Source organism: Melospiza georgiana, chromosome 5 (genome assembly GCF_028018845.1).
Source record: "Melospiza georgiana isolate bMelGeo1 chromosome 5, bMelGeo1.pri, whole genome shotgun sequence".
Taxonomy (NCBI): domain Eukaryota; kingdom Metazoa; phylum Chordata; class Aves; order Passeriformes; family Passerellidae; genus Melospiza; species Melospiza georgiana.
Window position 1 is genome coordinate 51,298,949 of NC_080434.1, and position 144,179 is coordinate 51,443,127.

General features: G+C 38.3%; 2 protein-coding genes across 4 annotated transcripts; one reads left to right on the top strand and one right to left on the bottom strand.

Annotated features, from left to right (window-relative positions):
* Nucleotides 1-18,506: 18,506 nt before the first annotated feature.
* PDS5A (PDS5 cohesin associated factor A) lies at nt 18,507-92,981 on the top strand. 3 transcript variants are annotated; one of them, XM_058024436.1, is made up of 33 exons: nt 18,507-18,643; nt 19,435-19,605; nt 48,295-48,498; nt 48,920-49,006; nt 49,796-49,893; nt 50,381-50,507; nt 53,834-53,914; nt 55,365-55,505; nt 56,560-56,675; nt 57,472-57,566; nt 58,454-58,599; nt 63,685-63,836; nt 66,994-67,107; nt 67,704-67,785; nt 68,523-68,571; nt 68,700-68,839; nt 69,856-69,971; nt 70,673-70,778; nt 71,601-71,761; nt 72,706-72,829; nt 73,979-74,137; nt 74,392-74,460; nt 75,119-75,255; nt 75,922-76,045; nt 76,324-76,528; nt 77,032-77,146; nt 80,141-80,273; nt 80,859-80,978; nt 82,063-82,125; nt 85,983-86,122; nt 87,143-87,248; nt 89,672-90,024; nt 91,052-91,541. In XM_058024436.1, the coding sequence occupies exons 1-33, from the start codon at nt 18,617-18,619 to the stop codon at nt 91,206-91,208; spliced, it is 4,218 nt and encodes a 1,405-aa protein (XP_057880419.1). In that variant the 5' UTR covers nt 18,507-18,616; the 3' UTR covers nt 91,209-91,541. The 3 variants fall into 3 exon arrangements, with proteins under 3 accessions (XP_057880419.1, XP_057880418.1, XP_057880417.1); XM_058024435.1 differs by lacking the exon at nt 91,052-91,541 and adding an exon at nt 91,774-92,981 and having other exon boundaries at nt 18,508-18,643; nt 89,672-89,948; XM_058024434.1 differs by lacking the exon at nt 91,052-91,541 and adding an exon at nt 91,774-92,981 and having other exon boundaries at nt 18,509-18,643.
* Nucleotides 92,982-99,703: 6,722 nt separating this feature from the next.
* On the bottom strand, nt 99,704-143,508 carry UBE2K (ubiquitin conjugating enzyme E2 K). The gene is made up of 7 exons (XM_058024284.1): nt 143,338-143,508; nt 126,450-126,543; nt 121,206-121,264; nt 118,677-118,759; nt 109,769-109,868; nt 106,325-106,453; nt 99,704-105,962 (listed from the first exon to the last, which is right to left on the bottom strand). The coding sequence occupies exons 1-7, from the start codon at nt 143,398-143,400 to the stop codon at nt 105,888-105,890; spliced, it is 603 nt and encodes a 200-aa protein (XP_057880267.1). The 5' UTR covers nt 143,401-143,508; the 3' UTR covers nt 99,704-105,887.
* Between the last annotated feature and the right edge of the window lie 671 nt (nt 143,509-144,179).

The following is a 144,179-nucleotide window of genomic DNA, read 5'->3' on the forward strand; positions in this document are numbered from 1 at the left end:
GATTGCTGTGGAAGCTGCGAGCTGCAACAGAAAAGAGAACTGACTAGGAGAGGGCTTCATTGTCTACAGCAAGCAATGGACGCTTGATGGAGATGGACAGTGGAAGATTATGGAAGGATGAAAGAAAAGAGATGTGCTCTTGATGAACTGAAATGATTTTAAGTAGCCCTAAATTATAGAACTGTTGTGAAGTCACCATGAAAGGAGATAAGTGAACAAGAGTTTTGAATTTATCAACACGTGTTCATTCACAAAGTGCAAAAGGGTTTTAGGGGCAGAGCTCCTAAAATAAAATTATTTTTAAAACAAAACAAAACAAACAAAAAAAAAAACCAAAATAAAACAACACCAAACAACACTCAAGGTGAGAAGATTTTACTGGGAGAACTTTTCTGTAGTTTTTATAGAAGTTCATTGATTTGAGAAATTTCACTGTCACCAAATGGGCTTTAAAATATAGTTGGAAAATTACATATGAAGTTTGCCCATTACTGATGTCTGAGAATAGGACTTCATTACATTGCCATAGGCATCCTCGTCGGTTCTGTCTCCCTGCCTATGCCAGCAATAGGTAATAGGCAGGGTCTCCACTACTTGGTGCTTGTATTTCCAGTTCTCCGGGGATGGATTCCTGTGCCCATTGTCTTGAGGTACCTCCCTGCCATCTGCATGCAGCCGCCTCCCATCAGGGCACAATGCCTCAGGAGGACATTTGCTGGAGGTGTCCCACTGTGATCTTCCTAGGGAACAGAAACAGGACACTCCTGTGAAAGGAGAGAAGCATCTTCCCTCCCAATGGAGTGTCACAATCCACTTGGTAGGGTGCTTAATGCTCTTTAGAACTTCTCATCACGCTGCACAAATACAACAATCCAGGTGTCAGGGAACTTTTATGTCATATTGTATCATCATCCTAACTCCAGCAAGCCAGCTATTTAGTCTCAAAAGTGTTGATTAACAAGCTCTTAACTTTTACATCTTAAGTTCAACAAGCTCCCAACTCACACAACAAAATTCAAGTCTTGGAAGTGTTGGCTAACAAGCTCACAATTTAATATGCTCCCAATACTAGCAACATTTCAGGTTCCCTAGTGGTCTGGATCAGGGGTAAGAGAGGAGGAAGAGACAGACCAATCCACTTTCTTTTACCGTTTATCTGGTGCACATGTGTTACATAAAACAGGTTTTTGCACTCTTTTGTCCATGCATGCAATACTAAGCCCTTTAGAGCCCTCTAGGAAATGAGGTCTGTGGGGGTCCTGGAGCCCCTTGCAGTGAGGTGCCTTGCTGTGGGGGACTCAACTCCTGCCTTGGTGCAGGCACAGTGAGCATGAGTCTCAAGGCAGCAAAGAAAGCTGGCTTCATCCAGCACTGCCCCAGCTCCACAGGACCCTCTTACAGTCACAACTTTCCTGTCCCAACAGTCAGAACATGCTTACGTGCTTATGCCTGGTTCTCCATGAGGGGAGTAAGGTCGTCTCCCAAGCTGCAGATCGATCCTTCATGGTGTGATTCATCCCATTCAAAGGAAGTGGCATCCCTGAGCCTCATTTGTCCTCTATTTCCCTTCAAACAGGGAAACATGGAAGATGTGGCCTTCAGAAGACTACTAAAGATCTGCTTATTTAGCACCTAATCTGAGATGCTTCACAAGAAAGACCAAGAAGTCACAGCCATCTTTGTGTCTCATCACAGGTACTCCCACTTCTGGTTCCTTAATGGCCTGCTGGATAGCCACCTTCTGCCACCAGCACCCACCTGTTTCCACTATAGATGTAACTTTTAATTTTAATGCAAATAATGAATAAGTAAGTGCAAAAGATAAAATTTGGTTTTAGGGTGAACTATGCACACATGGGTAGCTCAACAAAACTGCAGAAGGCTGCTTGGAATAATTTGTCTGAAGCTTGTAGGGATCACAATCTCAAAGTACTGGCTATTTAGTAGCACAACAACAGAGAGGCAAATAAGGTTTTTTATGTAGTATTTCTCAATATATGTATTTCTCAATAAAAGTAATGTAAAAAATTTGAAATTCATATTCAAAATATTTAATATTTTGGGAAATAAATTGATTTAGGCATTGCTAATTTGCCTGTGACTTTGCCATTTCAGTACTTATCTTGTAGATACATAGTGTGCAATATTTAAATAAACAAGGACAAACATTTACACTTCTAATACAATACATAAAGCCTATGTCATCCAGAGGATGTGCTCATAAATCTCAAAAAGGCTGTCTCTTGCCATGACTCACAAAAGCAAAATAAATAATTATTCAATACGCTGCCATTGTACGTGTCAAAAAATCTGGAGGAAAATTTGCCTTGATTGGAACTTGTGTGTGTGTGTTGTCAAGTGACAGTTTCATGCATGTCCTGGGAACTGTTTCCTTACTTCATGTGTTCAGTGTCTGGACAAGTATCAGAAACAAAATCGTTTTTCTTCAAGGGCGTGATGCTGGTAATGTGTTAATCATATGTTTGGAAAAATAGGTCATGTAAATTCCAGTGTAATGACTGCGTCTTTATATTTTTAAGGTTGCCAAAAAAAGAGGGAGAGAGGTTTTCAGTATGCTCTAGTCTGATAGCCTCCATTAAACTGCAGTGCTAGAGGGGTGTTGCTGCTGGCACTTGATGCATGAAACCATGTTGTTCTTTGCCAGTTGTACATATTACAGTATTTGACACCATGAAAATACCAGACTAATTTGGGCACTGGCAGATTTCTCACTGTCACAGTTAACACTGTAAATAGGAGGGATTTGATTTAAGTAGGAAAGATTTTTTATTAGAAAATTATAATCACGTAATAGAGGCTCTTTCAAGTTTTGTGTCCTTCAAATTTTCACACAACTTTTTCAAACAACACCATAATCACCTATTATATATGCTGTTGGTTTGGGTTGGGGGTTTTTTTTTCCATTCCTTTGCCTCTCCTTATGTCTGCACTTGGCTTGTTTTTACTTGGAGCGGCTTGAACATACAGCATGTAATCTGTGCTGCTTGGCTAAAGTGTTTAGTCTGGTCTTCACTGAATACTTTAGCAACAGATTTCCATTTTAGTTTCTTTAGTGCCGTCTTCTTAAAGTAAAAACACTTCAGTATGCTTTTGCTTTTGTTATAAATCATATTAAAGTAGTAATATTACCAGAGTGGAGCCATAGAACAAGGAAATGTCAGTCCCTTATAATGTTTCTGATTATATAACAGTTTACATCTACTCAGCAAATTGTGATTTCCTTTCTTCTACATTCAAAATGTCTTTATACTAAAAAAAAATTAGATTTTGATTTGCAAGAAAAATTTGCAGCTAAACTTTTGGCTTGAAGAGCATACTGGTGTGGCAAGAAAGACATGTTTAACTTTGCAAGTTTTAAAGACTTGTTATTACTTACAGTAACATGTTAAAAATACTGTAGGAAAAGGCCTGAGGAATAAGTGTGCATTAAAAATTAATACCAGCTGTGGTGAATCTGAAATAAGTTATCTTTTCAGGAGCTTAAGGTACAGTTTTTATCATTATTCAGAACTTTGCTTTGGACCATTAATATATCAAAGCCCTGAACTATCATAGGTTTTTCCTTCCTTCAGAAAGGAGAGATGAAAAGAGACTTCATCTAGTTCCTGCAGAAACCATTTTCATAACAGTTGATCCAGTCCCACAATGCTGTAATCCTCTTCCTAAGGAACCTTCCACATTCCATTGCCAGCTTTAGGTTTCATTTACCATTGCAGAAACTAAAGAGTGTTAAAATTAAAGCTATCCTTCCCTGTTTTTTTAAAAATCAATTTACCTTAATGCTGATTTAAGATGTTTCACTTGGCTTCTTGGAATGTCTCTGTCTCCTGTTAATATTACTTTGTCCATGATCTTAGACTTCGTGTTCCTACAAAAGATAACTCTTCCCCTTTGCCAGAGAGTGATTTCCAAGGTAGAAATTTAATTCCTTAATGACAAAAAAAAAAGAGGGAGAAGTTTTATAAAAAGAAATGTGTGCAGAGTACCTCACATACCTGTCTCTTCTCTACCCATCTCTAGATTTAAATCAAATGCACAGTGAATGTTGGTGTTTTATCTCCATTAAGAAACTCCCTATCTGGCTTCTATACTTGCAGGATATTGATCTTCTGTTCCATATAGCAATCAATTGCAGAGTTAACTGAAGAAACAGGGAGGTATCAGTGCAGTAATCTTAGTTATTTCACACATTAATTTTTTAATTCCAAATAGTGCAGATTTATTATGTCTACATTAAAAGAATGCCTCAATTCCCTCTATACAGGATTCTATTTCAGCATTATTTTAAACAGGAAAAAACAGTATTTAGAAGCAGCAGAAATCTAGATCATTAAGGCAGTTTTTGCCCCACTGAAGACAATAGCAAAAATTCTGCTGATATCAATAGAATTGCATTTTTAAGTAAACAGGTCACACCTATTCCAGTATTACCACTAATGAATACTAAAGAAGTCACTTAACAAATCAGTGCTTTGGTTCACCTATCCATCAGTAAATTATCAAAGGAATTTATAACATTACCAGTGAAGGTTAATAATTGCAAATTTTCAAATTCTTGTTTAAACGCATGCTAAAGCAGCATATTACTAGTCTTCATTTAAAGTACCTGCACTTTAATGAGGTATTTCAGATATATTGCAGAACAGAAATAAAATTTGCTCATTATGCCTGTTATGCTAAACATTTCCAGAATATATGAACTATAAAGATGCTTGGATTTTGGGAAAGGAGGTGCAGAGAGATAATGACAATAAAAGCTATTATCCAAGAATTGAAGGATTATACTGAATTGTATCTTCTCTGCAGGCATAGAGAATGAGGTCATGCTTATATGGCTGACAAAATCCTCACTGCTACAAGGACCTTCTGAATCTGGAATAAGCTCACACTACAGATTTGATTTGTGGTGAATCTGATTCCTGTATTGGATGTTCTCTACTCTGCTGTTTTTATCAATCTGATATGTCAAATTCAATAGATACCAAAAATCCACCTTAATCTTCTGCAGTTTAAACTGCAGAAATGGAGAACAAACAATCCTTATTATGCCACCTTGGCATATGATAAAAAGTAATGTTGACTTTGATTGTAACTGTCATATTTTTATTTGTTGAATACCACTTTATTTTTAAAAACTGCATTGATCCTATCCTATGGTAAATTTAATATCAGATATCTTAGAGATCTGCAAATTTAAATGGCTTAAGAACAAGATTAGCAGTAAAATTGCATTTCTGTGTTATTTTTTAAAACTGATTTCATGTCTATCACTGCAGGAGTTAGACTTAACAGGAACAAAATGAATAATCATTGATGCTTGTGCAACCTCTACCATTCCCAAAATGTTTTGTTAAAAAACCAAAACAACAAAACCATGAGGGATTCACTTAATACATGTTCATCAAACAAAATGCAACAGCTGCTTAACTATGCCATGCAATAACACAGAGTAGTTAATAGGCAGTTACTATCCATCTGAAATGGTAGGAGCTTTGTCAGCAGGGTGCTGTTATCTAAAGTGGAATTTGACCAGGATTTGAAAGTTTACTTATTGTTTTTTACAAAACAGTTGTTTTCTGCTGATTAAGATAGAGGACACTTCCACGGAACAGTATCATTAATGGCCTCCATTCATTCCTAAAGACAGAGTTGTGAGAACAAAACTGCCCCAGGACAGGAAATCTCCAGGTTTCCAATCCACAAGGTATCTGCCTTCAGGCAATTATTAAGAGGACAGGCACAGCTGCAGAAGAAATGTCACCGATTTTGAACTGGGCTAAAATATTCTATATTAAGATGGAACTAAGATAATTCAAGAATTTGCAGTGACGCTTCAGCATTTTATGTTCTTGGGCAGCTGAACTTCTCCTGGGATATCTAAATAAGAGCCAAATCCCTAGCATAAGTGATAGCAACTGAATCCAAGCAATTCCATGTTGGACTTTGTCTTCACTAAGGAAAACTTAGGGTAGAGGCAGAAAGGAAAAGAAGCTTATTTCATTTAATTAGAACAATATCTCATTATATGTATTAGATGGTTAAAATAATCTTATGCTCCTACCCGTTTACCTTCATCAAGATAGCATGTAATAACTACAAACTACCTTGTTCATATAAGGATTTTATCACTTTTAAGGTACTCTGTATCTCCTAAATTAAATATTTTCCTTAGAGCAAACAAGATGCATTTCCTCAAATATATTAATTCCCAAGTTTACTTAATGTACACATCATCCTGAGATGCAGAAATAAACATTTGGAAACAAACAATTTAAAATGTCAATTTGAAAGAAAAGGAAAAAAAAACCCTGTTATTATTTTCTTTCAACTATGTAATACTATAAGTAAAATTTAGTTGATGTATTTTTGTATTTTATGGGTTTTGTGATATCAAGTTATTAGTCCATTTCACATTACTAAATTTTGGGGAAAAAGTAATTAAAACTCTTCTAAATAAAAACTAGTACTTTCATTCTACTGGAAATTTTGAGGTGTCTTGTTAGCTCTGATTCAGAAATTTTAAATGTTAACATATTGGACCTTGTTGCAGGATAGAATTTCTAAGTAGATCTAATATTCAGTACAAGCCTGAATCCTAGGCAAGTTCCAATCATTTATTAATGTTACTCTAATGAAAAAATGCTTTTACTTGTCAAGACAGACTGTATTCCATTGCCCATGCAATTCATTTACCATAAGTTAATTGCTTGCCAATCACATGTGATTTAAGGACCTGTTTTCTTCACAGTGACTGACCTTCAATTAATGTAAAATTAAAACAATATAAAAATGTATTTTATTTCTTTCCCAAAATAGCTTCATAGAGGCCTTATGCTCAAGTACAGATATGTACAATACATGTCCTATTGAGACATGAATATTTTACAAAATTTTCTGATACCACAACCCAATGGCTTCAAAATTCTACAATATATAAATATCTTGCAGGTATCCTGCTTAGTGTCAGTTTAGCTCACCATTTGTTACACAAAAGCTGCTAGTTAGAGCAATCCTTGTGCTTGACATCTGTTACAAACATCTGTGGATTACTCCAACTGCTTGTAAAAATGAATTAGGGAACTTGTTATGGTCTAACACCACTAGCACTTATTTATTAATTAGATTTCAGTAACTAGTTTCTGAACTTGAATAACTTGTATGCCAGATGTCTTATGCTGAAACAAGAAGCCAAGGAGATGGGGGAAGGGAGCAGCAAGTCAGTGATGTGCATTTAAAAACAGCTGTGTAGACTACCATTTTTAAAGAAAATTCTTTGTTTATTATGTGCCTCTTTGTAACTGTCACATGATAGAATCTAATTATTTTGCTAGGAAATGAACAGATAGCTGTTTGGGTGCTGCTGAATGGGGAAGGCCGCCTTTTGCTTTCTGTAAATTCTGACCCCATTGGGGTTTTTTTTTAGTCCCTTTAAAATCCACCTATCACTTCTATTTTTTAACATTTCATACCCTCTCTCACTGGAAACGGGGCCACATTCTTTCCCAGTGAATAACACCAGCAACAAAAGAAACTCAAATTTAGAAAGCCACAGGCCATCTTACAGTTTCAGCAACATAAAAGGACAGTTGCTCCTTCTAACAGGACGATCTACAGTTTCCAGTTTATTTAAGGACTAGGCAAAAATTAGCTTGTACCTGTCAAAATCATGACAATTCCAAGTTGAAAGAATGAGGGAATCCATATCCTAAGACAAGCTCCACACCACTCTGCTCTAGCTTATGACATTCAGATTGGTATCTGCAACCTGATACACACATTTCAGGATGGAGCAGAAGTGGTGTCATTTGGATCTGGGCCCATCTGTAATAGACAACTTATTAAAAACCCAGGCAAACAAACAAACCAATCCCAAACAAAAACAGTTGATACAACCAGCATGAAAACATGTTTAAGCTTTTTTCAAGTAGACACTGAACTCAATCAAACACTGAACTCTTTCGACTGCTTTATTCCTCTGATTGCATTCCCCAAGACCTGGAAGAATGAACAAGCTAACTTAAAAGAATGTTGAAAGAGGAGTAGTTCATATTTTCTGTGTAGTTCTTCAATTTCTGAGTTGGGCATTTGTTCTTCTGTGAAGTGGTGATGGTTAGGAGACAAAAATGTGTACCTTAAAACTTCAATGAGAGTTTTGTCTTTGTCTCAGTTTTTATTATGAACTTGCATATTTTCTATGTACAAAAAAATTAAATATACTACACGGTAGAAGAGTAGAAAAGGAAAAGGTGTACTCTATATTACACATTCAGCAGAACAAATTGCAATTTCCCCCTCATCAATTGTGCTGGGTTTGGGTGGGGTAGAGTTAATTTTCTCTACAGTGGCTGGTATGGGGCTGTGTTTTGGATTTGTGCTGAAAGCAGGGTTGATAATACAACAGGTTGATAATACAACTGATTTTGTTACTGCTGAGCAGCCCTTACACAGTGTCAAGATACCTTCTGTGAGGAGGCTGGAGGTGCACAAGGTGTTGGGAAAGGACACAGGGGGAGCAGCTGACCCCAACTGGCCAAAGGGATTTTCCAGACCGTACAGTGACATCATCAGTATTTAAAGCAGGGGGAAGAACAAGAAAGGGGGGGCACATTTTGAGTGATGGTGTTTGTACTTCCCAAATACACGTGGTGAAGCCTTGATTTCCTAGGGATGGCTGAACACCTGCATGCCCATGGGAAGCAGTAAATGGATTCCTTTTCATTGCTCATGTGTGAGGCTTTTGCTTTACCTAGTAAACTGTCTTTATCCCAGCCCGTGAGTTTTCTCACTTTTACCCATCCAAGTCTCTTTTCCATTAGCTGTGAGAGAATGATTGAGCAGCTGCCTGGGACTTGTTGCTGGCTGGGGTTAAACCACAACATCCATATACATGTTGGTAATTATTTTCCGCAGCAGCATTATGCAGTTTGTGACTCTGACAACTCTTAAAGACACATGTTTTTGGACTTTCCTAGTTATTTCTGATTATACATGTACTTTTCAAATTCAGCAGTTATAAAAGGCACATACAAGTAAATGTATCTAAATTATCTTTAAACCCATCAATGAGATGAAATAGGAAACAAATATTTCCATAATTTAAGTTTGTTTAATCTATTTTTCAAAACTTTACACTGTCAGGTTCATTGTTTTAGTGACTGCAGCCAATATCACACATATGTTCTTCCCAGGTCTCAGCAAGAAGACAAACCATGCACCATCAGAACAGCAAGCAGTACATTTGCATACAGAAATAAAAGCTCCCAATATATTTTGATGTAGCTCTCTAGTTGACTTGAAACTCCCCTTCATATGTAGACAGGGGGCAAAAGAAATCCACAACAATCTTCATTTTAACTTTGAAATTTAATAGTATCCTCTGATTTTTAAAATCTTCTTGCAAGTTTGTTCAGCTAGTTTCCAAAGAGATTATTATAGTGGCTGTTACATATGGAGAGCAAAAATCAAAACTGAAAGGAGCCTTTATATTAAATAAATAGAACTGTGCGTGTGACTTGTTTTAAGATATACAACAGAACATTTAATTATATTGTTCTTAGAATTTGGCTTCTCCAGTTCATCTTGAATTTGGCAAAATTGTACTTACAGAGAAATAATGATATTTAAAAGATACTTACAATTCACTCAGCACTACTTATTTCAGCTTCTATCTCTGCATTTTTTGTTTGCTCACATGAAACTGCTACTGCCCAGCCAGCTGCACATTTTCTACTACATGTTTTCATCTTTGCTCATTCCATTTCTCCTGTTCATTCACACCTTTTCCTGAGTTCCCATTTCCTGCACCCAGCAGCAGGTCAATGGACAAATCTCTTAGAAAGGAACAGAGAGACAAACACCAAAATAAGGCATTGGTAAGACAGAAAAAATATTACTGCAAGTTTGCTTAAATTCGGGAAAATATAGAGGCTTTGGGGGTTTTTTTGCTCATAGATTTTGTCAGCATTTGTGCACTTCTTTTAGCGTTATTTTGTACCTGCTGTATGAAGGAGCTTCCTTTAGGGGATTTAAGGATCTATTTCTTTCCTCCCTTAGAAGTAACATTATTCTGTTCTTGCTATATTCAGAATCTGATAGTCTTGTCAGCATGTTTTTTCATTTAAATCAAAAAATTCATGCTTAACAGCACATTCAGGCACTGAATGATACTGAAAATGGATGAAAAATATGGTTCACTCCAGTTTTCTTCTGGATTAGAGGTGGTTGCTGAGCAGATCTTGAAGGTTTAAAAATTGATTAAACATAGATCAATGGCATTTCATAAACAAAACCTAACTACATCTCAAATAGTGACTTAAATGTTCACATGGTGGCTAAAAGTCTTTTTCTGGCTTATTAAAGGATTTCGATAAGGAAGTTTCAAATTTTAGCAAGTGCTTCCCTGAAAATAGAAATGATTAGGTATAAGTATGCAGAGTCTGGAAGATAAAAAGCACAGTACAGAGATATACTTAAGAAAGCAAGTGTTTATGTGCTTGATACAGTGTAGTTATAGTATATTACACAGAGTACACATGAGCTGCCTTGCCAAATTCAGATAGCCTATAAATAGTGGTATTAGATGCTGGTGAAATCCTAGGTGGATACATACCAGTCTACTTTACAAACAGTAATCTCTCTGCTGGCATTAGTATCACCTTCATTGATCACTCCATCATCATGGACTTTTTTATATTGCATCATCAAGAATTTTTGGCTAAAAATCTCTATGTCATTAACACAGTTTTTATATTACTAAGCATTTCTGTTAAGACTATACTTTTCTCATTTTTCTATTTACTCATCCTTTGTCTAGGTTACTTCTGGCTTTGTCTACTCAATACTTGAAATTCTGTGCTCTCTTCAGACACCAATTCAATGTCTGCTTTGTCAAGCACCCACACAAGTACTGGCTCAAACAACCTTATTTAGCATCTCTGCTGCCACATATCCTGAATTTAGGAAAATTTTCTTCCACTCATAGTCAGTATTCCCTGCTGCTGGATCACTATGTTGTCAGTGTGCTGCTACTGTCACGCTGGCTGATGATCTGGATGCAAACATCCAGTGCATTAACTGAAGTAGAATTGTAAGGATGAAGTGACTGAAGCAGCACAAACCAAAGAAGTAATTCTATTTCATAAATTCAAATGCCAATTGTTCTTTATGAGGGTTTGAAATTCCAGGTTTCATATTTAGGTTCCAAAATGGCATAGTGGTGTAATGTTTTAATGATTATCCCCTTGAGCCATTCACGGAACACATTGACTGGATCATCATTAGTTGCTCCCCTAGTGCATAAACCTATATGATCAATATATTTCCTGACTTTGTTCAAAGGCAAACTATAATGATTCTATTGCTCACACAGTCATACACACACACTTTGATGCTTCCCTGTGTTTGACAAATGCAACCCTTTTTTAAGCCTCTGAATACACCACATAACCTATCCATCAACGTGAAATGACCCCGTCATTAGAGCACAGCTCTGAGGCTGCACATCCATTCATCAAACGTCTTTCTTTGACCATAATGGTAAATTCCAAGTTCATATTCATTTGTAAAATTTCATATCATTCTTTTCTTTACTGCGAGCAGCAGACATTATCTGTTGGAAGAATTAGCAACAGCAGCATCATGAAAACAATCAATACTTTTCACAAAAGAGCCTCTTAATCAGAACTTGTTAGTACCACACATGTTCTCATTTTTTAATAGGTCATAGGACAGTTCTTATTTAATGGGGCAGGGGGAGAAACTCATTGTTTTACCTCCAGAAAACAGCTGCCATGGGCTAAATATACTGCCAAACTTTCCCAATTTTCCCAGTAGTATTTCTTCTAAGCAGTCCCATTCACTCAGAATTTCCCCAAATCTGCCTTGTTATTTGAAAAATTATGAAGTGAATATAAAGAACCATGTGCTACTATTAAAATGAAGGTAACTGCAAATTTCCTTGTAGCCTGGCTGGGACAAAAAAATTACCTTAGAAAGACTTCACAGAATGGAAAAGTTGAGTTTGAAATGGACTTCTTTTAAATGACCTTCAGCTGATGACATAGCACTGTCACAACCACATCTGTTGTCCACCTATAAAAGACAATAAAGGGCTAATGAAAAACACAGGGTATTCTGGAGTATGCCATAAATAAAACAACCTTACTTAATAAAAATAGTGTATTAGCTAGCTTCATTATTAGTGGTCTAGCTATGAAGACTGTTCATAAATTCAGTCTACCTGGGATCAAATTTACCCAATCAGAACCTGTCCAATAGAAACTAGAAAATTTTGAAGAATAGTTGATCCATTCTTGGCTTTGCTTATAAAAGCCTGGAAAAAAAATCACCATGGAAGTAGAAACATTTGACTGGTGAAATGCCTAATTTTTTGCCGTAGCAACTTATCAATGTGAGTTTTGAGAAATTATTGACTGTGACAAAGAAAATTGAAGCTTTTGTGATATGGTGCAAGCAAAGACATCTTCTGGACAGAAAGGATGATAAATGCACATATTAAATATATTATTGGAGAAAAGTAGATTTGGTTGTCAGAAATGAATAGGTGTAAATGTATGTGCTTTGGACACATCAGGAGCAGAGATGGAAATAACCTTGAGAATGTAATTATGGAGTGAATGGTGACAAGTCATCATAATTGAGAGCAGCTAGAAAGGAGGTGGATAGATGACATGCAGTAGGCTGCTGTAACTTCAGTTTCTGAATGTTCAAAACTAGCAGTAGATCATGGAGGCTTCTAAAAATTCTCCTGTGAAATCACCAATCTGCAGCTGCCAATAAATTGCTTTTACTTTACTTGCAAGCAAATGAAAGAAGCGCAATCATTCTGTCAATAGAGTGGTTTGTAAATTAAAAATGTATTCATAAATATATACTTTTTCACAATGGCTTAAATGTTATGTACAGTGACAATCCTCGCCATTTCTCAATGAATATATCGTCTTGAGATATATATATATAAATATATAGTATGATATATATATATCATATATATATATGTGTGTGTGTGTGTGTGTGTGTGTGTGTGTGTGTGTGTTTTTATATGCTGGGGAACAAACAAATCCAGAGCAGCCCTGTGCAAAAACCATTTGGTAATGCTGGTGGGTGAGAGGCTGGACATGACCCAGCCATGGGCACTCACAGCCCAGAGAGCCAAAGGTGTCCTGGGCTGCATCCAGAGCCCCGTGGGCAGCAGGGCAGGGAGGGGATTCTGCCCCTCTGCTCTGCTCTGCTCTGGTGAGACCCCACCTGCAGGGCTGCAGCCAGCTCTGGGTTCCAGCACAGGAAGAACATGGATCTCTTGGAACCGGTCCAGAGAAAGGCCATGATGATGATCAGACGGCTGGAGCACCTTTCCTGTGAGGAAAGGCTGAGATCTGGGATTATTCAGCCTGAAAGAAGACTCCAGGGTAACCTTGTAACAGCCTTCCAGTACCTAAAGGGGACTTAAAAGAATGATGGTGATAGACTTTTTAGCAGAACCTGTTGTGATAAGACAAGGGGTGATGGTTTTAAACCAAAAGAGTGTAGATTTAGTCTAGATATAGGGAAAATATTTTTTACGAGGAGGGTGCTGAAACACTGGAACAGTTAGGTTCCAGAAAGGTTATGAATATCTCATCCGTGGTAACATTCAAGGTCACTCTGGACAGGGCTTGGAGCAACCTGATGTAGTTGGAGATGTCCCTGCTTACTGCAGGAGAGCTGGACTGACTAGATGACCTTTAAAGTGCCTTTCTACCCTAACTATTCTATAATTCTATGAAAACTGCCCTATTTCCAAGCATGATTCATAATAAAGACATTTTTAGGCAGCACATGGAGAAGCCTTCCTTACCAAAACCAGAGCAAAAATAACATTTAGAGAAATCATGGCTAGGGATCAGTTGTAAAAGAGTTTATCATCCATACAGTATTTGGTCCTTCCCTTTATTCAGAACTGGTACTACTCAATGAAGACTCAGTGAGCTGTGGGACTCCTCCACAGGAGCACTTTGTGTCTCCATTTGATTTGTCTTTACAATATAATACACATAAGTCCTCCTGCCCCCTTTTATAGATTTTTATCTTGTCAATGTAGAAAATGGGAGACACACAAGTTCCTGGTTTTCTAACAAAGCTCACTTCCTGGGCTATTCTAAGAGTAATTTCACTGTAAATACCCCCTGAAATGGAACACCTTTTGGAGCTTTTTCATTACAGCAATGCACATTGTCAAGAAACTCACCCCTGACCCACCTCAATTTACAGCAGATGTAAAATATATCAATAATAAAAATAGGTAGTTATAACAATTAGGTGGTGTTTTCAAAGATATGTTATACTGCAATGACAGATATTATTTATTGCAGTTCACAACACAGTGTCATGTCTTAATGTCACTGTTTACTTCTTAGTCATTGTTACTATCCGTGTTTACTGCATTAATAAAGACCTGAGGAGAACCACTAAGCAGTTCCTGGAAACATCTGAGCATAGCTTAATTTAATCAACATGAATTAAAGGATTTTCTGTGCTTGAAGTAATCACCCTGTACTCTCTTCTGTTTCACCCAAAAAGTGTTTTGTTCTGAAAACCCTGTGCTGCATTATTTTCCCTACCAGTAAAAACACATTTTTCCTTTCTTGATCCTTTCCTTGAACCTGTCCTGTCACAATACAAAGAAAGAAGCAATTCACAAGGTTGCCCCACAGGTGTTTGGCACCCTTTTTTCAGTTTGTTTATGAATAACACTTGCAAACATAGTCTAAAATAGAATCAAAACAAACGAGAGCAAATACATTCCAATAAAAGTAAAGTGAGTGAAGGTAATAAAATTCTGATGCAAACAGTAAAATCTGGGTAAAGACTAAAGGACTCAGTCATATTATTAGACAGAGCCATTCAGTAAAACCCAAGGGATCATGTGAACCTGGCTACAGCTGTACAAGCACAGTCCAAGTCAGATCTCAGCTGCTTGCTGAAATTAGAAGGGTGAAGGTCAAACAAGCAAAAGCAACAAACCAGACACTAGCAGCTGTAATTGTATCTGATAAGAGCAGGTTTCAGGACTATTCAGATTAAGGAATACCACAGGTCAGATTATCTGAAGCTTTTACGCTTTTACATTCTGAAAACGCCATGCATATATTCAAGCTAATTGGCAGTTAAGTGTTCGTTCATATGTCCCTTAATTGGGTGTGATACCAGAACTACATGCTCTGTTTCAGCACTTCAGAATTTCTAACGGTGCAGAAGTACAAATCCCACTGCTTCTCTTCTGAGATAAGATAGAACCATTGCCTAATCAGCCCATGATTACAGAATTTGCACCTACTCCTCTCAGCCACTTTGCTGATATGATTTGTCCAAGACTCACTCAAAACACTACATATCTGGCTAACATACTGCTGACTAATCATTACCTGTAAAAGCAGGAATATTGTGTGAACTCCTTGATAGTCACCCTTACACTGATGCCTTTCAAGACTTTCTGTGTTATTCTAACCTCACTATTTATCTGAAATCTGCAAGAAGACAGAGAGGTCTTGGTCCACAACCAAGAGTACTTCAGTGTGGGGATTCACAAAGAACTTGCATAAATTGAAACAGAATTTTAATTGAATGAACAAACCTTGCTTGACACGCTCAAGTCAAATCTTTGAATTGCCTTGCCTACATGCTACCTTCTGTGGAGGGATAGGATGTAAGAAAATAAAGATAGTGCAGAAGGTAATCTCACACCTGAGGAGTTGCAGCTGTACCAATCACCAAAGATTAGGAACAGGCCTGCCCTTAACAGGCCACAGCTGTGTCCAATAAGACGACGAGTGCTGCAAAAGAGTGGGGTAGCTGGGTGAGGAGAGAGTTGGAGTTTGTTGGCTGTGTTGAGAAGAAGGGGTCAGTGCTGTGAGGAGCTGCCTGTGAGACATCACTGAGAAGGTATGGGAGCTTTGTGATAAGATGACATCAACCTTCAATGTAATATTCCTTATGATGCAAGACTTTATCTTATTCTTTGATGAAAAATAAAAGTGATTAGAAGCGCATCCTAGAGGCTTTGCACTGTGTTTGTCTTTAACTTAGACTAAAAGCAAGTTGTGGGAGAGTAGCCCTTGGCAATTATGTTCTTAGTCCTACTTCACAACCCACTGTATAAACAATTCTAAGTAACGATGGTGTCAGTTTGTGAAAAAAAAAATCTTGTGACTACAAGATTACAACAAGTTCTGATATTGTAGATCACACTAATGGTATACATAAAACAGTGCTTTTCAATATCAACTAAAGACTATTTGAAAACAAATATTAAAATCCATGAAGTTCAGAGACCTAGGTGAAATTTCTGGAATGCAAAACCTGTAGTACTTCAATTCTGCCCAAGGAGAAGTCTGCCTAACATCTTTCTAGCTCTATGTTGGGTTCATAAAAAAACCTTAGCAATGGACTCTTTAAATTTATTTCTTCCATTACTTTTACTGACTTAGATTCTGTCTTCTTCTATATAAACTGAAACAAGCTCATATAGGTTTTTGATATATACTTTATTTAGTTACAGAACATTCTTCTAGGATTTCTTTTTAATTCTGCCAAAAGAAGTGTATTAAAAATAAGGAACCTACACCAAATGGTTTATATTAGTAATTTGATTGGAGAAGGAAATACGTTATGTAATAAATTTAAGGATAGAAGACCCAAATATGTTCAATGTATGTAAGTTCTGGCAGTACCTCTTATTTGAATGACAACAAATTAAAGTTGATAGCTAGTCTGAGTCCTTACATGTTAAGGCAAATCTAAATGGCCCCTTTAGTTTAGATGCAGAAAAAAAATGACATGCTTTGGCTTTATTTATTTACTAAAATCAGTACACCCTTAGGATCACCTGTCTTGTGAATGCCCAAATCCATCGATCCTTTAGCTTGGAGAGAATAATTTCATCTAAGGCTGGGTTCACAGCCAGATTTAAATGCCTGGTCTGATGCATCCTTCTAAATTTCAAAATCAGTGTCTGAGATTCTCCAAGTGTTCATTGCAACTCTCAGTCACTTTCACTATAATCCTTCTAAGCTGGTTTCATAGAGGCTGTGGACATTCAATGCTTTAACTCCCCTAGGACAACACAGCAGGGAGACAAGGAATGCAAATATAGGAGAGCAATTTCCTACCCACATGCTATTACACCCAATGTTCCAAAAAGCTTCTCAGTCTTTGTACATTTTCCACCAGCACGTTGTAAAGCTGGAATTTGGCATACTTCACCATACTCTTACTTACCCCTTTCCCATCCTGTCCCATCATCTCACCCGCCTGCATCTGTCCTTTGCCGCTGCTGTGCCATGCTAGCTCACCCTGCTGTGCCTGGCGAGGCTCCTGTTGTACCTGTGCGACCCCCATGGAGAGAAACACCCCTCCGTGGAGATGGTCCTGACCTCCTACCTTCAATTTGCTCTTAAGTAAATTCATTAGAGATGTCCAAAATAAAGAAAAATAATACTTTTAGCTGGTTTGAATAAAAAAAATAACCAGCTGAAGATCTGAAATTAGTCTTGATCAGCTAGAAGTCATCTTTCAGCTGTCACATACCTTCTCTGAACAGTATCTAGAAAACATTCCATAGCCACCTACGCTTCAGACAGGGTACATACTGCAGATTCAAAACAGACAGATATATCCCATTTTGCTATTGACTTTCCAGACATACCCCATCCCTTGGCAATATCAATATTAAATTATAAAGACATTTTGCACGGAAGGAGTTCCTGAGTTGGCTGGCGAGGGCTCCTTTGGTCTGCATATTCAAGTTTCTCCTTAAGATTTTTAACCAAAGTGTGGATACTCTCTTTCCCCTCATCTGCCTGAAGAAGGACTGCTCACTCTGGCCTGCCCCCGCACTCTCCGCGCCACCCCACACGCCGTTTCCGCACACTGTCTTCTCCATCGCGCTGACCAGGCCCCACACGCCTGAGGGAGCGGCCCGGGCTCCGTAAGGAAGCAGCAAAGTAACTCTCGCCTTCCCGCCCTGCAGCCAGGAGCCCGCAGCCTCGCTCGCTGACACCGCCGGCAGCCGGGCATCGCCGCTCGGCGCCAGCCGTGCCCTCGCCGCCCCGGCGGAGCCTGCCCGGCCCGGCCGCTCCGGGGCTTTAGGCGCCAAGCTGAGGCAGAGACGCGCTGCCCGCGCCCGGCACTGCCCGGCACCCTACGCGGGGCTCCTGGCGGTGCCAGACTCACTGGGCGGCCTCGCCCTCTGCCCGGGGCGGGGGCTGGGGGCTCCTGGCGGGGCGTCGCCGCCGGCCGCGGGCGGGCAGGGGAAAGGGAAGGGGCGGGGGCGGCGCTGAGGCTCCTCCCGGGCTGCGCTTCCCTGGGCGGGCGGAGAGCGGCGCTGGGTCCCCGCGGCGCACGCTCCGCCCGAGCCTCCCCCTCTCCCGGCCGCCGCCGCCGCCGCTGCTGCCGCCACCGAGCCGCTCCCCCTCCCCCAGCCAGCGCTCCCGAGCAGGAGCTGCCGCGCCGCGGAGCAGGAGGCGGCGGGAGCGCCCAGGGCAGCGGCCGGCGGGGTGGCGGCGGAGCGGCGAGCACCACCCGGCACGGAGGCTGCTCAATGCTGCACCTTCCGGAGCTGCATGAGGTAAAGGCGGCTCCGGGTCCCGCTTCCCCCCGTGCTCGCTCCCCGCTCCCCACGGCCGCGGGGGTGTGTGCGCGGAGCCGGGGCTGCGGGGGGCTCTTTGTGGGCCCGGCCGAATGCGGGGCGGCGGGGCGGGTGGAGGGGGGGTGCGGGGCGAGGGCTGAGGGGACATGAAGTTGCGGGAACAAATGGAAAGTGGCGAGTGGCCGGGCCCCCTCCCCGGGGGGGCTCCTGGAGGCGCGGGAGGGCGGGTGGGGGGCTCTGAGGGAACGGGGGGGTCGCGGGGGGGTTTTGTTTGCGCTCGCCGCCGCCTCCCTCTCTTCCTCCCTCCCTCCCCCTCTCCTGTTGGCTTCTCTGCCTCCCGATAGTTTTGAGGCCTAACTGTTTAGGCCTCGTCTCCCGGCTCCGGGGCCGGTGTGCCGGCTCCGAACCACCCCCTGGGGCCGGAACGGCGTCCCCGGCCCACCCCCCGGGCCGTAAGGGGCCCTCGGCCGCGGGGTGTCCCTCGATTGGGCCCCAAATTTCATTGTAAAACCGTCGGCTGAGAACTAACAGTGTTGGGCTGGAGCAGCCCCGCAATGAAAGGAGGCGCCGGAGGGGAGCGGGCAGGCCCGAGCCGCGGGGAGCGGCAGCGGGTCGGGCCGCGCTCCCGCCGGGATGCGGCGGGGGCAGCGCTGGGGGGCGCGGCCGGCGGGGCGATAGCCGGGGCCTTCGGCGAATTGAGGGTGAGGAATGGAAAAAGAGGGTTAGAAAGTCGTTTCTATTCTGCTGAACTTTTGTTTTCTGACCGATAGAGGCCGGTAGAGGACTGTGGAGAAGGAAAGTTTATAACCAGCAGCGCCAGGATGGACTTCCCTGCTACCCAACCAAAACCTGCTGCCGACGGTAAAATCATCTACTATCCTCCTGGAGTGAAGGAGATTACAGACAAAATTACCAACGATGAGGTGGTTAAACGGTTAAAGGTGAGCAATTCTGACCACCACCCCTCTCCCTGAAACTTTTACTTGTTAAGGTAAACATTTTATCACTAGGATGGAGAATTGCCAGAGTTTTGTTGTCCTTCCTGCCTGCAGACCTTTAAGGGAATATGACTTCATTGTTTTTCTTTAAAAGTGGAGGACCCATTTTCCCCATTTTTCGTAATTCATTACTGTTGTCTTGTAAGTTCTCTCAATGCTGGAATTGGTACATTAACTGCTAATCTGTACATGAAACATATCCACAGTTTAGAGGAGAGGTCTGAAGTGGAATCACAAGTAATAATTACAGGATATGCCAGCAAAATTTTTTGGCAATCTAGGTGGTGTTTTGGGTTCCGGCATCTGAAGAAAGTATAGTTGAGTGGAGGAAGCAAGTAGGCCTACGTAAGGGTAATTTTGATTGAAAAGATCACACTGTTTGCCAAAAACAAAGCTTAATTTCTGGAGTTTATGGATGGAATTTTGAAATAGTTTCAAATGTAAAACCTGCCTCAGATTTTTTAACTTGGTGTAATGCGTACTGTTTTTTTTCCATTTAGTATAATTGACAAAATTGCTAAATTTTCTTGATCAAAAGGGATTGTTAAAAAAGCATCTTCTCTGTTTGACAGCATCCTGGGGGAGTGCAAGTCTTGCCTCTTTTTTACTTTATTAATCTCTTCTTCCACTGGAAAAAAATGCTACTGTGCTATAGTAGGATTATTTCTTAAGTCCATGCTGAAAATAGAGAATTAATTTGAGCATTGATCAAATATTGACACAGCTCGTTTGTTAACACCATGGTCTTTGGACCAAAGGTTTTTGTAACCCAGGATTTGGTCCTATGCCCAGGGTGGAGTAATAATTTTTAGAGACTGGAAATCCTCTATCATCTGATGATCTGTTTCCTATGACAGCAGTGACTCCACAAAGACTGAAAAATAGAAATCATGGTCTGGGCTGATCAGTTAGTACATTGAAAAGTTTTCTTAGCTATAAATGTGAGGAGAACATAGGCTTTGTGCTTTGTTTTTTAAGCAGCAAGGCACCTATCAGTGTTCTTTTTTCGAAAATGAGTCTTGTTGTCCATTTACAGTTTTGAAAATTATGGAATGGACAAGCTTGGCCTAGTATTTTCAGAACTGCAGTGGAATATTGCCAGGTACAGGAGAGGATACTAGAGTTGTGACTGTTTAGGCAGATACCTCAGATTAAAGTCTGTGGAATGTAGAGGAATGCAGTTTTGAGCTGATCCCTGAAACAGGTATTTTATTTTGTCCCAGTTGGTTGACTTGGAATGGTGAACTATGTCATTCCTATATAATGGGAATAATGGAACTTCAAAATCATGTATACATGTTTTACTGAATTCACATGTGTGTGTGTGTATTAGACATAATTTCCAGGCTAAGGGCAGACTTTTTCTGTTGTTTTTTAATGAATTATTGTTACAGAATTCCTTAAAAAACAACAGAATTCAGACAGCCAAAAAACTTGAGAGTAACTTCAAATGGAAACAAATACTTTGCTACTGCACCTACTGACATTTTTTTCTGTCTGAAATGACAGAGAAAGATTTTTCTTACTGTATTGGTACTCTGTAATCTGAGTTAGAGGAATTTTTTTGTTAGGTATGGGCTTTACTGAAGGATCAAGAAAATGGGAAGTACTGTACATTCTTGGAATAAACCAACAAGTATATTTTTCTTTATGCTTTTGTATAATGTGTCTGTTCTTTATGAAGTCTGAGCTTCTTTGTATCAACTTGATTTATAAAAGCAAATTAATTTTGGTACGTGGAATATTATGATGATGCTGTGCTTGGGATAGAAGTGCTTGAAAAAGTTTTGTTAAATCTTTTCAAGTTTTCTTCAAAACATAACTTTCCAGAGCTTTAAATGTGACTTAAAGCTTTTTTTATCATTAACAGAATGTACCAACTCAGGCATGAATCAGTTCTTGAAACTGTAGGATGTTTGTTGTCTTGGCCATGCGTCAGCCAAAGATGCTCTTACAGAAAATGTGCAACTCAGAGTTTTGGCCACCAGGATGTGGATCAGTTCCTGCACATTTTTGTTCTTTTAGCTTGTTGAAGTCATGGTCAACTTAACTGGTTACAAATCTGTGTCCTTATTAGCAAGTTTTCTGGTATTGTATCTGTATTTTTGTGTCCAGACCTCTTCTTCTAATGAAAGCTTTTCTTATTATTGGAACTTGAGACATTCTGGGCACCTGTCCCAGAGTGCCTGAGCAGCAGCTTTTGTGCCAAGGACTTTTAAAAAGAATGTTTTTATATCCATTCCCTCCTTCTGCTTGGGGTTGTGGGTAATAAAATGTAGGCCAGATACTTTCAAAGTGTTTTGATATGTCTGTATGATAACATTATTATTGTCCTGAAAATGAAAATATTGCGAATTTAAAATGAACATGAATCTTTTGAGGGATGTAGAAAGGAAATGCCTCAGGATTGCATATGTATGGCAAATGAAACACAAGTTCAGGTGCTTAATGGAGTCAAAGGTAGTTTCTGGAGTGTTAGATTGCATTGATGGTTTGGTGCCCTCTTAGAGTGGGACAGTATGTGATGTGTGGTTTCAGCTGTTGAGCAAGTGATTTTAACTGGTGTGCTGTGGCTGGGCTCAGGTGTCCATTCAATAGATCCAAGTAAGTTTAACCAAACTAGGCAGCTAGCATGCAGCAGAGTGTTGAGGTTTACTGTACTTTTGACACAAAATCTTTTTTTTTTAGGTCAGTCTTTCTCTTTACAGGGCAGATGTTCAAGTTATATAGGGATTGATTTTAGAGCTGCAAGTCAGATGCTTGATAATTTGGGTTAGGGCTTAGAAAGGGGGATGGTAACTTTGACATAGCCAAGTAATAGAAGGGGAACACAAACAACTGTAAGGCACCCAAGAAGCCCTCCTTCAGTTCCAAGATCAAACCAGGACCTAAATAAAACTTGAGAGCAATTGTGTTAGCCATATTGTATTTCTTTCCATGAGATAGTTGGGGATTGAAAGAAGTTTTAGAATCTTGGCATCTGCTTTGCTGCAAGTTTTCTTTATGAATATTGAATTTTTTTCAGAATTGACTGTGTCTTACTGCCATGTTAAACTGCAGAATTGTATATTGTTGTCAGTAAACTATTAAATCTCAGATATAACTTTGATCACAAGAGAATGATAAAATGTCATTGATATAAAGCATTTTTAGTCATTATGAATAAGATTAATAGTAGTGTACTTAATTGTCAGATACATTTCACATAGCCCCATCAATCCAAAATGCATACAGACTGATTTTCTCAGTGACTGACATAAGCAGCCCTTGTAGGCAAAGCCAGAACTGCCACCAAAATATGTGGCACTCTCACATGCTTGTCCCAGCCTCTGTACCTTCTGTACCTTCTTTACAAGCATTTTGTTTTGCTGCACACCAAAATGGAAGGGTTGACTGGGTTAAAACTTAGCAGGGCAAAAAACTCAAACCAACTCACCACAGAACACCTGCTCCTCTCCAACTAAGTTAATTTTAACCTGAACCCTTTCCTCATGCAATTTAGCAGGAAAACTCACAAATACTTGGGCTGGCACAGGGCAAAACCAACTTCTTTTTGTGGCAGTCCTGCCTTAGAGTGTTGAAGGAGCCTCAGAGTCAATTTGAATGTTAAAGTTAGCAAGTGTTCCCTTTTGAGATAGGGATGGGGGCATTTGTGTTGTTTCTGGAAAACCATCATGCCTGCTGGAGTTTTTAATGTAAAAGAAAGCATGCATGATGGTGAGTTCAGATAAAGCTTTGTACTAGGAACTGTACAGTTTGGTAAAGTGTAAGACAAGTATGTAGACAGAAAGAAAATACTTACAGTGCAACATTTGCTTTTACCTTGAGATATCAGTGTAAACACAAATTCATGAAATTTGTAAAATGCACTTTTAATCAGACACTAAATATACACAAGTAAAAAAAAAGTTTCTGAAACTTTTCAAAGGAAAAGAAGCGATAAATTTATTTCAGCATGGAAATTTTAAACACAGGTTTAAGGCAGTGTTTAAATATATTTGTGTGAAATTAAGTTTTATAGGTTAGAATTTAGTGAGAGAGATACAGTTCTTTATCATGGCTGGGTTAGGATTCTGGTTTTTGTTTTATGGAGGTTTGGATTTTTTGGGGGAATGATTGTCCTTTTGTTTTTCCATCAGTCTAGCAGTCTTGTTCTTTTTTCCATGGTGACAGTTAGGCAAGGCATTTGCTGTGGAAGTTGCATTTGATTTCAATGCCCCCCACACCCTTTCATGCTCTTTCTCCCCCTGCCATGCCCACCCCAAGGCCTGGCTTGTGATCATCTGGGGAAGTTAGCACTCCAGGTGTGCCTTGAAGTCTTGCCTATCTTGTCCCTTGGCATTTCTCAGTGATTATATGTATTTGTGTGAGAATGGAACAAACACCCTCCTTCTCCTTTCCATTGTCTTTCTGTGTGTTCCTCTGGTTATCAGGTATTGGCCCCTTTGTAGTTTGGCCTCTTGTGCTTCCATACCACTAGAAATGGGTAATGCTAACAGTTTGTCATATCGTGCACAGATAGTTTTAGGCATCTGTTACATCATGTTAAAATTGAGAAAGGTTGCTTGATGCTACTTAAATGTTTTGGAATAGGCTGGAGTTACAGGTGAGGAAAAAAAAGTTTCTTTGAACTAAACCTGCTATTTCTATATAAGCTCATGGCTGCTCTCTGAGGTTGTGTAGTTAGATGGACCTTTGATCTGACCTGGATAGTTATATTAAACAATACTAAAAAATACAAATTAAAATGTCATTTGGTAGAAGAAAATCTGTTGTGTCACCCACGAGAATTTGTTATATTTGAGAGGAAAAAGTATATACATAGTAAGTGGTTTGGATAGTATATTAACTAATATATGGCAAGTCTTGGATGCCATGGGTGACTTGCATGTATTTACATGTTTATATTTAAGAATTATAGGTAATTTTGTGGAGGTCATACAGCCAGGTTACAGAAATGATCCACAGTTAATTATTCTAATAGTTTTAAACTTCATTAATTGTATTTAACTGCAGACTGCAGTTGCAACGTTCTTGAGCTATTGCTAGCCACATAAGCCTAAAGCCAAATTTTTAATTTGATTTTGCTCATAGTTTAATCTTTTTAATTAGTTTGAGTCTTGTAACAATCTTTCATTAACTAGGACAGGCCACTAGTCAGAGAAGAAGAAATTGTGTTCTGATTTTTTTTTCCAAATGGAATATTAACCAATTGCTTTGTAAATGTCCCAGTTTTGTCAGTCCTTAGAGGAACAGACCATGTGGGCTTAGCAAGTTCACCCAGATGTTACTGAATTTCAAACTGATTGATGATGACACCCTTTGTTTTTGTATCTGACAATTTTCTTTTGTTACAAGTGCATCAGTAATTAATGGCAATTTCACATGTACAATATTATTCTAATGGTTTCCCAGCAACACTAAGATAAATGTATTGTGAAAAGGAAAAAAGCCTCCCATTGAAAGGGGGGGAAACCCAAAAGGTTGCTGAATTAGAAATGATAACTTCTGATGTCTGACCACTGAAATGGACAGACTAGTTCAGAAGTCTTTATGTCCTTATTTATTCTGTTACAAACTTAAAAGATTTTTAAAATCTTATTAATATGCTAATGCTTGAGGTTTGTAAGGTGTGATGTTAATCACAGTTAAAAGATGGGGAAATGAAGAATTACTGAAAAGGAAAAAACCAAGCCCTAATATCAGAAAGACAAAGTGGCTTCATTTGTCTGATTTGGTATTTCTAAATTGTGACTTTTGAAGTGAAGTGCATTCTGTGGCACTTTATATGTTCAGACTGAAAGTTTCTTTGATTTCAGCTACATTTCTGAGTGCCCAGGGCTTCTGTAAATCAGGCCTTATCTCTCCTAAAAAACCCAGAAAATGACTAATGTTTTCTGTGCAAACTGTTACATGCTGTTTTACAGGCATTATATAGAAACTTTGTAATAGATGGGAGGCTGCCATGCAAATCTTCAGACTTTACATTTTAAAATACAGTATAGAATATTCATTTTCTTAAAGTATTTTCCTTCAGCTACAGTATTCCATCTATGATAAATCAGAAAGGTGGTCTTGGACCGGTACTCCTCTACTAAATAACCTTGAGTAACTCCAGAACAAGTTTTTTAATGTGAGTGGAACCAAGTAATGGCTTCAGGATTTTGATTGTGGTATTTCCTTTTGTGTGTGTGTGTAATCACTTAGCAAGTACTATATTAACATTAGAATTACAAAGACTAGAAGTTTGAGAAGTACAGGATTATTTACCTTGGAAAAGAGGTGATTAAGGGTTGTTGTGATAATAATAAATTACAGACTTCTGAGTTTGTCCCCCTCTTCTAAAATTGAAAAATTATTGAATGTTAAATATTACTTAGGGGCATACTGGAAGCCTGTGCAGACCAGAGCTATACTGATGTTGTGTTCAGTGGAAGTGACATGATTTAGTCATAGAAATCAGTTCAGGAGGATATGCAAGTCAGGATGTGTTTTTATGGTGCAATGTGGGAGACCTGAGGACTTTGAGCACTTTGCCTAAGTTTGCAGAGCAGCAGGAGCTTTAGCAGTGGTCAGAGACTCATGAGGGAAGTGTTATTCTCTTACCAGTGATACGAAGTGAATGAAAAACTACCCTGGGCTTGCAGACAGCAATATGGAGATGATTGATAGAAAGGGAAATCAGGCATATATATGTGGTTACTTTTTACCTTGTCTACTTGAATCAGTTCATACTGTTTTGTCTGCTTAATGTTAATGTGCATCTTCTGCTATGATAAAGAAAAACAACAGACAAAATAATTAGCAGATCTTTGGTTCACAGTTAATACTACAGCCATTTAGCCATTTTGGTAGTTCAAAAAAGCAAACTTTTCTGTAGTCCCCAGTCTGTGTTAATCATTGTTTGTATCTGAGGGCTTTTTCCCAGACTGCAATATCTTGTTAACCACCATTGTTACCTAGAAATGTAAAACACATGCTTATTATTGGTGTTACTCAGAGCAATGTGTGTTTTGCTGGCTTTGCAGCTGCACTAAACTAATGAACCGTGTTCCTGGTGCTGTGCTGACATCAGAATTTGGCTGTTGTAAAGATCTCTTAAGCATGATGAAATACTGCTAAGGAGAAACAAAGATAAAATTGGCACAATGGACTTGCAGCTCAGGAATGAAGATGGAAAACTTTCTAGTACCTGGATAGCATGGGGATATTCTAAACATACATTTCACTTAAAAGGATTTTGGAGAAGTCTTATATTTCTGGAGTTTTCTCACATGCTATTCTTTGGTGTCTACAACACCTGAAAAATGCACATGCTTAAAAATGAAATAGCTAGATTAGTAGTTAGTAGTATTAGAATTTGCTTGCAGTCATTGAAGAATTCTCGTTCCTCTGCAATTGTTGTCTCTCTCTTTCTTATGGCTCTCTGTGGAAATAGACTGATTGACCATGAAGAAACAGCTTAACATCTGCAGTTTTACAATATTTTTAAAGTATTACATAACTTACTGATCTTAAAACTGGTTTTGTCTGTGCATCTAGTGTGAAAGCCCATCAAAAGACCAGCTCTAAACTTGGGCTTACTATGGAAATCTTATTACTGTTGTTTAAAGTACCCAAAAATCAGTCTCTCAAAAACTGAGGAAAACGTTTGTGTGTCTCCGTTTACTTTGTATATGTGATAGAACTTTGCCTGGGAAAATGTTTTTACCTCACTTTTCTAATGAAATTAGTCTGATTTCTTTGTTACTGATCTTCCTTGAAGTTACATTAGTTCAAAACTTGCTGGCAGTTGGACAAAGGTTTCAGAGATGGAACACTTGTCTAATTGCTGCTGAACGGAATAGAGATATCCAGCTTCTGTTTACACAAAGGAACATGGACCAGCACTGTTAAACATTTCAAAAGGCAGCATCTCATGTGCTAGCTGGAATAAATTCAACTAATTATTTCATGGGTGTTTCAAATGTTTTAGGGGATCTGCTGCCCCCTCTCCAGCTTTCTGGACAGGGCACCCAAAGGAAAGTGGGCAGGTGATGCAGGAGGGTGGGGGCAAGGCAAGGGGTGCAGCAGCTCTCTGAGAGGAGAGTGGTGGGGAAGAGATCTGCTGGAAACCAGCCAGTGGCAATTTTGCTGCCTGTCATAAAATCAGTTTCAAATAGCAGCAGTACAGGAGATAAACAAGGAAAATAAAGCACAAAAACTTTTTAATACTCTCTTAATCCACAAACTGGTAGTGGGTGGTTCATGGTATTCAAAAGTATTACTGCTTTTTAAACTTTAAAGTGGTTGTTTTTAACAACTGAATCTGAGACTTGTATTCCATGACCAGCTTGATGAAAATTGCTTATATGATATGGTATTATTGAAAGGGTAAAGTAATAATAAAAAAGCTAATCTAAAAACCCAACAAAAGCCATATCACTCAGAGGTAGTTTAAAATCTCAAAAGACAAACAGTAAGTTCTTTAATTGATGTTTTGTATAGTGGTTTTTTATGTAATTACCTTTTCCTGGTTTTTCTGGCTACTTAGAATCAGGGTTGTGGTACAAGTGCTGAAGAAGAGTGTGTGCAATGAAAATGTAGTTACACTTAGGAAGTGCTTAATATAAAGAGTGTTACAAATTATGCCAATAGTGATGTGGATATGAAAAGAAATTGGTTATAATAAGTTGTTCCTTGAAAAAAAATATGCTGATTGACTTCTGTTACAAGTTCAGTGTAAGGAAGGATGGGGTTGCATATTTCACCTTGAAATTTTTACTCTGTCCTTTGGTCCATAGGGTAGTCAAAGTTTTATAAATCCTGTTATTTTAATATAATTTTGTGTTTTAACTGTACTTTTGTTCTGGTACCATTGGAAAATATATGCATGTACTTAATTATCCAAATACAGTAATGATTCTCTGTAATAAACTCATTACTGAAATTTAATTAAACTATTCATAATTTAGTAGGGAATTGTTTGAAAGTAAATTCTGCAGAATATAAACATTGTTCTTTTCTTGTGATTTAAGAGAGTAAAACCTGATACTCAACTCTGACTGCAGTGCTTTTCTCTGGGCCTTATTCCTGTCAGTCATAAATGAAAAAAAATTCTTTTAGAAACTTTGTTTACATAAAGTAGCGAAGAAAAATAATTCAGAAGTTTTGCTCCTTTGTTTGCACAGTAGCAGAATGTATTGTGGAGCACGTGAAAGGAAGTTTCATTCTTAAGCTGTTGCACCAATAAAAATAAAGCAGGTAAACTCAGCACTTTGTTATGGTGGTTGAGAGCAACTGGGTGATCAGTGAGAGGTGGAAAAGTGGCCCTTTATGTGTGGGTTCTAACAGGTGTTTCTTTCTCATCAGTGAGGTGCTGCAGAGTTAACATTCATTCACCTACAAGGCAAATGAAGAATGCAAGGCAGCTTTAAAGCATTTTTTTTTTCTTGAAAATGCATGTTTATTTAAATGCCTAATTCAATCATCCTTTAAAAATGTAGTTGGCATGTGTCATTATTCCTGAAAAATTCTAATCCATCTCAAAAGCTCTTTCCTCTGCTATTGCCAGTAGAATATCAGTGGCAAGAAGTACTGGTTTTGCTCATGTGAAGTCACTAAATGAAGGTCTAGTAGTTGGATTTGTGACCTGTTAGTAACATTTTTTTCTTAGAAAATGTACATAGAATATGAAAGTAGGCATAACTGTAGCTGAAGGGAAATTGGGAAATCTGGAAATAAGATTTCAGCTTTGTTCCTTTTGAAACTGGTAGTCTAGACTGCTGTAAAACCATGAGAATTTTGCTTTAGCAAATGGAGGGTTCACCAAGTACAAAAACTATATCTTTGTAGAATATATACACATTAATAGAACTGGAAGTAGGTCAGTAGAAAACTTAATAAGCTGTTAAAAAATCACTTTGAAATGGGACTAAAAAACAAGTTAGTGTCTGTGTTTCTAAATCTCAACTGGGAAAGTGGGGGTGGTGTGTAATGTTTTCCAAAGTTATGGTCTTTCAGTCCTAGCCTGTGTTTCCCTTTAAAGGTTAAATCACTTTCAGTCAGATTACAGATTAAAAAGCTGCTATTTAATTTTGTTTCACTTTGACATGTTTAGATACTGTTCTTAGTTTAGGTTCTTGTGCAAATTGGAGCATTCTGGTCCGAGTTAGATGTGCTGTGTAGATAAAAGAATACTCATCCTGGAATTGGAGCTCTGTGTGTCACTCCATGTTTGATGCTAAAATTGGTTTCTGATACCTGTGTATGTGTGTGAGGATGGAGTTCACCATTAGATTTTTATCTAGCAGTGGAGCTGGTTTGAGAAATGCCTTGAGGGACTCTCTCTCACAGGCTCTGCCTCCTGAGAATTCACACTGTGGAGCTGTGCCCTAATTCACACTGTCTTGAGACTCCTCAGAGTTACTGACTCCAGTCTGTATGTGTGAGGGCTGTCACACATTTGTTTCTGTACAGAATCTGAACTGATGTCTCTCAGCACTTTGTTAAAAGCCTGGCATCATGCAGCATCCCCAGAAAATCAATTTTAAAACTAACCTCAAAATTTTAGAAATAAGGACAATATTAATTGTTGGTGTTTTTAGAAGATTATTTGAGAGTTTCCCACAATTTTTCATCATCTTTATCAATATTCTGCTCAAAAACAAAGTTGTGGGGGAAAAATTTTGTCAGGAATGTAACAATGTGGAGGAGTAAGTAATGACACGTTGGTTTTGTAGAGTGTTGCAAGTCAGTTTAGTGATCTGAGCTGACCTGCATAGTGGGTATACTAACATAGTCTAAATCAATTTAGTTTATCTTAAAAATAAGTAAATAATTTTAAAAGGCTGGTTCTCTTTATGGTCTGCCAGAATTGTGTTCTAGAAGCTTTCATCCTGGCACTGTAGTATATAAATACTTTTGAGTACTTTTAGTGTGATCTGCTAGTGAAGAAACATTTGCTCATTTTCACTGCTGCTGCCACTGCTGTTCAGGAAGAATAATGGTTCAAAGTAATTTTCCTTTATTTGAGTCACCAGCACTCCTAAAGTCATAGAAACGAATCAAGTTTGTGAAGAGTGAGAGGAGAAATAGTAAAAAATAGAGGCACATAGGGACTGTGGGGAAAGAGGGGAAAACTGATGTTGGAAACGGTGGAGTTGCTACGCCAGTAGGTGGAGGATTGCCCTGAATCAAGCCCTGGTGTATGGGAGCACAAACACCAAAGGCAGCACTTTGAGCCAGTTAAATACTCTTGCTGCTTGTGGGCCATGCTTTTCCCCATGCCTACCCAGGTGTGTCTGTGGCTTGCAGGGTGCTGGATTGTAGAATTGATCCAATTCCAAAGCAGTTTTCCCAGGTAAGTTTTCATTTGGGTCAGCGTGATTTCTGCAGTCACCTACTACCCCCTCTTCTTTTGCAGAAGCTCTGTGATAATACTGGGGTGAACTAGCAGTGACAGCTGAATTTGGGACACTGTGTTCATTGAGTTTAACCTTACTAAATCAACTTCTCAGTCATTAAACTGCACCCTGAGATTGGGCTGAAGTAGTCTCACCCTCTCCTGTCATTTTTACAGCCATGTAATGAGCTGGTTCAGGAAGCAGATATATCTGAAAAGTAACCTGGGCAGAAAATGGGATTTTTCAGTAGTGTCACTTATCAGCCACTTTCGTGCTGGCATAATGGAGATACAGATCTGGCAGACTTGGGCTGACTCACACAGCCATGAAACTGCAGCCTAAGAGGTTCTACAAACACCCCTCCACCCCCTCTATTTGTGACGCAGCATCTGTAAACAAAATGAAGTGTGTCCCTTGTTTCAGGGAGCTGCAAATCTCAGTGCAGTGAGTGATGTACTGGCCTTCCATGTCTGAAAAACGAAGCTAAGAAACAGAGGGGAACGTTCTCTGGTTACAAACAATTGAGATCAGTGCTGTGTTTACACACAGATGAGTGGATTTTGCTGGCACCTGTAGTTTTAAACAAGCATGAATGTTGGGAAACCCTCGACAAATTTTCTAATGTTTAGCTGAGTAACTGCAGTAATAGATACCATTCATCCTAATGCATAATACATTGCTTTCAAAATTAATTGATTTTATATTTGAATTCAGAATTGATGTAGTAATAGTAGAGAGAAATATTTAGATAACACCTTTCTCTAGGATTGTTTGTTTTTCTCTTCTGTTGTCTGTCCTATTTGTACAAAAGAAGGAATTAGAGGTTTCAGTGTTTTTTCAGGCTTCCCTCAGGATGATGGCTCTCAGTTCTGTCCCAGTATTATGGTTATGAGATGCAGTCTGTGAGGTTTAGACTGTTTTTCTCCTGTCCTGTAGTCCAAACTACTGAGTCTTGTGCTGTGAGTTGAACTAGAGTAGGTACAGGCCAGTGCTTGCAAACAGATGTGTCTTCATGCTGGCTCTGATTCTTAATGTTTTTTCCCTTCCTTATGCCTGCTGTAGTTGTTCTTTAAACAAAGACATGTGCTAACTTCCAGGATGTGTCTGTCTGTAGGGGAGTAACTGCATGCATACCTACACGTAGACAGAGATGAATCTTTTATTTCCACATAATCACACATAATGCAAAAAAAAATTGTACTATCCAGCAGATAGGCACCATAAATAGTATTCTCCCCCAAGCATGAACTGATAAAATGCAAGTAGTAGAATCTTCTTTTTGTGTGTGTGTCATATCAAAGCCAGTTATTTACACTCCACTGGGCTTATAGCAGGAATAGACTCCAAGTTTACTCTTGCACGTGAAGCACTTCCCAAATTATTCATAGAAAGTAAGAACTCTTTAACTCACTTAAATAATATTTTTTACACGTCAGGACCTGAGAGTTGTGCAGAACATATTAAGGACTCCTCGATAGGAGTCCCAAAAATCTAGCTGCTATTGAAATATGTTTCAACTTAATTTTGTTTATTCTTCTTAGAGTCAGTGTTTGCAAGGAGTTTGCAATTATTTAGTGGTTATATACATCAAAAATCGGAAGTTGCCAAACTTGAACTAGTGTTGGAGCTGAATTTTGCCTGCTTTTCTAGTAGCAATTGGTTTGTATATGGAAACTTCTGTGAAAATAGTGTGGGAATGCTGCCAGAAACTTTTGGATGAAGTTATGTAGATAATTTTGATTATACAAATCCTTACTTTGAAATAATTTGATTTGATTTTATATAGTTTGGTTTGTGGCTTGTTGGATTTAGTTGTTTCATTTTATATTATTATTGAAGTAAGCCCTTACTGGTACTCTTCAATTCAGAAAACTTCAAAATAATGTTTAAGAAATGAATTGCTGTACGTATATTCACATCTGAGTAGTACATTGGGATTCCTGGAGTTCAGTATTTTTGTTTGTATATAAATTCTGGGGACCTTAAGTGACTCTTGATTCAAAAATCTGTAATTACCTGGCAAGTCTTTGGTAGTATATGAAAAAAATCTGTGAGTAACTGATACCTTTCATGACCAGTAGATTAAATGTTCAAAGGTTTGACCAGCACAAATAAATTTGGTACATTTATGAAAAGGCAGATGGAGGCTAGTACCTATTTTACTCTAAACTTATTTTGTGCTGTCTTAATCCTGGCTAGAGTGCTTGTAAAAGCATCATACTGAAAATGAGGGGGAAAGATGTTCTGAGGTTCCTGGGCTTCTCTAAGATTGCTGACTAGGAGATATGCTTGGTCACCCAAAAGAAGTGATAGATAGGTACAAAATGCTTAAGTTTGTAGAGTGATGGAAAACCACTTTTCCTGCTGCTTGGGTTCCCAGTACCTGACTCACACAAGAATCAGCTCCTAGGCAAATTCAAAACAAATACTGTCAACAGTATGCAGGTGGCCACTGCCTTTGATTTGAGTGTTACCCCATGATTTTAGCATTTTTTAACCCTGTATCAGTTAGAGCTCTGGCAAAAGAAAATGCCTAAAGTTAAAGTAAAGCAAGGCAATGGTTTCAAGCAGGCAGCAGGAAGCATTTCCCTCTGTCCTTCAATTTTCTTTGGTGCATTGTTTCCCTTTGATAGTTCTTTTTGGTTCCTTAGTACAGGCAGTGCTTACCTTCAATGGGGAAACTGCCAATAGTGGAATCTGACAGCAACATCTTTTGGCCTCTCTCCTTGGTTAGGAATTTGAGCCCCATCTGGATTACTGTTAACTCGCTCTTCTCTCAACATCTGGAGCAGAGTTCTGTAATTAATCTCACAATGAATGTATATCAGTATTTTGGGACTATGGAATAAAAATACTGAAGCATTTTCCTTGAGATCATTATTTGTTCAGCATCTGCTTGTTTCCACCTCCACCATTCTCCCATAAAATTCATATAAAATATTAAGTCTCAGCCATTTTCTTGAAGGTGCTTGGCGGCTTCAGTTTAATGTTTGAGTTTTAGGCGGTAAAGATTGTAGTTGACAGATTTTGTTTCCTGACCATAAATCTTAGCCAACAGCATTTTTAGCATGTCCAGTGAATTCTTGCAGCTGTGGAAGACTATTGCAGACCTCTACAATTTGTAGGCCAAAGTGCATTCTGAAGTTTACTCTCCTCACTATGAAGACGAATTGCGAAATGTGGGCTGCTGTTCTGACATCACTGCAGCTGAGCAAGTGAAGTGAAATCTCTGTAATTTTTGAGTCAGAGAAACAAAGATAATTCTTAAATTAGGTGTTATTTTGGTTTCAGGCCACTTCAGTCCAGTACTATTAATGAAGTGGCTGCTTTCTATGTGTTCTGGGCAATCATAATTTTTTGTGCTGAAGCTTGGTGCATTCTTTGTAAGCTTCTCAAATTTCTCTTTGACATTGTGTCACAGATGCAGATATTTGTGAAGTGACTGAATCCTGTGCCACTGGGTGCCAAATTTATGTTCATGGTTGGGGTACAGGTTGAGTTGGGGTACATTGTTTCAGCTGTCTGATCTTAGAAAGGGAATCAGATGAATTTTCCAGCTCTTTCAAATGAACGCAAAAGTTACTCACTGTTGCAGAGCATGCGCTGTCTTGAGACACTGCGTCTGTTGTGCTGGAATTTACTGAAGGAGTTTCAAAAACTCAGAAATGGTAAAATTTAGTGGGTAACAAACATTCCTGATGAAGTATTGAACTAGATGTTAAGGTAGTTTAAGGACTATAAACTCGAGAACCCCTCTGAAGTCTTGCCTCCTCTGTGGTTTCGTACTTTAGGCAAGGAAATTTCTCAAATTTTGTCATAGTGAGGATAGGTGATTTTTCTGGATGACCATGCCAAATTGTTTTGCAAACACAGAGCTCCTGTGCCTTAAGTTTTTTTAAGTATGCTGGGCCTTCAGAAATTTTGTGTGATTCCCATTTTATGCATTGTTTATGAGGCTATTGCTGGCGGCTATTTAAATTGTATTTGATACATCAAAAATATTTTCTATTTTTGATTCCAGCAATTTAGTTTAGTGAAATATTATTTTCAGCTAAATTCAGCATCATCAATTGTGAGACTGAATTTGAATGATGTATTTAAATACATAAATTAAGCATTAAATACATAAAGTGTATATTCTTTAATAAAAAATGTCTTTATCTGAGGTCTCTTTCTAGCAGAGCAAGGAAATAGCAGTGCTCTCTGATTTTCAGGACTCAGTGAGCTTTCCATTTTTCAAAAATGAAGTTTTAGTACAAGACACTTCTTACTGGAACTTCTTAAAAAACGTCCGTCACTTTTTGAAAATGTTCTTTAAAAAAAAAGTCTTGTATTAACACTTTGTATCTGATACACTGCCTGCTTCCTACAGTATAGGCAGCAAGAAACAAATTTCACAAAATCGGTAGCCATAAAAACTGTGCTTACACAGGAGGAATGTTGAGGGACAGGTACAGCAGTTAAGGTCACGTTCTAGCCATCTACAAGGAAGGAATTTGATGGAACTGATAGGCAAAATAGTTACAGAACTCTTGTGATGGAAACGAGGAGTTACTGAAGTTCTCAAAATACTAGAGAAAAATTCCAAGTCTTTATTAGCCTGACCTGGAAATAACTGCAGAAAATCAGAACAAAGCCCCCGCTGCTCTATGTGGCATAATATCCTCTAAAACAATATTGCTAGTCCAGAAAGGTATATTAGAGCTCTCTGAAAGCAGGAATTCGATTTTTTTTTTTTCTTCAATTAAGTCTGAAAAAGTCATGGTTGTATAAACAGAGTACATATTCTGGATTTGGGATAATTTTCAATCAGCTCAAGTTTACTATATTGCTTGAAAATACTATTAAAATGTTTAACAAAGTTAGAAACAAGTGAAAAAAAATAAAACTAGGTATGATACAGAGGCACAAATGGAAAACCTTTTTTTGTAGTTAGTTAGTTAGTTTGTTTTTTGGGGCTTTTTTTTATTGCTCTCCTGTCCTTGCCTTTTCATTTTTTACTTTTTCATTGGACGTACAAATGGACATTACTCCTGTGCTCAAAATGGAAAAGTTTGCATATAGTATCATAAAATGATAGTAAATGTTTTTAGTAATGTTTTTAATAATGTTTTCAGTAAAAACATTAAAACTAAAATTTTAAATACTGTCCTGTAAAGTCTCGGAAAATGCTTTCTATAAATAATATGATTTCATTTGATTTGAAATATTTCCACACTTTTAATATTGGCAATTATGATGGTGATATGAATTCCTTAAAGACTTTTCATAATATTCTTTGCTATCTATGTTAGAATCACATACATAGATATATCATATAGGTTTTGCAGGCTTATTTCTCAGAAATTGAATATCCTACACATAATCATTATGTCTTTAGCATCATCCTTTTGCTGAGCATTATGGATTTGACTTTTCTGTCCTTGTATCAGCAATATCAGTGCCTTTTATTTTTCCTTTGGTCTCCATCTCCATTGTAATGACAACTTTTAAATGGAAAATTTCTTTAAAATACTATTCATTTCACATATATCAGAAGTCAGTCTGTTACTTAAAGGTACTTGATATCAGGCACAGAAAAATTATTTAGGTTTGCTAAATGAATTCTACAAACACAGTACTTTCCATGCATTTATTTGAAATCATTTTCTTCCTCCTTATTGAAAAATTAAGGCTTACAGCCAGGAAAGCCATTCTAAATGAGTTTTCGGTCCAATTTGTTTGCATCAGTTTTTCCCTGTGCTTTAAAAATTTTCAGAAACTTTGTTTTTGATGGGGCTAGTTAAAAATAAAATGAAACCATCAGACACACAAAAAGTAAGAAAATTCTTGCATGTTGCATTCATTCCATTTTGTAATGCCTTAATTTTGAGCTTGATACCTGCCTAAAGACAAAGCTGTGGGGAGCTTTTGTGTTTCTGATACAGGTAATAATGCTCAACAGGTAACAAAACTATCTGGTAAAACAGTGCTTCATTGCAGAAAGATAATTTGTCTGATCAGAAATTCTTTGCAGCAGTGCATCTTGCTTGGTAGGCGTGGTAGCTGGCACATCAGCAGCAGCTGGCAGAGATTCTCCGTGGCAGCCAGTGCCTTCTGAGGAGCTGGTTTGATGTGCTGGTTTGTAAGGGGTTTGGTTTTGTTGCTGCTGTTGTGTAGTATAAGTTTTGATTGTGAAAGATTAAAGATTTTTACAGTTTTACCATTCTGATTTTTGCCCAGCCTTTTGCATTGGGAATGGAAACTCTCAGTTTCTGCATTCTGTATAATTGTCATTAATGTGACAGTGTTGTACTATGTATGACTCCAGTAGACAAGGCAAAATTCTTCAGTGAAGTTTTGTCACTAGATATGGGTCATGCTAGGTTCTCTCATGACTTGCCCCCTCATTTTCAATTCTAAGACACAATGGAATCTGGCTCCTAAACAAACCAGAAAATTCATGTCATAACTAAAGAGTATTTTCTTGTTGACCCATGGTACCATTGTTCTGATACTGTGTATGATGGCATTATGTGCAATTGCTGACCATTCAACCAGTTGCATGAAAGAAATTCTAATTTAGTTCTTCTCTTACTGTCACAGATAAAAGATTTTTTTTCTTTTAAAAGAAATAAACTGTGCAATCAGTTAAAGTTCAACATACAAATAGTTCACATAATTTTCTGCTTTGGGAGATACTCAGCTCACCTCAGTTTACAACATTGCCGAAAGAAAAACACTTTTCTTGGAAGAAACTTTTTTTTTTGTCTCATGTATTGATTATGTTGAAGCATGTATTGGGTTTGTGTGGCCAACCTTTCATAGTGGGGATGGGCTGTAGGGGGTGGCTTTGTGAGAAGCTGCCAGAAGCTTCCTCCATGTCTGGCAGAGCCAGTCCCTGGTGGCTCCAAAGGTGGATGTGCTGCTGGCCAAGGCTGGGCCAAACAAAAATGATGGTAATGCCTCTGTGGTAACACATTTAGGAAAAAGTTATTTGTATTGATGGAAGCCAGAGAAAGAGAGGGGTGAGAATATATGAGAGGAACAGCTCTGCAGACACCCAGGTTAGTGAGGAAGGTGGCAGAGGAGGTGCTCCAGGCATTGGAGCTGGGATTCCCCTGCAGCTTATGGTGCAGCCCATGGTGAAGCAGCTGTGACCTGCAGCCCATGGAGGACCACAGAGGTGCAGGGATTCTCCTGCAGCCTGTGTTAAAGACCATGTGAAGCAGCTGTGCCCCTGCAGCCTGCAGAGGACCATGGAGATGCTGAGCTCCATCTGCAGCCTGTGGAGGGGACCCACACTGCAGCAGGGGGTGCCTGAGAGGAGGCTGTGAGCTGTGGGAGGCCTGTCTGAGCAGGGTCCTGGCAGGGACCTGCAGACCCATGGAGAGAGGAGCCCATGCCGGATCAGGTTTGCTGGTAGGGCTTGTGAGCCCTTGGGGACCCACACTGGAACAACCTGTCTTTGAAGGACTGCAACCCGTGGAAGAGTGATGTTTTGGAGCAGTTTGTGGAGAACTGTTGCCTAGAGATGGACTCCTGTTGGGAGAGTTCTTGCAGAACTGTCTCCTGTGGGAGAGACCCCAGGTTGGAGCAGGGGAACTCCTCTTCCCCTGCGTAGCAACATGTGACAAACTTGACCATAATCCCCATTCCCTGTTTTTCTGCTGCTGGGGGAGGAGGTAGAGGTGGGAAGGAGAGAGGGATAGGAAGGAACATGGTTTTAATGTTTTACTTCTCATTATCTTGTTCTGATTTTGTTAGTAATAAATGCAGTATTTCTAATTTGAGCCTGTTTTGCCTGTGACAGTATTTGGTGAGTGATCTCTCTCTGTCCATATCTCAACTCATGAACCCTCTGTTATATTTTCTTTCCAGCTGTGGAGGGGAGTGATAGAGAGGCTTTGGTGGGTGTCTGGCACCCAGCCAGGAACAACCTGCTACAAAACACAAGCAGGAAAAAGCTCTTTATATATGCCCTGCTTCTAGTTGGCAGTCAGGAGAGTGCAGGATGTACCATGGGATGCACCTGCACCATAGTGTAGAAACAGATATAGATAGAGTCTTTACAACATCAGTATTGTTGGCAGCATAGCTCTCTATGTGTGTTTAATGTGAAACCCTAACACGTGACTGGGTTGTAAGAACTGATCTTAAATCACTTCAAAGTGAATCCTTAGAGTAAATTCACAGTAGAAATGCAAATGCTGCTGTTTTGTCTAGCACCACCTTCTCTTTGGAAGAGGAAATGAATTAGCACACAGCATTGAGCTGGTTATGAAGAATCCTCTCTCTCACATCTGGAGGCTATTATCAAAGTATTTGTGAAACTTCATATGGAAATGAAACTCCTTGGCCATGGGGAATAAGGTTTGAAGAATTTTTTTGGTTTTGCCCCAGCCGTGTATACTTGCCATTATAGCTAGGGGAGGTGGACTTCTTAAGGAAATGCTTCTAACTGATAATGACTTATCATTAGGACATTTAAAAATAGGCTCTTTTTAGTCCCTCTGCAAAACCCTTTTGTTATGTACCAATGTATGTGGAAGCAAAGTTTTGAGAATTTAGGTGACTTTGGGAATCTTCTTAGGGTATTTAAATAATTATTAGTCTTTGGCAGGAAAATTGCAAAGAATACCATTACAAATCTTTCCAGTAATAAAGACTAGGTACTGCTGAGGACTGAATCACTTTAAAAAAATAAAATTAAAACTGGTGCTGTGATACCACACTAAAGTCATAGATGTGTAAGAGATGGGGAGTAGTGTGAGTATGAAAACATAATGTGCTGATAAATATGAGCACTCTTTTCACTATTTGAGAAGAATATACATGCATGATTAAAATATGCTATTTGATTGTGACTGTAGTTTGTGTCATAGAAAAATTGTGTGTATCAGTTTAAAACTGGGATAACAAAATACCTTAGGGATTGCAATATGATGCAGACAAACTAATATTTCTTAATGTTTCTTGCATTGAAATAACTTTAAAAGGTCTTGGATTGAGTAGCCGAGCATTGTCATGCATCCAAAGCTGCTTGTAAATAAAAAATACCGAGAAATAATTTTTGTTGGTGACAAACCATACCATGACCTAATGTCAGGTAGTACTTTGCACACTTCAAAACCTTTTAGCTGTTTGGGAAATGTGAAGAGGTAAGTTGGTTCTGTTCATCACAGCCAAGGAGAGTGTGTATTAAGTTAGATAATTTGAGTGGAATTGATGCAGTGGGAGCTTTTAGGTTTAATGTTGATGAAAGCATGGTAAGGAATAATGAGAGAAAATAAAACTATGATTTCATGAAGTTGTAAAGGACTAAATAAGGGAATTCTGATGCATCAGTTGAGGCTGCTCAATGAAATCTTTGACTGAACAGCTTCTGTTGAAAAACCTTATGGATTTTAGTGCTGGGTAAGGAGCTAGACAGTGAATTCTTATGCTTCCCTTCTGTGAATCAGATGCCTATGCTCGTTTGCATACTGTGGGATTGTACTCTGTGCAGTACTGGAGCTGTAGTGAACCTTTGCCTCCAAAGGTGTGAGATGAGGATATGAGGAGAATAATAAGAACCTGGAAGGCAAAGAAAGTGATGGCCTGAAAAAGTAAATTGGAAACCTTGGCTGTCTGAGGTCATGATATAACCCTAGGAAACAGATTATTAAATTAAAATTAAAAGGTTCATTGATACATTGGATCCAAGTTCTGAAAATTACTGTAGCAACACATTTCTGTGACCTTCAATTGCAAATGATCGGTGATCACATCTTATGTCAGTTTTTACTAGATAGAAGTAAAGGTAAATTTTCAGGGGATCTAGTAGAATTTGGCTATCTATAGCTGCCCATTTCCAGCTTCCTGAGCTTGCCAGTAGTAAGGCTAAGAATTTGTGCCTCTATTGGGTTGTCTGTTAAGAGTTTATGAGCTGGAAAGGCTTAAGTTCTTCCCTTCCTGGTCTTGGCCATTGAAGTCCAACTACCTTCTTTCTACTGGTTCTGGAATGTGAAGATGTGTCTAGAATCTAACTCTGCCTGTCAGAAAACTGTCTGGGCCTTTGCCCAAGAGGCTTTTTGGACACATCAGTAAATTAAATTCAGTCATGGAGTTGTTCAGCAAGTGTGCTGGCGCTGCATGGCCAGAAGCAGGGCAGGGTGAGTAATAGGAAAGGGAGAAGGGGATGGTGGCTGCAAGTGGTTAAACGGGATCTCTGTGTCACATGGAGCCAAAACCAGACAGAAATTCAGACCTGTTTGCCAAGACTTAGCAGTACAAAGTTCAAACCTGTCTCCAGATAGCTATGGTTTTGGTTGCATGTGATCACTCAAATAGTCATAATTTCAAAAGAAATGACATATTGTTGCAGTAGTGTGAATGCAAATGAGCTTGCAGGTTGTTTTACACAAAGCATAGTGGTACCTGGTTAAACACACAAAAAAAAAAAACTTGACTTGGATTTAAAGTGCGTTTACTTGGAGGAAAAAAGCACATTGCTGTTGCATGTAGTTACCTATAACAGTGGTGAAGGAACTGAGGGTCTACAAAAAATGGTTTTGAATCTTCCAAATCCTACTTTAGTAAAAATTTAAAATCAGTGATATTTTCAAAAATACTCAGTTCTGAGCAAAATGTATTTTGCCAAGGTTGTGGAGATAAGAAAAGGCATATAGTATTTTGCACATCATAAATCTGTTTTTTCCAGATTTTTCCCATGGGCTTGTTCATGGCCAAAGAGTAGAGGATTTATTACGTGCAATGGTAACAGCATTAGGATTATCTTCTGGGAAGGAAGGACAGAGTTTTATTTGCTTTTGCACCACTGCATTCTTGGGAAGCCTACTTTCTTGGAACTTTGCCTTGCAGCAGTCCATATGAATTGCTGTAACCAAGATGTCAGTCTGATTGATTATCAATACATGACTGATTTTTGCAGAGTGAAATATTGAAGCACAATTTAAAAAGCATCTTCTAATTTGTGCCATGAAAAGTGTTTTGAATTAAGGCATCTGATTTTTCTCATTTTATTTGACTTGTTTTCCCCCTTCTGTTCCACTCATGTTAGTACGAGGAATTTTACAGCTTTACAACAGAACTAGAATTCTGCTGTGTGTTGATTACAGAGATATGTGGGTAATTGTACAGTCCCTCTCCCAGTTCGGTTACAGTTCTTGTCCTGTTTATGTGATACTGGAATTCATTTTGTAGTTACTTAAAAATGTGTATCAAGGAAGTTACTTCAAGTAATCCATGAACTGTCTGCTCTGTACACAGTTTTTATTACAGGCAGTAATCAATCTTTCTGCTTTTTCACATGTCAGATCAATTTAATAGCTAGGATTTTGGAAAATAGTCTGACTGGCTTGATGTAAGTAAAATAATACAGAAGATGCTGTTTCACCAATGAGAAAATTGTGGTAAATTAGCAATTTGTGACTTCATTGCTTGTGATTGGTCAGTTGACCAGAACTCCAAAGAAAAGCCTGGTGCAGGTCAGTCCCCAGGGGAAGAAGAGCCAGTTAAACTGTTTGCCCAGTCAGGGGGTGTCACTGTGACTGCCAGCTATTCCTGTATCAACTTTGCATCTCATAGGATACATTTGTCATCACATCTGGACACTCTGTTCATTGGCTTCAGGTTGTGAGCAGGATATATAAAGAAGAAAGCAAATAGTCTTTGCCCCTCAGAGTGTATATGCTTTATATCATCTTTTGTCCAACTTTTCATTTTCTGTTTTCCCTTCCACACGTTATCCAAAGCCAGTTAAATGTCTTGTCAGAGGGTATAGATTAAAAAATTTGTAGTGAAAATGGGACGTTGCCCTTCTCTGGACTTGCTCCAGCACTTTGAAGAGGGGCCCACAATTGGAAACAGGATTCAGGGTGTGGCTTCCCCAGTACCAAATATAGCAGGACAATCACTGCCCTGGTCCTGCTGGCCACACTGTTGCTGACACAGGCCAGGATGCCATTGGCCACACACTGGCTCATGGTCAGCTACCTGTGGACCAGCACTCCCAGCTCCTTTTCCTCTGGGCAGCTTTCCAGCCACTCTGCCCCAGCCTGGAGCACTGCCTGGGCTTGCTGTGACCCCAGTGCAGGACCTGGCAGGGGCCTTGTTGAACTTCATCGTGCTGGCCTTGGCCCACCAGTTTGTCCTGTCCAGGTCCTTCTGCAGAGCCTCTGTGTCCTCCAGAAGATCAACACTCCCAACCCACTCAGTGTCATCTGTGAATTTCCTGAGAGTGCACTCAATCCCTTAGTCCAGATCATTGATAAAGATATTAAACAGTACTGGCTCCAAAGAAAGGTTTTCAGCTGTTGTTTTTAATTAGCACAGTCTGGTAAATGTCTCCTTACAAGAAAAGGCATTTGAGACTCCTTTGGCAAATACATTCTGTACCTGTGTCATTTTTAATTTTTTTTTAATTAGTGAGGATAATCAGGATTAAGTAATGTGCTTCCAATCAGCATTTAGTATTTTTAGCATTTCATGAGTTGTATTGCTAGTTATTTTCCTTTCCTTCTTTTGTCATCCTGCAATTGCATTTGCATTGTTTTTGTGTACATGGCCTGCAGTTGGCTCATAAATTCTTATAACTACTTACTTAATATCCATCTTTCTTTTCTATGTTTACAGCAGATAAGGCAGCTGAATATGATCTTGAATTTAAGCACTAAGCATATGACAATTTACCAATGGTGATTTTTTGGTATTTCTCCTCTTCTCATATGGTATCCTGTCCTATTGCCGTTCTGTAACTGTGCCATCACCATCAATTCCTACTTGTCATACCACAGTTATAGTATGGTAATAGGGTCAGTTATAATACCATTCTCCACCAATCAGTGCATTTGGTTCCAAAAGATTCTTTCAGTTTATCTCTTCAGGAAGGGGCTAAGGAGACAATGGTAGCAAAATGTTCTTCTCTTTTAAGCTTCTCAATTTCTGTGTGGCTCAATGTGATGCTGTTCTTGACACACAGACTAAGTCTTGTGTAAGGTGTTGATTATCTTTATTAAAGGCATGACCTGTTTGGAGATGAGGGTTATCAAAGTAATGTCTTTTTATGTGTTATCCTGTTTTTCTCAACTTCTGGGTTTATTTACCTGTTCCAGGTTTGGTTTATATTATAAAATTCTGTTGATGTCAGCCTGTTGGATGTATTGGCAAGAAGTCCTTTCTAGATGTCTGCATCAATATTTGTTGCTTTCTGCTTAGTTGGTATCTCCCTTATTCCAGTGTAAGCTTAGGTGATGGTGGGGTGTGTGTATATAGTTTGTTGTTTGGGATTATTTTGCTTGTTTGTTGTTTAAAGAAAAGCCAACAAAACATGTGGTACTACATTTGTGATTTCGTTTGTCAGGAATTTAAAGATTTTGAAATAACAATCATCTGGTCCTCCTGATTTGAGTGTTTTTCTTTTATTTTTCTTTACACTTTAGTGTCTCTTTTTTCTTATTTGTTTGATGCTTCTGGCTGACAGATAGAGCTGCATCTGGGGCTGAGGAAGGCTTCTCATCCTAAATCTGCACTGCATAGAAGTTTTTTTTTTTTTCAGAGACACATGTCTGTGAAACATTTTGCTATGTTTTACTGTGAGATCTGAGATAAAAATATAATTTACTGTTCATGGTTAATGGCAAGAATCACCTATAGTACTGGTTAAATTGTGTGAGGAAAGATGTAAAAACACTCTGATGACAGTTGCATTATTTGAGTCTGCTGTGATTTCAGCCTTTTCTTGGCATCTCTCCTTGAATTGTTCTAGCTCTTGAAGTGTCATCTGGATTCACATCCACTTGGATAAGTTTTACTTTCAAATATCTTTTGTATTTAATCCTAGTACTAAAGTTAATTTACAGTACCATCCCAGTTACAACAAACGGTATCAAATTCTCTAAATGGTTGAATTTCTTCCTTCAGTGATTGCAAAGGGATTTTTTAAATACTGAGTATTTTTCCTTGGTCTTTTTACAAGCCAAGGGTTGTTAAATGTTAGTGCTTTGGAGCCCTGTGAATAAGCTGGTGTAAGAACAGTAAAACAAATGCAACATGTACATGCCTTCCCCTGCTGTGACTGGCTTGGAGGTTTATGCTTGTCCTGCCAACTGCAGCAAGGCTTTTCTGGATCTGCCTGCTTCTCTGCAGCTGCTGGTTTGAGTCTTTTCAGTATTTCTACTGATTTGATTACCCTGTCCTCTCTTGGTGTTTATATACCTCTCTCCCCTGTACTGCTGGAATCATCAGTATCTTTCAGCAGTAGAAGGGCTTCCTGATCCAACAAATCATTTTCCTGAATCCTACAGATGGAACAGCAAAAGTTAATATTCCTGTCTGAGGCATAGCTCTTGCACAAGAGCCACAGCTGAGTCACATCAGGGCAAGCTACCATGCTGCTTTGGTCTTTGGAAGCTGCATGTGAGATGTGGGCAGTGTGTGAACAGCCCTTGGGCAGCCCTGTGTGTGTTTCAGTGCAGTTGAAAGGCTGCCAGTCCCACGAGAAGCTGCAGGTATTGTTCATCTGGCCTCGTTTCAGGCCTCGAGTCACACAGAGCTGCTTTCATGGCTGCTGCAGGATTCCAGGGCAAAGCTGAGCCAGCATCTGTAGATGTCATCAGACATCTGTGCTTGAACTCACGGTCTGTGTATTTCTCTCCAGTGGGTGAAAGGATAACCTAGACTGGCTTGCACACTGCATGGTTGATAGAATCAGATGAACACCTTCCTGAAAGCTTTAACTTTCCAGTATGTTCCTAACATGCTGAGAGTGACTTTGGCAGTCTTCATTTAGCTGTTCTTGCAAGTTTGAATGAAGACATTTGCATTGTTTCAGTGTTACAATCCTGTCATTTCACTTACTGGTTTGCAGAGCCTGGAGAGTAATATTTTGCTCTAATGATTAGAATTTCAGGGTACTGTGGTCAAAGTGGCAATAATGTCAATTTCCAGAATAGTTCTAATACTTTATTTTTTCAAGCTAACTAAAGTACTAGTATGTGACAAATTAATGGAGATGCATTCAATCAAAAGTGATGCCAAATTAATTTAATCATAAATGTGCATAGCTGTATTCTGTTTACATTTGCTAGAATTAGTGTTTAAATTGACTGCTTAATTGTTTGGAAAGGAATAGATGATGCTACATTATTATTATTAAAGAATATTTTTCTGTCTCTTGCTTTTTGCACAGAGTACAGTAACAGATTTTTTGTTGTGAAAGCTGCTAAGTCTGTACGCTTTTTATATAAATGAGTATTAGTGTTCAAAATAGTTTCAACTGTATAGCCAGACATCAGACAGTACTACTGTAGTCTGAAAAAGTAATGAATTCCTGTTACAATTTCATCACATTTTTTGTCTTAGCGTGTTAATGAGTGGTTTCCAATTTGGACATTCAAAACATTAAATTATTTGGACTTTAGCCTTTTGTATCTATAGAGTTTATTTTAGGTTTTCAGTTTCATTAGCAGATTATTTTAGCAGATCAATTTCTGGCTGTATCCAGGACTCTAGTGGAGGCTACCCCAGTGCAGAGCAGGACAGTCCCCTCCCTTGACCAGCTGGTGATGCTGTGCGTGATGCACCCCAGGACACAGCAACAGAAGGCCCTGTTCCAGGCAGACCTGAGTTGTCAGTACAAGAATGGTTTTGTGCTTTCAGCTAGGGCTTTAAAACATAGCTTAAGAATATTTGTAAGGAAACAGACCAATAAGGTAGAATTTGTGCTTTTCTGGGCTGTAGATTTAAGGTTCTCTTTTTTTTCTGTTTATTGTTGTGTAGGGTTTTTCTCTTCTCCTATCTCCTCTTTTTAGTCTTTGTGGCAACTTGTGGCAAATTATACTTGAGCATTTCTGGAAAGGGAGGAGGATTTTTAAGTAATGTACTGTAGGAGAGATTGCTGTCAAACATTTATTTTAATTTATAAGATCTGAATTTAAAACTGTATTTCAGAACTCAGGAAGGAAAGAAAGCTGGAACACAGCACTTTCATGTTGGAAGCATGGATGTGCTTAATAATGGAGAAGCAACCCTAGAATCATTTGAATGACACCCTAACAAAAAAATTCTGGTTAGAGTAAGGGATGTATTAGCTGTGTGAGCTCAGTCTTCTTTTGTGTTTTACTATTATTATTTTAGAGGTGAATTTGACCCATCAAGATTTCTCATTCTTTGTTCTCTCTGGTATCTCTTCATTTTGTGCACTGTGTATACTGTGTCTGTAGTGGGCATACCAAATCCTGTTGGTATACAGTGTGGCTGTCCTTCAGTTTTAACTCTTAATGGTGCTCAAGTGACTTGGAGGAATGGAACACTAAGACTGATTTCACTGAGGTCGTTCTTAGAGTCTCCAGCATGTCTGCCTGTTCTGTGCTGACATCCTTGAAGTCATCTTCATGTTTTAACAAACAGTATTCTAAAATTAAAATCCGCAACTTTTTATTACTTCAGACTAAATGCTTACTTTCAGTTTTGCCAAATCATTACGTTGAGAAGTTTCAATTAACTAGAGGTGTATAATAATTAAAAATAAACTAATTTGGTGGCATTTCATAGGAATTAGTAGTTCTTAGCTGTGCTAGAAGAAACAAGGAAACCATGTGGTTAATTTATTACATTATGTTAATAAGGCTAAAGATGCAGCTCTAAAAATGCAGAAAGAGAGATCTGCAGTGTTAAGACTTATTTTACATGAGGGATTAAATTATCCAGTATCTAGTTTGTTTAAACTAGATAGAAAGATTGTTCATATGTAAAGTATTTTGTGAGGTCTGTGCCTCACTAGAGGCAGAGTGTTAAGAGTGGCCTCTTAGGCTGCTCTGGTCCTGGCACAGCTCTAAGGCAGCTGCAGTGTACTGTAGCCATGTGTTAGGCCAGATGGTTTACAGCCCCTCACACCATTCATACTGAGGTGAGTCCTCCCTTGGAATTGCAATGGAACTGCTTGGGGAGGGGATGCTGCCATCTCCAACCTCATCTGTGCACAGCAGTTTCTGTGCTGTACCTCAGGCCAAGATTGACAAAATAAGCAGAACTGCAACATGGTTAATCTAAACATGTTTTAATCTAAATTATTGAGTTCAATAAACCTCTAAGTATCAGGTTAACACTTCCCATTTTTCTGATATTTGTCCTAACAAAAAAATTCAAGTACTAATTGTGATTATTCAGCAGAAGATGTATTGATAGCACTGCATCCTTTTAAAAAGTTTTGTTTAGTATAAGAAATAAAAGCGGAAAGAACTCAGGTTTTTTTTCTGGTGTTTTTCAGATGGTGGTGAAAACCTTCATGGATATGGACCAGGACTCAGAAGATGAGAAGCAGCAGTATCTCCCATTAGCCTTGCACCTTGCCTCTGAATTCTTCCTCAGGAATCCCAATAAAGATGTGCGCCTCCTTGTAGCATGTTGCTTGGCTGATATCTTTCGTATCTATGCTCCTGAAGCTCCATATACTTCCCATGACAAACTTAAGGTAAAAGTACCTCACAAGATCAAGGCTTTTCTCCTACCTTATTCTTACTGAAGAAAATATCAACTGCCCCCTTAAAATAAGCCAAACCAAACCCAAACAAACCAAACAGTCTCCCCCTGTCAACAAAAACCCCAAAAATTACCAGAAAAAATGTTTTTATTCCCATGTATACTGATTTTTAGTTTTATTAAAGAGAAGTTGCTTTAATCCTGTAAGTCAGTGTAATACTTAAGGGCCAGAGATGTGTAAAGGAATGCTAGATGGCCATTATCTGTGTTGGTGATGGCTTTCTGTCAATGCCTAAAAAAGACAATTTGATGTTCTCACATTATGAATTTGAAAATGTGGATAGATGTCACTACTAAAGGATTGTATTTTCATCTTCTGCTGAATCAAGCTTGTAAACTTTGTTTTTTGACAGGACATATTCTTGTTTATTACAAGACAATTAAAAGGCTTGGAGGACACGAAGAGCCCTCAATTTAACAGATACTTTTACTTGTTAGAGGTAACACAATACTTATAACTTTCAGTAGATGCTATTAGATCTGTAAACCTAAGAAGTGTAATCAGTTGTTCTCCTCATGTGCTAGTATGCCTGGCAAATTTCTTCTATTCTGTAAATCACACCAGTCTCATTAAAGTTCAGTGAATTGCATATTTTAGTACTTACAGTGCTGTTTGTGTTTAATAAGTTTGTTAATCTGTAGTGGAGGACCAATTGTCTAAACAATTGGTATGTATTGAAATTTAGCCTTTATCTTACAATTCCATGCATTGGGGGTTTTTTATCAAGAGAGAAAAATCTCCAATGCTGATTAAAATGCCAATGTCCCTATATTGGTGATGGGAGGAGGAATGTAAGATTTTTGCTTTAAAAACATTGCAAACCCATACTTTTGACAAGAACAGAGGGGTGGGGTTCAATGTGCTTTTAGAAATAGTATCTCATTTGTAAACATGATACTTGATGTTTAAAACATGATGTTTAAAATTGTATTGTTTCATAGCATGAAGAAAAAATAAGGTCTTATTATATTAACAAGTTCTGTCAATTGGCTTTCATACTTAAAAAATCAGATCATTCTGTATTTAGAGTTTTCTGGATATATCTTGCTCCCCCTGTGTTAGGAGCTCTTTATATGCAAAGCAAATATCCAGTCTCTTTCCCCAAAGTCCTTACATCTATTGTATATTACTTTTCCTTAAATAGAAAAAAACCCATAGCTAACATGATTATGTTTCTGTTACTTAATGTGAAGTTGTACTAGCCTAAATATCCTCATTTTTGTTTCAGAATTTAGCTTGGGTCAAATCTTACAACATCTGCTTTGAGTTGGAAGATTGCAATGACATTTTTATTCAGCTTTTTAGGACTCTTTTTTCAGTTATCAAGTAAGTTGAATAATTTCCATTATATTAATTGTCAAAATATCATCAAGTTTGGGAGTAGACTGAATCATGGCATAGTCTACAGATAAATATGTCTGAACAGAAGTCTTTATTTCCCTAAATGAGGAGCTACTGGGAAGGCAAATGAGTGTGAACTGCTGACATTATGGAGGGGTGTGTGTCTGAAAGTAGATGCTTTAAAATTTGCTGTCCATGTTACAGCAGTATATTTCTTTCCTATTAATTTACCTACATTTTTGTATTGGTTGTTATTGTCCTTTTTTATTTTGATTGTCTTAAAGCAGAGCTAGATTGTTCTAGATTTTTTGAACCTTTCTATAAGAGAAGAAAGGCACATAAAACAGTTTTGAGATGTGGAGAGTGTAAGGGAGAGCAAGCTGAACAACATTTGATGCTGTTTCTTGATCATACTGTTAGTATTTGTCCGAGTCTGCAAATTTAATATAGAAAATATTCTTTATGATCTTAGTAATAGCCACAACCAGAAGGTACAAATGCATATGCTGGATTTGATGAGTTCTATCATCATGGAAGGCGATGGAGTAACTCAGGAGCTGCTGGACTCAATTTTGATTAACCTCATTCCTGCACACAAGGTCTGCCAAGTAAAATGTTATCATAGAATTATTGTTACTATAACAGTATACTTACTGCCTTCTGCATGTTGTTTATCTCTTTATACACTTCAGCTATTGTGACTGTTTTATTTTCTCACATTCATTTGGGGATTACCTGCTGCTGTTGATTAGCTGTGTCTAGATTATTTGTTACAGAGAGATTGTACCACCTCACTGAAACATAAATAAAGTGTTTTCAAGCAAATATAATAGGAAAACATTGTATCTTGAGGATTGTAGGTAGTTGGTTGTTTCACTTTTTTGGTATGCTGAGTTTTTTTTTAATAGAGAAGATATTAAATGTTTTTGAATTTAAAAGAAGGAGGGCGGGGAAAAGATATTCCCAAGATTTCTGTGGTGTCTGTCTGTTCTCCCCAGCTTGCCAGTCAGGCTTCACTGCACCTTCCTAGTTGTGCTTCCCACCCCTTCCATTGTCTTTCTTCATTTAATTCACTTATAAGGAGCAAAGTGATACAGAACACTCCCCTTCCTAGAGGAATTGTATGTTCCTTGAAAAGGAGATCACTGGGACTGCACTTGAGCTTTTAAAGTACCTTCACTGTAATGCCTTAATAAAGTCAAAAAGTGAATAAACACAACTCCTTTAGCTGTAAAATACAGGAAAATGAGATGCAGGCTGATGGTGGTGGTGCCTTACACTGACCAAGAAAATTCCCTTGCTAAAACACTTATCAAAAATAGTATGGAGTATTATTTTTGATAAGTATGGAGTAATATTCCAGTTATTAATAAGAGGAGATGAAGTGCACTCAGATTACCAAGTATATGTTTCTGTTTGCTCATTTGTTGATTTAAAATAATTAGCAAAATTAAGGCATGTCCATCCATGACTAGACAATTAAATCAGTATTAGTATGGCCATTGTCATTTACCTGTGAAATCTCATCAAGCTTATAAAAGTATCTATTGCCTGAGATGAGTTTGCATTCCTTCTGTCATAATCATGAGACAGGAATGCTATTCTATCAAATCATTTTTATTGACAGCAATGAGATAATGTGTTGCTGAAACTGCTAAAACAGAGAGCCTCTTCTAACAAGAGTCCTTGTGAAAATACACTGTTCTTTGTAAGTTGCTTCTAATAAATTAGTGGCAAGTAGATATAAGGAGTGGAAGTACAGGGTGGTGATCTGAGATAATGCTGTTAACAATGATGGCATTGCTCTGAGGGTAAAGGCCCAGTAAAACCTTGCACAGCTTAACATTGTGTTGTGACTACTTGATTTAGTAGTCACAATAAAGTAAATAAAAGTGAATATGATCCTTTAACATTAATGTTGTTATAGTTTTGCCTAATGAAGAAAATTGTCAAGTGAAGCTCTGATAGAGAGGGAGACAAACTTGGTGTAAATATTGGGTTGTAATGCATATTTAATGTCACTTAGAGGATTGGTGCCATTCTTACTGGCTCTTGGTCATGACTGAGCAAAAAATGTCCTGTAGACAGTGCTCAGAATTGTAATTTGGTCAGTATGTCAGTCTGTGTTACTTTATTTGTTCCTATAACAACAGCACTTAAATGACTGCTTTACCATGGTAGTTCAAAAAAAGAAAAAATAAAAACAACCAGAAAGTTCTTTTGTCTGAGCTGCCTATGGGAGTTTGACTATTGTAACTATGTTCTCCTTTCATGAACAGATCTGCAAGAAAATTCTGTGATTATATTGCTTGCCTTTAGAGATGTAAATCTGAAGCACTGTAGCCTTAAGAGCACAGTTGATTTTCTTGTAGAATGCATGCAATAGCAATACTTCTAGATCTGTGCAGAGCAGTCAAATTACCAGTCATTCTCTGCTATGACATAAGAAAAATATCAGTCTGGCAAGACTAGATAGAAGTATGTCCTTGTAAAGAAGCTGAAATAATGTGGTTTGGATAATGCAGTCTGAAGTGGTGTATTTTTAATCAGACATGATATACAGTCTGCCTCTGAATCTAGATTGTATTAATTTGTACATCTGTTCTTAGTAAAGTGATGGTGTGGTGTACATTGTTCTCTGTGTGTGCTAATGTGACTCATCTAGTAAATTCAGGTTTTCAGTAGCAGTAGCATGTCACATTTTGACCCATGGCCTCAAACTGTAGTTCCTTATATTAATGTTAAAAGTAGTGCTGTTCAGTGAATATTTTTCTTCCCAGTCTTACATAAGTTATTCCTTAAAAACATTTTCATGTGTTAAAAATCTGTATTTTCTTCTGTACGTCCTACAGCTTGAGTTATCCAGACAGGGTTTCTTTTCTCCTAATAGTTGAAGTAGTTGATTTGTTTTATTAAGTTTCATATTACTTTTCTAGTCTGTTTTGATGTTTGGTTCTTCATTATTGTGGTGTTCTGTGTTGTGTGTGTATTTGGGTTGTTGGTTTGGTTGTGTGGAAGAATCCGGATTGAAGTTCCATAGAAAATGTATTTTAAAGTTTGAGATTCACAGTCCTTCAGTTTTATACCTGCATACCAGTCAACAAGGTTTTAATCATGGCTGGGTTTGGGAAGAAAGTCTTGGGATAGTCTTTGAGAAGAATTCATACAAATATGTCTGTCTTCTATGACGAGACATCAGTTTAGTGCTTTGGTGACTGAAGAAATATTTGTTTGAGCCTTTGGCCACCTTGTTTCTCTTTACTATCTGTTGATGAACTGTCTTTGTCATCTCATTAATTAAAGGAACATGAGGGAGTTGTTCTTGGTGTAGATTTGCCAAATACCATATTTCCAAGAATCAGTCATCCCTAGGTTTTACCTGCATTTTGTCTGCAGTGATTTGTAGTTTTCAGGGCAATCAGTTTTCAGGGCAATCAGCTCATCCATATCATTGTTCCCATCCAAGCTGCATTAATCCTTAGATGATATGGGATTTGTACAGACTAGGACAGCAAAATTTTTCAGATATTCTTTTTCTTGCTCAAGAGCAATATATCAGTGTTCAGATTTGTCATGTTACAATCAAATGCTTACTTGGAAAGTTAACAGCTAACTCTTCCCAAGTGTAGGTGCTTTGTGTAGTCTCATTGTGGGCTATCTCAGAGCATATGATGCAATTTGTGGAGAAGTCAGTGCCCAGTTTTACTCTCCAGACAAGGCTGAACTTGCTACAGAGTGTATCTTTAATGAGTATGTGAGGGGCAGACAAAACCACATTTAAATATTAATTTAAATTCATTCATTCTTCAGTGCCAGATTTGGTGCACGTTAATTTTCCGAGTATTCAGGAATGATAATGTTTCTTCAAAATCTGCTATTGTGTGTGAAAACTCTGTAAAATTTTATTCTATTTTCTTTATTTCAGAACCTTAACAAACAAGCGTTTGATCTTGCAAAAGTCCTGTTGAAAAGGACGGTCCAGACCATTGAACCATGTATTGCCAATGTATGTAAATTAATCCATGTTACCTGCAAGTAATAAGTGTTCTTGTTACTGTCTTCATTTATTGGAGATTTTATGAGCATTTTTATTCTTTTAAATATTGTTTATAGAAGCTACTGTGGTTTTCCAAATAGGATATTGTTGGCTTGGTTGTGAAGTGTGTGGAGTATTTCAAATAAGTGAAGAGGAAATTAATTTTTATCCATCTCATTCTAATGTTAAGCCTAAATCTAGGCTGTGAAAATGGCTGACCACTAAAAATTCTGTTACAACAAAAGGAATTATGAATAGTTCATATGTCCAGCAACCAGGCAGCCTTATTTCATACCAAGCTTCAGGATGAAGCGTTTCAGCCTACTGGCTCTTTGCTAGATTTTCTTTCCCCTCCTAAACTTGCTATGACTTGTAGTCATGAAGAGTAAAAGAACTATGCTTTTTACAAGGCTTCCTTCAAATTACAATTCCTTCTTGTTGAATGTAAGTGTTGTATGTTCTGCACATTAATACAGCTACTGCAGTCTTTGATCAATGTATTTTCATCCATTCTGTTGCCTTCCCTTGGTGCTAAAGCCAATAGAATTAATAAAATTCAGAGTAATTTAAATGGGAATTAGACAGATTCATAAAAGATTATTCAATAAGTATTTAAAAGCTCAAGGTGTCTGACTAACAGTTACCACATTCCCCTGTTTTTTTTAAGCTTTGTAATTAGTCGTATATGAAAACAGGATAGTACATGAAGTAACCTTGAGTTGAGTTAATACCCTTCTCCTTACTTTCTTTTTCAAGTGTGTAATAGCTTTTTTTGCTATTACATTTGCACTGCTGAGATAATATTAACACACAATATCTAAAAGGAAGTATTAAATTTTAATATACTTTATATAAATCCAAAAATAAATAATTCATAATTTAGGCTACTTTGGTTTGTTTCTGTTAGATCACTAATGACCTTGATACATTAGCCATCAAATATTGCAAGACATAATATAAAGACATCTGACATTCTTTAAAACGGATTTGAAGCAGAGGACCTTTATTTTCAGTATTTGATGATCTTCAGTTGGATTGGGCTTCAGTTATAAGAAAATTTTTTAAAAGCATTGGGGTTTTTTTGTTCAGTGTTCTACTGGATGAATATGCATTTTAAGTTAACAAGTCTTTTATTACTTGTTAATTTTGCTTTTGAGATAGTTACTGAGATTTGAAATTATCAGATTGTCATGTATTAAACTCCCTTGATAGATTTAATAAAACTGAACTGGGAAGGATGCTTTTAATTTCCTTGAGCCAAAATTGTAAGGGTGAAATGCTTTGATGTAGTGAAGCAATTGTGTTTTGAATGCCTTCCATAAGTATAAAACCATTAATGATACTACATTAAAAGAATTTTTAGAAATAATGTTTGCATTAATGAAGGAAAATATACTACATAATATTGTTTGTATTTTAGTTTTTTAACCAGGTTCTGGTACTGGGAAAGTCTTCAGTAAGTGACTTATCAGAACATGTCTTTGACTTGATACAAGAGCTTTTTGCCATAGATCCTCACTTGCTGCTGTCTGTCATGCCACAGCTGGAATTCAAGCTGAAGGTGGGTTACAGTGTAGCTTTGGACAGTCAGTAAAATTTTTGTTAAATGTTTTGTTAAAAATTTTTGGTTTATTAAGAGTGCAGAACTGTAGATTTAATAAGTGTTCTACTAGGGAAATAAAAATCCTATATTTATTGCTTTATTTTGAAGGTAAATATAATATTAAAGAAAGGATATTGGAAATTAGTATGCAATTATGTGCTTATTGTGCTTCCAAACATGTATTATGCACACACAACATATATAATCATTATAATGATAAATTAATGCAGTCTAATACAAAAGCTTTATGTACTTAATCTTTGGATTGCACCCAAAATTTATAAAGTAATTAGGCTGTGGTTGGCTTATCTTATGAAATGCAAATGTGTTAGCTTCAGTACTGATTTACAGAATTTTCTTTTATAAAATAATGCTTTAATAATAGGGGAAGTATTTCCTAATATTTCATCAGATTTGTTATTGTCAGCTAATAAGTTAGCTGACTGATTTCCTTGAAAACAGTTAATTTATCCTAATTTGGAAGTCTGTGGGGGTTTTAATTAAAAAGCTGTTTGACTTTCTTGAGATTGTAAGTGGACAAGAGAAATAATTTTGCGTGTGTGGATGTACATGTAGGATATGGTTGCAACAAACAAAAGTAACCAAGAAATAGGTATTTGGTGAAATTACATGTGACTTTCATTAGTGCATATGTGTTTATAACATCTTAATTGGTGTCTTTTCCGCACACATAAAATGTTTTAAAACAAATCATTAATTGTTTATTTTGTCAGATGTATATTAGAGTACTGTATATGGGTTTTTATTGCTGAAAAGAAGATTCTTTAAAAGCACAGGCATCTATTCAGTGTCTGTAATGCATTAGCTTAATATGTATATTTGTATATTTTGTTTCGTATGAATCCTATAAGGTAATCAGAGAGAGCGAGGATTATCAGAAATACTTTCAAACTCAGTTTTTAATCTAACTGTTTAAAAAACAGAAATAAAATTATTACTAAGATATTACAGATAATGATTTACTGTTCCTTTTTCATATTTTGATTTTTAGAGCAATGATGGAGAAGAACGTTTGGCTGTTGTTCGACTTCTGGCAAAACTCTTTGGCTCCAAAGATTCTGATCTGGCCACACAAAATCGACCTCTTTGGCAGTGCTTTCTTGGGCGGTAAGAGGAATGGGATAGAGTTCTGAATTTCTGTTCTTTTTTTGATGTTCTTTTTTTCTGTTTTCTTACAGTATTGCCTTTTTCATTTTCCTTCTAGAGGATATAACTATTTATATTTGAACAAATTCCTTATTAAATCATCAAAGCAGGAAACTGCATACAGTTATATTTTAGAAGGAAGAAGCCTTGAAAGACCGCTGCTATATTGCTATAAGCTAAGGCCATATAAGTTAGACAGACAGCACATTGTATGCATAGCAGAATTTACACAATAGCTATGCCAGCATTGTCTGAAATCTCATACTGTTCTGCTGTATCTGCAGCTCTGTTTTGCTTGGCATTTACCTTTCTGAGTGAAGAGATACTTTCTTTTACATAAATGAGAATTTCATAATCTTTTAAAAAGAGAATATTTTCAAATGGTTCCTGGTGATGCCCGTTTACATTTCTGTAATTTTGTGTGTGCATGTGTGTACATGCACACATACACTCAACATTGTATGGAGACCTGTGTTCAGAAGTCAGTGGGCAGAATCCATTGGGTTAACATTTTATCTACATACACCATATTAATTCCTTAATTTTAGTCCTGACTGAATTTCACAAGAAATAACAAATATTTGTATGAGGTACATTATTGAGATAAATTCAAAACATTTATATTCTCTAATTTTGCCATATGAAAGTATTCTAATAGTTAACAGAACATACTATCAACACATGTTACTACATAGAGAATAATACTGATTTGCAAAGCTAATTAAAAATTAACATTCATTATCTTCTGTCCCTCTAGGTTCAATGATATCCATGTCCCTGTGAGATTAGAGAGTGTGAAATTCGCCAGTCATTGTTTAATGAACCATCCAGACTTAGCAAAAGACCTCACTGGTGAGATGCTCATACAGGGGTTTAGAATAATCTACAGAATGAACAAGGGACTGTGTAACTATTTTTGTACATAGCAGTCTAGTTCTGAAATGCACCAAGTCCAATGCTTGATAAGGGGGGATGGAAGAGGTATTTGCTGAGTAATTGATTTCTGTTGAAGAAGAGTGCTAGTAATTAGAAAGAGGAGGAGTGTGTGGCTTTGTGTGGACTTTGTAAGAGTGAGCAGTGAAGAAGCCACGCATTGTAGAATGAATTTTAAAGTAATTTCAAGTTCTAAAGAAACTTTGGGTAAGCCAAAGCAAATAGTGGTTCGACACCCTGGCTTATTTTCAAAACTAGTCACTGAGTTCCCCACTACTCTGTTCCACTGACCTCAAAAAAAGCCTTTTTGCTGATCTAAACTATGAAGTTTCTTCTTTCTCTACAGTATCACATTAACTATGAGAAGATTTTCAGGCTTAACAGAAAATACTGTTGTTTTTTGATGCGAGCTATTCTACAAAAATTGTCAGTATTTCTGATTTATTATTCACATTTTTCACTCTTAGGGAATGAGAATTCTTTTTGTTTCTTCTTATTCCCTCAGTTCCCCTTTACTTACAGTATATTCTAGTCAACTTTATTTCACTTTATTGCTTCTTGCAAATGATGTTATCATAAAAGCTATCACTCCTATATTCTTCTGATATTTACAGTTACCTAGTTGTTTTATAAAACTTTAACATAGAAGACATTGGAACAGATGTTTCCTGTTGGTGGCTCTATATTTAATAGATTACATGGTTGTGATATATGAGACATTTAATTGATTAAACATTAGTAATAAATCAGAATACATCACACCTACGTAAAAAAGCCAAGCTTCTCATTGTTTCTGCTCATGACAGAATATTTGAAGGTTAGATCACACGACCCAGAAGAAGCCATTCGACATGATGTTATTGTTACAATTATCACTGCGGGCAAGAGAGATCTCTCTCTGGTCAATGACCAGCTGCTTGGCTTTGTGAGGGAAAGAACGCTGGACAAACGGGTAAGTGTGTTAATAGTGTGTTTTCAGCAGTGACCTGCTTCTAAGATACTTCACTAAAAGTAAAATAAAAAAACCTGAAGCCATGGAATCAGAGAATCTTCAGAGTTGACTATTAACAGGAATACTCACGGGAAAAAAATTATTTTCTTAAAAGAACATCTTAATAAAAATTCCATATTATGGTGGCATCCATCAAGTGTTGTCAAGCAAATAGGGTAATTGTCTTGTGATAACCACAGTTACATTGTAAGAACATAAGAATTGTCACACATGTTTAGGCCAAAGTTCACTATAGCCCATTATAATTCTCAGAGTCATCAGCTTTGGATTTGTGATTTAAGGCTTAAATCCTTAAATCACAAATCCAACAATTTGTGATTTAAGGATTTCTGAAGTCTGCTGGCCCTTGCTCATAATAACTTTCAACAGAACTGCTAAAAGTTATTTTTTCTTAGATAAAACTTGCCATTATATAAAGTTTATAGACAAATTTCTGTAACTTATTTTTCAGTAGTGTCAGCTCCTTCTTGTCATTACTGTTCTATTTCAACCTGTTTGCCCATTCCAAATCAGATGTTCTTTTGAGAGGCACATTGTTCCTCTTCACACCTTTTGGTTTCTTTCACATTTGCTGTCTTCAATCTGCTTATGGACAGATTGCAAAAATAGAATAGTTAGTATCTGGTATATAATATCTAAATTCTTGTAAAAGTCATAGATCGGTAACCTTTTGTAATTAAGATTACAGAATCTTAATTATTTTCTTCCTGCTTGCTTTATTAATTTTTTTTTAAATGTCTCTTAATGATACTTTAAGAAACCTCTTCAGAGGTCTCCTGGAATAAATCTGTTTGTCTCTCAGCCATACAGAAAGGGTCTGGAAGGCTTCCTGCTTCTGCAGTCTTTGGTGAAGATGTTTACTTAGTATGCTTTTAATAACTTAATTTTGAAACTGTTGCCCGTGCTTCATCAAGGATTTACTTTCAATTTGCCAGAGTTTATACTGTTTCCTGTTTACATTTTTTCAGATGTGGCTCCATGCTCTTTGGAGAGTGATGCCTAATAGCAGACTTCTCTTTACAATGTAGCTATGTCAATTTTTTTCCCTTATTATTGTTGTTTTTTGATAGGCTATAGAAAGGATACCCCCTATGTCTTTCTAGGTGTTTTTTTTAATTTTACTTTTTTTTGTTCTCCTTTTAAGTAGGAATGTTACTATGATTGATTTTGAAAATAATGTCGTCTTTATACAGAGAAATAATGATTTTGAGTATGTTCACTACTATAAAGCAGTCTTCAATTAGCTGTACTTGCAGCTTGACATTGCATGTTTCTCAGAAGTGATCAAGATCACCTTCCTTCTTTTTCAGCCCCTAAACATGTCCAAAAGTTCATTTATGAGATCTAAAAACTTTTAGTATAGTCACCACTTTGCACTGGGACTTACGACCTAGTGAGAAGGGGATGATTGTTACTGTGTCTTCACGAGTGTTTCTGTTTTCCTTTAGCTGTCAGTAAGAGGCAGTCAGCTATTACTGCACAGCTGTAATACTGATTTCTACAAAGCTAGGTCTTTTTTTGTGTGGCTTTAAATCAGTGTGGTGGCATGTAATGTTCCTCATACGTTAGACTAAGTCATTTCACACCAGTTGTAGGTTTGATATATTGCATTTCAAGGTTAGGTGCTTTTTCAGGTGATCAGTGAAGAATAACTTTGTACATGATGTTTCTCTTATAAAAATCTCTGGAGAGAGCTTTATTAAAAGTATATCCTGAGGGGAAAATAAAATTGAGTGCTGACTAGAAATTACTACAACAAATACTTCACATTTGAAGTAGACCACATTTGAAGTAGCAATATAGGATGTGTTAGTAAATATAGTTACTGCTGTAGAATGAAGATCAAGGACTTGTAAACTTTCATCTGTTTTTTAAAAATTATTTTTAGGATTTCTCTTCCGTTTGGGAGAGGAGCGTTGCTAATATCCATGTAACTATCTTTATATTTTCTGGGTAGGATTTTCTCAATTCCAGGCTGAGTGCACTATACCTTTTTTAATCACTCCTTTTCTTTAAAAGACCTCTGTATTTTGCTGACTGCATTTACCCCTTGTAGCTGGGTTTCTGTTGGATACATCTACTGCAAACTCCTAAATGATGGTTCATCAATTTGACTTCATCTTTTTAGGTCTGCAGTCATTTGTCAAATGAGTATTGCTATTACTATGGAAAGAATGCTTGTCCAACAGGCTGAAGTAAAGTGCCAACCTGTCATTTCAGTTCTGCCTCTTACCTGTATAAAGCAGGGAAAAAATTTAAGTCATGCTAACTGGTACACCATTTAAGTGATCTGGTTTTTTTCACTTGACCATATTCTAATTGACACAGTATTGGTAAGGATAGTCTAAACACTTCCTAAAGTGAAAGTTTCTGGCTAAAAGACACTACTTAATTTTTTAAAGGAATGTCCTTAGCTGTTGTGATCTGTATAGACATTTGCATGATGATTGTAACTATTTATAAAACAACAACAATTTTAAAAACAAACGAACAAACCCCCCTTCCACCAGTAGTTTTCAAATCCATTTTTATTGCTCCCCATGGAAAAGTAACTCTGGTAACGTGCTCCCCAAAAACTGAAAGCTAGTCTTTGGTAATAATTGTTCTTAGGAAAGCTCCTTTGGAACACTCTTTCAAAGGTCTTTCCAGCATCTTCACTTTTCAGAATAATTAGGAGACATTTTAAAAACAAATAACAAAAATACTCTTGTCCATAATACTGGAATAATCTTAAGAACCTGAGAAGTTAAGAGAGTTTTGACAGCTGACTTTGTTGGCATTTCTCCCAACAGTCCTTATGGAGTAGAGACTCAGGCCCTTCATAAGAGCTGACTTGCACATCATCAGCTTGAAGTCAAAAGCTATAGAGTGAGGAGCCATAGAATCATACACCCATTTTTGGTTCCTCTTTATGCATTTTTCTGCATGTGCATTAGTTTTAACTGTACTGAAAACCATTGTGGCTTTTTTCCAGATAAAGGAGAACTGTTGTAAGGTGTTTATTATTGTTTTGAATTTTCAATAGCAGGTTTTTTTTCAAAACTCAGCCCCACTGTCATCGGTGGAGGAATTTAATTATGTTGGTCAACCAAGGAAGCTAAGGTTATCAAAATTCTTCTTTTAATTGAATCAGGGTAGTAATTCTGTTAGCTGTGTTTATGTATGCTGTCTTTGAAACTGATTATTATATTCCTCTTTATGTTTATTTGCTGTTTCAGCTTTAATTCTCAAAAGTGTTTTACTCTTTTTTCTCCCTACATGTATCTCCTATTTAATGACTTGCTTCCGAGGTGTTCCAAACATTCTCTCAGGGGTTTGGTCCAGTGTCTCCTACTGTCACTGCAGCTGGCTTTCTACATGCTCTGAGATCTACTCTACAGCTATTTCACTAATCAGAATTCTATTTGCAATCCAGATCTCCTTTCTTTTGTAACTCCTTTTTACTCCCACGTTTTAGGCTTAAATTTTCTGGAATCATTTATAGAAATGATTTTTTGTTTTCTTCTGACAAGTTTTGCCATCCATCATTTCTGTCTCATATAGGAGATCTGATGAAGCTACCACCTGCATAGGAAGGGTATATCTGAATGCAGAAAAATATAAATACTTTTCTGAAAATGTTTCCCTTTCAGGCCTTTATTTTCTTTAAAATGTGCTTTAGACTGTAACAGGAGTGAACAAATTCCTGCTGAAAAGTTAAATAAAAGCATCTGTTTATAGCTAAAGTTTTTCTCTTTCGTGAAAACTGATTACTGTATTATGTTCTAGCAAAGTCATTACTATCTTGACTCATCTGTCACTTAAGAAATACAACAAGTAACAAAACACAAGTTTATTCTTTCCATCTTATTGTATTAACCTACTCCAACAGCTAGTGGTGTCTTGTGGTGACATTGAGCCATATTATCTTGAAGATTTGTTTTGTCTTTGCCCTTCAAGAAAAGGAAATAATTCAGTAAAACTATTAAGAAATTAAATGTGCAATACCTCAGTGGTATTGAGTCAAGCCTTCAGTTTAACAAGATTGAGGAAGTTACAGTATGAATAATAGTATCTACATTTGTGCTTCATAGACTGAGCATTGTTAGTCCTTGGGAGTTCAAGGCCAAAAGTGATACCTAGTGTGTTCTGAAAGAAATTATCTCTTTCAGTTCAAATTTAATGCGTTTCTTCTAAATGATGTGGGAAAACAAGTGTCTTCTGAGGTTTACTGTGTAAATCATTCAGCATGAGACACTATGCTGCCTAAATTAATCCTGAAGTCAGTTTTGGTATGATTCCTCACAGAATCAGCACAGGATGTCTTATGGGTCTTGTCTGTTAAATTGTTTAATAATGAGATGTTTGTTATTTATTTGAGTGGATAAAGTATGACCGCCAAAAGCAAGGTGGAGAACCCATGAACTCCTGTAGCTGTTGTACTCTGGGGTTTTTTTCCTCAATCCCTCCAGTCTTAGAGCAATTGCTTCAAGGCTTCAGCAAAATGGGCCTCTGCCACTGTCCTAGAAGGTGCCCTAGGAGCTCAAGCCAGGCAGGTTTGGGTTGGCTTAGGCTCCAGATCTCCTGTGTCTAGGCAAGGGTGCTATGAGATGGTGCAAGGCAGTGGGGAGAAAGAAGTCTGCCACTTACCTGGTGCCTTCTCTGAATAGATAAGCCTTCCAAATCCTGACTCAGTAAGACACTTATTCAGGCATACATGTTAAGCTGTACTTAACTTCAATTCTGCTGGCTAGCTCCCAGATTTTTTACACTCAGCACAGAGATGTACTGAAGTCCTGGCTGCTGACGGTATTTAATCTGCACAGTACTGGCAAAAAAACTCTTACATAGGCTTTGCAAATTTTCATCTAGAGGCTTCAAACAGCATTTTTCAGCTTTTGAAGTGTCTAAATACAGGAGATCAGAAAGTGGCTATTTTATCTTTCTTGCTTCTACATCTTTACTGTATTTTGTATCATTTATTTATTTATTTAATAATTTACCAAAACCAATTCCCCAACTTGTTTTAATTTCTTCCCTCTCAAGTGGCGAGTAAGAAAAGAAGCTATGATGGGTCTTGCCCAGCTATACAAGAAGTACTGTCTTCATGCTGAGGCTGGAAAGGATGCTGCAGAGAAAGTGAGCTGGATAAAGGATAAACTTTTGCACATATATTATCAAAATAGCATTGATGACAAGTGAGTCAATCTAAGTCTTCCTAATTTTAATTGTATAGTGATAAGAGATACTCTGAAAATATGTTCTTATCCTGCGAAAGCTGTTATATTCTGCATTTATGGGTTGATGTATGGTGTATTTAATTAATCATTAAGATATGTATGCACATATTCAAAATTGTTTCATTATCTGTTCATGGATTCATTTTTATATACTGATGGAACTAGAGCTATGATTTGCATTAACTAACTACTGTGTAAGAAAAGCATTGTTAAATCTGGCATTTACTATGCCAGCTGTTGTTTGCCTTACTCCTTTCCAGAGGCCAGGCTGTTAAAATCCATCCTCTGTGAGTGTTATGTGTGTCCACACCACAGTGCATGCACAGATCTCTCCTTTTGGCATATGGACCTTTAGGTAGACCAAAAGCTGAAGAAACATCAGGGGTGCTTTCACATTTGATTTGTCTGTGTTTTGTCATTCAGTCCCTTTGATTTTTTGAAATACTATTTTGGTGTTGAAAAAAGTATTTTGGCCAAGGTTTTGGAAGATTATCAATAGTTTTTCAGGAAGAGAGAAGCTGTGATTAGCACACAAAGGCAGAATTTCAGCCTAGATTTTTAGTATGGTGGACTCAGAAAATTCTTTACTGTTTCTTAGCACCTTGCTTATGCAGCCTGGTACTTCAGAATGTTTTGTTACCTTGGTGACTAGTCTGAATGGGCCAATAGCCTCCTTCAGTTGCCAGTTACGATACTAAATTTTTAAGCACTGCAGTGGTGAAGGCTCTGGCTTTGTTCATCTGGCTGGTTGTAAGTGGGCCATATTTGATTAGTTGGCACCTTTTTTGAAAATCAGGAAGTCTTCACATGGTTTATACAAAGCTAATTCAGCATATATGTGAATATATACTTTAGTTTGCATTGGTTTTTCTACCATGCTTGCATCTCATTTTCAGTACACAGGTTTGATAGTGGACAGAGAATGAATCAGTTGTATAGTGAATGGGGCAGATGTTTTCTGTATTTCTGCTCAATCAAAAGCAGAACACTGATGGAAGTGAGGCAGGGAATTTTAAGGGAAGAGTGTGTCATCAAAACTGAGTTTCTTTCTCTGACGTGATTTCAGAAAGCCTGATTACGCTATTGAAACTAGCTTTTTCATGAGGAGGCCTGGATTGTATCCCGTTTGTTTTCTCTGTCCATACAGAACGTTTGCTGGCTTGATTTTTAATGTTCTTCTAGGTCAGTTTGATCCCCTAAATTTTAATTCAAATGGTACTAGTCTTCAAGGCTGACAATTAAGTTCTTGCTCAGTGACACCATTGGATTTGTTTCCTGATCTCAGCGGAGGGATAAATGTGTTTGTAAACTTGTCAGGATTTTAGAGATTTAGCACCTGAAGAGATGTAGAAATGCTATGATCTTTTAAGACATAAAAGATCTGTTCAATCCTTTAAACGCATAAGCAAGCATGGGCCAAAATTAGCCAGCTCTGGCCTATTTTCCTTCAGTAATGCAGCAGAGAGGATAAAAAGTAGCAGTGGACAGCTCTGAGCCTTGGAGTATTTCTTAGGGTGCATGGGATAACACTGTTTCTTTCAGGAGATAATAGTGAAGTATCACACAGAGTTCAGGCATGAGGTGGAATAGAACAGATTTTTTTCCACACATTGATAACTTGCTCACTTTTATAATGTTTTTGTTGTTGCTTGGCTGTTGATTTGCATGTCTGCTCAAGACTTAAAACTTCTGACCATAAGAGCTGCATCTCATTCTCTGAACTTCTTTGTTTTACAATAAATATACAGGGAATGGAGTGAAACAACCACATTTGAAACAGTGCCCTATTACCAGCTATAGTTATGCTAGCCAGTCACTTTATTCACAGGAGAGAGGTGTTGTTCCCATTTTGTAAATCTTGACCCTCACCAGCAGGGACCAGGGAAGGGATGATGCAGTCGTTCCATTTGTATTGAATGCTTTTCTAGAACATGTATCTGTAGGGACATGGACTAGAGCAATGTTCATAAATTGGTAAGAACTCTGATGCCTCCAGTCTCCTAGTGTGTTAAACAGATGGAGTCCCTTGAGCTCTGAAGATCCTGTTCCCCAAACAATATAGTTCTTGGAGTCATCAGTAGGAAGGTGTACATTTAAAGAGACAAAGCCAAATTTTCTTTAATACTAATGGGATGTTTTGATATAGTTGTATCCATACTCAAGGTCATCCTTTTATTCCTCTGTCCTTTTCTTCATCAAGTATCTTGGAATTTTCTTCCAACAAAAATAAGCTGTGTGAGCAGAAATAAGGTGTGTTGGATCTGTGCTGCTGTGGTCTCTGTACAAGGCACTCACAGAGTTCTTGCTAGTACCAGTGGACTGGTACATAGTGAAAAGGTTTTAAAACTCAAAAACACACAGTATTTGTCAATAAGTATCAAATTGTATTGCTGAACATTGTGCACAGCTTTCATTAGTATGAATTGAATTAACATTTGAATGTTCTTTCATTGGGGGGCTATAATTAGATGAACTACTCACTTGTATTTTGTAGTTCAAAGTTGATATTTAATATAAAACTTCAAATGTGTATTTAAAAAAGATAATTGGAGATTGATTTTGCTGGTTTGGTTTGTTCTCAGTTTGCCTTTTGCCCCTTTAGTTGTATATGTTTTGGTCTTCCTTCATCTCCACCTTTTTAGTGTTGATTTTTAGTTTCTATATTCAAATGAGTAGATTCTCAAGTACTGCAGTTCAATTTTAACCATTCTTTCAAGGATACTTCGGATTTTTACTTTTCCTCCCCTTTGAGTTATGTCCTTTATTTGAGCTTTTCACTGTCAGTGTTCTTCAATATATTAAAATAAACAAAGGGAGATTCTCAGATCTTAAAGACAAGGAGAATTCGGATGGTGACAGATTGCTCCCTCTTAGAGGTGAAAGTGAAAGAATGTGGAAAAGCTCTCAAGGAACAGTTCTTGCTAATCTGTCTGTCAGTAGTGGAAGGAGTCTTTACAGCTGAGAAAAATGCCACTATTTTTTTGTTCTCTTTCTGTGTTGAAAAATCTGGTTTTAATGACTTCTGCTATTTCTTGTTTTTTCAGCTTGTCTGGAAGGTATTATTTGACATGTACAGTAGTGATTTCTCCTCTTTTTTTTCCTTCTTTTCCTGCAGATTACTGGTAGAGAAAATCTTTGCTCAGTATCTTGTTCCACACAATTTGGAAACGGAAGAGCGAATGAAGTGCTTGTACTATTTGTATGCTAGCTTGGATCCAAATGCTGTCAAGTAAGTATAGTTTCTATTCAACAAATACTTGCTTTCTTAGGCTTTTCTAGCATCTCTGTTATCTTATATTATATAATAAAAATACAGCTAATGGATGCTTGGCCATTGTTTGCAAGTAGCATAGTATTTGAAAACATTTCCCTTTTATATACAAACCCGACACAGCCATTAGACAAAAGGATCCCATCATATTTGAGAAGAGCGAGTTTATCCATTCACTTTCATGCAGATTTAAAAGTGTGCAAGTGATGACTTTTAGGTTTGCTCTGTATTAGGAACCATGGTGAAGGTGTCTGTAACTGAATTCTGGTTGATGGTGGACTGTTTTTTATTTGAGTGGTTGTAAGAAATACTACAGGTGTCCTTTACATGTTAAGTTGCTCCTAGAAGAATAAGAGATGATGTTCTGTAAAAAGAGAAAATCAGTTCCACCATGTTTTCAACACTTATTTTTAATATTTGGTAGGTTTTCATTGTACCTAATAGGTGTTATGTTGCACTTCTAAGATAAATAAATTAACAATATTGTTTATTAAAACATCCAGCATGTTTTTGTCATAAAGAAGCCTTTCTTTTCTTGTTTCCCATTTTTGCAGAGCACTGAATGAGATGTGGAAGTGCCAGAACATGCTAAGGAGTCATGTACGAGAATTGCTGGATTTGCATAAGCAGCCCACTGTACGGTTTTGAAAATATTTATACTTTATCTAGTGGACCTATGGGACTGATTTACTGGAGGGTTTTAATACTGTATTACTGAGTCAATGTAACTTCAGTTGATTTCTGTATGTAGACAACATTCCATTCTCACGAAGTAAAGTTGCTTTTTGTAATGCTTGAAGGTATATGACCTCCTTCTGTTGATCATTTTTTCATAGTACTGCTCAAGCTTTGAAACAAGTTTTAAAAGTTTCAAAGGTTTTTGTTCACTTTTCACAGACCTTATTTCTTTCTCACTTTCTAAGATATTTTGAATATGGAATATGTTGTAACATAAAGCAGTGATTTCTTCATTAGTTAGAAAAAAACAAGTTTTTAAGTATTTGTTCTGGAATTTTACTAGTAGAAATTTGAAATGGAAGGGCATTGCTTTGAGGTTTTGGTGAGAGAGTGGGCTTGTGGGAATTTTCTGTTCTGGGGGGTACTGGGGACATTTTCATTATTTTGACCTGTTACATGAATTAATGAATTTTTGCAGTTCTTTGATGTTACAAGAAGATTTTTTTCGCCGTTCTGTGTAGTAGCTGCTAATGATAGTTACACTATTCTAGTATCTGTTCTTAAAACAGAAATATAAAACATAGGATTCAGAAGTAGAAAGTAGTGCTGCAGAAGAACTAACAGATCAGGTTAAAGGTGTATTTTATAAAGGAGATATTGCTGATTTGTTTGTCTGTTTTTGCTGTTGTCCTCAGTCAGAAGCAAACAGTGCTGCCATGTTTGGAAAGCTGATGACCATAGCAAGTAAGTTTAATAGTTTTCTACAAACATTCTGTAAGCTACTACAGCATTCCTAGAAACTGTATTTCTGTGAATCTTGGCCTGCTGAAGTTGCAGATTTATCTCACATTAAACTGTTTTTAACCATACAGAAAACCTTCCAGATCCTGGGAAAGCACAAGATTTTGTGAAGAAATTCAATCAGGTTTTGGGTGATGATGAGAAACTTCGGTCCCAGCTTGAACTGTTAATTAGCCCTACATGTTCTTGTAAACAGGCAGATGTCTGTGTGGTAAGGAAGTGGAAAAGCAAACTTTTATACCATAAATATTTATGCTTAAAAGTGCTGCCTGTAATTAATGGTCATCTTAGTTACCTAAACGTGGTTTTTACGTGTTTCCAATTTTCAAAAAAGGCCTTTTTGATTAACATGTAGAGATTAGGGAAAAGATAATTATGGTCATTATTTTAAGAAAACATTGGCTTTATTCCTTCCTGGGATTACAAGCAGCAAGCATAATGTCTAAAAAACCAGTTTATTTCTTCAAAATATTTTGTTTCAAGTGCTTCTTTTGTGGTGAGGTTCCCAAACTGTCTTCTCACACTGATTCAGCTTTCAAGTACCATCAAGTCATCTGTTATCATCTGCATATTATTGATTTATTTTTCATCCTAGAATAGTATTTTGAGATCACTCTTTTATTTTTCTCATTTTATTTAACCTCTTTAAAAACACACACCTTGATATTAAAATGTACTTTTCCAGATTCTGCCACCCACCACAGATTTTTTTTGTAATGGTCTAAGGCAAAATAAGCAATTTCATTGACAGGAATTGCAAAAATCACGAAGAGCATCTATGAACAGACATAGCCTTCTTGGGTTTAGTCTAATGGCTCAGAAATTTTACAGGGAAGGGAGCAGGACAATTTTTTCATTGTTATGAAATCTCAAGTACTGCAGGGCTACCCACAGTTTTCTGGATTACACTTGACAACAGACATATACATTCTGTGTACTGCACTTCACTCTTCTTTAGATGTGTTTTGAATCTGGGCTGCAATTCTTAAGAATCCCTGAAGAACTCTTAACTAGAAACCTATTTAAATAGTTTTGTTAAGTATGTCTGCTTTGAATATAGCATGTTCAAGAGAGGTGGAGATACCAACAGCCCCTCTCTTAAAAAGATTCACTGATTATATGGACAATCTCTGTGGTAAAAAAAAGTAACTATATTTAGCTTACTCAACATGTTAAAGAAGTAAGTAAAATGAGTGTAATTCTTGTTTGTATCTAACATTCTTGTAGAGGGAGATAGCCCGGAAACTTGCAAATCCTAAGCAGCCAACAAATCCTTTTCTGGAAATGGTCAAATTTCTTTTGGAAAGAATTGCCCCTGTACATATTGACTCAGAAGCCATTAGGTAAGTTTGAAAGATCATGAACAATTAACTCATGAATTATTAAAATATGCTAGAAATAGCTAAAGAAAAAATTATTTTCTTGGTGGTTAAATTGGTCTGTCCTAGCACTAAGTGTGTGGGTGAGTTTTAAATCAAAATTATGTAGATGTATGCATTCCTAGCAACCTAGAGGATGCAACTTCTTTTGATGCTGCTTTGCTGTGCTGTCCATAAAATGATTTTTAAAATGTAGCAGTTCATGGTGAAAATTCTATTTGTGGGGCTTCAGGTGAAAACTGTGAACATAATTTTCACATAGTTAACTGCAGCACAGTCTTCCATAGAGCATCTGAATTAATTAGCTTTTGTGGGATTGTGTAAGAGAATGTTTTGATTTCTTTTGAGACTTGTCTGGCAACCTAATTACGTTCTGAAACTTGTGCAAGTATGTGTTGATCTAATGCCACCAGCACGGAGGGGGTTTTTTTGGGTGGATTTTTTTCCCCCCTGAAGAATTGGTTTTGCAGAAAGTGAAATTAGAAGGAAAAAGAAAAATGTAATAAATCAAAAATAGCAAAAACCAAACAGCAATGCCAACACCACCCCCAAGGACTGTTACTTTCCCTTTATGTGTTGTGAAAACTAAGTAATCTTGCTTGTATCTCTAGCCTTTAACATTGTTATACTTTCTTGTTTGTTCCTTTTTTGATCTCTCATTTCAGTGCACTAGTAAAACTAATGAATAAATCCATAGAGGGGACAGCTGATGATGAAGAGGAGGGTGTAAGTCCTGATACTGCTATTCGTGCAGGGCTTGAACTTCTCAAGGTAATCTGCATCAATGCAGCTGTAATGGAAGGGGCAAAAGGGGAATGAGCAACAATTTCATGTTAGCATGGGTTTAGTAGTTATTACTTAGATAATTACTTTTTTAATGTATGAAACTGCTTATTAATGCTCACTTGAAAGAAGAATAATGGAAGAGATGGTTTGTTGGAAAAAGTATGTTTTGAAAAGGGTGCTAAGCATTGAAATGTACATGTTAAAGCAGAAACTGGTTGCTGCTTAGGGAAGCAGAATTGCTTAGGGAAGTAGTAGAGAAAAAGGTGTAAAGTGAGAGGAAGAGAAACGGGGAAACTGGAAGAGACACCTTCTCTGGGGTGCCTGTGACACTGGAGGGAGAGCAAGCAATTAGCTCAAGAGCCATGTTATTGAATGAGAAAAAGGGAACTTGTGTTCAGTGGTGCTGAGAAGTGGAAAGGGGAGAAAGGATTTGAAATATCCTTTCAGTAGCACATGTTTTGTTTGTAGATGTCTTAACCTTCTTGGTTTCTTTTCTGCTCATGGACTATAGATTCTGGAAAAATTATAATTAAAGTTCAGATAAATCAGGTTGAAAATAAGTGTTCTTTAATAGATTGCAATATAAACAAATACTCTTGAATAAGCATTTGTTTGAAGAAATGTGTTTTTATTTGAAAATTTCTATATCATCATCTCCGCAATGCATTTAATGAATGTAATAGTTTTGTTTGGGCATGTAACAGCTATTTATGATGATGGTAATGCCCATTAACAGCCATAATTTTGTTTTTCTGATTATTCATTTACTATGAATAAATACACCTTTGTTTTAATGTGTGTCTGCAGGTTCTGTCCTTTACACATCCTACCTCGTTCCACTCTGCAGAGACCTATGAGTCTCTACTGCAGTGCCTCAGGATGGAAGATGATAAGGTAGCTGAGGCAGCCATACAGATTTTCAGAAACACGGGTCACAAAATAGAAACAGACTTGCCACAAATAAGATCGTGAGTATTGTTACATTCTGCTTTTCTTACTGGAATTTTACCTCTTGATAGTTTATTCAATGTGTTGTCCCTATCTAGTCTTGGTAATATGAACAACTTCTCTTCTGTGATTTTGATTTCCTTTAGCACCTTTCTGTCCCTATCCCTTCATTTTTTAATTCTGTGCTCTCACACTTTTATGTGTTTATTGAATGTGTTAGATACTTCTTCAAAATCTTCTTACAATAGAGACATTAAAACCAGTGCATAGCAAATCTTTTAGGTTATAAAATAAGCAACAACAAAAATACAGCAAAGATATGATTATTTGGCATAATTTCTACTCATTTCTGTCCTTCACACCATTTTTTCTATCTTTGTAAGGAACACAGACATAATCTCTGATGCAGTTAACAGCTCTGTTTGTTATTAAACAAAATAGGAAGCAAAATCTAAAAGCAGATATACTGCAGGAGATTCAAAATCTCACAGCAAAGCAGTAGTTTGCTTGGGTATACATTGTGATTAAAAGTTCTGGTTATAAAAGCCTGTAAGCACACTGATGTTCAGTGGTTATTCTTAGCTTTCACAGATTTTCTTCAGCCCTGTTATTTCCAGGCTTGGATGATAAGTCCAGGAATTCATCCTAGCTGAAACTGTCATGTTGCCTCCACCTTACATTTGTCTTCCTAAATAGCTTTATTTTGATCATTATTTTCTATTACGTTTGATTTTTTTTTTCCTGTGGGTTGTTTCCTTCTTGTATGCGTACAGTCAGATATTCAAGTATTGCTAAATACAGTTCCATCCTGCTTTTTACTTTATGATTGTGATCTTTCCTGAACAGACTTCAAAGGAATACTTGATTTATAAGACAGTGATGATAGACTTGTGTGTGTGAAGATACTTATTTTTTTGTAGATTGCAAATTGCATTTTGAAGTATTCTATTTAATGTTCACACAGAACACTAATTCCGATTTTGCATCAGAAAGCAAAAAGAGGCACTCCTCATCAGGCAAAACAAGCTGTTCACTGTATACATGCCATATTTTCAAATAAAGAAGTACAACTTGCGCAGATCTTTGAGGTATGTGTTGCCCTTAAGATTTGTTTCTGTTATTAATTGATACTACTAATTAAAATTAATTCCTACTGTTTATTAACAGGTAACAGTTTATGAGATCAGGAAGCCTACAGATGTATGGTAGTTAAGTAATCAATTTTACAATAGCAAGTTATTATTATTTGTTTCTTAAAGTCACAGTTTACTAATATTCTCATGTCTGATAGGTAAAGGGTTTTCTTTTTATCTGCATGGGAGAAGTTTGGGGGAAGTAAGCTGAATATGCTGGCTCTATCCACACAAATCCCATGGGGACACATTTAGCAGATACTAAATGGGAGATAACATTCCCTGCTTTCAAGCTGTATTCAATTACCCAGCTTTAAGGTCTTTACAGATACAGCCTTGCCTCACTGAGGCAGTGAGTGCAGAAAACTATGTTTGGCTGTAAGCTCAAGCATCAGCTTACTGCTCACTTACTGCTTCCTTAGACAAGTTATTAAGCAAAAAGATATTCTATACAGAGCAGTTTATTACTTCTCACTGTAGTCTTTTAAATAATAACATTATTAATCTGCACTTGTAAAATATTTTAGGTTCTTAATCTTGGCTGTCTTTGAGCCTGTGCATAATTTATAAGTGTGAAAAGCTTTGAATTAAGCTTGCAGAGTTCGATTTCTGCTTAGAGTTCTGTGAGAGTGCTTATTCCCTCCCTAATACCAGAATCTGATGCAATGGTGTGGGGTGATACAGGACTTGTCATAGTGACTGTTACCTGGAAGGTAAATACTGATGGCTAGTAGAAATGTCCCTGGTGGTTTCCAAGGTTTTGGCTGCTGTTTTCTCCCATTCACAATTGGGATTCAGGTTTTCACAACTTCTGAACAAAGTTAAGTCAAAGTTTTTTCCCATGTCGCTCAGGTTTGAACGTGTTTCTCTTTAAAATAAGAAGAGAATATAGAATTTGTTCTGCCCTTACCTTATATGGGATTTTTATTTACTCTGTTGGATAGGAAATTGTATTCTTGATACTTCTGATTGCTAATTGTATTAATTCTTTTGGAAAAGCAGTGAAATGCATCAGCAATACAGCAGTAAAATAAACTATTTTAAGACATGTTAATTTATTAACTGAAGCTGAAATTTGAATTTTTTTTATTTTTTCTTCTCCAGCCTCTTAGTAGAAGTTTGAATGCTGATGTACCAGAACAGCTTATAACTCCCTTGGTCTCTTTGGGTCATATTTCTATGTTGGCTCCAGACCAGTTTGCTTCTCCAATGAAATCTGTTGTTGCAAATTTCATTGTGAAAGATCTCCTAATGAATGACAGGGTAAGATTGTCTTTTATTTTTTTTGTAAGTGCTTATTATGCTGTTAGCCTATTATGAGCTCTGTGGGGAATAGAGCTTTTTTTTTGTCAAACGGGTCTGTAAAGTAATGTTCTGTAAGTGGTTAGTACAGTGATAATTGCATTATAAAACGTACTTTTGGAAAAGAAAGCCTAATCCATTACTTTCTTCTATTTTTACTTCTTCATTTTCTGTATGGATTGATGCAATTTGTATACTTACATGAATTTCTATAGTCAACAGGTGAGAAAAATGGAAAATTATGGTCTCCAGATGAAGAAGTCTCCCCAGAAGTACTAGCAAAGGTGTGTTATCTGCTGACAGCAATAATGTGTATATCTGCAATTAAAAATTTACTTTTCTTCAAGCTGTGGGGAATATTAGAAGAAATCCATTCAAGTGTTTTTGTATTAGTCCTATTAGAATATTATTGTATTTGTGGATTATACACAAAACTGATTAAACTGATAGAAACTATGCGTTCTGTTGTCTTCACTTACTGATATTGATTATTCAGAGCATTGAGAAGAACAAGAAATTCAAAAGTTGTAGTTTTCCTTATAAGAAAAGTGACTTTGACTTTACTGACTTGTAAACAGATTTGACTTTACTGACTGTAAACAGATTTGAAATAAATTGAGGCCCCAATGAATGGGAATCTAATTATGGCCATTTCTAGGAATTTTTATCTAGTTGCTTTTACTTTTAATCATATATCAAGTATTCCTGCATCCTTTGCAGATGCAAATTTGCAAAGACAGTGCGTCATAGTTGTAGTCTCCTGAGGTCAGAAATACTGCTTCTTCTTTTTCACTCTAAATGTTTACTGCTTCATTCTGTTCCTTTAAAAATGTATCCGCTCTAGTACACAGGAATCTGTGGGAATTTCAATTTGACAACAGTAGGTGTTAGTAACTTACCAGCTCTGGCAAGTAAGTTGATTGTTGATTTGTTTGTTGATAGGTGCAGGCAATTAAACTTTTGGTGCGCTGGTTGTTGGGTATGAAGAACAACCAGTCAAAATCCGCCAATTCCACACTCCGGTTGTTGTCAGCTATGCTCGTCAGCGAAGGAGACTTGACAGAACAGAAGCGAATCAGGTCAGAGTTCGTTCCTTGCTGGCTTCCATACATTTTGGTTTAGAATTTCAAAGAATGTTGGTTCTTTTAGAGTGTTTGTGGAATGTTAAAGTCAGCATCATGTTAGCTACAGATTTGATCAGAGTATTAATATTAGGAATGGAGTGGCAGCATGAAATTCTGTTAGATACTCCCTTTCTTGCAATTTGCTACTACCTACAGAGTTCCAAATTAGATGATTTTCCTAGTGAAAGACATTGTGGAGAGTAGAACACCTGTAGAGCTATCTTTGAAAGCAATTGAGTGATAACCACCTCCCAAGCATGTTAGATTTTATCTTGGGTGGAACTTCTTCATTCCAACTGTGAGGTAGCTGCACCTCAACTTCATCTTGAGGGTGAAGGAAGGAAAGAGAAAAACTGACAAAAGCGTTGCTTTAATTTAGACAGTGATAGGAAAACAAGAAACTTGACCCATCTTATTTCATTGTTTTACTCAAAGTAGAGGGTTTTTTGTGGGGAAAGTAAAGCACTTTATTTTTTACAAATTTGGTAGGGTTAATTTAGCTTGATCTAGAGCTGTGTTGCTGGGATGTCATTGATCTTGTAAAAAGAAGAAATTAGAGACATGCAGACAGTTGTGGTGAGCTGTGATTAATTATTTGGGGTTTTTCTCTGCCATGTTTAGTAAATCAGATATGTCTCGACTGAGATTAGCTGCTGGTAGTGCAATAATGAAGCTTGCACAGGAACCCTGTTACCATGAAATAATTACCCCAGAACAGTTCCAGCTCTGTGCACTCGTCATTAATGTAAGTAACTGCATTAGAATTGAAGTGACCCTTAATTGAGTTCTGAGTCCTTACATCTGAGCTTTTGTTGCTGCTACAGAGTATATTCTGTTCCTCACTGCAGCTTTCACAAGTTATTGAAGTTTTAATTTCACATGTTAATAGTTCTGCTTCTGTTCATATTTTTAGAAAGCCTCCTCAAAATTCCACCTTGAATGCCTTTTTTTTTTTTTTTTTTTTTTTTTTTTTTAAAGACTAGGATTTTGATGGTTGCACTTTTATGGTTTGTGTTGCTATAGGATGAGTGCTACCAAGTGAGGCAGATATTTGCCCAGAAGCTGCATAAGGCACTTGTGAAGTTACTGCTCCCTTTGGAATATATGGCAATCTTTGCTTTGTGTGCCAAAGACCCTGTGAAGGAGAGAAGAGCACATGCCAGACAGTGCTTGCTCAAAAACATCAGTATACGAAGAGAATATATTAAGCAGAATCCTATGGCTAATGGTTAGTATTTCACTAAAATTGTTAAGAATACAGTAATAGTAAACTGGAAGGAATAATTATTAAACCTTAAGCAACTGGTTTTTCTAAAGAAGCACTAGGTAAGTTTAATCTCTTTCCTCATCTTTATATTAGACACATTCAAATCTAAATTTATCTAGTTCAGTATTAGCATAAATCATAAAATACTACTCTGTACATTGCTGAGAATTATGGATGTAAAATACAGTGCTCTTGTGGTTGTAGTTGTTTTGCTCAAAAATCAAAATTTCGTGTCCTGATACTTTTAGGCTTTATGACCACCTTTCTGAAGCAAGACCAAGTAGTTTTGTAGTAGTAAATGTTGATTTATTTTTAATGATTCAATAAAAGTAAAGTCAGTAGGAAGAAAATTCAAGTCAAAATTTTACATTTCATGTTTGAAAAAGTTGTACTTTGAAAGTTTTTCTTATGATGCATGTGTATGTGTGTAATATAAAAGCATTTTTTTATTGTTGTAACTGTAGAAAAATTGCTGTCCTTGCTGCCTGAATATGTGGTACCATATATGATTCACTTACTGGCACATGATCCAGATTTCACAAAACCTCAGGATGTTGATCAGCTTCGTGATGTCAAAGAGTAAGTGTCAAGTGATTCTAGAATTCTTATGCTGAGAATTGTTCTGCACTTGGAAAGAAACTGATTAGGAAGAGGAAAATACTAATTAGGGAGAAGAAATACTTGTTTTATCAACAGTATCTTTTAAACCAGTAAATGAAAAATGGAAATATGGAACACTTTAACCATGGGAAGAAGGCATCAACAACTGCTTAGTGTATTCTGAAAGCCCAAATGGTAACCCGTAGGTAACATTGTAGTATACCAAATTAGTGAGTTGTGTATGCTTCTTTTAAAGTAAGCAATGATTTTAAAGTCTTGTCTTTGTGCCTAGGAATATTTATAGGATGTCAGGTAATGTTAGTTCAAATATTTTGGAACTTTTAAAATAGAGCGCTTCTCCAAGACTTGAAAACAGTGAGGCTGGGTAGGTCCTGCCTCGTTGAAACCTTATTTTCCCCTTCCTATGCAAGCCTACTAAAATTCATTCTAAGTAATTGCTGCTGACTTACATTTGCACTATAAATCAGCAGTGCAGGCTTAGTACTTCTTCATGTATTCAGCACGGATTACTGTATACAATACCATCATACTTGGCAGGAGCTTGTTCTGTACTCTTTCCACATTCAGACCTTCTTGTGTGACTCAGATAATATTTCACATCTTAATTATAGCTTCTTTTGCTCCTTATGCCTTGCAGTGAATTTTAAAATTTTAGAAAATCATGAACACTTAAAAATTGTTTAGGTGTGTTGTCTCTCTCACCACACAGCTCTGGTTTTAATGTTTTAGTCTTTTGTTGTATTGATTTTTGATGAAACTGAGCTTTGTTGGTTTTGTATTAGGCATGTATGACCACATACTACAATATACATCATCCAAAAAGCAGTTCTGTTTTGGCACCAATAGACTAGTTCAGATCTTAATGCTTTTTGCACCTTCACTTCTCAGAGTCCAAGTCTGATTTTTTCTCTAAGTGAAAAACTTGGTGTGTTCTGATTTCTGAGTTTCTTGATTCACACCTGGTCAGACCTGAAGTCAGTGAAGATTTTTTTTACCTCACCAACAAGTCTACATTTTGTCCCAGCACTCCCTGTTCCTGGCACCATCTGAAAGCATCCTCCAGTATGTACTTTATCCAGAATGCATGGGAACAAGTTCTGATTGGCAGCCACTGAGTTAATACTTCCTTTGAGAAGCACTTTCTAGTGCACAGAGCTTTTTTGGACAGTCCTTGTATAGCTTTCCTTTGTTGTCCAATTTCCTCCCTCATGTTTGTCACAGACTGGCTGAACTAGCCAGAAGGGACTGCTTCAAACAAAGAAATACTCTGTAGGGGAATTTTGGCAGGAATATTTCTCAGAAGAGTCTCCTGAGATATGAGAAAAATGTTTTCCATTCAATGTGATACAGTGTTTCTTTTAACAGCTCTGAATGTCTTAGTGTTCGCTTCAGAGTGTTAACACAGATGCTTGCAAAGTTGGAAAACAGGCTTTGCAGTGTGTTTTCTAGGTGTCTCCCTAGTTTGTCTTGGTTAAGATGGCCTAGATACAGTGATGTTCGGTAAATGCCTGCTTAGCAGTTCCTGAACCATTATCTGTGATACTTACTCTTACTGATGTTGTTTTTAAGCTTATCCTGTAGGGTTGTGTTTGGGGTTGGTTGTTTTTTATCTTCATATTGTCTCAAGCGTCTTTCTCTTCCTAATTCATAATATGAAATTACTGAAATGGATACAAAGAATGACTTCATGTGACTGTGTTCCTCTTGGTGGATATTTTTTTACATAAAATCCCACTGTGTTTTGCAAAGGTCTTGTTCAAAGTTGATAATTATTTATGTAATTTGCTGACTTAGTAGGAAAGTCGAGCTATTGAATTTGACATGAGTTAACTGGGATTACCAGAGTATAATGTGCTCTCAGTAGTAATCTTGGGGTAACACTGGATTTTGCAGAACCTGGATCAGGATGGTATGTTACTGCTCCTGTATTCATCCTATTCAAGTTCTTGAAAACAGTAATGGATGTAAAGCTGTCTTTACATCCATGGTAAAGACATTTACAGTGGATGTAAAGACAGATTGGTTGATTGATTGATTTACTATAGCTTTTGTTGCTCTTGGATGCAAGTTTCTTCAACATCAGATAGCTCTGTAAATATTTTGATGGAGCGTTAGCCTCTGAGCTTTTGAGAGAGATGTTCCTTCATCTCTTTCTTTACAGTTTGTATCAGGTAAGAAGATGGGGGCTTTTGTGAGCAGGGAATTTGTATGTCTTTCCCAACCAAGCACTATTTTACCTTACAGTGACTGTTGACCCTCTAACCATATGCAGTGGTGGAGCTTGATAGCATGTGACAGCATGGATGGACCAGTTGGGCTTTATTTCATAATTGAAAAAGATTTCAAACAAACTTTCAGTCAAAATTTAATGTAGTCTCACTATAAGTAAGCAAGATTTAAAGAAAGAAACCTAGGAAGGCTAATTCCATTAAGTTTTACCTGCAACATTAGGAAGAATCTGATCTGATTTTGGGTCTCCTCTCCTCTCTGAACTGCAGTATTTAATCCACCTCATGTGAATAACTGTCTAGCAGCAGCATGATTTGTTCAAGACTGCCTTGAGTGTGCTCATGGTCCACTGTTGATAGGGATGTGGTGCTCAAGGTAGTCATTACAGAATTTCATTAGGGTAAGGATAGCTCCAGAATTCCTATTTCTGTTCATATGTGGAAGAGGAAAAAGTTGATTGGCTGGGCAGTATTTACAGAGGTAATAATAGGCACACTAATTTGGCAGGTTTACTCAAAGGAGTACAATTAACACTGTGTGTGGTAAAGGTCTAGATTCTGTTTACTCCATTATGTGAAGTTATCTGTTTATGTCTTCAAATTGATTTTGGTTTCTTAAGAAAAAGCTAATACAGCTAACAAAAATTTTGTGAAGCTTTGCTGTATGTAGGAGCTATAGTATAAAAGCTGGAGTGTAATTGCTTGTGATTTTATGACTTTTTAGGTGCCTGTGGTTCATGCTTGAAGTTTTAATGACAAAGAATGAAAACAATAGCCATGCCTTCATGAAAAAGATGTCAGAAAACATCAAGCTTACCCGAGATGCTCAGTCTCCTGATGAGCCAAAGGCCAATGAAGTAAGAAATGCAGTTGAGATTAGTTCTGGGTGATGAGCTGAGGATTTCAAAAGCAGGATTTGCAGGAAGTCTGAAAGAACTAGCTCTTACATTTTTATGGTTTTTTAAAGACACTACTAATTGCAAGCACTGTCTGTATGTTTCCAATCTCATTCTTGTAAAACCTTGCTGACTTCAGCCAGTACATAATACCTGCATTTTTTGAAAGTATTCCTGGTACTGCCTGCCTTATTTTAACAGCTGCCTAGTTTCTTCACATAAGTGTCTTCTGCTGTTGGGGAAGGAAATATTGCATTATACAGTTATTGTTAAACACATTCATTTCTAGCAGAGATGAGAAACAATCTAAGGTGATTTGATTGAGCCAGAGTTTCAGTTGTACAGCATAGTCATGTAAAGTATTACCAGGTTTATAAATAGTATCATCTGACTCAGCAGTATGGTTAATGATATAATTATTAAAAATGTCCTTAGTGGTGGTTATTTAAACACATATTTTAAACTTTTTGAACTACCGCATTCTTTCTACACTGTAAAAACAGTGAGGTAATTCCTAAAGCATGCTTTTCTTCTTTTTTTCTCCAGAAACTTTACACAGTGTGTGATGTAGCACTATGTGTAATCAACAGCAAAAGTGCTTTGTGCAATGCAGATTCACCGAAGGACCCTGTATTGCCAACCAAATTTTTTACACAACCTGAAAAGGTAAATTTGTTAATTTTATTTCCAAAGTAATAAGGGGAAATAGGTTTTTTTGAAGATTGCTAGATGGTTATCTCTGTAAGATAATGAGTGGGAAAATGCATATTTTATTATCAGCAATTAATTTTTAAAGTCAGCTCTATGCTGTGCTGTCTGTATTATGAACACATGACAGAAATGTTTGTAACCAAGTGACAGCTAAGTGGAATTAATGCTGATATGTTGGCATGAATTGCTGAATCATTTCATTAGTGTTTTTTACAAGTGAATATATGAGACTATATGTATTTTTCTGACTGTATGTCTGAATTAGAATGCAAATCAGAAAAAAAGGGAACATTGTTATCTGTGATACGTTACTGTCTCTCAGTAGCTGTTGGGCTATTCTGCTTGCTGTACAAGTTGGTCCTCTTATTACTAGCTTTGGCAAGTACTGATCTGCTGTCAGCAGTGCCACTACTGCTCTCCAAGAGACCTACTTCTGAAAAGTGTTAGGGGACCAGACCTGATGTTTTAGTTGTCCTGGAGAATGTACTGGCTGACATTTTTCAGTGCCCTAGGCTGTTAATTAACTGCCTTTCCAGAGGCTGTTTAAGCAAAATTTATTTCCTATTAACTGTGAAATGGCAGGTGCCATGTAACAGTGGGCTGGTGCCTTTATTCAGTTACAGGATTTTGGTCTGTGTAAACTCTGATACTCAGCGTGACAAAGGTAACAACTTTCAACTTGTTTAGAGAAAATGGCACCTCTTTTCCTCTGTTAGAACTTCCCATTAAAAACGTGCAAGTGAACAAATAGGGAGAGCAGTTTTGTATAATTTCAAAAAATTAATGTCATTTTAGAAGGAAAAATGGTTATCCCAATTTCAAGTATGGCATACTGTCATTCAGTAATGCTCACTGTAAATCTCCACCAAAATACGAGCTTGACCTGTCTTTATTAGATTGATTCATTAGCCAGCAGGTTGTGAGGTGTGAAATATGTGTAACTCTTGATAATTGCATCTGAGAAGTTAGTTGAGTGTTTATAAAAAAAGAGGTGAGATTGAGACATCAAATACGAACTAATTTTTATTTTTTTATGCAGGATTTCTGCAATGACAGGAATTACATTTCAGAAGAGACAAGGGTTCTTCTTTTGACAGGAAAGGTACTGTATTTTGGCAAGTTGCAAGCCTTAGAATATTACTTGTGGTTTTTAAAATGCTTTGGACTGCTGTTTAAATTATATTAAGATTCCATGGACAGTAATTTTGTAACTCTATTTGATGACATATAATTAATTCCTTGAACATACTACCCGATGAGTACACAGCACCAAGATTGTTACCTGTGCACTGGGGTACAGGTTCTTGATTAGTTTCTTCTATTACTGAAATAAGCTTGGTGTAAAGTTATGATGCATATAGAGAATTGTGATACCACTAGCATTGGTGATCTTAAATTTTCAGTTGTAATATTTTTAATATAGCTTTTATTGCTGTTAAATTCAGGTGCAAATGTCTATGCACTTTTGAACATCTATTTCAGGGAGTCCCAGCTGTAGATATTCTGTGATTCTAACATCCTCTATTTGCAAAGCAAAGCACCTCTGGGAGAGGCTTTCCAAAATGCAGAGTTAGGTTCAGTACAGCAGTAGGAGATATCACAGAATTGTTAAGGTTGGAAAAGTCCTCTAAAATCACTGATTCCAGCCACTGACCAAACACCACCATATCAACTAACCACAGCACTAAATGTCATATTGAGTATTTCTTGAATACTCCCAGTGATGGTGACTCCACCACATCCTTGGCCAGTCTATTCCAATGCCTGACAGTCTTTCCAGTGAAGAAATTTTTCCTGATGTTCAGCCTCCCCTGGCACAGCTTTTTGCCTCTTACCTGTCTTTAGCTGCCTGGGAGAAGAGGTCACTCCCCACCTGGCTACAACCTCCTTTCAGCCAGTTGTAAAGAATTTTAAACACCCCCAGCTCCCTCAGCTGCTCTTCATAAGACTTTCATTCCAGACCCTTCACCAGCTGCATTGCACTTCTCTGGACTCACTCCAGCATCTCAGTGTCCTTGCAGTGAGAGACCTTGAATTGGGAACAGGATTCAAGATGTGGCATTGCCAGTGCTGACTAGAGAGGGACAGTCACTGCCCTGGTCCTGCTGGCCACACTGTTGCTGACACAGGCCAGGGTGCCATTGGCTCCTTGGCCACCTGGGCACACACTAGCTCATGTTCAGCAGCTCTCAGCCAGCACTTCCAGCTCCTTTTCCACTGGGCCACATTCCAGCCACTCTGCCCCAGCCTGGAGCACTGCCTGGGCTTGTTGTGACCCCAGTGCAGGGCCTGGCAGGGGCCTTGTTGAACTTCATAGTGTTGGCCTTGGCCCATGGATCCAGCCTGTGCAGGTCCTTCTGCAGAGCCTTTGGCCTTCCAGCAGACAGTAGTGCCACTCATTGGTGTCATCTGTGAGCTGACTGAGGGGACACTCAATCCCTTAGTGCAGATGATCAGTAGAGCTACTGGACAGGACTGGCCCTGGCACTGCTCCCTCAGGAACGCCAGCAGTGACCGGGCACTGCTGCATGGAGCACCTTCACCAGCCCTCGGGCCTGACCACCCAGCCAGTTCTTAACCCAGTGAGGAGTGCCAGCTCCAAGAGTGTGTTGTGGGACACAGCATTAAAGGCTGCAGTGAAGTCCAGGTAGATTACATCCACAGCCTTTCCTCATCCACTAGGTAGGTCATTTGATCATAAAAGGAGATCAAGTTGCTCAAGCAGGACCTATCTTTCCTAAATCTGTGCTGGCTAGGCCTGATGCCCTGTACACACCCTGTGATTGCATTCAAGATAACCAGCAGATCATCCATAACTTTACTGACCACCAAGATCAGGCTGGCAGCCCTGTAGATCTCCCACATCCTCCCTCTGGCCTTCTTGTAGACTGGCATCACAGTGGCCAACCTCCAGTCATCTGGGTCCTCTTCAGTTAACCAGGACTGATCAACAGTGATGGAGGTGCTTGGTGAACTCTTCCAACAGCTCCCTCAGCACCCTCAGGGGATCCCATCCAGCCTCATAGACTTGTGAGTGTCAGAATGGCTCAGCAGGCCACTAATTCCTTCTGGATTGCAGGGGATCTATTCATCTATTCTGCTCCCTGTCCCTGACTACCAGTTCAGGGGCTGGGTAGCCTGAGAATAACTCACCTTTCTGTTAAAGAGACAAAGAAGGCATTAAATCCCTCAGCCTTTTCCTTATCCTTGGTTACAATGTTTCCCTCCATATCCAGTAAAGCATTGAGGTTTTCCTTGGCCCTGCTGTTGTTAATGTATTTGTCAAATTTTTGTTATCTTCCATTGCAGTGGCCAGCATGAGTTTTAACTGAAGTATTATATTTATACATTTGTGTTATATTGTTATATTACTTTTCTGCATATAATGATATAAATATGATTTAGAAGTAAACACTGTCTCTTTGGGGTTCTGTGATACAGTTACAGTGTTTTAGATCTTGCTGTGGCTGATGACTTGACCCATGTGCTCAGGCTGAGTAGGCAACAGGAAGTTTTATATTTTGTCCCTGGAGACCAGTTAAGGAGGTTTTCATAACTGGCATGTCACATTCTTCATGTGATTTTACATTTCCTTAGAGGCCAAGTTAATAAATTAAGGTATTCCTGAGAAGAAAATATAATTCCCATGGGTGGAAGTTATGATGGAGCAGGTGGGAGAAGGATATTACAGATGATGGAGAACACTGACTAGCAAAAAAGCAACAATCTCTGTAGAAAAGGCTTGTTACTGGACACATGTTCAGTGGCTGCATCATCCTAGTGCTAATTCTGCACAGAATTTACTTAAAGATATTATTTTTTAATATAATAATTTATTTACTCCACTTGCTGAGTGGCTGAGTTTACTGCATGTCCAAAGAAGGAAAACAAAATGAGTGAAGTGTGTGGAGCACAAGTCTTAGGAGGAGCAGCTGAGGGAGCTGGGGTTGTTTATCATCCCCTCCAGACACAGTGTTGTAACACAGGACTCTGGGGTCCCAGGCCCCATCATTGGTGTTGAAGACAGGCAAAGATGGGGTTAAATGTTTCTGCTTTGTCACCTCCTGTTTGTGAGGTGACCAGCCTCATCAAGTAATGGCCCAGTGTTATCTCTGATCCTCCTTTTGCTTTTGACATATCTTAAAAAGCCCTTTTGTGACCTTTATGGTGCTGGCCAGCTTGAACCCTAATCAAGCTTTGGCCACAGGAATTGTCTCCCTGCAGTGGTGAGCAGCATTTCATGGTAATCCTGCCATGTTGTCTGTCATTGCTTCCAAATATTGTGTACTTCCAGAAGGAGATCCCTTCTCAGCTAGCTCAGCCAGGCTAAATTTCTGCCTCACTTGCTTGACATCTTACACTTTGTAGTTGCCTGCTCCTATGCTTTAAAAGATGTTCCTAAAAAGGGACAAGCATTCATAGATGGCAGTACCTTCAACAGCAGATTTCCAGAGCACCCAAAAGTCTTACAGCACCCAAAGTCTGCTGTCCCCCATATCCAGGGCCAAGGTTGTCCATAAGGCCAAGGGCAGTTGATCCAGAAGGATCCTGTAATTAATTCCTTGTAGGCTGATCACTGCTGGTAGTGTCCTGGCTGGGTGGTCAGTAGCAGACTCCCACAACAATATCAGCTTTGTTTGCTTTCCCATTCATCCTTACCCAGAGGCTCTCAACTCTAGTATTGCCCAACATTTTGGCTTTTGTTGAGACTTCTCCAGCTGCTGTGTCTTCAAAGCATGGGAGAGAGAAGAGCAGTTGATGAAATGCTTTTAAATCACAAGAAGTAAAAGGATAAACAATGTTTTTAAAGTAAAGATAAGGTTAGTAGCTCTAAACTGATGGCATTGTGATCAAGACTGTTATCCCAGGAAAAGTATTTTTAAATACTCAAGCAAATATTTGTAAAATTAAATATGTATCTGAAGTTTGGATTTTTTAATATTTAAACATTTTTTCTAGCCAAAACCAACCGGTGTATTAGGCACAGTAAACAAACCATTATCTGCAACTGGAAGGAGACCATATATTAGGACTACAGGATCAGAGACTGGAAGCAGTGTAAACTCTGAGCTGAGCTCTTCTGCAGGAAACAGATCAAGGTATGGAAGTCCAGCATTTCTTTCATCACCTCTTTACTTAATGGTCTCCACTGTGCTTACAAGTTTTAGGACAGGAGATGATCTGGTGTTTGTGCTTACATGTTGGAAGAGTGTCCTTGTTTTGTCCAGTTTTAGAAAATGTAGTTCTCAGTAGATAAAATCTCCATTCTTGCTTTGTGGTTCAGTTTGTGTTATGATGTTTTGATGTATAAATTACGAGTAATCCTGATTGGAAACAAGAAACCTTTTTCATATAGATAGAATATTCTGATCTGTGTGAGATTAAGGATGATTAAAAGAGCTTGTTGAAGCAGGCCAGGGTCTCGGTGGAAAGATGCAACAAATGATGGCAATACTCAGTGTTTCTTCTAGCAAGCATTATTTTTATATGGATGTGAAGTTTGAAAATTTGTTGTAAATCTGGAGAAACAGTTTGAACTTTGAGATTTTAATACTGTTTAATCTGGTTTGGAATTGATTACCTGACTAAAATAAAGCATTAAAGAAAGCAGAGAAAGTTAAGTAAGTCTTGTTGCTACATTTCATAAGGCGAAAGGGAAGTATAATTGCATTCAGAATTCATTCTGTAAAGTGTGCATGATATAAGTTGCAATAATCTTACTTTTTTCTTTTTTATTCTTTTGTTTTCTGTGAAACTGGGGCATTATTGGTGTTTATTATTCTTCACTATATTTTCCTCTATTGGCTCTTTCTATCTGGGAAAATAACACAGCCTGTTTCAGAGCTCTGGTCTTAAGTTTGCAGAAGTCATTATACAGTGGTGTGTCTGTGGTAAGGGATTTGGCTCAATGACCAGCCAATTCCTTTCAGACCTTTCCCAGTTCTGGGAAAGAAAATACGTGTGTGGACTTGGGTAAATTCAATTGTTTTTAAACTAATTTAGCCTATTGTGTTGATTCCCCTTCCCCCCACCCCCTTTTCTTTACCCCTAATAATTCCAAACATTTTTCTTCTTTTCTGTATATTTTTGGTTTATTATGTCTTCCATGATGTTCCCAGGGAACAAAGTTCAGATATATCAGAAACCGGAGTCAGTGAAAATGATGAAAATCCTGTGAGGATTATTTCAGTCACACCAGCAAAGACAGAACCTGTGAAAAACAAGGTATGTCCAGGAATTTTATGGACTGATGTCTATAATAAGTGTGACATTGGGGGTTTTTTCAGTGCACCAGTTCTCTGAGGAGTGGTAACATCCAGTTTCATTTCATGTAGTTGTGTCAGTTTCCCAGCCTGACAGAGGACCCCATATCTTCAGAACGGCTATTTATTTTATCCAGAGTAATTTATAGCACTCATTTGAATGGACTTCATTCTTCTTTTCTAAAATTCCAAAATATTCCCACATTTATTCTGCATTTTCCAATATAAGTAACAGCGAGCCTGGGATTCAGAGTGAAAATTCACACCTGTTGTAGCTTTAACTGAAATTACTGCCAAGAAAATGTCAAGTGGTCCTACAGCATGAAATTGACATCTACCTTCAAAATTTTGTCACAGCTAAAATCTTAATCTATTAAAAATATATTGTATGGTTCACCCCTCTTTCATTAAAGAGAGAACACCATGTGTAAATCATAAAGATTTTTTAACTTATACAATAGCATGAATTTTAACACAGTTGAGTCCTGCACCTGGGACAGATGAAACTCAAGCAGCTGTACAGCATGCTGGGATCTGCCTGGCTGGAGTGCAGGTTGGCTGGGAAGGACCTGGGGACCATCCTCAGTGGATAACCAACAGAGCATGAGCTGGCTGTGTGCCTTGGCTGCAGTGAGAACAGCAAGCTGTGTCCTGAGTAGTCAGCAATAGAGGGATGTGGTTATTCCACCCCATTTGGCATTCATGAGGCCATACCTGGAATACTGGGCTGCCCCCCCAGTTTGGTGCAGATACTCAAAAACTGGAGGGAGCCTTGCAGGGGACACCATGATGTTTAAGGCATGGAAAAGTTGTTGTGTGAAGAAAAGTTTGAAGTGTTGAGTTTGTTCAGCTTAGAGAAGAGAAGCCTTGGAGAGGATCAGTCAGTCTTACAACATCTACAAGGTATTTATGGAAAAGATGGATGGAAGGAAGTATTCTCAAGGCTGCTTGCTGGAAGGATAAAAGGCTGCTGGAAGAAGTTGCTTCAGGGGAAATTCTGTCTGGATGCAAGCAGGAAAAGAAAATACAAAAAACGCCCAAAACACTGTGGAGAAATTGAAACACTGGAACAGACTGTCCAGAAAAGTGGTGGATTATCAGTGTTCATGGCTTGACTTGTCAAAGCCCTGGATAGCCAGTGAGGCCCCACTGTCAGCAGGTTTGACAAGATGATTTTCAAAGATCACTTCCAACCTAGATGATTCTGTGATTTAAAGTAGATTTTTGTAATAATGTAGGGATACATAGATGATTTAGGCTTTTTAAGAAGTTATATATCTGCTTTATCTCTTTCTATTAGATGAAATCAGAGTAATAAGCAGGTGTTTTGGATTTGTATCATCACATAGAAGAGTTAGGCAAAGCACATATCAAGTAAATTTCAAAAATTTCAAAAATGCTTTCTAGGTTCTTGAAGTTGGAATTTCAGAGAATCTTTAAAGTTCATATGAATAGCAACTGTAAGTGGCTACTATGAAGCTGCTGGAACAGTAGTGAAGGTTACAGAGATTGCCTGACTCATTGAACACATAAGAAACAATAGCAGAATATTTAACAAAAACAGTCCTTGGTTCAGATCCAGCACTTAGAATAGTGGCGTTGGTTTGTTGGAAATTGCTGAATCATCCCAGCCATACTTCTTCAGTTTCCTTTTCTCCACCCCTTCTCCCAGCTGCTTTGGAAGTCAGTGTTCAAATGAAGGCTTAGCATCCAGTTGCTTCCTCTTTGTTTCCATATGAATACTGCTCTCTGTAGAGAAGCACATTGCTCACCCTTTCTGTTCCATGTATACAGACACCTCTGCATGGTATTCAATCACTTCATTACCCTGTTCACTGTGTTGAGAAGAACATGCATGTAGGCCATACCCATTCAGACATGATGAAGAATTAACAAACACAGCAAGTTGAATTTTTGGTGTGATCTTACTTCTTTATTCCTTGGGTTTTTCTTTACTGGCACTTAGGTCTTCAGTAAACTGCACTTTTACTGAATGTTGGTCTCAAAATTTGCATGTATGGAAGTAAACAGTAATTACTGCTGTATTGAAATAATTCTTTGCTCCTCAGTTTTCTCTTGTCATTTGACAAAGAGACAGTAAAAGGAACTTGTCCAGAAAAATGATCATGGAAGGAGCTCATAAAGATAATTATTCTTACTGTAATCTCTCTCACACCACTAAAAGATAGATTAGCTGCAGTTAGTAACATTACACAGTATGTAGAAAATGGTTTTGCAAGGATAAGGTCCAAAATCTAAGACCATGTGATGTGTTTTCATAACAATATGGTTTTAAAAGCTCATGTTTCTGATGGAAGGAGGTAACAGTTTGGGTTTGCCTTTGGGAATCTTTTTTTCTTCACATTCATGATTTTTATTTTCTAGGAGATGAATTCTGATCAGACAACACAAGGAAATAGCACTGAACGTGGGAAAAAGCGAACAGCAACAGCATCTGGAACTGAGAATATTCATCAAAAAACAGAAGAAAAAAGTGTAGAAGAAACAGGCCCATCGCTTGCAGCAAAAACCAGAAGAGGGCGACCAACCAAACCAGAACCTCAGGGCACCACTGCAAAAAACGAGGAAACAAACAAAGCACCTGTCAGGGGAAGGAAGAGGGCAGCAGCCAACCAGGAGGGCCCAGGGAGTTTAGAGGCAGGTAATGCCAAAGCACCAAAACAGCAAGACACAGCAAAAAAGCCAGCAGCAGCACAGAGACAAATTGATCTACAGAGGTAAAAATACATAATTAAATACATGGGGTGGGGGGTGGTCCTTTCCTGTCTCAAGTCAGACCCTGAGTTTACAATTACAACAGACCTAGCATAGTTTAGGGCACAACTAAACCACAGCAGATGTTGCAACCATATGTTGCATTGAGTTCTATTTTTCAAAGTACCTGGGCAGCTGGAATTGGAGAAATTAATTTGTTTGGTCAGAACAGGATAAACTTAACCTGTTTTCACCAAATGCTATTTTGATGCATCCTGGTTCCCCTTGCTAGAATTGCTGTCTAAAGGAACCAAGAGTTGATGGTGTTTAGTGCATTCATTAATGCCAGGCACTCTGGTATTTGACTACTCTGCTGTGCCTCCCTTCAGTGATAGCAAAGCCTTGGAAGCTGACTGTCTTTAATGCACAGGGAAATTTGTAATGCCAGCTGTAGCTATTTTCTGGTAGTTTGGGTCTGTGCTTGTTTTAATGTTAGCAGTACTGTAATGTCTATTTTAAGTAACTGAAAATTACATTTGGAACTTTGTAAACCACAAAACAGCTTTTGGATGAAAATTGGGCTACTTTAGTGTTGAAGCATGACTTGGTTTGCAATACAAGCAATTCATAATAAGCATTAACATGAGAAGTTTGTTTTTCTGGACCTGGTACGTAATTAATGCAAGTGTCCAAAGGTCTGCCAACCAGTGTGCTCTAAGAAATCACAAAAGTGATCTAAAGGAAGAAAGAAACATTGGAATAGTTTCTTTCTAGACATTTGTAAGTTGAAGATCTTGCAGAGAACTTTGAACAAAACACCTTTTCTTCTAAGAGTAAGCTTTATACAGCAGTAAAATGGTCTGTCAAGAGTGTAATATTTGTGTACTGCCTTGCAATGTTTGTTTAATATGTCAAATTCCTTCAAGTCTTCAGAACAAATTGCACTATCCATAGCCTTTAATAAGCTACTGTATCAGATAACATCTTTAAAATGTGTGATATCTCAGTGTTTCTTGGACAAAATACCAAAACATTGTTAACGTTTTTCAGAAGCCAGGTGCTTGGAAGTGATGGAGATTCACTGTTGGAGATAGACTCAAGTTCAGAATACTCTCAAAATGCAATGGATCTTTTTAAGGCCTGTGGGAGCAGCCAGGAAGATACTGAGGATACAGAGATAGCAGAGGGAGGCTTCCTTAAGGTGTAGCAGGCATCTTATATAGGACAATTCTCTGTTTTTATTTCTTTATTGTAGTTTATACAGTGAGAATTCAAAGAAATTTGTGTGTAAAAAATGCTCTGTCTAATAGGTTTTTTGCTTTTAAGTAGACTTGTACAAGTTACTGTAAATACTGGGAAAACATTTGAAGTAGTGCCTATTCTGAAGTAAAATGGGCTATTTTTATAAACCTTGGTAATTGTAGTTAATTAGATCAAGTTGCTGTTCTTAATCTCTTATTCCAATGAAAGCAGTGGATAACTGTTTATATTTATGCTGAAAAAAACATTACTTGGTATGGAATTATAAAATGCACAATTCAAGTTTTGTAGTTTCAAGTTTATCAGGAAGTTGTGCTGTACAATGAGGAAGTTCAGTTGTATTCAATTAATTATGTAATTGTTAAGAAGATACAAGATGGAGTTGGAAGAATCACAGTATGAGAAGTGTAAAAGCTAAAATCTAAACAATATTTGGTAGGATTTTGAGACAGAATCACTTGTGATTTCCATGTCCTCACAATTAACTCATTTTCTTTTCTCCCCTCATAAAGGTAAAAAGAAAACTTGCTCGAAAAGGGAGGAAATGAAGGCCAAATAAAGGCATGCTCCAAGCTTCTGCAAAAACTAGGATTCAGAAATTTCCTGTACAGGAACTGAAATTACTTCAAAACACACAGCTTTCAGCTCTGAAACCAGAAGGAAAACTATGCTTCCCTTTCACATGAAATTAATCCTTCTCAATGGAAATGTAAAGCAGAAACTCTTGAGAAAGAGGCTAAAAGCATCTGTACTTATTTCCCCAGAGACTTTTTTTATGAAAAGTCAATAATTAAGCAAATTGCTTAACAGTTGGTTCCAGTTCCTGCATTCTGGAGTTTAAAAGTGTATTTACACCATTAACTTTCATGCTGCATTTTTTTTTAAAGGAAGTCAGAGAAGGTCCTTACACTGACATTGAAAATTCATGATCCTAGAGCCAGGTATTCCCATGTTTCACAGAAAAGGTAGAAGTCTACTGAGTGGATTTTAAACAAGACTAGAGGAAAAACAAAAAATCACAAAAAGTTTTTTTGCTTTACTTTTGGAGACTGTTTTATGTATAATTCTTTCTGCCTGCCTACTTTTCTGCAAAAATAAGATGTACAGATTTCAGTTCCCTGCTATGAAAAGTCATGTGGTGGCAATTTTATAAATGTTGCTTTCTGATTTCTATCAGAGTGGGAAAGTAATCACTTAAAATTGTTATTAATTCGCAAGTAGACATTTCATTTTTTAATTTCCCCTCCATTTTAGTTTAATATAATTTGCAATAAATGTACATATTGATGTTTGTTTTATAAAAACATATATCACTTTTAAGTGTTTTTACTCCTGCGGTTCTGTTGGAATATTCTAAATTTTAAAGGAGTAAAGACAGTCCAGCATTTGATTTTATAATGTTTGTCACCAGATTTTTATTATTGATGTAAAGAAAAAAATAATCAGTTTTTAAAAATAGTTGGACTTTGGCAGCTTTGTAAGGAAAGTTGGAAATGTTTAGGATTGCTCTCAATTTTAAGCATTGTGCTGATTGGAAGTAAGTCTGTTTTGCATTTTGTCTTCCTGTCCAGGCTCATTTTTTAATGTTTATTTTAGAAGATTGTTGCATCAATATTATGTTTCCTGGCATTGTTCAGCATAGATACAGTGTACACTTTTATGTACACATGATCATATTTAAGTTTGTTGCATAAAATAAACGCTTCTAGGTGTCACATGGCAGTCTTTTTCTAATTTTTTTTTCTTTCACAGAAAACTTAATTGCTGTGTCTGTAAATGGGCTTGGACATTGCCAGAAGTGCAGTGCAGAGCGAAGGAGCTGTAATGCAGACAGTGGTGTAGTTAAACAGTTGCATTTTTGAGGTGAAGTTACAGTGCTTTGTCTTGTGAAGGGGTTGGGTTGGTGGACAGAGTGACAGAGAGGAATCTGCTTTGCTTCCCACTGCCTCAGTTCCCCATTTCTCTTCTGCAAATTGTTTGGAAATCCCGTGATTTACATAGAAGAGCTGGGTACTGGTGGCATGAGTGTGGGATTGCTTGTGCCCCTGGAATGGGCAGGGTGCAGCTGTGTGCTCTTCAGCATGACTGAGGTCTCTCTGAGCAAGTGTGCACAGCTCGAGTTACTTTTCTTCTGTAACAAAAATGAGGCTTTGTGCATAAAGCAGCTCCTCTTCTAAAGCAACCTGCAGTGCTTTGACCTGAAGGATTTGGAATGCTTTTGACAGAGAGAAGATTATAGAATCGCTTAATTATACATCTATCAGGAGTTTGATTTCTAAAACTGCAATAATTTCACAAGGTAGATTTACTGATTGTAATGCAGTTTCTTTTTAGTGCTCTGGTCAAATGCTTCAGTTTCATGAAAGTTCAAGTATTTTAGTTTAAACTAATTTTAAAATGTTTCAGTTCAAAGTTTTCTGGTGCTACCAGAAAAAAACAACTTGCTTTTTCTTAGAAATGAGTTCTGGTACTTAATGGTGTGCTTTTAACAATCTGAAATCTGGACTTGACAAATCTTGCAAATGGTTCAGATTTATTTCCAAAAGCTTTGTTTTTTATGAAGTGGATAATTATTGGATTTTTTCCTTTTTATCTTCTTTGGGCAGTTTTTAATTGGTTACAATTGTCACATTACTCAATGAGTCATCATAGAATGATATAGGTTAGAAGAGGTTTCTGGAGTTTCACTCCATAGTCAGAGCATGGTTTTCGGTTGTCTTTCTCCAGATGGAATTCTATTGATTTTTTTTTCTGTTTGTTTTTTGTTTTAGTGTGGACATTTGAGTTATTTTCATGTGCTGATTATTAGTAGTCAGTTGGTACATTCACATAGCTAATTATGCTAGGTATAATAGGCTGAGCCAGAGTGCAGCTTACAAGAACTACCAGAGGGGTCTGTGGCCCCAGTGGCTCTTTGCACAGCTTGCCCCAGCCAGGGCTGTGCCCAGAGTGCCCCTGCCTGCCCCATTCCCTCTGCAAAGCCCTCGGGGCTGCCCCAGCCTTGGGGGGCACTGACAGCACACAGGGGCAGCCTGGAGAGCCAGGGCAGGGAGCACAGCACCACTCTCACACAGATGTAATTGATGCATTGCCAGTGCTGCTGAGCCCTTAAAATGAAGAGCTGTTAACTCTGGAATTGAAGGCAAAGTATTTCAAAGGAAAGGGGGGTGGTGTGGGGTGTATGTGTGTGGCTTGGCCATCCATCAGTTTTCAAATACTACATAAATACTACATACATACAGTACATAAGAGTGGGGATTTTCCCATTATAATAAGGAAACTGATGCTCAGACTTCTTCACTTGTTAATGTGCAATTAATAGGAAGCCTGATAAAACCCATTCTTTATGGCTTTTTACCACTGCAGGGTTTAAAGGTGCTGAGGTTTCACATTCAGTTACATAGTTAGAGGTAAGTTCTTGTCATCTTTTAAGTTCCCATCTTCATAAAAGTTTGTCTGTGTTTCTTAGCAGATACATATTTATTTCTGTTTTTTTCTGTCTTCTGATGGATAGCTTCAGTCACAGTAAGACAGGAAAGCTGTTCTGAGGACATGCTTTGTAATGTACTAAATTAAACCCCTACCACTCAACAAAACTGAATATTTGTTGTGGATTAAAAAAATAATGTTGTCTAGAGCAATCTTAAACAGGAGAAACAGCATGCACTACAAACCTTTTCTGCACATGCTGATGAATCCTGTAAGTTTTATAACTGATAAATAACAACAATTGTCTAAAATGTGCTTCCAGCTGGTAGATACTTAGCTCACAATGTTGGACCAAGTTCAGCATCAGACTGGCTCTTGAATGTCAAGTTAGCTGATGGGGCTGTAACAGCTGAACTGTTTCCTCTAAAGATAAAGATTTGGGATCACCAAACATTTGCAATACACAGGAAAATTGCTTCTTAAGAAATCATCCATGTGGATCCTAGTTCTCTTGCCTGTGTGTTTGGTTATTGTCTTTAGCAGCAGTTCTGTTTGTGCCTGAAAATCAAATCTCAAATTGGTGCTCAGGGAAATAGCCCAAACTAAGGAGGCTGGGCTGTGCAGGCTGCTTGCCAGCCTGGCTGCAGGTGCACTGAGCTGATAACCAAGCATTAGTCACAGAGTGGCTGGGCTCAGCCCAGGGCACTGTATCTTGGCACAGAACAGATTTGCACAGGGAGCAGCAAGGTGTTCAAAAGCAGGGAGAGCAGAGTCCTGTACAGCAGCAGTTTGTGTCACTTGAAGGCTTCCCCTGCTTGAATTTCTGACAGGAGGGAATCATCATGCTGATGATGAGTACCCTGGGTATTCAGATGGCCAGAAGGAAGCTCAAACAATACTATAAAGTACTCTTAAACTTCAAAGACCAACAGTAGCTTCTATTCCTGAAGAGTTCTTAATCCACACATTCTGTGGATTGATTTGCCTCAGTTCCTCAAAGATGGAAAGCAAGACAGAACATCCTCAGAAGCAGAACTTAGAAGTGGTTGCTGACAGCCTGTCCCTTCCTAGCTGCACAGCCTGAGTCAGGATGTCCTTTAATTTCTAAATGGGAGACCAAAGCAGGTGAATGACCTAGTACTCCATCAGAGATTCCTTAGCACCAAGTCAGTGTGTGACCCACAGGATGACTACTTCCACAAATCACACTCCCTAGTGTACTTTAGATTCAGAATGGGAACATCTCTGACTTGGGGGAGCTTCCCAGCCCTATTTTTTGCAGTCTGAAAGGAGATGAGCAAGTTTTTGGCACGTGCACCTGCTTGTAAAGAGATGAGTGGAGCACAGCCAAGGGCTTGTTGCAGTTCAGAGCTCCTGCTCCCTCACTGAGAAAGCCACAGACCCACGGACCCTGCTGGGAGCAGCTCTGCAGCCCAGCTCTCAGCACCACACATGCTGGAGGGTGTGTGAGTGTGCTCCTCAGAGCCCAGGCAAAGGGCAGTCCTACCCTTGGAGCAAATCCTCCCATTCATCTCTTGGAAGGACCTTTCTGACTTGCAGCAGAGCATCTTCTCTCTGCCTGGGAAAGGTCCTGACACTTTACCCAGGACTCTGCCTGCAGGGGCTGGGCCAGCAGGAGGAAGTCAGCCTCATGGTGACCCCTGCAGCTTTGGCAAGAACTTAGGAGCCATTCAGCTTTGAACCTGGGGACTCATCACCAACTGTGCAGCTCTACCCATGGTCAGCAAAACCAAGACCTCCATGGGCAGCACAAGTGGATGGTGCAGTTGAGTCTTCTGTTGGTTGGTGAGGAGGGACAGCCATGAGGAGACATCTGCTTTTCAGTGGGAGCACAGAGGTTATCCAAGCCAATTTGTAACTCACTTAGATCATGTTGGCAGCTGTGTAGTCTCAGCAATGTGCCAGCTCAGGCAAAAAACCTGACCAAATAACTCTGGAAGACTGAGCATCTCCTGTAGCCCTGCCAGCCTCAAGAGTTCAGATGTGTATTCGTAATGCTGCAAGCTGGGCATGCTCCAGAACAAGAAATACATGTTCTGCTTCTTTGTTCAGGAATTTAATTCTCTCATTGCCCTGGAAGCAGGAATTGATGTGTTGACTGAGGCACCAAAGCTCTTGAAGGATGAGATGGAAGGTGATCATGGCTGTTTCTTTGGTGTTGGGTCTAGTGGCTTTCAAGGAAGTGGGGAGTCACAGCGTGTCCTAGTTTCTGTCCCCAAACCAGAAACAACCTGGGTTTATGCTGATGGCAGAGGTCTGAACCATCAGTCTCCTGTTGTACTACAAGACATGACAGGTGACCCATACAGAATTTTTTTTATATTTCTGAGTGTATTTTTAATAGTAGTTTCCACACCTGTAGGAAAGCCCAAACCCTCACAGACTGCACATAGAAGATCACAGTGGCATTCACAGCAGTCCTGGTGTGTTTGAGGTAGATGTGGTGGTATCTCTGCTACAGATACCTTCCTGGTGAGATCATCCTTCAGAGTGTATCAATGTGTCTAAATGCCAAATAGGAAACAGAGCCAGAGGTAAATCTCTGGAGAAATGAATGGAAATTGAAAAATTTTCCTATTTCCAGGCCAAACTTTTTCCCAACCAATTAATACCAACCTGAGATCACATTCCTTGTAGGTGACTGGTCACAGCAAGACACCCATCACTGCATCCACTCCTTGACTCATCACCCCCCAGGTTGGCTCTAGGCTCCTGCTCTCTGGAGCTTTTTCTGTGCCTGTGGAGAGGGAGATGGGCCCTGCCAGTGCTGTGGCACCACTTCTTCCTCACTGCCTCGCTCCATCTCCTCACACACTTCCTCCAACATGCTGTGTCTGACCAGCACACCATTTTCCCATGGAACCATGGTATGTGGGGCTGTTTGGCCATTTTTGAGGGCACCTCTATCCCCAGAGCTACAATCAGAGGCATAGGAGCCTTCTGTTAAATTTACTACCACAGATTTGCCAACTTCCTCAGAGCTCAAGTCTATTTTTCATTTGGTCACTCTTCAGCCTTGAAAATGCTAATGAGTTTCTCCTCCAGAAGACCACTTACCCTGCTGTGTCCAGGCCCCTTCCTGCTGCCACACGGGAGCTGCAGCACCTGCCAGGGTGCTCATTGCCAGGGGAGCAGAGCAGGGTTCCTGCTCTAAGCATTTCCCTTGCACACATTCCTTCATGAGGGTGGGTTTGGAAGCTGCCCCGAGCAGTTGGCCAAGATGAAAGCAGAGTGTCATTTGATTCTGCATCACTGAGCTGCTTTCTTTCCAAAAACACACCTTTAAACCAAAACAGGTTGTTTCTTCTTCTGGGTTGATGGTGGGACTTTTAACCTTTTTGCTATTAATAGGGCTTTGTCATTTCACACTTGCAGGATGTGGCCCCTTTTGTGTCTCTTTGCTTATTTTTCAGCCCCATCTAACAGACCCAGACCCTCTGTACCCCTGAGTACAGAGTCTCTTGTGTGGACAGCTGGCTCCCTCCAGCCCATCCCCGCAGAGCAGGGCCTGGCATTGCTGCTGGCTGGGGCTGTGCAGAGAGGCAGGATCATGTCCCTCAGCCTGCTGCTGACACTGCCTCCTGCAGCCCAGGATCCTGCCCAGTTTGCTGCCCTTGCCACCAGCCCAGGTTGGTGGCTCATGTTCAGCTTGGTCCAGATCCCAAACCCCCAGGTCTTTTCTTGCCAAGCTGCTCTACAATTGTCCCAGCTTGTACTGGTGCTGGGGTTTTTCCTCCCCAGGTTCAGGACTCTGCACCTCCCCTTCCTGAATTCCTCATAGATGAGAACCATTCACAGGTGAAAAGAATGGCACACAGACATCACAAAGAATTACTTTCCCTCATTGTTTTTTAAGAAATGTTTGGGGTTGGTTTGCGCTTTGTTTTTTCCCCTCTACCTCAGCACTGTCTGACCCAGTGAACTTTTGGTAACTGCTTTGTTCATACATGTTTTCTTCCAAATAGTTCTCTCTCCTGATAAGCATGGCCTGGAGACATTTTATCCCAGTATTTTTTATGTGGTTCAGACCATTAAAGGACTGGAACGTGGAATAAGCTAGAGCTGGCAACGCACATGCCAAGCAAAGAGTGAGCAAGCCCCCATTCCACGAGGATGTTCATACACAGGATTCGTTTCTTGCCTCTTTACCAGCAAAAAAAGAAAATCAGATGTTTCATTCTATTTGCACTGCCAGCTTTGGATCGTTTAAGCCACTTTCTACACAGATAAACCACTTCACACCCAACAGTTTCTTGCAGCAAGGTGAAGATGTGATGGCCACCACTTCCTGGAACCCACTTTGTGTCTGGTATTTGTTCTCCTGCCCTGTGTTGATGGAAATTTAAAGCTGTGGCAATGACAGGATTTCTGTGCCCACTCTTTGTTATGACTGACTGCAGTGTGAAATGGCACCAGTCAGTTCTGCTTTTGAACCAAAATCTGTCTTGGTGCATAACTGGCTCCTATTTTAGGAGGCTATAACCAGCAAAATGTTCCTCCAAGAAAGGCACCCTCCTCCCCACCTCTGCACCTGGGCAGGAGGCAGAAGTACAAAAATGGGGACAGGCAGCTTTGCCCTGATACAGTAATGTGGCTCAGCTGCAGGGAACTTCCCAAACCTCTCAGGGTCAGCAGGAGCTTTAACTATTCGCCATTATGATGTTTTTAAATTGCCAGTTGTGAGAAGAGCTTTTGGGGAAGACAAAGGGAAGACACCATGGCACTGTCCCTCTCCCCACCCACTGCAGGTCCAAGGGCCACAAGCCTGTGCCCCACACCATTTCAAGCAAGGGCAGCTGTACATGGAGGACTTGGGGTGCTAAAGGGCTCTGGTGGCTCAGGTATCATCATCACAAAACAGATTCTCTCCCATCTTTTCCTCATATTTTCCTGCCCCCCATATTTTCCTCACCAGCCCAGCTTATTGCCCTTTATCTTATACCAGGCTGTCATAACCCACCTAATGTATTTCAACACAAAGCAGCCACTAAGTGAAGCAATGTAATTTATTTGACATTGTATCAGACACGGGTGCTCCAGATCCAGACTTGACCTTAAAAACAATTTAAAATCCTGGATTTGCTGTATTGGAGGTATCAGTTACCCGTCTGAGAGCCAAATGTGTCAGTATTACAGCCACTGAAACAGAAAACTAAGTACAGGACAAGTCAAGCTAGCAAGCACCATCAGTCCATTTCAGCTGTGAACTCGCTTCCAGTTTTGGGGTGCTGGAAGAAATGACAAGGCTGTTGGACAACTTCACAAATATTTCAGTATAAAGCAGCTCTCAGTTACTCATGTCAGTGTCTAACTACACAAACTGGGGAAATTGTACTTTTTTTTTAACTCTGAATTGATGTCAGGCTAAGACCTGCAGGAGAGGGACTGGGAAGTGCTCCCTCTCCCTCATCCCTCTTAAAGAATGAGGTACCACAATACGACACAGCTCCTGATGACAGTGAAATTAAACAGAAAACCCAAACAACATCTTACACCATAAACCAGTGCAGCACCATCCCAGCTGGCAGAGCCTGCCCAGGAACCTGCAAACCTTGCCCGGGGACAGACACACACCTGAAGCTGGGGTGCAGATCTGAAGCACAGTATTACAGCCAGCTCCACAGCAACCTCTCTGCTTGTTGCTTCAGCAGTGCAGCCACTGCTTTAAATTGCTTTACTCAATTTAACAAACGTTGACAAATGCCAAAAAAGTGAAGTTGTACTGGTAGTAAATCCATAGTCATCATCCCTCCTAGATTCTTCTAGAGCTGAGCAGCAGGGCAGTGCCATTGGCCACCAGGCTGTCACCTCCCTGTGCATGAACCAACTGCAGTTTGAGGTACACAGTTTAAAATGTACAAAGATGACATGAATGTTAGCGGTGCAGGGAAATCCAGAGAGAACTTTTCCTCTGTTACTGGCTTTGTTTCTTCAGATGCAGCCTTTGAAAGGAGACAAGAGGTGGTGCAGGATGATCAGGCCATCACGAGGCAGTCCTGGTTGAAATAACACACGCTTCCATTACACAGCTTCTATTTACACAATTTTCTTCTTCAAAAATTTTTAATGTGCACCATGAAAATGATCATTCTTTTCTCTCTTGTTACTGACATGGAGGAGTAGACCCTGTAATCTTAGAACAATCTGAATTGCCAGAAATAAAATGAAAACTGTTTTCAGGGAGACATGCATTTATTGTTAAGCATTCCCAGTGAAAAATCAACATCTTTTAAAATGTGTGTTTATTTAAAAAATCATTTGTTTACAAAAGTGTTTGTGTAGCTTTTATTTTCAAGACAAAAAAACACTGATGCTGCATTCCAGCCTCCCCACCCCTGTTCCACCTCCACAGGAAGGCTGGTGCTCAGGAACCAACCTCCTGCAGTACTTATAGGTAAATATTTATTTACTAGAAAAGTCAGAATAGAGGATGGAAAAGGTAATGAAAAGCAGGGCTCTTCAGCAGTTGACATCAGCATTCCTATGATGGCAGCCTTCTTCAGACACTGCACCAGAGCAGCAGCAGTCTCACACCCCACACAAGCACAGCATTGTCACAGGACCTTTCCTCTGAACTTCCATGATCCTTGAAGGGCTCAGCACCACGAGCGATCCCAGAGCCAGTTTGATGCCTACAAAGCAGGAAATAGCACAGCTCCAACATCACAGCACAGTACAGGGCAAATGATTCACAAGGGTTTGTCCAGTGAGAACAAATCCAAAGTCAGGTTGCTGCCAACAGAGCACTGCAGCTGGAATAACCAAGGCAGAAGCCAAACGCGTTGAGGACAGTTGGTCTTGTGAGTCTGATGATGAATCAGCTGATGACACAAACACCACAAGCAGGAAGAGCTGCCTACATCATTCACAGATTGGTTTGGAACAGATAAGAAAACTAGCAAGAAAGAAGTGATTGCCCCTTTGCCTAGCCCTAGGAGAAAGCTGTGCCTGGAAAACAAGGATGGTAACACTGAAAATACCTATTTTGTCTTCCCAGAAGAGGCTTGACTTTCAAGCATCTTGACTTTCATTCTTCAGTTCCATGATGCAACAGATGCTGAGGAAATGCACTTTTGCTATCTCTTGTTGAGCCAGCTGCTCATCAAAACCATACAAAACTAAGCACCTGGTCACAAATCAGTGTCCCCACTCATCAGCTCCATCAGCAAAACAGAGCAGGGGAGGACACCTCATCTTCTCATTGCCTCTTCTCATCAGCATTTAAGTAAAACCAATTTATTTGCTAAATAACTTTACGTTTCCCACTGCAGGCAAGCCTCCAAGTCTAAGCCAGCTTTTGGTGTTTCAGAAGGGAACAAGGGACATGCACAGTGGACTTCCCCTGCACTAAAAATAGAACTTCCCAACACAGTGCATGACCAATGCAGTAAACAAGAACTCACTTGAATCTGTGTTTTGATTTCCCCCCACTCCCCTTCTCCCTTCCCAAATGACATAAGCTCTGAAGTGCCTAGTCTGAGTCACAGCTGTTAGGCTTAAATTTGCATAGTTTAAACGTTTCTGTTACCCACACCATCAAATGCAGATTTGGTGTTACAAGGTAAGATTCTTTCTGGCTATTTAATTCCTCCTTTCAGACAACAACAAAAAAAGTTTTTATATTCCTTATGTCAGTGTTCCAATACTAATTTACATGGAAAACAGTTGAATACAGTGATAATTAGAAAAAAACTAAGACATATTCATACACCAGTAGTACCTAATTGGTCATAAATACTACCGAACCAATTATAGTCAAGGCCCCATGTACTCTGTTGCAAGCTTTCAACAAAATAGTAAAAAAAAGTTTGGAGTATGCAGAATGCACTAAATGATGCATCTTTCCAGGATATGTTCCTAAGGTTTTTTTGTCTCCAAAATGCATCAATTTGTCACACTGAGAACACAGTTTGTTCACAGAAGGAATGGGAGGAAGCTGTGAATTTGGCAAGGAGGTGGAATACAGTCAGGGATTTTGGTACTCATGGGAAAATGGAGGCTTTTGGCAACAGGAAAGGGCATTTCTCTACATCTGAACAAAGCTGTACTTTGCTCTTGGAGGAATTGGGTAAGATAGGATAAACCACTCTGCTGGATGCATGTTAAAATGTTCAGCAGTGAAATCCAATGAATGCTCTGGTAATCTGTGTTATTACCAAGACCTTGTTTAGAAAAATGGGGCCATTTGGACTTCAAAATGACTGTTTCAAGCCATCTTCTGGCACAACAGAGGAAGACAAAGCATGATTTATTTGTACTTAGCCACTGTAGCCATGTTTCATGTTCTTGTTGCAAGGAGTGGTCAATGTGCAGCCCGAGTCCACAGCTGGAGTGGGCTGCACAGCAACTCCCCGTCTGTGAATGCACAGGGCCCTGAATATAGCGATGTTCAGTGACACACAACAGAACTGCCATGTCATGTACAATGGCTCACAATGATAAGCTGAACACTAACAGCACAATTCCTAGGGCTCAGCCCCAGCTGCAGTTAAACTAACCTTGTACAACATTATCCCTATATTCAACTCTGATAATTACCAAGAATACAAAAGCATTCCTTATAAAGGAGTAACATGTCAAAATTCAGAGGGACTTCAGACCAAAAGTGTCTCCTTAATGCTGGGTCATGTTTCTTTCCCAGCTCACCTCTTGAGTAGCTTCCTGCCAGCACCCAAGCTAGCATTAAGCTACTGAGCACATAGATGGAGGGCAAAATCCAGAATCCACCATTTATATATGAGGGGGAAGGGGGAGACAAGTGTTTTGCAGTAGAGAAGAAAATGAGGTAACTTCATGAGAGAAGTAAAACTTAACAGAGCATTCTTTCAGAGGTGACTGTGCTCACCTAAGGACCTCTTTTCCCCCTCTCCCCATTCCCTGGCTTCCTTTATCACTTTACATACTGTTGGAGAAGCCTGCTGTTCTTAGGAGACTGCTCTATGGAAAGACACGTTCAGAAGCCCAGTACTGAGAAGTTTTATGTCCCCGACAGTGATTTCCAAGTTCTTTCTTTTGATAAATAGCAGCGAAGAACAAGGGAAAGTAGTCAGCAATTCATATTTACCACCAGGGTAAAAAAAAAGGTGTTGATGTAATCAAGAAGTTCTTAGCCTGTATAACAGAAAAGACAGTAACTTGAGATTAACACAAGTAGCATTTTGCCAGTTTCCTACCGTCCCTGGTTTTCACTTAGCAAACCAGCTGAACAGTAGCAGCTTCTTGTTAAAAAAATAAATAAATATAAGGAAAGTCAAAACAACTCACTTCCTTTGGCATCATTGCAAATGATTTACACTAACTCAAGAAAACCCAAGAAAACTGATCACTGACTACACCTTAAAAAGCAGTAAGTATAAAGACTAAGCAAATGCATTTAGTATTGCACTGATATGAGTTCAAAGTATTTACTGTCTGTGCCCTGTTCTAAGTTTGGACACATCAGACAGAGCAGTACATGGAACACCCCAGAACTAGCCAGGTCTCGCCAGCTCTGTTGTCTGGTTCTGTTCCCCTACTACTATGCTCCAGGTATTTAACAGATACCATAATGTTCCTGATTTCATCTAGTATGAGTTATAAAGAGACCATGAAGTGCAAAACCATTTCAATTTGTACTTCACAGCTCTAGAAAAACCCCAAGCAGGCATAGATTTCCCCACCCCATTAATCCACAGCCTAGGAGAAAAAAAACCAAACCAAACCAGAACAAAACAAAAGAGTCATAGAAAAGATGACTGATACAGTACTCCATTATCCACAATCCCCACTTTCTAGTCTCAGGATTTCTCTGAACTTCCTTGTCAGATACACTCTCAAAAGTTAGCATCATATTCACAAAGACATTACAGCTCTCTTTAAATAGATGTACTAGTGTTTGAAGTTGCAAGACTAATAATTTTCAAGCTTTTGCACTCAGGATGAAATGTCATTTTAATACAAATAAAAAGACTGACTGTATGTACAAGCCAAGGTAAGATTTCAGTTCTCATTTATCAGAAATATCAATCAAAAATAAAAGCTAAATTGAGAACACACTACTTCTATGTGCATTTGAAGTATGTACAGTAAAAACACCAACACAGCCTCCATGTGTTAACCAGAGAAAAATGCAAGCAAGGATGAATTTTAAAGTACCTGGTAAGCAATCCTTAAACTGAAGCCCAAAATAAAGCTAGAAAACTGCTGCAAAAAACAGCTGATTGCATCATATCAAGTACTCAAAAAAATTTTTTTTCCATTCTCAGTACACTGGAGAATCAGCTGTGTCCTCCTTCAAACCCTGTGAAATCATGTTATCCAGAGTGTACTGAAGAACACTTTAGCGCTATTTAAGACAAAAAAAAAGGAAATTAAACCAGCTCCATCTTTTTGTGCTGTATTGAGGCATACTCCTTACATGATTGTGTAGAAAGTATGATGGATGAAAATCACTACTGATAATTCAAAATATATATTTTTAAAGGGGAGCCTAGACTACTGCAATGGCACACATAATAGCCACAGATGATGAAACATAATCAACAGTATGATGTAAGGGAGAGGAGAATCAGGTTTCCCAATTAATAAGCTAGAAAGAAAATGGTTCTGAATAGGTCACCATTTGGAACTTTGGGTAAGTCTTGAAAGTCTGGCAGGAAAAGTTACAAAAGCAATTGAGTATTTCAATGGTGCTCTCTTCAGCAACCCTACCTAATATGTCTATTAAGTACAAGCATGCAAATATAGGTCAATCCACAGGCACATAGGATCCATGTTAAAAACAGTAAGATAACTGTGATGAGTGGCACCAACAATTTTGATGACTAACACTCAAAATGTTGCTTTCTGAATTACTAAATCAAAATCCTGAAGCAAGTTCCTGCTAGTCTTTGTCACACTGCTAAACACTAAAGTAGGCATTGTTTTCCCCCATGATCTTAGCTGAGCTCAAAGAATTTTTACAATATTTAGTAAGAAAAAAAATTAAAGTATTTCCCCTTTTTAAATTTACACAGACGTTTAATTAGCTTTATTTACAGAGCGCTTTTTTTTCAGTCTCCAATAGTGCCTAGATAGCATCATCAGGCAAGAGTGCCAGTTTTGAAAGAGAATCTATATAGAATCCTAGGAATAACAGATGGTGATGCTCCTCCAGAAGGGGCAAGCTGGACTACAGAAGCAGCTCTCTCTATATGGCTCAGTTACTCAGGAGTAATTCTGTTGCAGTCTCTACATCCCATGATTTTGAAGACAAGGCCACTATTACTGCATTCTGCAATGAGAAAACAAGAGCAATAATATTTTCAGTGTGTGAACCTGCAGCTCCAGGAAGTGAAATGAAAAGTTCACAGAAAATCCAAACACATTAGTTTACCATTTCTTAAATCCCAACTAATAATTTATAGAAAAATTGTCTCAAAAAGGCAGGGAGAGCTCACAAGAGTTATCCATAATGTAGTATTTTAAAATTCCAATTCTTAAAAATAATTAGCAAAATAGAATAATTGGACCTACACAACATCATGAAAGTAGAGAATCTATTTAGTAGATTCTGATGATACTGATGACTCCCTGTATATATACACATAAATTTGCCCTGCCCTTACTAAAAATAGTTAGGTTATTTGTACTTACCCTATCAAAGCCCATAGCACAGAGGTTTTCTATTTTTTTGGTGTATTCTGGACTAGAAACTGGTGCTCCAGCATACACATGTGCCCAAAGTCGAGCTGTCTGTTTAAACATTTCTGGATTTTGTTTGTACTACACAAAAGAGAGAGGGGGAAAAGCAGAAAGTTAAATCAACTCAGCAATCCAACCAAACAGCAAGACAATATGGCAGATTGCAACCCATCATTCTTCCTATGATATCTTCCACAATGTTTCATACTGATCATGCTGCTATTCTTAAAGTAAATTTAGAGGTGAGGATTACACAAAGAGCAAACCCATGCAAGCATTTGATATAATGAGTTTGCCTTCAGGTTAAATTATGCACTACTGGTATGAGATGTGTGCAGCCAGGTACTGCTCTCAATTGCACAGATCAAAGTAAAGCAGCTATATTTAGCACAGCTACTGAAAATTTATATTCAGTGCAACAGAGTACAAATTATTCCTGTGTTAACATCTCCTGAACATGGTACTTCTCTAATGCACTTCTCTAACCAGTTCAAAATATATATTGTTTTACACACTGCAAGTAGGCCTGCAGTTCTTCAGTCCAGGCCAATACTCTACTACTGGGCTTCTTCCTGAGAATGAGGATCTTATTCACACAGGTGAGCAAGCACAGAAAGCTAGGGAGATGCAACTCTACATGAAAGCTATTACTTACCAAAGAAAAAAAATTCATGCCAGTATGTAACTATATTATTTTGTACCAATCTCACCACTAACCAGTTTTCCAATAAACAACAGACTGGACCATATTGCAGAGAATTTTTAGCCTGTGCCAAGAACTCAGCTGCCAAGAAAGTGGGTCAGCAGTCATAAACTGTACTCAGAAAAGTTAAATGATTTTCCTATTTTAACAACTTCTGTATGCAATATCAAGTTTGTCTTAAAAAAACCTCTTCCCTTAGATCATCATTTTAATAAGACAAGATATTAGGAAATACATTTTTCAAATATTTAGGTACATTTTAAGGACAGAAACTGATTATTATTCTTAGACATTTTATTATTACATCAAAATAATGATTAGCTCTATAAAGCACAGTAAAATGCTGTACATTTCATTTTGCCTCTCCTACAACAACCCACACCATCTACACTGCTTTGTGTGCCTTGCCCACCTCCCTATAAATGTGATCCACGTGTCATAATTTGTATATTTATTATGTGGTGACATTAATGGCATTGAAACAAACATGGGAGGCAATCTACTGTTGGAAATAAACCACTGTTATAAATGCAGTGGTCTGTAACAAATTCTTTTGGTGTAATGATTAAAAAAGAAGGATTAAGTTAAACACCAGTAGCATCCTGAAGTACTGTTTTCTTCTGCTCTTAAGAGATCTTCCCCAATTAATTTTTAAAAAATATTTTTGAGAACACTGCCAAGCCTGGAAAGCAACTAGCTGAAGTGCAAAAACTTAGTCATAATTGCATTTTACTCAGAATTAGCTTTCAGTGTTCTATTCATAGAATTACTTTACTGAGGTATCTGTAAATAATCCAGTTTCTCACTGAATTTAGAAAAGCCTAAAGGCAACTTTCACTGATGTTTCAGTATCAGGAATCTGAGGCAGTTTGTGTTGCTGTACTGAAAAAAACCCAGCAATCAGAGCAACTAATACACCAGACAGCTGGAGTCTGAAAATACTGCTCTTACTCAAACAGGAATTCTCCCTGGGATTCTCTCAAGAGCTTTTGCCATTTACCTGGACAGCACACAGTTTAATAAAATAGCACAAGTGTGGAGAATAATCAATTCCTTGTGAAATGTTTGTCTTGGAAAAAGAAATTACCCCAAAACAAAGTAAAAGAGACCCCAACACCAAATAAACACATGAAAAAAGCAGTTGTTTACCAATATCTCTCTTAAAACAATTATAATCACTTTCTACATACAATCACATGCCTGTAACTCAAGGCCAAACCCCAGCATGGTTTTCATACAGGTGTTTGCAGGAAACAGGATAAACTGAATCCCCCCAACATCAGCCATGCCACAGACCCATGCCACAGGACACACCCACACAAGCACCTAATGGGGCAGCCTGGAAAATTGCTCTTTGGAATCTACAAAGATTCATGGAGTTCTTTACCTGAGGAAAAAACTCTTACCAGCTCAAGGGTTCTACTGTTACGATTCCCACACAAAGTTCTACCATCAGAGCCAGAACAGGAAACACTATTTTTGTTCTTTGTAAAAAAGGATATATAGTTGTTTTTTTAATGAAGGAGTGTGACAACAAGGGCATACATCTGGGAAAAAAACCCAGTGCAGGGACATGCCTGGTGGCCTTTCTGGCCTTTGCAACACTTCCCCCTGGGCAGAGCAATTCAGTCTGTCAGAACTGTTTGGGGACATTTATTCAGAGCAGCTTTAGTGCAGAATTCCACAAGCAAACCTTCTGTACTTACTGAGTACAGTGGTAGCAAGCCACTCTCATACACCCAGCAGTGCAATGGGCTACCTCTAACCTCCATGTTTTCCCCTGAATCCTGACAGGTTTGAAGAAAAAGTTTATCTATCATTCTTCACTGGCTTTTAAAGGGAAGTAGTGCACACCTTGTCACCCTATCCTGGAAGGTTCTGACTTAGAGAAGATACAGGTGAGATAGAATGTTCTTCCAGCATCAGCTTGCTTTGTTCTTCTGTAACTGAAATACACCCTCACTGTCAGCCAGTGGGGAAGCCAGGCTGCCCTTCTCCTCCTCAGAGTAGGAAGGAAAACACACACATACTTGACACTTTGTTGAGAATTGTCAGAGGAATAACTGTTTCTATCCTTCAGCAACACTTTTAACAAAATCATGCCAGTCCTTGTATGGCCCAAGATCCAACTGATATTCTTTTGGTATGAAAAGTTATCACTAATCTGAAAGGCAACACACCTTGTTGATTATAAAATTCTACTGATAGCAATTCAATCAGTGATGAAAACAGTTATCCCCAAGTCATCATTCATAAAATTTTGACATTAAACAAATATAATGTTCCACAACATTCATATGAATCTGGAAGAGGAGCTACATTCCAAGCCAAATCCAATAAACAGCACCAAGTTAAAACTCATTTAAAACAAACAGCATATTGCTTTTCTTATACTGGAAGCTTTAGATTTTGAAAGGCCAGTTACACTGGAATTCATTTAACTATGCTGTTACCTCCAGACATTTCTCACAAGGTGATATAAATAAAGGACAAATCCTCCTGACACTGTAGAGTAACTAATACTCACTCTGGAATCAAAAAGAGCACAAAACATTGTAGCAGCTCACATTTAGAATGCACCATTTTACAATAAATTGTCTAAAATCTTTTATCTTCTGTAAGCCTTGGGACCTAACCTGAGTCAGTAAAGATGACAGAAGTGTTACAAAATCGCAATCAACTGAGTATCTTACCTGGTTTGCCACTACTGCATCTTGTGGATCATCTGGTTCTGCAGCTGCCAACAATGCTTGCAGCGATAACAACACTGTTCTTAGAGTCATTGCTGCTGCCCTAAAAGTGAAAATCAAAATATTCTTAACCATATCCTGTGCCTGTACTATCATAGAAGCTATGAGTTCATGTACAGATTTTAAGTCCAAGAAACATAATTTTAAACTGTTGCAGGTTACATTTATTAAAATACTCTTTTATATATATATTTAAATAAGGTTTTAAATGTGGACTTTCCTATTAACAATGCTGTCTGAAGTTTTGGAAAGTACCTTGACCTACACATTTCACCATGCCCACTGAATGCAATTCATTTCATCTGGAGAAAAAACCCCAGAGAAGCCAAGGCCAGACGAGGCTGTGCCACCCTCCCTCAGCGCGGTACCCGCACCTCGGTGCCGGTGCGGGCGGGGCCGGGCCCGGGCTGCTCCCTCTGCCGGCGCTCTGCGGGCAGGAGCAGCGACCTGCATTGCAAACACGCCCAACAGGTAAGCAATTCTATACACCAGGTCTCTTTGCACCACTTGTAACATTACATTTTTCATTAAATTGAACCTTTACATAGTTAATTACTACTACAATAATAAAATGGTTAGGCTAATTATGGGACGTGCTATCAAAATAGTTCACTACAGCTTGACTGTTGGCAGCAGGAAAACATTCTGTAGTCACAACGGTCCTGTAAAGTTCCCCTTTGCCCCTGAGGAAGAACCCTGTTGAAGGTAGCACAGTCCCAGAGTTGGAACTTCTAAGATTTTAGGTTCTTATCATTCATCTTGATGTCAAAGTGTATTTAGAATAAGACACTTCAATAATTTAGTAAGGGAAAACACAGTATGCTCAGAGACATCAATTACTCAAAAGTAACCACATGGAATTACTGCACACTGGAAGTCTGAAAAGTTGTAACCTTTACACAGTTTCATTAGATTTTGATCATAAATAACTCCTCTGAATTACCATTTCAGTTGGCACACACTGGAAACCAAGTAAGAACCCCAGAGACCCTGTGAAAGTTGAGTATTTCTGATTCGAACAATTAGATTCTTAAAATCACGATGGCAATGGCACAGACAGATGTTCAAAGCAATCCACAAATCTGTTTCCTCTGCCTAAGAACTAGGAGTGAGGTGAGTGGGGAAGATGTGAGATTTTAGATTTGAGCAGTGATTATGACACATGAATGCCAGAGCAAAGTTGTGAAACACAGGCATCCAATTTCTTACAAACAAACCTCAATTTTCACTCAACAGAAAACAGTTTCTTCTTTTCAGAAGATTGCAAATAAATGCAAAGGCTTTGTTAGAATAAGTGGGGAACAGTTTGACCTGACATTCCAGCTACAAAGGAGACAGTGTGCAAGTGCATTTCCAGGCTCAGGTTTCAGAAACTGATGTATTTTCCAGCACTGAGTCACTTATTAAGGTCCTCTAGCAGTGTATACCCATGAACAAAGCATAGGTGCTGGTAAGATGTCAGAGGTACATTTGTGGCACCCAAATATTATGTTCCTAGACGCTTTCTTGCTGTGTCACTAACCATTCAAACATGCCATTCTTCCCTAATTGTTTGTAATTCTGGAAGATCTTTCTCAGTAAGTTATTTTTTAGCTTGATAATTATTGCTAAGCTTTCGCAGTGCAGTGTTCTACATCAAAATGCAAGTGAGAAACATCCCAAATGACAGAGATTTTAATTAGCACATAGTGTCTTATTCCAACTGCCACACCAGCTTGAAGTCCCTTAAGCTGAACCTGGTATACTTAAATCTCAAAAAAATCCTTATGCTTTTAAATTTGAATTCTGAAAAATCACAACATCACAACATACAATTCTCCTCTTTCAAACCTATTCCTTAGTAATTTTCTTTTCTTTACATGTTCCTAATGCTATTTTGCTCTTATAATTTCCTTGGGCTTGTAATCTCTACTGGTTTATACAATTTTTAAATTAACCTAATAAATGTACACACTGATGACATAATTCACAGTCTCATCTCCTAGCATTACAGGAGTGTAATGCAACATATTTACTATTCCAGCATTCAGGTGTCATGGAATACTAAGTCTTTCATGCCATACTATGCTCAAATGGATGAAATAATTTTTATTTTTATGCAGTCAATTTCAGGTACTAGCACATCTGCAACACCCACTGTAAAACCTTTAGTCTTTTTCTCAGCTAAGTAACTTTATTATGTTATTTACTGTAGAGTTTTAAAGATTGGCTCAACATGAAATATCTATCAACCATAACTAATGCTAAAGTCACTTTCTCCAAATAAAAGTTGTTCTGCCCTTTCCTTTGCAGAAATCCTTCTACATTACAGACATTTGAAAATGTAGAGAAGATGGCATAAAAAGGATCACAGCCTTTTGTGCCACTTTTACATGCAATTTACTTCCAAGTACCCTCTAGGAGAGGAGTATAAAGTACACTTTGGAGAGCAGGAGGCATTGCTAAGAACCAAGGGTGCCATGGACACCAGCTGCCTCCAGCTTTCCACACTGCCAGGTTCTTCCAATCCCTGTTCACCTCTTATATTTGTAGATTTTTATACAAAGCACACTGACACTTGGACATCTGACATTCCATCTTCAAAATAACAATAAAAAGCAACAACTTATCCATATATATATATACACACACACACACAGATGGCTATATGATCAGAGAATTTAAACTCTAAAATACTAAGTTTTAGACAACATTGTTTTAACCTTTATTAAAAGGTTTAAAAATGTAGCTTACAACTTAGTTTCAAGTCTCATGCCTCAAAACAGCTTTCCCATCTCATGCATAGTAAGACAGTCTGTATTGGACAGAAACACTGAAAGAAGTATTCTTAAACCATAAAAGAAGTATTCTTAAATCATAAAAGAAAACCCATTACAGCTTCAGTTGTATTAAACAAAAGAAGAAATTAGAGTTTGTGATTATTGGTAAAGAAAAACTGACATATTTTGTGTAACTATTGTATAATCATCTAAAATCTTCTATCCTTAGAACACCAATTAGCTTTCCTGATCAAAGAAAGTAAAAACAGCTTGTTATTTTTTCATAGCTTAATTTTTCAGATAGATATTGAGATTCACAGAAGAAATTGAAAGAACAGCTAAAAATAGATTCTGATTCCCATGAACTTAAAAGCTCTTCCTTCTTCCTGTTATCTTCTTTTGTGAGAACGCAGTGAATGGAGATGACTGCCTAGAATTATATTTACAGATATCAGTAAGGCAGGACCTGTGCTTCATGAGCAAAAAGCAAAACCAATTTCCATCATCAGTTCTGAAAAAAAAATCTCTACTGATAGTGGCACAAAGCTAAAAATCCCAACACACACCACCACCCCCTTCCTCAATATCTTCACAAGCCAAAGATAGAATGTCCAGGGGAAGAATGAAAAGAAAAAAAGTTGTATTTTCCTTAAAACGAATTTCCAGTGCAAAGATACAGATCTTCTGAATTTTCCAATGCACCTCAAAGGTTTATTGATCCAGAATAGAACCCTGAAAAAATTAGGTATTTCCAACTCTTCTTACATTTGAAGTTTACTTAGAGGTATTGACTTATGTGCAACAGCTCATGGAGTTCAAGCAATTCTCTTTGGTAACTCAAGTCAGCTGCATACTGTGTTCTAGGTTTGTTCTCTCCTCCCTACCAAAGGCAAGGTTTGGTATTGCTCCTGACAGACTCTGTCTGATCTGTTCTTAACTGAAGCCTCAGAAGGCTCTTGGAAAATCCACTTCAATTCTTCACCATGCTTGATAATACTCTGCACACTGAGATGGCTTTCCAATCTTTCACTGTACATTGTTTCTGCTTAGACCATCATTCTTGTTTCTTCACTCTAGATTTTTCCTCTCTTTCCATCTTTCTTGTACAACAACTCTCTAAGCAGGTACACTACTTCAATGGAAACCTGCAACAAGCAGCCAGCTTGTATAATGAGTTTTACAGGTAAGACTTCCTATTTGCCTTGCACATGACCTTACATTGCCTTTGTCCCATGACATTACTGGCTCCTGTTTGCTCCTCCTTGACTTCCACTCCCACCCCAAAATGTTGCTTAGCTATCCTGCAGGTTTGCCATCTGCAAAGTGGGAGGAGGCTCCTGTCATGCAGCAGTGAGCTGCAGAGAGCTCCCTACAGGGATGCACTGGCCCTCAGAGAACCTGAAACTAAAAGCCTCCACTCTGGACATCCAAACCAAAAGCTCAGCTTTTTATTGGCATTACATTTGCTAAACCACAAGGAAAATCTGGATTGAATCAGAACAAAGAGAGCTGATATACATTTTGTTCACTTACACTTTCTTCCTCCTTTTTTTTAGTAGTATCTCAGGGCATTTCCATTAAAAAAGAGCACCCCTAGTTTGGGTGACTATAGTGTTAACATTAAAAGGCACAGCAAGCCAGCTGTGCCCAGCATGCCCAAGGAAAGAAATCTCTTTTACCTTTTGATGAGCAGAGAGAGTCCTAAGAGGATTACAAAACACTGCCAGGTTTTAGGTTTTTTTCTTCATTTTTAAAAGCTAAGTAATTCTCCATTTAGGAAGTATTTACTTATGTTCTTTACATTCCACTCTAAGAAACAAATCTCTCTCATTATTCCAAGAGGGTAACGAAGCAGAATGCCAGGAACAGCTGCAGCCAGCAGATTGCTACTCCACTCTGTCATCCAAACATGGCTATGGGAACACTTTTTTCTAAATAATCTGCAATATTTGTTCTATTTGTGAAATAAATAAGCTTGTTAATCCAAGAGAAAATTTCTGGGACCTTGTACCAACAGCTTATGGAATCTGAACAAAAATTAATAAGGCCATTGAGTAGAAGCCCATTGCATAGTCACTATTTACAGGACAGCTACAAGACCAGGCACCCTTTTCTTTTAATCAAAGAAAATTTAAAAAAAAGAATAATAGGATAGCTTTGACACAGCACAGAGGGGAAAGACAGCCTGCTTGCTGAAGGGTTCCCTAAAACCATGTTAAACCATGCATTCCTCTCAAAGCTTTAAGAAGCTTCATCGCTCCTCAAACACCCTGAACAAAACCCAGCAGTACTGGGTACCCAGGAAGATTACAAGCTGGCTGCTGCTTGTTTATCTATTAAAACTGCATTATCTCTTATAATGATTTCTGCATCTCAACTAAAACAGAAGCACACATCTTCCAGTAGTCACTATGACAAAATATTCTTATTATTCATTACTGACTGTCAAACCCACAAAAGCCAAGAGTTTTCGTAGCCATATATGCAGCAAGGACACATTCACTTAATGATCTCTGCTCAAGGGATTTATGCAGAACAGCTTTCAAGTAATTTAGTTCTCAGGTTTCCATGAACTGCATTAGATACGTGTATATTTCAGATTAAAGCTTCGAGACAGTACTAGCCCAGAAGATAAATATAGGCCATAGTAAGTGAAACCACATCATGAAAATTATGTCAGATAAGCATAAACAGTATTCCTTTTACAAAATCCTACCCCTATTATAATTCTAGTGGCAAACAGTAGCTGCTTTGCAAACAAACTGGCATAACAGGTACTTAATCAAAACATGATGAAAATCCACAGCTGCAAAGAATTTCAGTATCAAGCCCACAATGTTGAAAAATAATTTCATTAAACTCATTAAAAATAATTTAAAGACATTACTTTTCAAACTGATAAAATCTCCTGCCAATATGCAGAATATCATCTCAACTATGCTCATTAGAACAGCAAATTACCACAGGATGGGAGATTAAGGAAGAGACTTTTTAAAACTATATAAATGCATTTAAATTATTGTATTTGTATTCACTATCTATAAATGAATATTTTATCAGCTTATTAACTCTTTCAGAAATCCTGCTGAGGCCCATAGGCCAAACTTCTCCAGTCCTTTAACTCTCAAACCTCACTGAAAAACAGATATGCAGTGAAATTTGAGACTTATATTTAAACACAGGAACAAAATGAGCATTATTCAGTTAAGAGCATTACAAGTCAAGGAAGTGGCACTTCAAAAACAGGCGTTGTTGCTAAAAGATTTGACAAGAGAGACTGTGGAACTAATATATTTTCTAGAATACTTCCACAGGTATATTTCAGAATTGCATCTGGCCAATTTAGTTTGAATCCCTGGTGAAATAAATATTAAAATATTAATAAAAATTAAATATTAAAATATTAATCTGGGGGGCTGGGATTGCTTATTTTTTGTTTGCTTGCTTTCTAATGAAGCTATCTTATTCAAACCACTTTTCAACCTAGACATGCAAAAAACTTATTTTTGGTTGTGTGTGGTGGTACATCCTCCCCCTGGCTCCCTCCTTAGGCCAGCTATGGTCTCAGGAATGCCTCAGCCTGCATTAATGGCACCTGGACAGTTAGGTTTCCTTGAGCTTACCAAAAACCCTGTCTGCTCCCAGAATTTCTGTTGTCTAGCAAGCTCCTGTTTTCCAACAAAAAACATTTAGTTCCTTCTTCCATCGAACAAGAGATCAAGTGGAATAGTATTTTTATTACTGGTCTTTTCAAGGAATACTCCAGTAAATACCAACTCATCCTTGCAGCCAGGATGGAAATCTACTGATGAATTAAGTCAATCATCTTGTGACCCTATCTATGAACAATGGTACTGAAACCCTTTGAGTTGTTGTGGACCACAGCAGGCTGTGACCAACATTTCCCAGAGTGGGATGACTCTCAGAGCCAGCAAACTCTCAAGTTGTGAGACTCTGAGGATTGCCATGGAAAGCCAATGAAGCCTGGGCTAATTCCCTCACCATTCCTCAAGCTTTAATCCTTTGCCCACTGAGAAGATCCAAAGGCATCTGCAAGTATTTCACTGAACCCGAGGGTAATTTTTTTCAAGTATGCCTTGATACATACTTATTTTTGTCTGTGTGCATGTATATTATGAATGTTGCCACTTCAAATTTTATCTGGTCTAGTGGAAGGTGTTCCTCTCCATGGCAGGGGGCTTGGAACTAGATAATCTTCAAGGTCTCTTCCAACCCAAACCATTCTGTGGTTCTGTGATTCTATGCTGTGGGCATTTCTTAATTAACTAAAGCTGCATATATTGAAGAACAATAAACAACTTATTTAAACAATATTGACCATTCATATTGCTTACTGAGTTTTAGGAAAATACTCAGGAGAATACCAGTCCTATCTACCACAATACGAAATGCTTCAAACAGTAAACAGTGGAGACAGCTATAAGGTTGTTCTTATCAAAAGATTAGAGGCTTTGACAAACACTTCAACAATGCTCAAGTGATTGTCACATACCATTCTATGATTCGAAAATAAACAAAACTTACAAATAGCACCACTAGAAAAGGAAGAGATCACACTACATTAAGAATCATTTGAAGAGGGATTAATAGTATACAGGAAATCTCCCTCCATCACCACCAGGTTCTGTGCAATTCTCTCCTTAGTGCTTCCAAATGAAGACACTGTTTCAAAAGAAGAGTTTAAAACTATATAACTGGAATAATACTAGTGCCTCTTGTGTCAGCTGGGATAATTAAACAGAAGTAAAATTCTTGTTCCAATACTCCTATTCCATATACGTCTTGGAGAAGGAAGATATTAATGTTTGGGTTTTTTCATCATGCAGAAATAACAGAAATAAGACACAGATCAAATTATCTGTGCTAGACATAACTCAAAGACTACAAGAATACAGGTCAACTCTCCTGTTTGTCCTTCTCAAATATCAAAGGTTTTGACTAACAATCCCAAAGGTAAATAAATTAGGTTGAAGCTCATGGGTTTTTTACATCTTTGTTGCCTTTTGATACTTCCAGACAACCTCATGCCCATTCATTAATCTGCTTCAGAGTACGATCTCTCAGGAGAGCTGGGACAGCTGGGACAGCTGAAGAGTCATTAATCTCCAGTAAAATTGTAGGGTGGTATGACAATTAGATGCAGGTATAGAAGTGAACTAGCTTTACTGATAAGAAAATCTCTGCCAGGTACCACAGCATGTATACTGAAAGATTCTATTGCCTGAAAGAACATCAAGTGCTCTGAGAGGGTAAGAAAACATGCCATTCCAAAAGTTAGAAAAACAACAGTTTATTTCATTTCAGTAATTTACACTATACTGTGCCAGATGACTGCCATAATCTCATACATCTGTAAAAGATTAATACCCTGATGTGTCACCTGCAAGACTTCAGCATTCTCCTCCTAAAGTTTCTGTTTCAAACCCAACTGATACCTGCTTGGCCAACAGCACTCTTGACAAAGTTGCTGACTTTACAAGCATTTGAAGTTTGTATGGATGAGACACTGGTATGATCTGCTGGGGAATTCCAGTACTATTCTTTTGGGGCAGACATGGAGGAAAACGGCCATCTTAAGTATCATGTCTATCATACAACTGTTGTACACAATCTTCAAACCACATGAAATCAATTACTTTGAAAAACAAATGAACAGTGAGTGCAGCTGTTAGTTTGGAGACAAGTCTATTCCACAGACTTTGGCTATTAAAACTTCTGCAGTAAAATTAACTGATCAAAGAAGTCAATGGGTAGTATTTGTTAACAGAAAAGCACTAAAATTAAAAATTAACTCATATAAAACCACCAAAATGTCAACAATGAAATGTTCATCCTAGTGCAAAAATTTTTGGAAGAACTCTCTGTGTATATAATAAATACTTAGTGCTTTCCAAAATTATCACCCAATCATTTCATTTGGATATTTGCACCTCACTATACTATACCATAACGTGTACTTTAAGGACATCTCAAATTATAAGCATAAGGTGAAAAGCAAGGTGAGCTGATGCCTCCTATCCAGGACACCAGTACACTTGATTTTGCACATTTAAACCCCCGTGGAATCTTACCATTGATCCTTCAGAATATCCAAACAAATGGCCCCAGTGACAGAGCTAATGTTAGGATGCCATATTTTGGTGATAAACCGCACCTAAAAAACAAGACAATTTTTTAAAACAAAAGCAGGATTAAGTGCAGTATACTAAGTAAACATTTTAAATCCACCATTTTAAGTAACAGTATGAAGAAATACTAATTTGGAAAATATAATACTACAAATGGAACTAAGATGTGATATTGCTTATTTCAGGAGGCTTCAAGTTTGTAAGGCTGTCTGTTAGAGCCTGGCCTTACTCACCACAGACTACTGCCCATTCCAGCTCCCCAAACTCATCCCTAATTGCTTTCCCACATTCATGTGTTCACATCCTGGATCACACAAAGCTACTTAGAAATATCCTCCAGCATACAAGTGTTTTCACAAGCAGATGGTCAAATACAGACTAAAAACTTCTAACATTACTAAAAGTGGGCTTTCTAGATTTCACAAAGTCCTAAACCCTTAACATAGAAACCCTTAACATCATTCACTGTTGAGCTAAACTGTTGGCTACAGATGTGTTGGAAAGTGGATGCTACTACGTCTCTAACCATCCTGTCTCATTACCTCATATGCAGAAAGCTGTTCACCAACCCAAAACTTAATCAGATTCCTAATATTTTTTTTTGCTATCGAAAGGATCTAGTCCCAGCATTCACTCATGAATCATGTCCATATTTTTACAGTAAAGTGTATTCATGTTTACAAAGCATTACTAAAACCGGGGTTTGGTGGTTTGGGTTTTCTGAGTATTTCAAGACACCAAGAAAGGTAAAAGCAGCACTTTCTCTTAAAGGTCTCAGAGACCAAAGCTGTCCTCAGAAAGGACATACGTGCCTTTGGAAATTCCCCCTTCATTTTCTTCATGTTGCACTATAATTGCCTTCTAGTGATTCTGACCCATCTGTTTCTCATCCCAAACTCCTGAAAAACATTTTATGTATAGCACAGATCTTTTGACTTTTGCCCCTGACCTGCAAGCAAATCAGTGAAGAGATCACCTGCCAGGCACTACAGCAAAAGACCAGACATACAGGGCTATAATAAAATCAGTGCAATCCTGGTGTCTAAATAGGGAAGACCAGAACAGTTCTGCTTTCCAGGACAAAAATAAGCTATCATGTCAGCTGAGGCACTTATTAACTACCTCCACTCTAGAAATCACTTGGAAAATGTAAAAAGCGATGTAAATACTGGATAATTTCTCACAGTGAATGACTGCTAACAATGGCTGTCAAAGCACATACTGAACAAGCTAAAGAATTCTTCCAGATGAAAGGCAGGGCCAGACACAAGCAAAAAGGCTTCCAATTCAAGACTCCAGAATAAGAGTACTATGCTACAATGCACTGAGTTTCTAACAGCTGCCTGTGAACTCTGGAAATTGAGACCACCAAGCCCTAAAGCAGCAACTAAATCATGGTATACAGACTGATCTTTCAGCATCTGCAACCTGTTTCAGCTCTCCTTAATTTAGGTCCCAGCACAATGTGTGCAGATTAAAGAACTGAAGACCAACAGACATTTCTTGAAGATTTTCTGTGTCTTTTGCTCCATCCCCAAGGAAGTAATTCAAAGAACCTATGAGCAACTGACACCTCTCTCCTCCTTCCTCTTTCCCAGTTCCTTCCGAGTATTACATACCAGGGTGAAAATAATAAGAATCTAGGACATGTTCATGAAAGACCTCTTTCAAACAAAAAGCAAACCAATCAAGAAGTGGAGTCAGACAACTCAAGTGTCTACTGATTCAAGGCACTGCAGAGTGGACTAAATCAGGGCACAGGAATCTACAGCTGCACATGGCTGGAGAGAACATTATTCAGAGTGGAATGACAAAACTGAAGCTCTAGAAAGATGCAGTAAAGTTAAAAGGCCAGTAAGATGTGAAAAATATGAGTGACTTTACCACAGCCGTTTCTCATCTCTCATCCACATGCATGTTATCTATTTCTATTATATTTCTCTGTTGGTTCTTCAAGACATACAACACTACAAGTCTCTATTTAATTATTACTAGAAACTTGGTAGGTTAGATTCAAAAACCTTTTAAGTATAACTTATGGAGCCCAAGAAATTAAAAGAACCAATAAATCCCTATTACAACATTTCTTCAACAATGCTGAGGGGGAGGGAAGACAGCTGTACCCTCCACATAATTTAAAACTACCTGAAAACTGTATTTATCTTGTCAGAAAAACATTACATTAGGGTCAATAATAAGGCCCAAGCTCCTCCCCCAAAATTTCCCAGTATGTACTTTTAGGAACAATCAGAGTGTACCTCTGACTAGACACAGTTTTGCATCCTGCTTTTTTTCTACCTAGATGTAACAGTTCCAATCCTTGTCTACAAGTGAATTTAAAAAAAAAAAAAAAAAAAAAAAACAAAAACAACAAAAACAACAAAAATATTAACAAACAAACAAGTATATAAGAATACTCAAACCAAACTTGTTAGCCAAATTGTATTACCCAAAAATGTGTGTTTGCAGTACCTTAGGAGGATTAAACGGATATGTTTCTGGGATTTTTATCTCTAACTGATACCTTCCACCTGCAAAAGACAAGAACAAGTTGGAAATTATACCAAAAGAACATTATTCAAACTTAAGTCTTTCATGACACTAAAGCTTACACTTCTAAATGAGCTGATTTTCAAGTTAATTCAAATTCACCCAGCCGTATTAATTAGGACATTCATTTAGATTTTATCTATTTCACAAACAAATGCAATAAAGTCAGTTAGAAAAGCTGTGTTTGCTTGTGCAAATCACTACCTATATTTCTTAGGTATATTTATTGTGTACATTCTCGTTTCCAGTCTTATCATTTCCATGCTTTTAGTAAAATATACCAAAATAAGAACCAAATATCTCCTAAACAGATGAAAAAAGAGGACACGGGAATATTCAGGCTCAACATGGGATATTACATTATTTTGGCTCTTTTCTGATACCACATGACAAACTTTCTTCAAATTACACAACTGAAATTACCTGTATTTAATTTTAAACTTTTTGAAATTCAAATACGTTCAAGTAACTCTTTCAGAAAAGTTCCCACACTTTGGGAAAAAAACAATAAAGGAGGTACCAGTGTTTAATTTTTATTATGTGCTACATTACCACCTGAAGTAGTTACTTCTGTTTCAATTCTGCCAGCACTCTGACACACCAGCATCATTAATACAACATGAAGGGCCAGAGCATACAATAAAGGATAACAGAGGCTTGAAGACTGAACCCCCTCCTACTGCCCAGTTTTAAACATTTCTCAGTTTGATTTCTTTGTCACAGTATCATTCCCTATCCTATTTCCATTATAGTTCTGTTAACATTCAAGTTCACTACCAATACTTATGTCTTCTGGAGCCATCTCAGACTATCTCTGGCTGCACAGTGAAGGCCATTTGCCAGGCAGCCGTTCAATGACAAAAAGAACAGGGTATTAAAAAACATACACTGATTTTTAGACATTTCATTTTTTATAAAAATTGAAAGCATTTATTCTCATTTGCATTTTTTTTCTTCAACCTGCTGCTCTTCTTTCAGAAACCTTTTCCCTCTGTCAGTATAATGTGTTACAATTTATACAATTTCCTGAATTAATGCTGAAGTATTTGCAATCTATTTTCCTTGAGATTTCCAGTGATTTACTCTGCAAATCAAGGTATACAGAACCAGCTCTCAAGTAGTTACAATACTGGCAGCAAGATGCACAGGGAAAAAAGGCCTCCAAGTATTCCTCTCAGCAGTTACAGTATATGGCATCTTTTCATCTGTGCCAAAAAACACATTAGTAGCTCCTAAGAGCTCTCATTTTTAAACTGTGTTTCAGTCTAATACACTCCACCTGAAACTAGTGAGCATCAGTTTGGAATTTTACACTATTGCCTACAGCTGCTCTTTTTCTCACTTAACTCTAAAGTAACTTGAGACATTTTAACAGATAGTACTATATAAGAAAGACCAATAAATCCAAAATTATAACAGTAATGTCTATGTTGATTGCTTGTCTGCTCACAGGACAGCACAGGATAAACAGTTTTGAAGAAATACAGCAATAAGACACCTCAAGGAAGTTTGGTTTTCCTTTTCTTTGAACTGAAGCATAATTCAGCAGCAACTGTTTCTAAGAAAAAAACCAGCTGCACTCATCAGTCCTTCTACAATTTTGCTGCCACATCATTTTGTAAGGTAATATGCAATCTATCCTTAGGTATTATCATTTCTCTTGCTTACCACAAACTATTACAGTCTTCTGCCTAATAGGATATTCAGCCACCAATATCTTTCACCAGAGACTGAAGAGCTGGTAGTGTTATTTATACAGTATTGTTTTGCACTAAACTTTGAGGTTAAAAATACAGGCTTAAAGACATAACCCAAACAAATCTGTGATTTTTTTAATACTAAATTTAAAATACAAATTACTAATATATTCATTTCTGCAAGCCAATATTTCAGCATTTTTTAAGAGGATGCATATGTATGGTTTTTTTTGTGGCTATTTAATGCTTGAAATTGAATTAAACAGTAATGGCATAATATTCCTTCTGTAGTCCTACTGGAACAGGTCTCACAAGAGTTAGAGCAATTTTTAGCTATTTCCCTTGAAGAAATAACCTATTATAAATTTTGCAGTTGCTGTGGCTCACATGCAAGCTAGGCTTGAAATTAATAACAATATTACACAGGCTTTAAAAAAAAAAACCCTCAAAAAATCCAAACCCACAAAACCTCAACCTAAATACTGAAAAGCTCTTGACTCAAGTAAAATCCAGCAGCCATTAATCAAGTCTCTCAAAGGTCCTCTCTCCAAACACATTTTAACATTGGATGCAAACGTGTTTCAATTAAGTGGTGTCTTGCAATATTCTGGTAATTGATCAATATGAGTTGACACTACTAACAGATAAATAAAAGCTGTAAATTTTGTCAATAGATGGCATTCTTCCTCTCAGTCACTCTTAACTAATGTTCCAACATTACCTATAAAAAAATTTGCAGCAGCAGTTTGGTTTCAGATACCTCACCAACTATGGTCAACAACTGTTCTGTCACTTCACAATGGTTCTAGAATTCCCTCCTGTATCACAGGGACTGTCTGACCAGAACTACTGCATAAAACTTCTTCATAAAGCACTTCTTGCTGTGTCACTGTTCAGATTATAGATGACAAAACATCAGTCAGTAATTGTGCAGCATGCATAACTGCTATAGTCATAAAATGAAGACAAAAAACACTGGCACGCCCTTCATAATTATGTAAGGGAATAAATGCATATAACTATATTACAGAAATATTAACATGCCAAAGCAAATTATTCTAATGTCAGGAAACACCAGAAACTGGGCTGGCAGTAACTCTCATTTTGTTCCTCGAAGCATATGACTTCTAGATTAAAGTAAGCATACAATCACATTGCTCTTCCATGAGATCCTTGCCAAAATCAGAATAAACAATAAGTTCAAACTCCCCCCCTCCCCCCCACCAAGGGGTATTTACTATATCCTCATGATTAAATCTACTCAAAGGTATGCAAGTGTGCATGCATTTCACATCAACAAATTCTGCACTAAACATATTGCTGTTTTCCACTAGCAGGATGTGCTGAATATCTGAGCACAGTACCCAGCTTTAGAAATTCTTGTCTACCTGAATCATTCAGCATCACACAGAACCCAGTTCTGCAGACAGATATTTCAATCTTTTTTTACCCTCTACATGAGCTGCTATACAGTTTTTAACTTATGTAACACTCATGAGTGTTACATATTTAATTTCAAATAACTCTCAATACATTCTCTAAAACAGGCCCATTTTATAAGCCAAGGTAATACTGACCTGGAGGGGGGGAAAATGGCAAGCTCTGACAAACCAACTGACCCAAGAAGGTTTCATTCTCTCTGAATGGAAAATAAACACCAAAACCAACACCCTTCTACAACCATTCAGATGTTTCCTAGTATTCAATTGCCTATATACAGATATTAAGTTATTACAATACTAAGTCTTGGATTTACAAGACTAAAACCCTCTGATTTTATAGATTCCCATATTATACTAAATTCTAACTAGAATGATTCCCTTCTCAATAGATCACCAACATGAGTCTGTATTTTAGGTGAACATTCTCAATTTATTTGCCTGAGACTCTCCTTTTTATTGTTCTCCTTTTAAATTGAAGGCACATATCACAACCAGAATAAATTGTTTCCAGACATTATCATCTGTCAACTATACATCTGCAGATGATGAGATGGAGACACATGGGACAAGGGAGGGAGAGGGAAAAACCACCAGTATTTACTAGAATGTTGAGGGACTCTGGAATCTGCAGGGCACCCCCACCATTACAGCTGCTTCCACTTTTCTACTTTCTTCCAGACTAATTTCCCTTCTTGTCAGCTTCTGACATCCACCCCTGCCCAGTATTCTTCCATGTCAACCACTGTCAGGCTATTTCTTCCTTCTTTTCCTGTCCTGGGTCCCAAAGCTAGAGGGGAGACTCTCCCTGCTCTCAGTCCAATGCTACTGCACCAGCTTCTAGCCCAGAAAAGCAAATCACAAGGGATGTCCTCCATTAGGGAAGATGTGACAACCAGATTTTCATTAGCAGTCACTAATGCTTTTGAGTGCATACACTTCCTATAGCTATAGAACAATTTCCAGGTACTTTCCCCACCTGATGAAAATTTATTTTTTCAAAATAATGACAAATGGCATGTGTCCAATCTCAAGGGAATACTAAAGTCTCAGTGTTAGCTCAAAGGCATAGAGCAACTAGAGCACCTGAAGAACATGCAAAATAGTTTCATATTCCAAAAAAAACAATTTATTTGCCTGAGACACTCCTTGATACTTTTTTATTGAAAGTACAAATTCAAATCAAAGTAGATACCTGGCATGGAAAAGTGAAGTAAAACTATGTTTTAAAGCCATTCAAATTTTTTTATTTAAAAATTAAAAATCCTTACTTATCATGAAAGAACTTTAAATAGAAGGTATGTCTGCCAGTTCCATATACACAAAGTTTACAAGTACCAACACTATTGAGTAATTTTGTATCTCTGAAGAAGCATGTTATACTAGCCTCTGTTAAAGCTTCTTTATGGAAGTTACCTGGCTTTTACCAGACTGTAAGAGATGAATAATTAGTAATACCAGCTTTAATAAACTAGAAAGTCAGTAAGGTATAATTTTTGAAGAGAGCTAAAGATATGAAGCTCTACTTACAGACTCCCCCACATCAGTATAAATTAAGTACTGGGACACACAGATGCCCAAAATTAATCCCAAATTTAACTTGCAACAGCATCTCTGCTTGAGGTGGGAGAAATGCAATGTTTATGAATGATCACCTCTCTAGATCACAGAAATACATGCACAGTTAATACATGCACTGAAGCTAAGTTTCTTAATGCTTCATGGTTAAGGAGCTCAAGCTCTCAAGACAGTAAACAAACAACTAGAAGTCAGAATTATACCAATTAAACCACTCTGCTCATATTTGTAAATTAACCTTGATATGGGATAGTCTATCCTACTGCCAAACAGATCTCTCCTCAGGGAACACAGAAGCTGAACTGAAAGAGTTTTTTAAGTTTATTTAAAAAAAAGACTATTTTAAAACATGTACCTCTACATTTTATGCTGTAATTATTTTTACAAACAAAGCATCTCAAGACACATGACTTGAAATGTACAACAATTGCATACACAAAAACTTTACTTGCCTTCATATGGTGTGTCCGGAGGTCCTGCTATTTCTCCTCTTAATTCTGTAAAATTCTCATCTACAAGATCTACTTTAATTTGATTTTTGCTCGTCTTAAAAATAAACAGAGAAACAAAGAATCATAAGTAAGCATTTCACATACAAATTTCCCCCAAAATATGCTGCTTTAAATTTTTAGAACAGTACTTTAAAGTAAGTAAACATTTAAAAATATAGTAACCTAAAGTTAATAGCTATCTTCCAGTTGAAATTTTACTTCATTAAAAACAGACTACTTGTGAAGCATTAGAAACTTCAGTACTATTTATACTATCACTAGAATATGCAAAGCAATCCAGCAACATATCTAAAATTGTACTTCAAAGTTGACTACATTTTAAAATGACTGTGATCTTTCAAATCAGCTATTAATTCTACATATCTAAATTATAAAATTAAATTGACCAAATTACACATCAGTTCTTTTCATATTTAGACCAATTTATTTCAAAACAGACATTTGTCACTTGCAATGGAGCACAAAAAGACTTCCCCAAACAGAGTAGTATTTTTAACATTACGAAGATCTAAACAGAATATTTTAGTCTTAAGATCATGTATATCTTTAATATTTAGGCATAAGATACAATTTACTTTATGCACTTGAATTTTATTGTCACCTCCTCAACATTTTCACACCCCATATGAACTTCTCTACAAAATAAAAATAATGTACTTTGATACTGGAGAAAACATATGTTTTTCCAGAAACAGATTCTCCAGAAATGTTCAGCTAGAACTACTCATGCCATTGAATTTGCTTTCCAGGTCCAGAGAGCAGTATTAGTGAAAGCCATGAATCTCCCAGCCAGTAACTTTTATTGGGGAGTTGCAAAGCACAATCTCCTTTTAGAAAGATGTACCATCAAGTTTTCAGAGGTAAGGAATTACAGGTTTTTCCATTCTGCTACTTCTGCATACTGTGCTCACTGACTGCAATACAGATTTCTTAATTCCTGTGTTATTTTCTTGCAAGAATTGTTAGCATCTTTTCAGATCTTTTAAAATTGTTCCAACTAGTTCTATACAGCTGTGCTTCTTCTCACCCTCAGAGTAAAGGTGGTTGCTGGCAGCTACTGGAGAAGGATTAAGTCATAGAAAGCTGCTGGGTGCCACGAGCTGGTTCCTGAATCTACCAGTGATATGAACCATTAGGCACACAGCATTCACTGGACAACAGCTGGGAAATTACTTCTGTTTCTTTCCTGCAAATGTTCTATTCAATCAGTCCCACCAAAACAAAGAGTGCTCTTCTGACCAGGTATGTCCACAGATATAAAGAAAAACCAAAGATTAGGTAAAAGTTTCACCATGTAAAAAATTCTAATTCACTAAATTAATCCAATAGTGAACTGGGAGCTTTTAACATCTGTAGTTACATACATTTGTATTTAAAACTTAAGATCCCTCCAATCCACACAAATGAGGCAACACCTGCAGCTCTCCACAACAGCCAGGCACTGTCAAAAATTCTCTCTCTGAATTTGAACTTGATCTTATGTGACCTATCTTCTTGCAAGCTTTCCAACATCACTTTTAATTTTTTGCTCTCATGCTTCCAACTGGTAGCTTGTTCCAACACCTCATAATTCTTAAAAGCTTTCTCAAGTACAGTTAGAAGTTACAATCTACTTATCCCCACTTGTGACAGCACTGCTTCCCAGCTTCAACAAGTTTTTCATATATCTAGTATTTATTCCCCTTGTAAAATAGATGGCATTTACACTGATTTTCCAGCCTTAATTTTGCTTTAAACGAGATGAAATTCTAATCTCACCATACTGATTTTTTTATAAAAGGTTCACTACTATGTCCCATGATCACCTAACCAGCCCTGCATACACAAATTTAGACAATGTCTCAGAATCTGAGCCATGAGCACTCTGTTGCACCCACTGAAGACACATCACAACCAGTATAACCTAAGAAAGATGAAATCTGTCTTTTTCATGGCAGCATGAAAAGGCTCAGATCAAGTGACAAGAGACCCAGCAAGGATTCCTGCACAAGTTTTTGTCCTCTCCAGTGACTGCACAGAGCTTTGTCAGAGGTACTGCCCCTGTGCATGGACTCTTCATTCCCAAAGCAGCAGAGTGGGTTAAATAACCAATACAGGTGAGTCACTGTAACTCTCTGTGCAGGTACTGCAGTCACTCAAACCTCAGCTGAGCTTCTCCTGCTCTCCCTCAGCCAACATCACCTGGCAAGCTCCACCTTGACACCAGGAGTTCTTGTCCTTTGCAAATAACTTCTCATTTAGAGGACTGTACTAATAGCAAACAGGATGAATTTCAATGATACAATCTATGGTTAAATCCATGCTGCAGCTTGCTTCATTTCCTACTTCACATTCTGCTTTTCCTCAGTGACCTCTTGCACACTCTTGTAGCAGCCTGGGTATTCTCCTTCATATTCAGTTTCAATTAGTATTACACTGGCTGTTTTTCACAACAAATCCTTTCCAACTCCACAAATTTGTTTAAAAGCAATCAAACACACAGTCTGTCCCTAAGATCAGTTTCTTTCAGGAGTCAGTGATCCTGGTTCCCACTTTGAGATGACTGCTTCCATTACTACAGCTGTAGCTGTCTCCATGCCCTTATTTGCTGTGCACAGCACCTTAAGGAAAAACAGCAATACTGCACTGTTTTATTGCAGGGATTAACTTAATTTTGTATTCATGTTTAAATTCTACCATGTCCTCCATATACCAAATTAATTTTTTCTTCAAATAGCTGAATATCCTTTGTTCCATGTTATTCTGACACTTTTCAAGGTTCAGCTCAGCTTCACCTTGACAAGTATTGCTTTATCCTTCATTCCTGGAAAAACAGCACCAAAGTGATTATTAAACAAATTAAATCCGGAGTGTTTTCCTACAACATTTCTCTTTAATGAGGATCATGTAGGATAAAATTACCTAATTTTAGCAGTTCTACAAAACAAATCCCTTCCCTCCACCTCTACCAACAATAGTGATCTTCAAAATTTTTCTAACACCAATAATCTTAGCACAGAATTTATGACTCAGCTTGTGATCTCACACCCCAAGTTGATTTTCCAGAAGCAGTCCTACAAAGACCTCAATACACTTCCACACCAAGTCTAAAACAGCCTCACCTCCCGTTGATCCAGTAACAATTTAGTGACTAATTCACTGGGCTAGCAATTCCTGAAATATGAGCCATGCCATTACTCACAGCATTTATTTCCATAATTTCAGAGCAGAATTCTGTAACAATGCAGTGCACAGAAGTCCATCAGTAAAATCCTTCTCTAGAAATCTACAAGTTCAACACTAGCAGAACTTTCCATTATCACACCTGAAAATTATTTTGATCAAGACTGATCAAAAAAACGCAAACAACAAACAGAACACAAGACAGAGAGAAAGGAAAACTGATGCAACAATTTTCTGTTGCATCATGCAAGGGAATGCACGATGCCATTCCCTCTGTTTTTCTTGATAGTCTAGATGGATTATGCATAGCCATTTTTCTTTTTAATTCACACTAGGGTCTAGTCAAAAGATTTGTTGTCTTTTAGACCACCCAACTGCTAAGATTCTTTTTGCAATGCTACAGTCCTGCTTAACCAATTTTATTGGAAACCTTGTGGAAACTAAACCCAAGTTTAAGAGTAAACTAAAAGTATGCTGCAGACAAGTTGGAGAAGATTCATACGATGACCTTTTATTCACTACTAGAAGCTTTATCTCTAAAAAGTAACCCAAATTAATCAATCCTTCATGAAGTGTCATTCTGTGAGCATCTTCCAAAGACAGGACACTTAATCACAGTAACCATTTATCGATAATATTTTGTCTTCACCTGCTTCCTCTTAAAAAAATTCCAGAATGATACTGTCTAATTTTATGTTTTAGTCACTTCCTTGCAAAGAACACACAATCCACTCCACCAGAAAATTTGAAGAGTAAGTTCTGTCACTGTGAAGACATAAACACACATCTTCACCTCTACTAAAATCATTTTAGAGAGCAGCTCTGGACTCCATAATATTACTCTCAGCAGATAACAAGCTCTTCTCTTCTCCTTACTCACCATAGTCTACAGGCCTTAATAAGGAGGGCCTGCCCATTCTGAGGGCCTGTCTGCCTTCTGCAGGAAATCCAACCTTTTTCCTGAGCTTTCAATACCATTTCCTTCTCTCTTCTTCAACCTGCCTTTAGAAACCTCTTTCATTTCTTCATGGCCTATTATCCTCTTCACTAGTCCAGTACCTCTACTCTTAAAAATCCAGTGTTTTCCTTGACATAAAATAAACAGACAAAACCATTACATATCAACACAAAAGAGCATATTAAGATAATAAAAACTGCATTGTTCTTCTGAATTTTATTTCTCACAAACAAAATACTATTTACTAGATTTACTAAAAGCAGAAGAAAATTATATATTCAAAGTTTGATCCTGGGTAAGTCTACTTCATAAAGACTGAAGCCACATTTCAATGTCAGCCACGGCTACCAAACATCATAAAGTTAATACTGGATGATGGCAACATACAAAAAAAGTTTTGAGTGAAGTTTTCCTAGAACCAATCAGCTCTACTTACTCCCCCCAGGACAATTTATTGACATCAGACCCTCAATCCCTGAATAATGAATTACTCTACAGAAACATGAATGCATCCATTAGCAAACATAATACGTTTTTAACTATTAGTGTCAAAACTAAAAAAGAAAATTATGTTTATTAGCAATATTAGTAACTTCAGCATGTTATTTTAAAAACAATAAAGCAGTGTCAAATTGTTACTTGTATGTTCTAGATCTGTCTCTCCTTACATATTTAGATACCATGTGCAAATTCCAATCAAGTATCTTTGGGTATAAGGGACAAGGTGATAAATACCATTTAGAAAAACAGAAAGCAAGACACAAAATCACCTTAAACAGAATAAGATCTGGAAATTAAAACCTAGTGGCCACTTCTGAATTATGTTGTATGTGGGGAAAAAAACCTCCAATAACAACAACAAAAAGAACAAACAAACAAAACCAAACCAAGCAAAATCACAAAACCCTGCTATACCACACAGGAATTAATTACCTTCAGTCTGTGATTTTACTGGTCTTATAAAATTATTTATACATACTCTATATTGGATCAAGTGCTGTTATTTTTGGTTAATTTACTTTGTTTTACAGAAGATAACTCAGAAAACTCTAGAAACAGATGCATGTATGTACATAAACAAAACTAAACCAGAAAAAACTAGCCTGAAAATATACATATATGTGATAAATGATGCATACAAACATTGCACTAAAATCAGCTATGTATTAAAACTTTGTAATCATTCAGGGCTTTAAGACTAGCCTCTTACACACTAAGAAAGAGTTTTAAGGAAGTGACAAAAATCTTTAAAAATGTACATGCAAAATTTCAGCAAAAATTAAGAAATAAACTTAAAAACTTTCTCTGGAATTTTCTCAACCAAGGACAAAGTTTGTGAAGGAGGTTTTGTATACGCAAAATGTTTTCAATCACTAATTGTTTCCCTAATCACAGAAACAAAATAAAATTACTTCTTTATCTTTGTGACAGGATTTTAAAATTTTTGATTCATCCATGAGGTAAACTGGCAATAACCACTTTTGAACCTACTAAAATATAATAAAAATTTAGTTACTTCTTTAATTACAACCATGACTTACAAATGTGAAGTAGGTACTTTTGAACATCCGAACATTTTATACTGACATTACAAAGTTCAATATTTAATAAGCCAAATTAAGTGAGAAATCCTTCACCCTAGTCTGAAGCCATGATAGCAAAATTAAATTGTTATACTATAAAGTTACTAGTGCCTTATAAACTCTTTTTACCCTCCCACTCATTTTATATGCCAACACAACAGTCTTATCCTACATCAAAACCTCTCATGAACATATTTCACCAGATTTACAGAAAAAGATCACCTGACTATCCCTGTGAAATCCATAACATGATTTTTGCACAAGGCCATAAGTACTCTGAGTCAACTTGTTTTGAGCAAAAGACTCCAATATTTCAGCAGCAATTTACTCCAGAAAACAATCATTTAAATAAATTAAAAACAAAACCAACTTCATCCTTCTTATCCTATTTACCAACTCTTTGCAAATCTGTGGATAAATATTCAAAGGAATTTTGCTTTGCAATATTTATCTTGTTAATTTCTTATGTTCTTTTGCTAAGGCAGCATTCTGAACTTATTCCAAATGGTTCAGGTCTCCCTCCTTCACTGACACAATAGAAAGGAAGATTCCTAATAAAGGTTTGTGTCTTCAGCTGCTGTCTAAGAAGTCAATACCAGACTCTCATCTCCCTTCTTTTCAAACTAACACTTTCCTTTCTTAACCCCCTTGCTACCCCAGAGCAGGCCAGAGTAATTACACTGCATCCACTCAGTTCCCTCTTTCACAAGAAATGGGAAAACATAAAAAAGGGAGGTGTCACTCAAGAAAGCAAAGTAGAGTGCACTGTCAGGCAGAAAAACAGCAAATTCAACATACCAAAAAAAAAAACCAACCAAAAACCAGTTTTATAATCCCACTGCCACCCCCTCAAAGAGCTACCAAAGCAAGAGGGAACAGTTCAATACTTCCAAAATATTCCTTCAGACTCACTCCAGCTTAAAGCCAAAATCAAGTGCATACCCTGAGCCTATTATGATTAAGAGAAGCAGAAATGCCACATAACCAGCACAGTGCTATGAAGCACACAGGCTGCACTAGCAGCTGAGCTCAGCAGGTCACATCTGCATTCTAGAGCAAGCGCCTGCTGACCTTCAACGCACAGAGCAGCCACAGAAACAACCCAGGGCTGGGGCAGGGCAAAGAGAAGAAACACTTCCGTCAAAAGCACATTAAAGAGCAGTTCTCTAGATAAGAAAGGGTCAATACCAAGAAATACATTTCCTTAAAATGCTCCCATGTTCTTTAAACCTATCAATAATTTCAGTCATGGAAGTTCTACCAAACTTCACATTCTATTTCATCCCCCCATATCAACATATATTAGGTGACATTACATCTGTCCTAGTAAAACTAGGTGACATTGGTTTTGCATACTATTTGTTTCATTTACTGATAAAAATACTATGTTACTAATAAGTAACTTGTATTTTAATGTATCTAAGGAGCTACAAGCATGAATACTGTGTGAATTCTGTATTACTGTTGCTTAGACAGTCTAGAATTTTCACATCTATCACAATATAAAAGAACAATACTGAGGGATATTCTTTTCCTGTCAGAACACAAAACATCTCAAATATTAAAACCATCTTCATTTTTCAAGAGTTAGACCTGTAGCACCACAAAGTTTTAGCACAATTTTTTTAAATTTAAGGTAGGTAAATACCCACTCCTGCTAATGTTCAGGTGTTGAAACATCACTCTACCAAAACACTTAAGACACTGTACTTCCACAGTGCCTTAAACCAGTCTAACAGCGGCCAAGGTCCTACTTCCCTTCTTATCACAGAATTAATGTCAATGAGGGGGTAAGATTTTGTAATAGCACTCACACAACTGCACAGCAAACATCTGAAATAAGCACACATCAGCAAGACAGTTCTTTCACTTTAACCCAACCCCTGATTTGATTCACCACTGAACACTGCAAGTAAGAGAAGCACAAAAACAGGAAGAAGAGATGAGTCTGGAAGAGGAATGTGACACTGCTCCCTGGAACTGCCTTAGGACTAGTTAAAAGAATTCTGAAACTTCAGCTCCAATGTCTGTCCAAACTATTTCTGACTAACCCATCACATCAGTCTGGGAGACCAGAGGTGTAATTGCCCCAGCTCTTGTGGCAGAAGCCCCAAGTGCAGTTACACAGTCACTGCTTGTGTCACTGAGGGACAGTGTGGTGACACTGGTAAAGCTGTGCCAGCCATGAAAGGTGTGTACATAACTGCTCATGCTCTCTCCTGCACTCCTCTAAGGGCCCCTGCACAGGCCATGTCCAGCTATGCAAGATACTGACAGGCCCTCAGAGCACAAACTGTGTGCAAGAGCCTGCTAAGATACTCGACATCAGTGTGGGCACAGTGCAAAGGACTCCTGCTCCCTTCAGAAGAGTAAGGGCTGAAAGAAAATATGCATTTTTCCTATCTTTTTATACATGGTTCTGTTTTTGATGTAGAACTGAAATACCCTGCAGATAAAGCACGCTTTAATAATAATTTTGAACCAGTCTTTGAATTAGCCATATTATGAACATACAAACCCATTTGATGCAGACTCTGCAGTAAATTCCATGTATCTACCCTACTTAGGTTAGCAATTCTACATATGAAGGAATCACAGGATTCAGTTCATTTTAAATTGATTATGCTAATTCAATCACAGTCTCAGAGCTTGCAGACTAGCAAAAATAGCTCAAGAACAGTTTTTCTGTGCTAGCTTCCCACATGGACACCCTTATTCCAAAGTGGAAGGGCTTACCTAAACACCATGAAGGCTCTAAGAGCCTCCCAAGAAAATACAACCCAGCTACCATGATTTCCATTCATGTATGCTGCCTTATTCCATCACAGCCTCCAGTACTTTAACACATCCTAACACAGCAAAAACTCAAAAATACTTCCTCACAGCTCCTTTTCAGCTAAAAATAAAAAGTAAAATATTATCAGCTTGAACTAAAATACCTGTTTAAGTAAAATATGGACTAATGTATTTGTGTGTTTGAGTTTCTTCCTCCCTTCCTGAAACATTCCATAGATGTATTTAGAATCTGAAGGCATGTTACCTTAAACTTGTTTCTTTAAAAGTAATTAGACTTACAGTCTTTCATTAGTCTTTCCCAATCTGAACTGTTGATCATACTGGCTAATAATGAATAATAATTATGAAATAGTGGCCCTCAATTAGTTCCCTACATATTTTGTGACAAATAGACAGGACAGCCCTTATTAGCCATCCAACAGAAGAATGACACTCAGGATGAGCCCAGCTCTCCCAGATGTTGGCACAGTCAAACTGGAGTTACACTGCAGGCCTGACTTTTACAGTGTCCCATAAAGCACAACACTGAATGAAATTTCCTCTGTAGCCACTGACACTCACAGCATCTCCCTCCTGTGCAGACACTGAAGGACAGACAGGAGCAATCCATTACTTTAGCAGAATTCTGTTGCAATATACTAAAGAAAGTTACTTTTGCTACTCACAGAGATACTTTATTTATGATGCAGATATTAGTTCATTAAATACTCAGGGCAAGCATATTCAAGTGCTCCCAACTCTAATATTACAAATATTAACACTGATATAATCTCAAAGGAAAATTTTGGATAAATCAAGACTGCAGAAGTGGACTACATCCAACTCAGAATATTCAGTGATTCTGTGAAACCTCCCTCGAGTGCCATATAGAATATTATCTGCCAACCTTCCTACTCTTTGCCATAAAATAACTGAGTCGATTCCTTTGCTATATCTAAACTGCAGAAATTTTACTTAGCTTGTCAAAGACAATGAGATAGCCTGCCTGTTAATGATAAACTTTAACCTAAAGCATTTTCTCAATTTAATATCAGCAGCAATTATTAGTGTAAAAGTGATGAAGTATAATGACAACAGTCCTTATTAGGATTATGGAATCCAGGAATCTAAAGACCATTTAACAGGTAAATAATTTAAGAAACACTCTAAGTACTTGCACTAGCTTAATGAAAAATAAAGACCACTGGACTGTTACCCAGCAGTTTCTTGCAGTTTATACTTACACAAATTTATTATGATAAAATGTTAACTTTATTTAAATCTCATACTACATAAAGTGAACTAACCTTAGGACTCGTACACTTCCTTTCTATTAAAAGAACTCCTGAAAACAAGCACAGAAGAATGAATGCAAGACTGGAATTGGTAAAGGACTGGCTAATTTTTAGCACTGCTTTAGGTTCATAGAGGGTTGTTATCAGAGGGTACCATCATCAGCTCCAATCTATCCCCTGGTCCTAAACTGATTAATCCACTCCTGTAACAAGGGACTGCTCTCCTTCCTCAGGTTTTTATGACATTACCAAAAACAACCAAATGAGTCTGACTCCAAAGCAGACTTAGGTTTTTCTGTTTTCCACTTACTCCCAAAATGTTTAGGATTCTGCCAACTGATATGTAGACCACTCACTGGAAATCTGGACCCCACTGGATACACAATAACATAAAAAAGTCACCAAGTGACACAGGCAAAAGCAATAGATCTATTCTTCTCTGCACAAATATTCTGCTACCAGTGCTTGGCAAATTCATAGGTCTGGTCAAAGGATCACTGACGTATATTTTAAATCACAGACTTAATGCTAGTACTGATTAGTATCTACATAATACTGTTCCTAAAAGTGCACTGGTATTATACTCACAGAATTTGAGGAACAGCTACATGGTTCAGGTAAAGGGGTGTTAACTATAAATAAACCTAAGAATTCTGAAATACCATCCCACATGTGAGAATAACATGCAGTTTTTTCATCACTTATGGACAAACTCGTTTGGTGGCAAAGATGTACAGAACCATTCTCTGTTATTCCCCAGTACAAACTGGAAGATATAACCAACACACCCCAGATAGGATTAAGGAAACCAAAGATGCACAGCAATGGTGTTTCACTATTCTTTTTATGCAGTTATAGGAAACAGGTCTAGACCTTGTCTTGCCTAAAACTGTAGGCATGGCTAAAAACACAGCAGACAAAATTATTTTTGGTGATGTACCAAAGATCTCACAAACAACTACTTTAAAGTTAAAATAATCTTCACATTTCAGAGAAATGAAGCTTAAAGAAGTAGTACAAATCTTGTATTTGTTCTACTTTTAGGGTTCCAAAATAGAACTTGTTCAACATAAAAACATTGACAGCATTGCATCTACCAGAGAAACCCAGCCTCCAATTTATCATACAATAGTGAAAATTTTTAAACTAAAAGAAATGGTCTGCTTCAAAATTTTTCTATTTGCTTACAGGGAAAGGCTTTACCAGATGTGGCAACAGAGTTGGAACCCTTTTATGTTTTCTTTGACAAACAGAAGCAGTAATTAAAAACCAAACTTATACTAGAGATTCTGTAATCATGCAGGTAGAGAGAGCTGGGTGGCTTCTAGTCCCTACCTCCTGCTCAAAGCAGGTCCAATATGAGCAGGTTGTTTAAGAATGTGTTGAATTTTGAACAACTCCAAGCACAGAGACTCTGCAAGCTTGCTGATCACACTGCTTAAATGTTTGACTACTACCATTGTAATTTTTTTTCAGTGTCTAGCCAGGATTTCCCATGTTGCAGTTTGTTTCTGCCACCTCTTACCATATTCCCATGCACTTCTGAGACAACTTTGGCTCTTCTCAGGAGTCTCTCATTAGGTATTTATAGATAACAGGAAGATGTCCCTCTCAATAGTTCTCTCAACAACATCAACTCTCTCACTGTCTTCTCACACATCCTGTGCTCTTAACCACCTTGACAATTTTCTGCTCAGTTCATTTGTGTTTGTATCTGAACACAGAACACCACAGTGTTCTCTCAAGCAGAGAACAGAGGTGAAGTATCACTTCTCACAACTCACTGGCTACACTCTTGCTAATGCAATCCAGTATGTGGTTGGACTTCTTTGCCACCATCACGTTCAACTGGCTTTTCCCTAGGTCATGAAGTTCTTTTCCTGCTAGACTGCTTCCTTTCCAGTCAGTCTCCTGACTGTACATATGGATGCATGGAGTTACTTCCTCCCAGGTGTAGCACTTGGCACCTACCTCAGCTGATCTTCAAAAGGTTCCTGCCAGGACATTCATTTCTCCAGCCCACTAAGATTCCATTTTGCATAGCAGCCCCAAGCTCCACACACACTTTTTTAATCATATGCAGGCCTTTGGTACCAATATAATAATGACACTTTAGGCATTCTTATGTTTACACCTTTTTTTACCTTTATGCCTCTCAAGCAACTAAGCACACTCAAGCTTTTTTCACAGTTGTCCTGGTTTTGGCCACAACAGAGTTAATTTTTTTCCTAGAAGCTGATACAGAGCTGGGTTTTGGATTTAGTCTGTGAATAATGCTGATAACACACTGATGTTGCTGGGTACAGCTTACTCTAAGTCAAGGACTTTATAGTCTCCCATGCTCTGCCAGTGAGCACAGGAACAGCAAGCCAGGAGGGTGCATGGCCAGGACAGCTGAGCCAAACTGGCCAAAGGGATGTGCCATCCCACAGAATGTCACACTCGGTACAGAAACTGCGGGGATTGGCTGGGAGCTGCTGATTGCTGCTGGGATGGGCTGGGAACAGATGAACAGGTAGTGAGCAATTGCACTGGCATCCCTTGTCTTCATCCAGCTTTATTCTTCTCTCTCTTTTTGTAATCTTCCTTTCCATTATTTTTACTATATTTTACTTAAATTATTAAACTGCTCTTAACTCATGGGTTTTATCTTTTTTCCAATTCTTCCTAGCCCATTGTGGGGAGTGGGGTATCTGACTGAGCAGCTGCACAGTCCTTGCTGCCCCCTGGGATTAAACAACAACAACAATCCCACTGCACTCACTAAACTTCTACTGATTTCAATGGGACTATTCTTACAAATCAAAGGTTAAGTACATGTATCACCACAAAATGGAAACTGTTTAAAATATGTATGTTGCTGGCTCAGGAACCATAATAGAAGAAAATTCATTCTTATAAATACCTGCATTGCTTCTGCATGATAAATAGGAAGAAAAACAAGAATCCTACTAATGCTAAAGTACAATTACAACCAGAAGTTTCCACATTAGTGGATTCAGTATCTAAGACTGTCCAAATATAAGCAAACTAAAGCAATGAAGTTTTTAGGAGCTTGAAGATTAAATATCTATGGCTTTTCCAAAGAGCAAAAACATTTTCAGAGATGTTACTTAGTATCTTGCTATATACTGAAATAAATCACAAGATCTCTAAAGGCCTACTCACTAGGTCTTTACAAGTCCAAGAAAGGTATGGCAGACTACAGCTATTTTTCCCTTCCCTTTTGCCTGCAAATCACTGAAACACACAGCAGACTCTAAAACAAACACTCATTTCCTTCTTGGAAATCAAGTTCTTGAAGTTTTTGTTGTTAACCCACTATCTTTGCTTGAATGCTGTTTGGGGTTCAGGCAAGTTGCAAATTTACACTGCTACTTCATAACTGTTCATGAAGATACTCACACTCCATAACTGCAGCTGAGTTAAATTTACTGGCAGCTCTACCTGGATTTACCTGCCATAAATGTCTCTTCACATTTGTAAGAGAAGAACACTCCATGGTAGACATACCAGCAATTCTCCTCTTGCTAGAAGGAAGCTACGTTTCCCAAAGCGTCACCTTCAATACCAGATTAGAGTTTTCACTGCAAAAGTTATCAATTAGTAGAAAACACCTTACATTTCCACATGATAAAAGAAATTGGGTGGCCAATTAAACATTGAATCCTTCACTGCTAGCACAGTCTAATTTCTTCAAAGTAAATACTGATGCTTTATTAAATTACAAAAAACAAGTTACATGTAATGTTTAACATACTGATTAATTACAATACATCTCACCATCAGTCTTTAAGTGACCACAAGAACTTTCATGTTTCTATTCATTATTAAATGCCAGGCAAGTTCTCCCTCTCACAAGATAGCTACTAGCAAACAGAGAGCAGGTAAGGATTTGGCTACCCAATGCAGCATTCCAATAACTTAATCTAAAAATAACACAGCTAACCTTCACTAAAACTTTCTCCTACTTAGTAAAAGCAGGATACTATTCTCCTTCCACCTCTTCATTGGTTTCTCCATCATGCTGCAGCTTCATACTTTGTTCAACATGCATTTTGTAGCTTTATAATTTCAGCCCATAAAACCAACAAGAAAACAGATTTATGAAATGACAGAACAAGGAGAGAAATAAAGTGGAACATCTGATCCCTTGCCTACACATATTTAACCAGTAAAGTTACTACCTAGATGAACTTAACAACTTTATCCTTGTTACAGATGCACAATACCTCACCTACCTTAGAACTGTAAAGCCTTCTCCACACACAAAAGTAAGAAGTTTAAAAATCATACTTTAGAGAGCACTACTGACAAAGAAACTTTGATTATTTTTATCTATTTGATTCAAATATTAAGAGATGCAAAGTTACAGGTATCCCTCTTATGTAAACAATACCCTACTTCTTAATGTAATGTGTGTTTATAACAAAACTACAAATAATAAAGCAAGCAGTGCAGAAGCACTTTTCCTCAAGTGTGAAAAGACATTAAATACTTTTACAAAACACTTAAGAAGTCCCAGACTCAACTTAGAAATATGGAAGATCCTTCATCTCTTACTTGTAAACCAGACAGCAAGGTAGTATTTCATATTTTAGTTATTTCCCAGGAATTGCATTCAAGGAAAAAGGAAGTGCTAAGTAACATGAAAAGTCTATTTAGTCCTGAGTGGCAAGGATTCCTAGATCCTTATCCACAGCAAGGATAAACACACTTTACAGTGAGTTTAGCACTTCCAACATATTCTTCAAATGCAGAAGGAATTAACTGTCATCCAGCTGCTCCAATTAAAAACATTTCTAGTTCCACCCCTCTATTTCAGCATAAAGGTGAGTAGTGGAAGAAGACAGAGAACAAACTTCCTATGTACTTTTCTCCCTGTGTGCCTACCCCCTTCCCAGGCATTTGGGCTCCTATTACATCTACAAGGAAAACGGGAGGAGGGGCTGCTCTTCAAGTAGTTTGTAGCATTAAATCAGGAATAATTTAAGAACAGATAATGTGAGCCACTTTGCTTTCAGAGAGGGACTTACAAACCTCTAAACAACAAATTTTACATTGCCATTCATTAAAAAGATTTATCTCTTTTTGAAGAAACCACGTTTAATAATAATTTTAGTAAATAGTAAGAAAACTCCTTTTTGTTTTGTGATTTGTAGTATTTAATTGGACTTTCATTCATCATCCCACTCCACATGTTTTCACATTCAGTGATAATGACACCATAGTTTGACTGCACTGGAATGTACAAACATTCACAAAAAAACTTTGCTTGCAACTTTGATAACCATTGAGTAATGCTGAAATTTTGCATTCAAGACATGGGAGTCAGTATAGCCTGTAAACAGCAATTTTATACATACTAATGTATCATGACACTTATGTAGCTTGCTAATGGCAGGAAAAAAAAGAAATACCAAGAGTCTGCTGTACTATGATTTTGAAATTCCATTAATTGAATTTCATAAGAATTATGACCTTTTTTCTGGATAGCTTTAGGCAGCTCAAAGGCTATTTTCAAATAATATCCATTTTCAAAATTCTGTAACTGCGTCCTAAAGACTAAACAAACAGAAATAATCAAAAATGAGCACACTAGATCCAACCTTTACAGTAAGAAAATTTACCATTCACCTCCCCAAAACATATGTAAGTTAAGGTTTCTTTTATTTTCTCTACATAAAGCAAAGGGAAAGGGTTTTGAAGCCTTTAGAAAGCACATCCAAATAGACCTCTTTGTTTCCACAGTATCAGCTGGTTATACAGGGTATGAGGTCTACATTCTGTAGCACTGGTATAAAGGTATCCACCTAGAAATTTCTCTTGGTCTCCATGCAATTCTGTGTTTGCTGTGCAATAGCTTGGCAAAATCAGCCTGGGCTCTAAAGGCAGCTGTAAAACAAGGCACGTACATTTTTCTAGGGGCTAGTTCAAGATGCAAAGCAACAATGTTTTTAGCATACAATTTAAAAGTACATCAACTACTGCTACCCTAAACGTGTTTTCCTAAAGCCATTAGTACCTTTCAAAAATTATCCTCTCATTTCTTCTCTGTGAATATGTCCAGATTTCTGAAACACCAGCTTCAAGAGTTACATATTCACATTAATATTTCACAAGGATCTAACCTGCAACATCATCCCAAGTAGGACGACAATGACGACACAACCATTAAAACCTATCTGGCTGACGTCCACCAAGTCAGACACAGACACAGCAAAAGCTGTATTGATGCAAGCCTGCAAACACTGCTATTTATTCCCCCAAACTGATCAGAACTTCTTTACTGCTGCCCTCAAAGTAGACAGCCTCTCTTACTGACCACCACATACCTCTGAACATACTGATTGGGAAACGAGGTAACATGACTCAAATGAGTGAGGCTTTAAAAGCATCCTTCTGAAGGTGAGTAAGCCTGCAGTGGGATAAAGGAAGTTCTGTATACAGGGAAGCTAAATGGAGGTTTAATACCAACCGCTAAAAAACCCCAAACATTAAACCCCTACCCTGCAGCCTTTGGCCCTGGCGAGCCGAAGGGGTCAGCTGAAGGGGATGTGTGGGATCACGTACCCCGGCTCACCCTCCCCAGTCCGCTCCATCCATCCATCATCCATCCATGCATCCATCCCTGCCGGTGCCGCGCGGGCGGACGCGGGAGGGCGCGTGCCGGGGGTCCCCGCGGAGGCCGGGCCGGCCCCACCCGCTCCGCTCCGTGGCCTCCGGCCTGGCGGCGCTCCCGAGCACCGACCGCCGGCAGCCCTGGCCGGGGGCCGGCCCGCCCGGCCTCTTCGGGCCCTGCCGCCGCGCTTCCTGCGGCCCCCTCCTCCTCCTCCTCCTCCCAACGGCTGGCGGGCCCCGTCTCCCCGGGAATCGCCATTCCCCTCCCAGATGCCGTGGGACGGGCCCACCTCCAGCTCGGGGAGGTGGGGCCGAGGGGGTGCGGGGTCCCCACGAAGGCCGGCGGGGCACCCGCACCGTCCACTGCTGCCCACGCTCACACGGGGGAGGGTGGTGGCGGCGGACGCGCAGGGGGTGGGGGGAGAGGCTCTGACCTCTTCGCTCTTCAGCACCTCCTTGAACTCCCGCTTGATCCTCTGCACCGCGATGTTGGCCATCTCCGCAGCGGGCACCCCTCGCCCCCTCCGCGCCGGGCCCAGCGAGCTCCGCCGCCGCTCCGCTGGAGAACTCCCGGCCCTACCAAAATGGCGCCCGCGCCGAGCATGCGCGAAAAGGTCGCCGCCGCTCCTCAGGAGGGGCCGCGGCAGCGCGGCCGGAGCGGCACCGGGGCGGCGGTGGGGCCGGGGGGGCCGTGGCTGGACGCTGCCGGTGGGGCGACTGCGGCGAGTGGGCTCTGGGCCGCCGCCTCCCCGCTGACCCCGAAGGAAGGGTGCGCTGCCCACCTGTGGAGGCGCAGGGGTTCTCCCCGCCGGCCGCCCACCCGCCCGTCCCGGGAGACACCTGCCCGAGCCGCTCGCCCTGTCACGGGCCGGGCGGGCCCGTGGCGAGAGCGTGAGGAGGCAGCCCTCAGGCAGAACGCCGCCGCGGGCGGGCCTCGGGGCACAGCTGAGGCCGTTGTGTCGTCATGGCTCCCGCCCGGCCCTGCACCGGCAGCGGGGTGAGCCCTGAGGCGGCGGGCCGGCGAACGGCTGAAGGAGCGCCCTTGGGAGGGCCGGGCCCGGTCCGCGGCAGCGGAGAAGTGGCTGAGGTGTCGCGGAGGAAACAGCTGGCTCAAGGAGCAGCTGGTATGTCTGCTGCTGAAGCCCCCAGCAAAAAGAACTAGGGGGCTCCCACGTAACTTGAGAATCTGCTCACCCGGGCCCGTAACAGCGGTTCTCATCTATTTTTTCCCCCATTATGCTCGGCAGAGAAAAATGTTATGCCTTCCACGTCTCTC

Coding starts and splice junctions, on each gene's coding strand:
- PDS5A (XM_058024436.1), top strand. CDS start 18,617: ATGCTGCACCTTCCGGAGCTGCATGAG. Junction 49,894..50,380: donor ACTCTTTTTTCAGTTATCAA/GTAAGTTGAATA, acceptor TTATGATCTTAG/TAATAGCCACAACCAGAAGG. Junction 67,786..68,522: donor ATTTGCATAAGCAGCCCACT/GTACGGTTTTGA, acceptor TGTTGTCCTCAG/TCAGAAGCAAACAGTGCTGC.
- UBE2K (XM_058024284.1), bottom strand. CDS start 143,400: ATGGCCAACATCGCGGTGCAGAGGATCAAGCGGGAGTTCAAGGAGGTG. Junction 118,760..121,205: donor ATCCGTTTAATCCTCCTAAG/GTACTGCAAACA, acceptor CTTGTTTTTTAG/GTGCGGTTTATCACCAAAAT. Junction 106,454..109,768: donor ATGCAGTAGTGGCAAACCAG/GTAAGATACTCA, acceptor TCTTTTGTGTAG/TACAAACAAAATCCAGAAAT.